The following is a 144,179-nucleotide window of genomic DNA, read 5'->3' as shown; positions in this document are numbered from 1 at the left end:
ATGTCTTTAAAAGCTGTTTGTGGTACTGGTTGAGCTTAGAGGCTATCTCATTCTCAGACACTAGCAGGGAGTTCAGCACCAGAGTCTCTCAAAGGCACAAAGCATCTTGTTCCTATTTTCTCAGCCGGAGGTCTTGGCAGAAATGCTTCATTTCCTGAGACAGAATGAACTTTTAATCTACCAAGAGAAAACTTATTTGGGAAGAGAAAGGGAGAGAGGGAAAAAGAGAAGTCAAAATTTGGATAAGTGAAACCACATTAAGCGAAACTTTATGTTGTTACCAAAAAAAAAAATCCTCATCATCTTCATCTTTGTTTTTGCTTGGAGCAGATCTGATTGGTATGGTGTCTTTTCAGAAGCAAGTGCTCTGGCTGGGTCTCACACTTCTACTGAAGGCTGCATTCTGACACGCTGCTGCTCTCTTAAGCTCTGCAAAGAAGCCCAACCAAAATAAATAAATAGGAGATATGTTACCTTTGTTGAAATAATTCAGATTGGGAGCTCTAGATAGACTTCTGTAGCTTTTTCCAGCAGTATGACTCTAGACCAAGGAGATAACTGTATAATGTCAGTCAAGCATTGAGCAGTTGCCTGGAAGAGCAAATGGCTGGATGTTGCTAGTCTTGGGGGGGGGGGTCTCAAGTTCTACCTTTGCTTCTCAACATTTGCTGTCTGGCTGAATTCAGATGAGTGTTTCTTAACCATCTAAGCCTTAAATATGATCTCAGTGGATATGGAACTGATTTAACTGAAATCAGAAATTTGGCTGCAGATGCTCAGTTCTATACTAACCAAACTTCTATTTTGAGGGCTTCCTGTCTCTGCTACAGTGAGGGAAAGTGAGCACAGTGGCACATTAAAGCTCCATCTATTTAACAATCCCTCTAGCCTGTGTCTCATTCATTTCCCTTTCTCTGGGACAGTTCAGTGACAAGGCAACCTAGAGCATCGTGTTAAACTTACATAAGACTGAGCAGCAGATGTGGCTTCCAATATTCTTCTGAGGAGCACACACTAAATGTTTGTGTGACTGTCCTTTTAAATCAGTCTGCACTTTCCTATCTTCGTTACAGTTGTCTTAATTAACCTGGCTAATTTTAGCTGACTCCTGATTGCTTCCACCTGGGATTTGATAGGAAAATCCATCCATCCCCCCAAATCCCTTTCAAAAAACGCTTGAAATTTGACTGTAGGACTGAGCATCCTTTGTGCTCTTCGTTCTCTAGTTTCCATCTTCATGGTGCCATTTTGTTTTGTTCTACTACACATACACATGCCTTCCATCCCATTGTTCCTCCAAAGTATTGGACCAACAAGAGCTGGTGTGTGCTTGTTGGATGAGTATTCTGCAAGTTGTAGTCCAGGAAAGTAATTCCATTGTGCATCCGACACCCTCAGTTTGCAGGCTGGATGAAACATATCAAGGGAACAAAATGTCAAAAGTGCAAAAGAAGGCTTTTTGGATCACAATAGCAGGAAGAATTAGAGTTTACAAAAGTTCCTTTTTTGGACTAGACCTCTCATGCTGGCTAAAGAGCCTGTACAGACAGGTCAAAATAACGCTGCTTCAGGTCACTTTGGAGGTATGCTGTTTAAATGATGCATGAGTCCTATGAAGCCAGAAGCCATGCCAAAGCCAAGCCAGTTCTAAGCAATGAAGCACAGCTTTGGTACAGCTTCTGGCCTCTTAAGATGTGTGTGTGTCATTTAAACAACATACCTTCAAAGTGACCCAAAGCAGCTTTATTTTGTCCTGTCTGTATGGGCCCAATAGATTCTTTGAGTTGCAGTTCAAAAATTAAAGTTTCCAAAGTTCTCCAAATCATGTGATGAGAAAGGAAAAGAGGTAACTGGTCCAAACCAACCAGCCTGATTATAAAGAATTCTCTGATGTCTTGGAAAGAGAATTCTGATATATCTCTGGTTCTGCTAAAAACAGTGTGCAAAACATTGTGGGTGGGTTGACAGAAGGCCACTGTAAACAAACTGGGGGAAATCAATTGTAAGATACACAGTGGTCCAGCCAAGAGTTTTCTACAAATGATAATCCTGAGTTTGTGAGAAACCAGTTGGAGAGAGAAAAGAAAGAAGAAAATATATATGTTGACTTTTTTTTTATTGGTGCTTTCTTTTGAGCATTCATACAGTGTGCTACCTTTCAGGGTATGATATTGTCCAGAACGGCACAGGGCAAGTTGACATGCTGTAAATCATACTGATAACATCTGAAGGAATAAAAAAAAGAAAGAGATGTGGAAAGAAACATCTTTTGCCAAACAGAGAGCAAAGATAAAAACATAAATCAAAACTCTTTTTGCACACTAAAAATACATTGGAAAAGGGAGTTCCCCAAGCAGAACTTGAAGTGAGATTTCTCTGGCAACTTTATTCCCAGGAGGACTTATTCGCTATCCCAGAACTCCTGGTGGGACATACAGACATGGTGAAAGACAGGTGTCAATCAAAGCTAAGAAGAAACTTTGATTAAGAAGAAACACTCTCTATGATAATGGGTCAAATTCATTATGGGATTTTCACCTTCATAAGTGGGACATAAAACGGAATAGTTTGACAACACCCAAATTCATCTGTGCCAGCTAGGACTAGAAATGTGAAATGTGAGGTGAGGTGGACTAGAAAAGGCCTATATATTGTTCAAATTTTATATGCAAGCTAATATACCTCAGTGAGATCTGCCAGCTAATCCCAGCTAAACTTTATCTAGAGAAATAAAGTCCTCTAGAAAAACTAGTTGTCTGATGAAAAGCCCAGCTGGTTTTATTAGGGCACTCATCTCCTAACACTCCACCAGATCAAAATGCTGGGAGCTGACGAAGGCGAAGGAAAGCATGGGGAGAGATTCAGACAGCAAACAAAATTCAGATTAATTATCCCCATTGAGCTGTGGGGACAATGGAAAGCCCTTAATCCAGAATGAAAAGCAAACAAGACCCAAGTCATTGTCTTCCTGCTTCCCTTAATCAAGGCAACAGGCTGTGCTTCTATTTATAATACAAATATTCAATTAAAAATTCCAAAAGGGTCCAGTAATTGGTTCTCAAGGGAGGGGATGTGGGGAAGGGGCTAGCAATGGTGGTGGAGGTTCTCTGGCCCTTCCCCATCCCCTGCCTGCCATATATGAATGAAAAGAGCTTTGTTGCTTTGCTCTTTGGCAAGCCCGCTTCTGCAGAGTAAACTCTTTTCAGTGCTGGGAACCTGCCCAGGCAGAAGGGATCATTGGGAGACACTCCAGCAGACCCCGGCTGGGCTGGCAGCAACCTGCTTGTGAACAGGCACACTGCATTAGCTTAACTTTGGTGAGCAAAAGGAAATAGCTCCAGCAGAGTGAGCAACATGCCACACTGCATCTTGGTTTCTTCTTCACGGGAATTACCCTTAATTGGGATGAACTGAGGCCAGAAAAAATGTGCATGGTGAGGGAAGAAAGCGCATAGTGGTGACCAAAGAGCCTGGAAGAGCTGTGACAAGGAGCAAGCATACTTCTGTTGTTGTTGTTAACATTTATTTATAGAATGCTGTAGAATCAAAATACAATAAAATAACAACAATAGATAATAATAAAGCTGTTACACGGCATACAGTCTAAAACATCAATGTACACAATTAAAACATCTCTAAAATAATACGACGAGTATACAATGAACACATAAGCATCCCGACACATTAACAACCAGTACTATGGAATGCCTCCCTAAACCCGGCCTTAAAATTGGCCAGGAAAGTGATAGTTCTTAATTGAGAGATTCCAGGCAAAGGGAGCAGCATGGCAGAAGGGGCTAATCTGAGCAGGGGAGGAGAACCTCAGCTGAGTCAGGAGACTGGTGTCATAAGATCTTAAAGCACGAGGAGGATGATAGAGGGACACACACATACACACACAATACTTTTGTGGTATTGATGCTGAAAAAACTAAAACTGATTATGAATTCCAGCATGAAGCACAGGCATCCGCAAACAGAACAAAAGAACAGAGCTCTATTAAAATCATCCAGTTAGTTTTACAAGACACTACAATGCTCAGAAATGTTGTCCTGATCCATGTATTGATTATAAAGGTGTGAATCGGGTCATTCTGTCTATTAATGTGCAAAGACTGACTTCCTCAAGCACCTTTAGTAAAAGCAAGCTTAATTAGCCTTAGATTCATTTGACCATACAAACTTGTTGGCATCAAAACAACTAATGGGTTTGGCTCCTTTCTTATATTTAATTTTTTTAATCTCATATATCACTTATGGGCACTTATGGGTTCTTCTCTGTTCTGACAAGCTGGAATAGCAGGAACTCAGTCGAGTGAATTAAGAACCAGCAGGGCCTTCAAGTGCGGAATCATAAGCTTTCTTGACTAATCAACCACCTGTCCTAGGTCCTCCTCTCGGTCCAGTGATAACATCTCCTGGCAGCTACTTGCTCATTAAACTCAGAAAAACAATTAGAAAGTAGATTGAAGTGAACCCCCAAAATGCAATTACTAATGCAGCCACTGACCTGATTCCAAAGATTGACCTCAACATGAGAGCCAAAGGCAGCCTTTAGAAATGAGGCTGAAGGTTGTTGCCAATAAAATGGAGTTCAGTTTGCAGTGCACAAAGCAAAACCTTGCAAGGAGCACACAACGGGAAAGGGGATGCTCTATTCCACTACTCATGATAAGATATACTGTTAGAACATATAGATTTATTAAATTTTGGAGGGTGTGTGGTCTTCTGACCTCAAACTGACATGCTAGGGGCACCGTCATTTCTCCAAAGTGAGGAGGTCAGGTAAACAGCTTGCAAAGGAGGAGGTAGGAGCCCTAGAAGATAATAAACTGGAAAATCCCCACAGGAAGTTTGGGAGTTGGTAAATGAAAAGCCATCACCTCCAAAAACCAACACAATGCTGATTGTTTGTTTTCGGCCTCACACTCGATGGGCTGGTGATCAAATCAACAACCCACCCATGTATCTGTTTATCTTCCCCGATTGTGTCAAGACCCAAGTGCATTGACTAGACTATTCTTCACCTCATCTTAACAAAGCTCAGGTCCTTACACCCTTTGTCTCGGCTTCGGCCAAACCATTAAGCTCATCGCCAGACGCTAGATTTCACCTAATAATAATAATAATAATAATAATAATAATAAAACTTTATTTATATACCGCTTTTCCAATGATCAAAACGGTGTACAACAAGAATATAGGTACATACAGGTTAAAAATATAAAATCCACAAATCTCAATATTCATAAAAACACACAGCCAAAAATCTTTTCAGTCAGTGATGTGCAAGTCTCTCAAGAATAATGACTACAGAGAGTCAGACGGATATGCCAGTCGGAATAAATATGTTTTCAGAGCCTTTTTAAAGGTATCCAAAGTGGAGCAAGCTCAGATTTCATCAGGAAGGTTATTCCAGAGAGTAGGTGCTGCTGATGAGTATGCCCTCTTGTGAGTTGTTGACAACCTCACTCTTGGACATTCTAATAAAAATTTCCCTGATGTTCTGAGAGTGCGGGGCGGATTATGTGGGAGAAGGCGGTCCTTCAAGTAGCTCGGGCCCAAGCCATGTAGGGCTTTATAGGTAATAACCGACACTTTGTATTGGGCCCGGAAGCTAATGGGCAGCCAGTGAAGAGATTTTAGTACCGGGGTTATATGGTCTGCCCTAGATGTTCCAGCGACCAGCCTGGCTGCCGCATTTTGCACTAACTGAAGCTTCCGGACCTGGTACAAAGGTAGCCCCATGTAGAGTGCATTACAGAAATCTAACCGAGAGGTTACCAGTGCGTGTACTACCGTTTCAAGGTCCTTTTGGTCCAAACAGGGACGCAGCTGGCGTATCAGCCGAAGCTGGTACTAAGCACTCTTGGCCATCGCATCCACCTGGGATGACAGCTGTAGGGATGAGTCCAAGAGTACTCCCAAACTGTGAACTTTGTCCTTTAGGGGGAGAGTAACCCCGTCTAGGACTGGATGACAAATTTCCCTGCCTGGACTTGGGGTACCTATCACGAGTACTTTTGTTTTCTCCGGATTCAGCTTGAGTCTGTTTTCCCTCATCCAGCCCATTACTGACTCCAGGCAGGCATCCAGAGGAGAGATGCCATCCTTAGTCACTGTATCAGTCGGAGACATGGAGAGATAGATCTGGGTGTCATCAGCGTACTGATAACACTGAGCCCCATGTCTCCAGATGATCTCTCCCAGCGGTTTCATGTAAATGTTAAACAGCATGGGGGATAAAATGGCACCCTGTGGGACGCCAGATGTTAGCTCCCTTTTACGGGAGCAGCAATACCTGTATATGTATCCACCCGGTGTGCTATTACCAGAATACAGCCCAGAATACAGAATGGACTCTGATTTTAGCTCCCTCGGCCATTTCCCCCATGTTCCAGTGGCTGTCCCCCATCTACATCGGATTCCTGGAGAGGCCTTCGGAAGTAAGTATCTCCCGTAGTTTTGCTTCTCTCAACTCTCTCCTGAATTTCCTTCATTTGCTTTCATTGAGCATTGATGGTGTGTGTGTGTGTCCTTTGCTGTGTGTTTGTTTCCCCTTTTAATAAATATTTAGACATTAATCAGAATATTCTGTCTCCGCGTCATCTCTTAATGGGATTGTTTGGTCCTCTGGTATACACTATCGGGACACGGTCTTGTGAGGGCGTTGTTAGGACCCTCCCTCTCTGCAATTTGAGCTAATTAAAAATTCCCCTAATTAGAAAATTCCTAACATTACTACCAAGACTCGCATTTCCCATTTTAGATTTGGGGCCAAACCCCATGGTTTTCTAAGCTGACATTTCTAGAAAACACACTTATATTGTTTAAAGATTCATTTTTTTAAACCCCATTGTCCTGGTAGATTCTGCAAACCTATTTTGTTGTGGTGGTTGTGGTTGTTTTTGCTCCAAGTCAACTTTATCTTATGGCAACCCAAGGAATCATTGAGTGAGTACCAAGATCCCTGATCATCAACTGCCCCACTCAGGTCTTCCAAAATCTGGCTTCCTTGATTGACTTACTCTATCTGTAGTGAAGCCTTCCTTTTTTCCTACTGCCTTTCCCCCTGCTTTTGTGCTTTCTTCCTTCACTTTCATCAGTATTTGTCTTTCTTATTTTCTGCATGTCTTCTGCAAGTCTTTTTCTGTATGTTTTAAATTGCTAATACTCCTTCCTTCAGTTTTCATGCCAAACAGATAAGGTGATAAAAGACCTGAGTCCAATCCCACTTTCTGTGTGGTATGTTCTGCATATAAATTAAACAGATAAGGTGATAAAACACAGCTTTCTCTGACCTCCTTGCCAATGAGAAACCATTCTGTTTCTCCATATTGTCTCCCAACAGAGGTCTTTTATCCTGAGTACAGGTTACACATCAAGGCACTCCTATTTCTTTTAGAGTGAACCATCATTTTTCATGATCTGTACAGTCAAAGGCTTTGCTGTAATCTAAAAAAAAAAAGACAGGTTGATTTTCTTCTGAAGTTTTCTGGTGTTTTCCATTATCCAATATATGTTTCAATATGAGCCCTAGTGTCTCTTCCCTAGCTTGGACACTTGGCATTTCTCACTCCATCCATATCAATAGTAGTGGTACTGTAGCTCACTCTTGGTACTACTGTGCTAAGGAAGGCACATGTTAGATCACTTCTGAATATCTTTTATCATGAAAACCCTTTGATGAGATAACAAGCCTATAGAACCAAATTAATCCAAGGATAATAAAAAATGTAAAAAATGTTTTGAGTTTGCTTTCTCTAAAGGCATATGAGGAGATCTTATAAAATTCCTATACAGAGTGACCTGATCCACAACTCTAAAATGAACGTTTGGAAACATCCCTCTCACTTTGCTGCCCATGGCAACCTTTTCTTCTTAATTGGATTAACACAATGCACAATCCAATCAACTGGGGATCAGAGAGAACTAGACGATAATGCAGTATTCAGTAGCCAATAAGATTTAGCTCCATGATAACATTACTGATGGCAACTAAAGCTGAGAATATTGTTTAAATAGTCTGCTATTTTCACTATAAGCACCAAACATATAGAAAATAGATGTGTTTCAATTGGAGTGGAAATTAAACCAGAAGTGATGAACATGCGGCTACAGTCCGTCCTCGCCTTACGCGGGGGATCCATTCCGGATCCCTCCGCGTAACGCGAATTCCGCCTATGCTCAAGCCCCATTGGAAGCAATGGGGCTCGTGCGCGGCGGCGCGCGCGTGGGGTGCAACGGGCGCACACACCCATTCAAATGAATGGGACGCGCTGCCCCTTCTGCCCCGCGCATGCTCCGCGGCTTGAGTGCGTATGCTCAAGGCCGCGTAAGGTGCGGCCGCGTATGGCGCGGGCGCGCTGTATTTTGATGTTCTCAGGATGTATTTCTCAGCATCCCTTACCACTGACCATACTGTCTTGGGCTGATCAGAACTGCAATTCATCTACATCTGGAGGGCCACATGTTTTACCATCTCTGGCCCAAGCTTTCTTATATGGTATAAATATTCAACTCATTTTAGCAATTCAGAACTGTTGGTGCTACTGTTTTTCTTGTGACAATGACTGCTACTGTTTCTTTCCTCTTTCCTGTGCCAGCTTCTTTGACCTTCTTACTGATTTAAAGACATGAGTGATCCAAAAAGGCATCCCATGGAGACCAGGATGATAGCACAATGCTACACAGTCAATTAGATTGGACTACATGGTGCAGTAACTGAGGGTGAATGAAAGTGAACGTGATTTAAATGAACAAAAATAGGATGCTTTTAATGATAACTTCCCAGACAAAATCTCTCTCATTAATACCTCTGAGTTGTCATAGACCAGAGTCTCTACCCAGAGTCACACAGTATATATATATATATATATATATATATATATATATATATACCCAACTCTCTCCCATGCCAGCATTCTCTGAAGATGCCAGCCACAGATGCTGGTGAAACGTCAGGAATAAACTCTTCTAGAACATGGCCACATAGCTCTCAAAACCCACAAAAAGCTATGGATGCCGGCCATGAAAGCCTTTGACTTCACGATGCACAGATTGTCATCTCATCTCTTCTCCCAATTGAAGGGCATGGTCCAGGAAGGGAGCGGAAAACAGCAGAAGTAAACATCTGGCTCTGCACATGGTGCCACCAGGAACGATTTAGATACTGAAGGCACAATTTCAAACAGTTCCAATGAGGAGGAATAATGGGAGGTGTTTCAAGAAACTGGGATGGATGACTAAGGAACTTCCAATGGAGCTAAGCACCGACAAGGGGCAAAAATGGGTGACATGGAGCCGCCCTTCTGTATCCCCCCCCCACAATGTTCCACTGATGATGAAAAGGATCTTGACTAAGTGTCTGTGTATGCTGATGACTAATCAAGTCCATGCAGCAGACATTTAGAAGGTATGTTTCATGCATGGCCCTGAACACTTAGCAGAGAGGTTTATAATAACTAATGATGCCAGAGGCGCAGATGCCACCAGACATGGCCCTGTTAATGAGCTTTGGTTTGAAACTGATTAGAAAAGGCTGCTGAGCCAGGAGATTTATACAAGACTCCAAGCTTTTCACTGGTGGAGCCAAATGGCTTTAATAAGGATAAACTCAGGTAAGTGATGATTAATCTAGGCTGGCTGGACACTGTGGCTGTGGAAGAAAAGGGCGAGGGCTGGACAGTGGGTTTGATTACCTTACTCAGTTGGAGAGAAGGAACTTGAGTTGAACCATTGTCCACCATTTCATAAATTCTCCCGATGTCTCCGGGGGATACCTAGAGTTTGACCTTAAACATTCAGACCAAAGTTCTTTTCTTTGTCTCCTAATAAACAGCACTGATGACAGCAGAGTTCCAGCTGTTTCTCAGCTCCCAGCTTCCTGAAAGAGACGACTTCTCCATGTGAAGTCTCATTAATGTGGACTTAGGGCCAGTTTGGGGCCCCAGCAGCTGCCTCTCTCCTCATTATAGGCCCTGACTAGTTAGAGCAATCATTTCAGCTCTTTACTTGCCTGAAAAAAAAATGGCTCTTGGTTATGAACCACCAAGTCCTCATAGAAGGCCATTGTATGAAAAGTTCAAGCAGTCTATTTTGACAGCATTGAAGAAAAGTGGGGGTGGAGGGAGGTCCCACTTAGTGTAACATTCAAAAACATTTTGACAGATTTGACCCCCCTCCCCCTTTTTTGGCTTTACTTTGCTTTGGTGTCTGTCTGAGTTGTATCAACTCTTCAAAGACAACTTGGACTAAGGAACTAATGACCTGTTCATTTAAAAAAAAATCAGAGGTATAATTTTGCAAATGTAGTAAAGGGGGAGAGTTGAGTGGAGCAACTGGTTATCCTTCTTAGAAAGAAAATAGATCAGAACCAGCTGTGGAGCAAACTAGACATTCACACACACACTTTCTTTCTTTCCCTTTCTTTCTCTCTTAAGTGTCCATGCCTCATCCCTCCATTCCTAGCCATAGCAATGGAAAATACTTTGTCTCTTAATGTACACTCCATTTTGAACATAGTCAACATTCCTGAGATCGGCTTTATTTTTTGCTTTGTTTTGTTTCTGTTCTTATGTTCTGTGATTTATGTCTAATCTTTCGTTATCAGTATATACGCAGATTTGGAAAAGTAATTTTTGTGGACCACGTGCCTAAACCCATGGATTCTGGGACTCTGTGGCACACTCTCTGACATTTTACAGATGAAATGTAGCCAACATCAGACTGTGATCAAGATGGGAAAGATTACTAATAAGGAAGAAAAAACAAAGATGACCCAGTAGACAGAATGTAGAGAAGAAACAGTCTCAGTGTGTCGGAAAATGGTTTTATTCTTGCAATTAACACAACACATTCCCACCTAGTAATATTTAATGGCTTTCTTGAGGTTGTTAAAAAATAAAAGAAAGAAAAGGGCCAAATATAACAGGAGACATACTACAACTTTCAATATAACTTGTGTGTACATATATATTGCATCAAGATGCATGTAAAATGCATCAGTTTTTTAAAATGCCTGTTACTAATGTGGAAGCACACTCAAGCCTGGAGAGGTTGCTTTTGCCTGAGTCTACAGGGAAGGGCAAGAATTCACTCTTCTCTCTTTTGTCCCCTCACTGAGTACTTTTGCACTTTAAATTCAGTTTGCAACCATTGAAATAAGCTGATGACAAAGGGGGAAATTGGGGGAAGGAAAAGGAAACTGAGACATTTTAAAAGCAACTGAAAAAGTGAGATGATGGAGTGAGTATTCAGCAGGGCTGTCCCTCACAAATTGGGAAAGTAGGAGGGTATGCTATGACCAATATTTTAGACAGCACTGATAGAGCAAAAAGCTCTTCCCAGCACAATTCGTTATTGTTAGCTGCCATCAAGTCAACGTCAACTCATGGTGACCCTAAGGTGCCCTGTCCTCAACAATTCTGCTCAGGTCCTGCACACTTAGAGCTGTGGCATCCTTGATTAAATCTATCCACCTGTATCTGCCTGTATCCACCTATATCTAGTGTTCCTCTTTTGCTACTGCATTCCGGGGGGGGGGGGGGATACAGATGGGCAGAAAGGGGCAATGAGATGCTGCCCCTTTCTGCTTCAGATGGAGGCCGCGGCAAACAAACGCTGCAGCCTCCGCGAGGCCTAAAAAGAACCCACTCCCAACAGGTTCTTTTTAGGTCGTACATGGGGTGACTTCTAGCCAGTGATGGATTATCATGAATTTATCTAATGACCTTTCTAATCCATCCAGATTGGCAGTTATCATCCCATGGTAGTGAATTCTACTGTTTAACTAGGTACTGGGGGAATATGTCCTTCCTTTGATCTTTTCTGAAGCCTTGAGCCATCTCTGAATACCTTTTCCCTTTAGGAATAAACTAAATATAGTTCGCAGGTGTGTTGGCCCTCCTCTTTAGCACAATTCTGACCATGCCTCCAGCATTCTGTGATGTCTCTCTCTGTGGATAATATGCAGTTTCGACATAGAAAGTTTAACATTTATATGGTGCTATTTACTGGTGCTTTCCCAGTTAGCATCACCCTGAAATTTTCTTATATTACAGACTGCTGTTCCAACAATAAACAAGTCATTACTGAGGTCAGAGGGCAAACGCTGGCTGTTTTATATTCATTGCTTTTTTCTCTGAATTGATGTGCTCCTCTAGTTAAAATACTTGTGTACACTCCACACTGTTTTGCAAGCAGCATAGATGCTTGTAACAAGGTCCAGGTCAGTTGGCCAAAGACCTAATGAGTGGAATTAAGCCATGATTTCATAGCTGAGTATATTCTTACTCAGCTTCCCATATGTACACTGTCCTCAAAGAGATTTCCAACCGGGTGTGAACAGCACAGTTAAGGAATGGGTTAGACTTCTGTAGAGTTTTCTTCCAAATTATTTTGCTAACCAACATCAGCACCAGTCGCAGTGTCTGGATCTGTCCCCATCATAAACAAATCCATTCACCTTGGGCAATTTAGTCGCATCTAGAGACCTGAAGATGCTAGGGAAGACTTTTGAAAGCTTCAGGAACAAGACTCCCAGAGTGATCTGAAACAACACAAAGTGTCCAAGTGTCTTTAGAATTTACTTTTTGCACTCTAATCCCCAAATCCCCCTAACTAATATCCTTATGGTGTGTGTGGGGGTATCTTCTGATTTGAGGTCCCCCAATAACTTTTTCATGCACTATTATTACTGTAGGAACAGGTTATAATTCAGAGATTTTCCTTTATATAGGGTACAAATTAAAACCATGCAATGTGTGGATATGATTTAAAATGGCACAGAGCTGTTTTAGAATAATTTTCTGCCAAATCTGTAACCAGAGCATCAGATGAACACTTCTCTGGGCATAGAAGTAACATTATAAAGCCCTGGGCTTTATAGTGAAGGGCTTTGATTTGAGAAATCAATCTCCAGTGAGCCTTGAAATTAACCAACTGATCTCGGACTAATCACCGTCTCTCAGTCCAACCTACCTTACAGGGCTGTTGTGAGGATAAAGAGGAAAGGGGGAGAGCCATGTATTCAGGCTTCCATTCATTAGAGGAAAAGCAGTCCAAAAGTGTAATAAATAAATGCAGCTCTTGTTAGGGAAAGCTTGGCAGGACACTTAATTAGGGATTTGAACATACGGACTTTGTTATGGTTGGTGGAGATTTTTATAACAATGTTGAGAAACAGCCAAAAGATCTTCAACTTTCTGAAAGTGCCAAAGCCAAGAGATTAAGACTTTATCAATGAATAAAGAGCTACTGTGGTACAGTGATGAAACTACTGTTCTAGGATTGAGGCAAGTCAAATTCAAACCTTGCTCAGTGGCCAAAAATCACAACACACTGTTCACTGTCTCTCAGTCTAACCTCCTACTTCATAAGGGTTTCTGAGGACACAGTGGAAACACAACAATCTATGTTCCTTTGAGCACCTTAGAGGAAAAGCAGCATAAAAATGCATGCCAGAATCCTATTCGACCTCTTAAGTTACATATATATTTGCATTTATATATAATTACGCAGCAGAGGATACTGGCAAGAGTGCTTGGTGCACTTTGGTGTCCAGTGCACATCAGTCCCATTGTGCATCAGTCTGTTGAGCATTGGACACTAATGCACATTAATCCATTTTGCATCAGTCCTTCGTATGTCAGGCACCAATGCATATTGGTAGTAATGTAACAGCAGCTCTCTATTGGATATGGAGATTACGCAACTGCACAATTCCCACAGATCTAAGTGTGTCTATGAATATACAATGCTCCAACAGGATTCTGGCTATAATGAATAGTAAAAAGAAATTGATAACAGTATAAAACTGTTTGTATTTTTGTAACACAAGAATAAACTTCTGTTAGATTTCCCCAAGACCTGCCTTGGCTTTGGAAATGGGCAGAAAAATTGAGGCAAAGCAAAATATAAGACACTGAATGAGATGCTGAAATATATAATAAATAAATATAAAATATAGAAGCGAATATACAATATAGAGGCCTGTTACTTTAGTGGTTAAATGGTCTCTACCTATTATGTGCTTTAGTTGGAAAGATAGATTTTTGTATGCAATATAAATATCTCCTTTTGAAATTTTGTTTGAATTTAAGAATCAAAATTTACTATTTTTGTTTCCAAAGTAGAACCAATTGTGCATTGTTTCATTTGAAAATAAACAAAAAAAAAATTCTGAGTATTTATTTCTATTTTTTGTCTATATGACAAAAGTTTAATAGGCGACTTACAACATTAAAATAGCTATTTAACAATAAAAAGATGCAAAAAGCAGCAAATACCAACACACTACTAGAATCAAAAGAGATTATTTTTAAAAGAGAACGAAGAAACAAAACCATGAGTCAACAATGTGATATGGCAGCTAAAATGGCCACGATGGACTTGAAGAGCTGGGTATGTTTCCAGGGGAGAGAAAGTTAAGAAGCGATATGATAGCCCTGTTTAAATATTTAAAGAGATGTCATGTTGAGGCTGGGGCAAGATTGGATGCAAACTACAGGAAAAGAGATTCCATTTTATTACTATATGTGTTCAACTGGTATGCAGAAAATATAATATACAGAGCAGGTTTAAACACCAAAGAAGGAAGAGTGAAGAGCTGTTTGATAGTGGAACACACTCCCTTGGAGTATGGCGGAGTCTCCTCCTTTGGAGGTTTTTAAACAGAGGCTGAATGTCCATCTGTCGAGGGTGCTTTGATTCTGTGTTCCTGCATGGCAGGGGATTGGGCTGGATTGCCCTTGAAGTCCCTTTCAACTTTATGATTCTAGGTAGGAAGCCATTTGGATTCAGCTGTTTTAACCTGTTCTAATATTCCCCAGGCAGATTAACCAGCCCTCATAAGATCTTCATGGGCAATACCATGGGAGAAAAGATTATCTCCAAAATCCTGATTTAAAGAATTCTCTCATCCATCCTTCCTTCCTTCTCCCCCCCCCCCCCCCGCCCAACTTGACCCACTCTCTTCCATGATGGATTTATAAGGAGCTCCCCACCATTGGCAGGCAGCTTCCTTAATTGAAACCAAACTTGTGTGTCCTTTTTGTGAACAAACATGGCACAGAAGAAAAAGAAAATGTTTTCTGTTGGCTGCCAAGGATTTAACTGCCTACAGGTGTCCAAGGAATGCTAATGGATGGGGGTGGGGGTGGCAGGGGGTATTGCTCTGCAGGCTGCATTTGGTTCCCATTAAAGCCCCTTTCCCTGCTCTCGCTCTCTCTCGGCAGCCCCAGCCCCTTCCTGAACCCTCCAGCAAAAGGCTGCTTTCATGAGCCAATTACTATCCTTCTCTCCCCAGATCCCCAAATGAAGCTGTTGCTTGATTAACAAAGAGCAGATGTGGAGGACCTTATCCCACTACCCCTCGGTCTAGGGCTGTAGTCTAGTGGGAAAACTCATCCAAAACACACTCTCCCTTCAGGCCCTACAGGGTTGGCCCTGGGGCTCCCCTGTCTGAAAAGCAGAAGTGCAAATGAGGTGCTTCACTCTTGTTGTCAGTTCTTGTCAAATTGACTTCGACTGATACTGACCCTATGAATAAGATTTCTAAGTCACAGAAAAGAAGGAGTTAGGCCTGGGACAGACCGCCCGATAAGGGCAGCCTGCCGGTGGCCTCTTTTCCTCCGGAGGGAAGCCACAGCCACCAAACCACACGGCTTCCCTCCAGAGGAAATAGAACCCAAAAAAAGCAGCGCTTTTTCCATGTGGCGCTTTCATAATAATGGCGGTGCCCATGTACACGGGGTGCCACCATTGTTACACCACCATTACGTTCTAGGGTTAGGGACCGTGTGGTCCCTAATCCTAGAATTGGCCCTGGTATGCCGCTTATTGGTGGCCATTGTTCCTGTTTCGAACTCTATGTAAATGGAGAATCAAATTTTGTTGTCTTGTTATGTTTTTGCTCCCAGTGAACATAATGGCAACTCATCATGTCAGCTATTGAACCTCATTTGAAAATTTGCAGACTCCTTATTCTTATTATATTCTAAGTACACATATAGACTACAGGGATTTAAAATGGACTTCAGTTTCCCATTGCACCACCTAATGAAAAGATCTGTATTTTATAAAAGTTTGCAAACATTTTGTGCTTTTTTTTTTGGTTGGTTGGCTTCATAAAAATATTGTTCACAATATGGATTTTGAAACTATGCATTCTTTTCCCTGGCTGTAAACAAGGAGGTATCCGACTCAGCTGTTGCAGACTTAACTGGAGGCCTGCCAAACTGCCCAGACCTAATGGGGGAAGGGGAAGGAGATCTGAAATAGGCCATTCCTGTATCCACATATATCCTGACAGTATGAGAAAGTCCAAAGGACAAGGGCGGATCTCAGCAATTTTACTCTGCTAGCTTTTTCCTTTTAAAAAAATAAGTTCCCTGAGTGATGGTAAACCTCATTCTCACCTGCTTCCCAGCTGTTCTCTGCAAAGTTGTATTTCTCCCACTCCTTGCCAACTGTAAATTCTCACAGACTTCTTAAAAATCATCCCCCCAAATGCCAGACATCTGTAAAATGGATTTGCAGATTAGTGTTAAATGGAACTATTTATATTGTTATCTTTGGGGTTGTTCTTTCTTTCTTTCTTTCTTTCTTTCTTTCTTTCTTTCTTTTCTTTCTTCAGTTTATTGTATTTTCACTAATGAAGCAACAGCTAATGATAGCCGGATCCTTGTTGTTGTGATGTGCCTTCAACTTTGTATGTGTAATTTTAGCCAGCTTACAATATGCTTCCTCCCTTCCCGCATGCATATCTGCATATCTACAAGCATACGGGACTTAGGTTTAAGACTACCAGCAAAATCCCAGATAAATGGAGGACAAACAGTAGGGATTCCAAAGCTAAGGCTTCACAAGGTCTTGAACAGGCCACAGAAGGGGGTGGGGGAATGCTTCTAGTACAAGAAAGCCTAGCTTTCTTGCAAATGAGAAAAATTATAGCTCTGTTCAGGCATCCAGAAGTCAGTGTGTGAAGGAGACAGAAGCACATGTGGAACCCAATCCCTCCGCCACAAGTTGAACTGGAAGGTCTGGAGAGAGTTTGTGACAGTGTTTGTGTAATTGTGGTGCCTGATTGTACAGCAGTGGCGGGTTATCTTGAGCTCTGGGAGAGAATACAGCATTATTGGGTTCCTACTCTGGTCATCCCTGGATGGTCATGCCTTCTTTCCTGTGACACCATTTAGTAATTACCCATAATCAAAAAGGGGACTTCATCCAATCAATTTTGTGGTTTAGATTTTGACTTCTGTACGAGGTCATGTCTTTCCACTTCGTTGATATCCATAATTAACATTTCAGTTTTTTAAAAAATTTATTTTAAACCCAGAGACACTACAAAATTGCTTCAAAATTGTTAGTACTACTTCAATATCTTCTAATGGATTTGACAACAATAGTACCACATCATCCACGTAGACTTTCAATTTGTATTTTTCCACCTTTAATTGTAACCCCTTGAATTGGCTTGTTAGCTCTTATAAGCATAACATTGCATTGTACATTATCAAAAGCCTTTTTGGCATCGATAAACATCAGGGTGAGTTTATTATCTATATTCTTTTTATTATATTTTATATTGCTCTGGTATTATCTTTTATCAAACTCCCCATTAGAAAACCTGATTGTTCCTCATGGATTCATGTCTTTAGATTTTTTTTATTCATTCCGCCATAATAAGAGCAAATAATTTGTAATCTGAATTCAACAATGATATGGGCCTATAACTCTTAAGTTCTGTCTTATCTCTGTTCTCCATTGGTTTAATAACTATATTTTCTTGTCCCCATGATTTTGTCCCCATGACTTTGACTGATAGCTACCCTATGAATGAGATACCTCCAAGCACCCAAGCGATTATTTGTCCTGCTCAGGTTTTGCAAATTCATGGTCATTGCTTCCTTGATTCAATAAATCCATCAGTACTACCGTGGCCTCCATCTTTTCCTACTGCCTTCCATTTTACCAAGTGTTATCATCACTTTCAATGAATCACTTTGTTTAGTGATACATCCAAACTGCAACAGCCTCCATTTAGTCATTTTTTATTATAGTGAGAGTTCAGGCTTAATTTATTTTTGTAGGTTTAGGCAAAAACAAATTGTTGCAGTCTCTCCTAGCTCATCTTTACATTCTTCCTCATTTATGACTTTTGCCATCTTGGCCACACTCTCATGTTACTTGGCCACCTGTCTTCCAGTTTTCATCTTTGAAATGTTGGAGGGTATGTAAATTTCTTCAGCCCCAGGCCTGAATCTGAGAAGGCTGGCATTTCTAATTTTCAGTACCCTACAGAGGATCCTAGAGCTTTACCTCCCCAGCCTAGGCCACCCTGATGTAGAAGAGTAACAAGTTCATTTCCAGTTATCATTAAGCTGGTATTGAAGCTGTGTGTGTATGTGCAGAAGAAGTGGTGGAGAGAAAGACCAGAGGGGACCCTGTCTGTGAGTCAACTTGACCTGTCGTCTCTTAAAAGGACTATTACTTTTTGTCACTGTGAAGCAGGAGAGCAAAAGGAAATGGCTGGCTGCAAGCTGAACTCCTGCTTTGGCAGACGTAGGGGGTTAGGATAGAGAAAGACAAGCACTCCATAGAGCACAGCCCCCTGAAAGCCGCTATTGTTAAGGGCTTTGGCATGAGGGAGCTCAGAGCAAAAGAAGTTTGTTAGAGAGGCCCTGGCTTGAATACAAGACGCTCTCAGAAAACCACTGAACCATGCTAAATTACTAAAACCAACACTATTGACATTGCACCCAGCTCTACTTGAAGGGGGCAGTTTCTCCTTCTGTTCATCAAAAATTCATAGTAAAACCCTCCGGCACTTCTTTCTCTTGTTGTTCTCCAAAGAGTGTTTCCCTCCCCATCTCTCCCTCCATCCCTCTCTCTCTCTCTCTCACTCACTCACTCACTCCCCCCTTTCTCTCTCTCACACACACACACTCACTCCCCCCTTTCTCTCTCTCACACACACACACACATGCACCATCCCCATTCCATTCTTTTCCAGTCCCTTAGCTCTAAAAGGAAGAAAGGGAAACCTAGTGTGGGTGATCAGGTGTATTTATTAAGCCAAAGTACAAATATCCAAATACTAAATACCCAAATACTATCTCTTGAGTATTCCTTGCCTAAGAAAATCTTTGAAATTTGTGAGATTGTCATAAGCTGACAGGTGACTTGAAATCACATACATATAAACACAAAGCCAAGCAAAACCTGGCAGAAGAACAATCTCCAGTCCCCACACACAATCACATCACACCGGCATGGCCTTGTCCCACCACTTTGGGTTGTTGCGAACACAAGCTTCTGTGCCATTCTCTTTGGCTTTCACCATTGCACAGGACTGCAGGGTAACAACTGTTTAGAAAGCTCTTAGGCTTTGGTTTTTGAAAATTGGAATTCTCTAGATCTGGCCTCACAACTTCTAGAGTTTGCACTAACTCCACAACCAGCTAGGCAAGTCTGGAAGGCAGCGAGAAGAAGGGTAGCCAGGTTTTTATAAGAGGGAAGGACGCTACAGTTCATCCAGAAGCCTCTTCTTCTACAAAGTTGGAAAATATTATCATCTTGGACCTCCGTGTTTCTCTCTGATGGAGGAGTATTAAGCATCTTTCCCCCCTTTACCATTAGACCACGTGTTGTTAAGTTTAAAAGAAGAATGAACAAAGTGTCTACCAGAACAGGTCTATCCCAGGATCTCAGATTTCAGGGGACTCGGGGACTTGTAATGTCACAGGGGTTGTGATGTTGCAAGGATTACATTGCTAGGAATGACACCTGGTGTTTTCAGTCAGCAAGATGCATTCACCATTCAACCACAGTTGCTCAAAAATGCCATTCAGAACAAAAATACATTGCATAATAAAGGAGGAAAATACATATACACTTTTCAAGACAGTTCTCTCACCTTGAGATTCCTCCCCTTTGCCTGTGGACTGGAGAGAAAGCCCAACCCCAACACCACTTTGGTAGCTTCTCCTCCTCTTCACCCCTATCCCCAAATTGCAAATAAAATAAAATAAAATATGCTGCTCTTAAGATATTTTTTTTTGTCTTTTCTCCCCATAATTTATTTTTGGCCACAAGGTCCAAACCAGAAGTGACTCCTGTTAGCTTCTGGTTTAAAAAAAAAGGTCCCATTTGAACCTAAAAATACCCCATCATGGATCACTTGGGCCTTGACTGCCAAACATCTGGCCTTAAAATCATAAGAACTGGCATCTTAACCACTAAGCCACTGTATCCCATATCAGGGTCTACATGTACATAAAAAATGAAGATGGATTTTGGAGGTGTCGGCACATAAGATCACACCCAGCTCATGGGTGTCTGTCTCTAGAGAAATTGCAGCCTACCTTGTTCCAAAATTGTTGTGTTTGTGTTAGTAGGTATTTGTAGCAAGACTCACCCCTTAAACATGCATTAGTGCCACTAGTACTTCAAATCCCCCTCATCCTTTACCATAGCTCAGGTTATGAGCTCTCTAAATGACTTTGCTGTATTGTATCTGTTGAAGTGTCATCCAAATTACTTCCCTGAACCTTACCTCTGAAAATAGGATGATCTAATTTGTCTGGTCCCTCATCATGGATTCCATCAAAGGAGGAAAAAATGCATGTCAAAAGGGACTGGGCATTTCCGGATATGAAGAGGGAAGAGTCTCCCCTGTGGTTCAGTGGCAGTCTCTGCTAAATCAGTGGGAAGGACAATATAAACAGACTGAAGCGCTACTGATTTGGTGCTATGTAAACTCAGCCCAACAAACATTTACTTGGCTGTCAAAAGGCCCTTTGCTTGGTGCAGAACAGAGCACTGACTTTTCATGTTATGAGATAAGCCACCACCATTGAGCACTGGCTGTCCCCAAGTCAGAGGTACTTCCCAGTTCTGTATTTGGTCCAGTCTTGGAATTTTAGCCCTGTTCTTCAGATTCTTCAAAGAAATCACTCAGATTTAGAAGCAAGGGAGGACATATTTCCCTCAGTCCTCTCCACCCTCCACATTTTGAGCATGCTCTTCCATGTGCCGTATTTTGATTCCTTTCTGTGAAAGGAGTCTCTGAGAGGTGAACACCAAAGTTTACATAATAAATCTATTTTTAAAATACGCAGGAATGAAAATGATAATTCTGCATTGGAATGCATTATGAAGAAAGCTCTTGGGATGTCTTAGAAACAGGATTATTGTTCTGCTTCTCTGCTCTCACTTTTGGCTCTCATATTCTCCTTGTATCTTGCCCCTGAGGAGAATGGCAAGCCTATCCGCATCTCAGTTGAGGTGAACAGTTTATTGGTGTGGGGTACTCAGTACCCCTCAGATTTAAAATCATCTGGATAATACAGTCCTAAAGGTATCTGCTACAACAAAGCTGCAGGGTTCTGGTTAGTATCAAAGTATGTTTGAGAAATTTGCTATGATCTGAGATCTCCGTGAGAACCGAAACTATGTAAACCCTTTCCTTCATCAACCAGTCAGCATTCCTGTCTAGCATCTGGCAAACAAGCAGAAATATCTTAACACTTATCCAAAAAGGAAAAATCTCTCTGGAAGTATCAAGACTTTCCAGCACTTTTTGTTTTGATTTTATCTGCACATTCCCAGGTTTGCATCCAAGCTTTTTGTTGAGGTACGTTCTGTCTTATTCCCACTGATCACATATCGCACCTAGACTGAGACTACACTTCAGAAACTTATTTTCAATCATTTCCATACAGTCATCATCATCATCATCATCATCATCATCATCACCATTCAGGAGTTTGGGATAAAGGGGTAGTTTAACAATATTAAACCACTTAAGCATTAGAATAATTTTGCTTTTGTGCTGACCTTCTTTCTCTCGCTTGAAGTCTCTTGAATTTGTGTCCAGAAAACAATAGCTTTGTTTTGCTGGCAGTGGCCATCTTAACCAGTTCAAACAGACTGCCAAGGTGCGATACATTTTATTTTGGAAAACACTGGGTTAATTTAAACTGATTTGGGAAGTTAGAATGAAAAGTCCTTGATAATGATGGGACTTCCTAAGAAATACTTTGGGATGATGAAAAATTTAAACAGAGGGAGTGCTTTGACTGTGTCTTCCTGCATGGAAGGACATTAGACTGGATGGACTTTTTGGTCCATTCCAATTCTATGATTCTAGGAACAAAACTTGGGGCTTTTGGAAAGTTTTTGTTCCTTGTTTTTGTTTTTGCTTTCTCATCTGTTTTTGTAAAAAGTGAAAAAGGAGACACAAGTCAAAACACATTCTGGCCAGTGTTGTCCATTTGTGATTTTCATATAGTCCCCTGAAGAAGACCTTAAGAGCATCCACAGGCCAAACCTTTAACTAATAAAACGCCATCCTTCAGGTATTTTGAGACATCTTTCCTTTATTTTCTTGTGGGTTCTAGTCTAAAAAACAAATGCACAAGTGAAAATACCCCTCAGAATATATATATTGGGGGGAAATACATATGAACACGTACATTGATTTCCTAATGTTTTTCAAACAGAGGCTGGATGGCCATCTGTCAAGGGTGCTTTGATACTGTATTCCTGCATGGCAAAGGGTAACATGGAATGGCCTTGTGGTATCTTCTAATTTTATGATTCCATGGTTCCAGTACAATTATTCTGTGTTTGGGGGTTTTGTTTTTGAAATTCTCTTGAAAACAGGAGAAAATGAACACAATATTGAGAAAATGAACAAAACCCTATACTAATAACTGCATCCCTCCCTAATAACTCATCACTATTCACCTCTCCTCCATAATACAGTGACACTTTTTCTTATTCTCGTAGTAAAATGATAGGTAAACTGTTGCCCTGCAAATATTGTTAGTACAATGCATTCTTCCCTTATGCGGGGATCCATTCCAGACCATCCCGCATAAGGGAAATACTGTGCATGCTGGATCCCCACTGAAAATAATGGCGCTTGTGCCTGTGGCGTGGCATGGTGCAGCATGCAGCATGGGCATATGTGCCATAGGCGCAAGCACTGTTCCTTCTTCCAGCATGCAGCTTTCAGCATAAGCTGAAAGCCATGTATGATGCCCCCATGTATGACGCAGGTGGACTGTATTTGATCATTTGGTTTGTTGGCTGAGACTTATGGGAATTAGCATCTAACAATCCCTAGAGGGCCATGGGTTCCTTAATCTAATATATTCATTGTAAAGTTTCTTTCACATGTTTATACACTACTTTAAACATTTCTTGTCTTAGGTAAACCAATGAGGTCCAAAAGCACCAGCAACGCACCTGTCAATGCTCAGGTGAAGATCATCCACTAAGGCAACCATAGCAGTCTCAACTCCATATCCTGCTCTGAACCTAGTTTGAAATGGGTCTAGATAATCTGTATCATCCTAGAATGCCTGGAGGTGGATGGTCCCTGGTCTTACATCTCCAACAAGTATCTCTATTGTTCTTCCCTTCCTTCAAACACATCACATCTATTTTCTTCTTGATGTTTCTCCATGTCTTTTATATGTGCTCCATGTCTTGTCAAGTGTAATTTCAGCTTAAGCTCCAAGTATGGGTGTTTTTTTCTCTCTGTGTGTTTTTTCAATAGTATGCATTTTTCAAAGACATACATGGGTTTGTGCATATCTTATTTCTCTGATATGCATCATAGGTCTTGCAAATGTGCACATTTCTAGGGTAATATGAACTTGGTCACACAACAAGCCTAGGAAAGTGTTAAATGGATACCGTTTTTTCCAAAAACATCAAACCTAACAAAATAATTTGCCACTGCTGCCTAATATTTATGTTTTATAAAAGATCAGTGGCAACACTGATGTGTCTACTAACACATCTGGTTTCATTTTGCTCCGTTTCCCGCATAGGTGTATCTGACTTCCTGTCCTAAGCATTCTGGGTTATATAATGTGACAGGTATTTCCTGTACTTGGAAATGTGAAACCTGTAAAGAGTTGCCACTAGGGGGTGTTCCAAAGTTCTCTGTGCCTGTCTGTCTATCTGTCTGCCTACATTTAATAGCGACATTAATTAATTAATGGCGTGACACTTCATGATGTCTCATTGGCTCTGGCACAAACTCTCTGTCATTCTTGGTCTAAATGGGTTCGGCCTGTTAGGCTTCTGTCTAATTACAGAATGCTCAGGCCTCGGAACAATGCTCCAAATGTGTCATAATAAGCTGCCATGAATGTGCAAAGAGGCAGTTGGACAGCATTAATGCATAAATAACTTTTTAAAGCTTCGGCTCTCTGCCTTTGTGGTGTTTTCATTGCATTATTGTATTCCTTTTTGGAGGAGGAGGAGGAAGAGGAGGAAGATCAGGAAGACGAGGAAGATGAGGAGGAAGAGGACATCACTCCAAGTGCATAGATTTGATGGGACAAAGATCTTTCCTTTTATAATGCACATTCTTCCCATTTTCCCTCTAGGGTCTTATTTAGGGGTGCAGCTGCTATATAGTCTCCTGAAGCAAATAAGGTGGAGGCCTTTTGGAAGGGAAGTGTATAATTTCTATGGCTCCCAGCTGAGAAGAGTGAGTCACTTCCTTTCAGGGGAGGAAAAGCACAAAACAGAGCTCCACAAAGAGAAAGAGAGAGCAGAATCCACGCAAACTGCAAAATGAATTATCATTTGGCAAACAGTGTACAGAATCCAGAAGGCAATATGTCTGATTCAGAGAAATACAAGATTGCTCCCAAACTCTACCCACACCTAGACTAGCATCTGTCTTTTTGTGTCGTTTGCTATTTCTTTTCCAAGGAAAATCCAAAGAAGCTAACAGAAGTGGAAGAGGGAAGGAAACAATTACTTTAAAAAGAGAGAGAGAGATGAGAATAAGTCTCAGTTTTTAAAACTCAGAACAATATCTCATAACTGAATGTCAGGAACAAAATTATTTAAAAAGTTATGAATAATATAACCCATTACATTCTCGGGGCAAAAACATGTTGCTAGTCCCAACTATACTAGATCCTCTGAAGCAATGGAATGTATATAAATGGTGACACCATACAGTCATTGATTCAATAGGCTTCTACTGATTTGGGCTAGGAACTGGATTTAGGCCATTAAGAATCAATGATGTAGACTTAGAATCATAGAATCATGGAATCATAGAACCATAGACTTTGAAGAAGCCACAAGGGCCATCCAGTCCAAACTCCTGCCATACAATCAAAGCATCCCTGACAGATGGATTTGAAACAAAAAATAAAAAATATTATTCTTATTTAATCTGCACTGCATTAGATTTGCAGAAACATAACGTTCATCTGCATTGCCTGCTCATTCAGGGGAAGTATATTTGAAATGTCTGCATTCAAATATTAAGATTACTTGCTTAGGAATATATTTTCCACAGCACTGTGCTATAAAAGGCACCTCGCCTGCCTTTGCCATCGCTTTAAAATACACATATAACCATTTTAAAGTGGAAAAATCATTCATTTTCACTTTATAAGGCATCAGAATGAATATATATATATATATATATATATATATATATATATATATATATTAGTATTCAACCAGGAATAAAAAAGGAGAGACCATCTATGGTCTTATGTACACAGCTTTAAAATAGATTTCAGGAATTTTTGCCAGACTTTCCAAATAGTTTCTTTGTTCAGAAAAGAAAAGGCAATGGAAGGTGTGATTGGTTGGGTTTTGTACAGAACTATGGGAAAGAGCTTGATAGAGATTATAACTGCCAATACCTTCCAGAAGCCTGCAACTATGGCAATTATCACACGGAGGCTAAATCATTCCCAACGTGCACGGGTGTGATAGTATTTGCCTCCCGTGATTTAATCGTCACTAAAGCGTCCTGCTCCTTTCCCATCATCAAAGCATTCACAAAGCAGCCAGTTCTCCAATAACGGAAGTTCCCGTTATTGAAAAATGGCTACTCCGTGAACGCATTGATGATGGGAGAGGAGAGGATGCTTTAATGACGATTAAACCACTTCATGAAGTAGGCACCAGGGGACTTGACCAGGGACAAAGAGCCAAAACCCTCCTCCTCCCAGGAGTCACCTTCTTGTTGCCTTGGGAGCTCAGGTAGTAGCAGCTGCAGGGGTCCCAGCTCCATTGCCACCCTCCTCCTCCTCCTCCTTGCAATTGCTCCTGCAACCCAAGAAAGCAGCTTCTGCCTGATCAGGCAGCTGTCCATAGGGCTGTGATGGGCAGCACTGTCTCCAGCAAAAGCTGGTCTTCTTGAGCAGTGGGAGAGATTGCAAGGAGGATGAGGAGGACAGCTAGGAGGGGGGAGGAGGAGGGGGGAGGCAGTGGCAGCAGGAGCTGCTGCAAAAGCAACAGGTAGGACTTGGCTTTCTAGGGGGGAACTCCCCCCCTCTCAGTCGGTGGCACCCCCCCTCAGCCTCCCAAGGGGGTGGTGATGGAGCTGGGACCCCTGCGGGCATGATTAATAGTTAATGGTAGTGCAGCCCCATGCTTGCACAGCTTTGGTGATAACCGGGCTTGCCATCCACAGATACTGAAATCCATGGATTGCAAGCCCACAGATAATGAGGCCTCACTGTATTCCACTTTAACTGCTATGGTTCCACCTTGTGGAATACTTGGATTTATGGTTAGAGAGGGATGTTTAAGATCCTCAGTCAGAGCACTAGTGCCCCATCAAACTACAAGTGTCAGGACTCTATTGAATAGAGTCATTACAAGTAAAAGCATTATAATTCTCTAGTTTATAAATAATGAATAATCCTCCACTAATATTCATCCTATGTTTTATCAGTATGTCTTCTGAGAGCCCTACATGCAGAAGTTCCTACATCTCGAGTTCAGAGAAGGTGTTCTTTGAGATGATCACTTCCAGAATCCCTCAGCCAGACTAGTCACTGGCCAAGCTAACTGATGGCTTCTGGAATTTGTAGTTCCACAAAGTAACCTTTCCAAACTCTACCTAGAGCTTATTCAAAGCCTTGTCTCTATTCCTTAACATTTCTTTGCTTTCTTCACTCCGTGAACTCTTGTCCCAGGCCTGGCCCTGCAAGCTGAGATGGTGTTTCTCTTAGCTTGCTCCCCAGAAAGGAAGTACTTTCTTTTTGTGATTGTCACAAACTAACTGCAAGAATGCAAGGAAAGTCTCCAAAAGTAGATTGGTGCCATGGAAAAATGTGTTAGTCCCTCATTCCCCTTTTCCTGTGATCATGAGTCATGCAACTCTGACCTTTAAGGAAATTTCTAAAACAAAATCCCAGCACTTCTCATTCTTTCTCCCATCTGGAATGCAGGAGCTGGCTCTGCAACAAGGAGGCTCATGTGGAGGCCAGATGTGAAGGACCTTGCAAGAGTTATAAGAGCTCAGCTGCCTTCGGAACTGTTCCTTGACCTCTTAACACATGGAAATTTCAAAGAATCTTCCATTTTCACACACCTGAAGTACAGGGAGAATCCATCACTATCATTTCTAGTGCATTGTCCTTGCCTGTTGTTTTGGAAATGAGGCAAGAAGGAAGAGGGGGTGTCATTATGAGACTGTTGGCTGTCCTGAGAGTTTGTCTTGCTGCTTGAACACCTATTTGGGAAAGGTTTCCTGGAATAAAGATGGAAGTGGTTCCAGCATGCCAGAAAGCTTGTTTGCCAGGGACCCAGGGAGGAAATCAGAGAATAATACAGATGTTGGACATGGTTGAGTTTGAGCATAATTTTGCACTAAAGAATGGAGAAGCCAACTCTGCTAATGCTTGCCATATTTCTTTTGTAGTATCTGAGTTTAATACAATGGGACATGTTTATTTGCCATGCTGTCTTTCTTCTAAGCAGTTCAAATGAGTAGTAAACACGGGGTCTCCTCATTTTGTCTGCATAACTATGAAGTAGGTCCAAACAAAATGCTGAAGGCCATCCAGTGAGCTTCATAGCTGGACACAGCTTTGAAAGCAGGGAGGACATGGGGCATTAATCCTTTCTCGGGGTTCAGATGATTCCATCCACTTTGCAGGGAAACCCCCATTGGCCACAGGAGATTTGAGTAGGAGTCTAATATGTGGTTCAGAAAGAACAATTATTGTTGGAAGATTAAAGTGTTCAACTCTCCTTCTTATGCTCCGTGATCCCAATCCGAATCATCTCCCTCCATATCTACTGTATTTAATAAGAGCCCCATACCCCAATAACCCAGTTTCAAATTAGGGCTTGTACACTTGTACACTGCCTACAGCAGAGGGGAAGGAACATGCAACTTTCCAAATGTTATTAGTATAAAATTAATATTCTAATATTCTAGTATTCAAACCCAACCAATAGTATCTCCAAGGATGAGAGTGGGTGGAAGTCACACACAGTGAATTTGGCATTGTACTCAGTGGAACGCTCAATATGTGATGTGTTGGGATGTAATTCTCCAACAAATTCATTGCTGAAAGAAGAAATGAGTAATTTTAGCAATTCCCCCCCCCCCCCAAATGAGAGGAAATCTTGGAAAACTGTGCAGTTTTTGAAGACTATTTGCAGCTCAGAAAATTCTACACGAAATTTACATGAGGTATTTTTGTGCAAAAAGCAGCGTATCTAGACAAATATATTATTTCCTATGCAGAAAATGCTGTTGTCTTTGCATGTGCATGTGTGTGTCTGTGTGTGTATGTAAATTTTGTGCAGTCCTGAACAGCAGAGATTCTCATCTGCACAAGATTCTCCATATTTCCTAGCATTTGAAAAATATTTCTTTTACTTTAAAAATATTTTTAAATGTTATTTCCATCTCAAATAATGTGCCACTGCTTCAGCACATATACACCGTTTTCCCCAACCACAACATGCTGTTGTGAGCACTCCTACACACACAATGCTTATGCAGGATCAGAAAGCAGTCCAGCAGAGCTGCACCAAAGGACTATTATGCAGCACCAGATACATGTAAAATGTTGGCCATTATATGTTTTTACATAGATATTTACACCCCAATATGTCTATTTGGAAACTCAATGTGGTACCTAAAGGGATGGATCAAGACAAATGGGACCTCATTTCAAACCTCTACTCAGATATTAAAATTATTAGTTAGTCCACTCACTACTTCAGCCCAACCATAGAATTATAGAATCAAACAGTTGGAAGAGACCCCAAGGGCCATCCAGTCCAACCCCATTCTGCCATGCAGGAACTCACAATCAAAGCACCCCCAAGAGATAGCCATCCAGCCTTTGTTTAAAGACCTCCAGAGAAGGAAACTCTTAACACACTCCAAGGAAGGAGTGTGTTCCACTGTCGAACAGCTCTCACCAGAGCTTGGAAAAGTTACTTTTTTGGGTGCAGTTCTCAGAATTCCTGCTCACCATGCTGGCTGAAGGCTGCTGGATGTTGTAGTCCAAAAAGTATTTTCCATGCACTGAATCTATTTATCTGACAGGGTTGTAGAGATTGTAATTTACGGGGGAGAATCAAATGTGTCACCATGATCTCAATGGAAGAAGGGGGGAACAAAACTGAAACTCACAAATAATCATGTATAATATTGCTTTGGCACAATATTATTATAGAGCCATCTCTAATCTTTCTTTCTGTCACCACATTTCTAGCCACGGGGATCAATGCTTAACTGAAGTACAAGAATGTGGTATTTCGTGTAGCATTTCTGAATGCAGGGTTACTGGAAATTAGGGCAAAAATAGCAAATATGCTTTTCCTTTGGTGAATAACATTTTAAAAACCGAGACCTTTAATAATGTTGCCAGGATTTGGATGGGGGGGGTTGGGTGGAGACAGAAACTATCAAACCCAAATCAATGCAATAAGTGAAAACATACCCGACATCATAAAATACCCTGGGAAAGATGCCACATTCATAAAGAGAAAAATGTGAAGGAGTATATGAAGAGAAAGCAGCTCAGAAAAGCGCAGGCACTTGTAAAAACCCACTCCAACAAAACTTGTAGGCAAGATTTATTTTCTAATTTTAAGGGGGTGAGGCTTTTTCTTTCATCTCAAGGAATTTTTGATTTAGAGTATGAAAGGGAGACATTTATTTGTTATTGAGACAATGGGTATATAAAGAGGAATCAAGGGAATCTTGGTTTAAAAAAACAACAGCAGCCACTTGACCTGAAACAGGCTCATGGCACCAACATCTCTCTTGAAACATTGGGCTTCAATGCACTGAATTAGCTACAGGCCTGTCAGCTATGCCCTTCATGGTTGGGCTATAGATAGAAAAGAGTTGTCATTAGTCCATTTATTTTACAGATTGATTCAATTTGTGATCTCTGAGAGTATTAGCTAAAGTTTTGTGCTTATGGCCCTGTACAGACAGGCCAAAATAAAGCTGCTTTGGGTCACTTTGGAGGTATGCTATTTAAATGATGCATGCGTCCTAAGAGTCTGGAAGCTGTGCTAAAGCCACACTCCAGTTCTAAGGACTGGAGCATGGCTTTGGTGTGGCTTCTGGACTCATAGGACGTGTGCATCATTTAAATAGCATACCTCCAAAGTGTACGGGCCCTATCTTTTATCTTCCCACCATTGCACAGATATAAACACCTCAAAATATATGTCTGAAAAATACACAAAAACAGACTTTTGTTGTTTGTTGTGTGCCTTCAAGTTGTTTATAACTTATGGTGACCATAAGGCAAACCTATCATGGGGTTTCCTTGGCAGGATTTTTTGGGGTAGTTTTGCCATTGCCTTCCCTTTACGCTTGACAACTTGCTCAAGTCATCCAGTGGGTTTCATGGCCTAGCTGGGAATTGAACCCTGGTCTCCAGAGTCAGATTCCAACACTCAAACAACTATGCCATGTTAGGAAAGTGCATACAAAATGTGGATGTGGACAATACTTGTTAAGATTTCTATTCTCAATTTAAAAAATAGTGGCAGCACCCAAGACATTGTGCTCAGGAAAAGGAGACCTAATACTGCAAGATGCTTCATCCTTTAGAACATTGTTGGGGAACATTTGTATGCATGAAAATACATGTAGTTTCCCTACATAGAAAACATATTTGGAGACTCCATATTTGTGTAAAATACATGTTTCTGTCCAAAAATATTGTTCCCACAAAGGAAATGTGGGAACAATTTAGCTACAAGAGGCAAAATAAGTTCATTGCCCCAAGAAATGAATTCTGACTCCTTCATGCAAACAGAAATGGATGAACAGATAGATTTAAGAAAGAATGGTCTAGACTGACAGAATACTTAAAATATAACTGGGAATATATAGCAACACTAGGAATAGAGGATTAAGAGAAAATGGTTAAGGCTCAGAAATGAATTACTGGATAGTAGGATGTAATAGGAAGAAGAAGAAGAAGTTGTTGTTGTTGCATTAGTTTCATTGTATAAATAAAAGTGAAGAATATAAAAAACAGTGTTTAGGAAGTATATCCAACAAGCAGAGATTAGGAAGTTATTTTATACCATATTATAAGTTTTAATGTAAAGAGTATTGTAGATATGTAGGAATGACCGTGGAAAGTAGTTGATTTTTATGTGGTTTGCACTGACGTGGCTTAATGTTTATTTCTTGGTATTGTGTGTTAATAAGTGTGGATGTAATAAACAAATTTAAAAAAAACAACAACAGTTCTCTAACAAAAGATAGAGAAAATGGAAGTTTCCAGCACTCCACAGAGCCCAGAAATATCTCTGAATGCCACAGATGTTGTGGATGTTTCGAAACCAGCCAGCAGGATCATAAGTGGTTTGAAGTAAAGTCAAATGCAAAAAGCATGTAACCTCACAAATATTCTTCACAGTTTATTAAAAGAGACCTGTCTTTCATATGCTTGCCATCTGCCTGCACAAAACTCATGTATACATACACATAACTTGGTTTCACATACAACCAGACCTTGTATCCCATATGATATTGGCAGCCAAACACAGCCTCTGCAAGTTGTATACTCATGCTTGCTCATTGCAGGCCTGTGATGCTATTACCTGTGAACATGAATATAACTGGAATATACCAGTAAACTAAATATAATATACATATACATATACAATCCAGCAACACAATATGAATCCTGCATTGGATTCTCTTATTCATCTGGCATCTAGATCCTTGAAAATGTTAACAATAACATGAGCATGGAGATAATCAGATGAAGGACGAAACATCCTTGTTCCGTCCTTTCCCCATTTTTATAGAGCAGTTGCAAGAAAATTTTCATACGTCACACTTATCCCATCATTATCCCATCCAGAAAGCATGATTGACCGAGATCATGTGAAAGACTTTCAAACGATGTCATGCAGATCCCGTCATTGTCCTGTCATTGAAGAGGCATTGACTGGCATTTTGCGTTGATGGGATTTTGCGTTAACACAATGCAGCTTCAATGACAGGACAAAAGTGCTGCGACCTGAAAGCCTTTCGCGGGATCACAGTCAAAGATGGGATAAGGACAGGGGAGCAATCCTGTCCTTATCACATCTGTGTGTCATAATCTCCATTGCATTAAATCATTTTATTCATGTGGACAAATAATAACAGCAATCTGTGGCCAGTACTCTTGGTTGTGGCTCCTAAGTCACTGATGTACCATACAAATAAAACTTGCATTAAACCATGTGCCTGGGGCCCATGTGCTTTGAGTATGAAAAGAATGGAAGGAACAGATGATCACTTACACTTGGTTTCTCATGTCAATATGGCACCAAAATAGAAGCAAGTTAACTCATCAGAAGGGGCCACAAAATGGTCAGCCCAAGGCAACAGACTAACCAGATGGACTTCTGTTTTGTGTGGTAGATTAACGTTGGTCACCTTTCTTCTCCTCTCTTAATTCTTTCTTTTTGATCATGTTGGTTCTGAACACTGAAGTGTAACTTAAAATAAAACCAACAACAACAATACAGCTGGGCTGAGATCTGAGCATGTGGATTTCCTGAAATCCCACTTTCTTTTTATCCGACACTTGAGGAGATTCTTTCATTTGCCTTTCCCCAGCTGGGCACAGCTGTTGCCTGGATAGGTTTTCCCCCCTCTTGATGCCTGTGTTTTTAATGCAGAGAGGCCAGTGGAGTCCTTACATTTTAGCCTCCATTGGATTTTTGCTTGATCCTTCTTTTGTGAAACACAAACCCTAAGCTAGCCTCATATTTCAGCCCTCCTGCTAAAGTCTTTAGGCTTCTTGAACCTGGCTAGAATTCCATTGTAACTGTATCCTTTGGCTTCATCTCTAGGCAGTCTGAATAATACTGGGAACACAGCACCGATGAAAATACTGTCATCAACAAGTTGCCAGGCAGAGGTCCAGTTTAACAATGGATGTGTTTGTCTGGGAATATTGGATATAGTGGACTGGACCAAGTATCCTTTGCCCAGAATTCAAAGCACAGTGAAAGCAAACTTTCATAGAAGGGTATCAGGGCTATTTTCCCCTCTCTTCTTGTTTAGTTTCTGGATGTGCGGCAGATGAAGGTCACACTCAGACACCAACAAGCCATGCTCATCTTCCATTCACACAACGTCAGAGTTGGTCAACCCTGTCATGTTTTTAATGGGTGTCATGTGTTGTTTTGTTTAGATGAATAGAATGACTACTAGCATTAATGTTGTGTTGTTTGGTTATATAAGTCTGTGGTTATTCATGCTAACTGGCAACAAAATTGCAGGCCTATGATGAGTGAGCTTAATTGCTAAAAGTATAGAGGGTATGCTTTTGCTGTTAATGTTATATGGTATATGATGCATGGTATACTGAATAAGATACCTTGTATTATTATTATTATTATTATTATTATTATTACATTTTATTTATAAAGTGCTGTAAATTTACATCAAATTATACCAAAATATCATTTGAACAATATCCCAGTAGAATTTATTGACAATGTAAGAAACATATTTGCTTCAACAGAGAAGTGGAAGAATTACGGGGGAAATCCAAGGGCATAATAAAGTAAGAATGCAGAAAGACACTAACAGTGAACAAAAAGAAAGAGAAGAAACAACAAATGACAGATGAAACACTCTGTGCAATAAAGGAAAGAAGAGAGACAAAAAGTTTAAGGGAGATAGGAATAAAATGAGAGTCATAAATAAAACCATATTGAATTTCATTTTGTTAACTTTGGCTCAGCTTTCTAGTCTATTCAGATCATTTTGAATTTTGATCATCTCGGGTATTAGCTGCTCCTCCTAATTTGGTGTCATCTGCAAATTTGATGACTATTCCCCCAATTCTGTCATTCAAGTCATTGATGAAGATATTGAATAGCACTGGGCCCAGGACTGAACCCTGTTGGACCCCACTGGTCACTTCTCTCCAGGATGAAAAGGAGCCATTGTTGAACACCCTTTGGCTTCGGCCAGTCAACCAATTCCAAATCCATGTAACAGTTGCCTTGTCTAGCCCACATTTTACAAGCTTGTTTGCAACAATTAGTATGCAAGGATAAAGAGAACTATTATAATGAGCAATGTACAGAAATAGAAGACAACAACAACAAAAAAGAAAAACGAGACCTCTTCCACAATATCCAAGAACTCAAAGGGAAATTCAATTCACTTGTGCACTTGTTCTATGGTGGGCAATAGCAGCAGTGGTTGCATGTGAGTGTGTGGAAGGTGAAAGCTGTGAATAAAAGTTCCAGTGTAGGAATATCCAGCAGGAAAAAATGTCTGCATCCTGCCAGACCCAAGGCAGATGCTTCAAACCACCTCCATACACCACCTGGTCTTTCCTGCATTCCCACACTCACATCATGCTGTTTATATGCTGTTGTAATAATGCACACTTTTTGCGGTAGAGCAGAGCAAAATGACATTATGCTTCATAAACAGCTGAGGCTCAAAATGGGGTGAAACTGCTTCCCTCCCTTTTTTCCCTCTCTTTTTGGCCCATGCAGACAACCCATAAGATCTCTAAGTCAGCAAGAGCGTTCTGCAAGCTTTCAACCAAGTTCTCTGTAATGGGGATGGCTGAAAATCTCCTTAAAAGTCTAAAGTTTTAAGTTTAGGATGATACATTTCAGGGAGGGCTCTGCATTACTTCAAAAACAAGTTAAGCTTTCCAAACTCCTTACACAGAGGTAGATCCTTCGCTGGAATTTGGCAAGAGCTTCACATTTTTAACATCTGTTTCAGAGGTTTTATCTCTTTTCTGTTCCCTGCTGATTTAAGCTTCTCAGTATTTTATCTAAGCTGTTACATCCCTCCTCCCTGTGATTTATTCCATCTTCTGTGGTTCAGCAAATAAATGCATTTCATGTTCAGCCCTGCTGAGCAAAGCAGTCTTGCCAGTGGCAAGCAAAAGGTGTGGGGAGAGATGTCTGCTTCTTTTGAATACCAGCAGACAATTTTCTTATATTCTAGCCTTGGGACTTACAGAGGCCACTTATATCCCACCCCCTAAAAAAAGAAAAGAAATGTTTCAGCACAAGAAAGATAAAAAGTGAAAAGACTGGTGCGTTGTTGTTGTTGTTTTTTGGGGGGGACTCAATATATATGTGTATTTTCAAATTTTGGACATGTTTAACGTACTTTAAATAGAACTGCAGCAACTCCAATACATCTTATACTTTAATGTATCCAAACTGTACTTTGGCTGGATAGCCCTCCAAATAGGGCAGAAATGAACAAAACGCAGTCTGCAGAAACATGCATCTCCATTCATCCACTTTTGCATCCAACCATTCTCACCCTAAGCCTCTGCTTAGATTACTTTCACTACCACAGTGTATGTATGTGCATTCAAGTCACCTGTCAACTTATGGTGACCCCATGAATTGCACAAGGTTTGCTTGTGCAAGGAATATTCACAGATGGTTTGCCACTGACTATCGCTGGAAGCACCTGGTATTCATGTCATCAATGTACTAAGTAGGCCTGACCCTCTTTAGCTTCCAAATTCAGGCAGAATCTGGTGCATATAGGACATTTAGGTGGCAATGATAGCCAAAGAAGTTGCATTTGTTTATAAAGCAAGGTGTGCAGATAGCATGCACCTTGTCTTTAAAGCAGAATTGTACTCCTTGAAGTACAATTCTTTAAAAAAAATACACTTGCTCTATACAGTACTACTGAATTTTCTACTTTCCACCTATGAGTAAAGACTAGAGGATGTTCAGTGCACCTCATCCTACATAATATGGCTCTTGACTGAAAAGTCTTCCAGCAAATATGTGATGTCTTACCTATGTAAAACCAATGTAGAACTACTAGTCTCTTCAGCATGGCGTTTCTAATTAGGACTCTCTATCCCTTGAGGAACTTATACTTGAGAAGAATGACACAATGCTTGCGGTCCAACAGTTTGGGGCTTCTATATTTTAACAGTTTTATTTTTCTGTCTGAGACACAAAGACATTCTTTGAGACATCTGGTTGTAATATCTTAGTACACATTTATTTGTGTTGTGTTATTAAGCTTATTTAGTGGCATAATAGAGCACACACACCCAGTTCAAGAATACAGACTGTAAAAGGATAATGAGGATTCATATGAACTCATTCATAATATTTGCATTTCTCACCCAGTGAAACATCATTTCCTGAGCATCATCATCACACACCTCTCCTCATGGCTTGAGGCAGGGTACAACATAGATTAAAACGCATAAAACAATTTAAACACATTAAGTCAAAACACATAAATAAAATACACATAAAGATAAGGTACATTAAAATCACCCAACATAACTGCAATAAATACATACAACTGGAGCATATTCAACTACAAAATTAACAGAGAAGAATTTTAAGAAGATTTGAAGGCAGATTCCTTTCATTTTTAGCTTTCTGACTTCTCAGAAACCTAAGCACAAACACTAAGCTTTATCCATCTCTGTTTGTGTTAAGTTTAGCTGCTCCTTTGCATTGGGCCTCACACATTTTAAGACTGCTGCGATTTCTTCCTCCTCCCCAATCTCTGTTCATTCCTTGGAAAGAACCACTATTGACGTCAATTGGGTGTATCAACAACTTTCAACATCATTTTTATTGAGTAATTAAAATAGTCTCCTCCCTGTTATGTCTTCTGTTATCAGTGATCTATACATGTCTGTGTGCCTTTTCAGGGCAGATTTTCATTTGATCTGCAAGGTTAAGAACAATCTAATCTAATTCACATTTTTCAGACAAATATGTAGATTGCAACACGCTTACTCTTTGTACCACTCATTTCTCCCAATGTTAGGTTACAGGTCTTAGTTTAAAAGTTCCGCACAGATATATGTATATTAGTAATGCTGTTATTAGGAAAATGCCTGATGAAAATATATGCAAATTTTCATATATTTTTTTGAAACCGCATTAAGAGAGAGGCAAACAGGTCGATTCGAGTGTCCCCCAGAGATGGAAGAGGTTGGTCACCATGTCGGGATGGAGAGTCCACCTCCCTTGATCGGTTCAGGAAGGAGTTAAAAACCTTCCTGTTCCAACAAGCCTTCCCCTAACTGTTCCCTGTTGGTCTCCCTCTTCCCCCTCACTGTTACTCTTGTTGTACATCCTAAGCTAGCTGGATATTGTTATGTCATTGATTGCATTGATTGTATTGGTGATTGTTATTTTAATGTATATTTACTGTGTTTTTACTATGCTTTTATCTTGTAATGGCACTTCTTGTAACCTGCCTTGATCTCAGGAAAGGCAGGCTATAAATAAATAATTTATTATTATTTATTATGGTATGAATTCAAGGATCTACTGAGCTCCCCCTGAAGGTGAACTGCCTGAAGGAGGATCTGCCTTCGGATGCACCAATGCCAAATGCAAAGGGTGAGGTTGAGCAACATTGAAGATCCCCTTGCTTGTTTAGATAGTAAACCTGCCTCGTCACACAACATATTAGCCAAGGGATGTCTCTCCTCATGGAGATCATCAATGAGGGTAGAAAATGTTCCATCAGGTGTTGTTGGTATATCTCCATACAGTCTGTGTACTTGGCTACCTTCAGGTCCAAAATTGGAGAAGTACACCTTCTTGGCTAGGCCATCTATCTTCTTAGTCTCACGAGCCATTGAGGACCGGAATGTTTTAGGTCTGAAGGTGGATTGAGATCCTTCCACGCTGGCCAGGTTAGGTTTAGGATGGTGGAAAAGCCAAGCCAACTCGGAGGGAGAGAACCTGTAAAGGTTCTCCACCTTTTTGGAAGTCGATGCCACTGAAGCTAGGATATCCCAAGAGCATTTTGCAATCTGTTCCAAGGAAGGTAAGAAACGGGATGGAGGTCAGGTTCGGTACCTTGCCATCTACGTGTTGCTCGATTGGCTAATGCGGTGGGAAAAAAGAAACTGAGAAAGAGCAGGGACGCTAGGGGATTTAGATAGGGTGGGCAGAGCTACCACCAAAAAGATGCTAAAAGTTGCAAGATCAAGGATGGCTTCTTTGAACTTATATATTTTAAAAAATATTTTCAATCTGTGGATTGTTGAATCTGTGAATAAAAAATCCCTGGATATGGAGGGTCGGTTGTGCTAGGAATCTGTATGATGTGTTGTGTTATTTCAAGGGGTGGTTGACACCATGACACCAACCCTAGTTGTGCCAGTGCATGGAATCCTGAGATTTGTAGTTTGGTGAGCCATTGGAGAGCTCTAGCTGACAATTCTAAATGCCTCTTCTTAAACTGTTAAGATTCCATAGGATGGAACCATGTCAGGACAAATGGAGTAATGTCATTATAATCTTGTAGTATGAATGGGCCCCAAGTAGAAAGGGGCCCATTAAAATTATGACGGGTATCCCTCTTCCCTGTCATCTTCACGCTTCATCCTTCTGTTCAGCTCAGAATGTAGATGTATATATCTCTATACTTTATATTCTCAGATCGTACCTTTCTTTTCTCAGTGAACCTTTTGGAAATTCAGTACACGTTCTGCAACCAACTGTACCCTGGAGGGAAAAACCTGCTTGCTTTGCAGTTCATTCTTTCCTTCTCTGTGCTTTTAACCTATCTGACATTTCAAGTTGCTGTAGATGACTAATTCCCACATGTCTAGTTCTGACTACTGTAAATGTAGGGCTGCAGGCAGACTTCCTCAGAGTCTGGGATGGTTATCAGGCAAACAGATGCATTTTAAGCTCATGTACCAGGAGGTACCTTAGTCATTTATGAACTGACAGTCCCAAAGGAGGATAAGTTTCAATTAGGAAAGAATTCAGCATTCTTGGAATATTCATTTAACAAAGACCATCTGAATCACTCATTTAAGCAGCGATCACCTGAGCATAGCTATTAATATTAACTTTGGGCTAAACTGCCACTTTTGCACAGCTATGCTCAGATGAGAAATATTATCTGAGATCTGGAGGAAGCATAGTGAAGCTGTTGTGGCTTATATCTGTGTGTTCTCTCCACATTTCCACTTTCTTTGTTCGTCAATATGTGTGCTTTGTAGAGGTTTCTCATGTTTTATTTTATTATTTCATTTTATTTTATTCCACTTCAAAGACTGGCCAGAATCCAATGTTGTACTTATTCTGGATCTCTCTGCTTCCACACAAACTGGCATTTCCCCTGATCCTTCTGTAGCACCCTATGTACCTTGCTCTGGAAAGCTGGAAAAACCACAGAAATCCTTTATGGCATCATAGAGGTCAGCAGCAGGAGAGAGAAATCCCAATTCTGCTAATATACCAGAGTATACTACTTCATCTTGGCCAGCATCTGAGAATAACCAAAACTAGTTTCCAACATAACCAGCAGTGTTTCGGCGATCAAGGGGTGCATAACTGTCAGAAGTACCTATTAAGCAATAACTGTGGCATTATGGTCACCACAAGCACACTCCCTATATTTTGAAGCTCTGTTTGAATTACAGTGAAATACTCTATTTGGACATCTTGCCAAACAGAGTATTTCTTTCTTTTGCACTTTGAAGTCTGAGAGTTCTGTCAATTCCAAATCTTCCTTCCCTGATAAGTTCTCCCTGTTTTTTTTTTTCTTTATTTGTTTTGAGAGCTGCTAAGCTTCCAAATTCATCCAATATTTTCCCCAGCCTTTTTATACTTGATTTAGGATCCTCTAGGAAAATGAGCAAGACATCAGTGAAGGCTATAATTGTGGTCATTCTATCCACTTCTTTAATACTGGGGTCTCTTCTTATCTTCCTGTTAAGAATCTCTAGAACTGTTATAAATATTGAGCGTGCACAAGAAAATTTTCTTTCCACTAAGAAGTGAAATCAACTAGAAGTTGTAGACCATTCAATCTAATCCAGTGGTCCTTAACCTTTTCTTCAACAGGAACCCTGTTTGTTGCCGCAGATCCTCAACACTTAGCTCAAGATTATACCTGATTATATCCTCATTCAATCTGTTACTGACAGCAGGGCATGCTCTCTCTGGCCTCTCTGGTCTCCTTGCTGCCTGACTGGGCAGTGATGAATAAAGTTAAAGAAAAACAGCAGTCTAGTCAGAATGCCAAAATATGGCCTGAAGAAGATAATGTGAAAAATAGATTTGTACTACTAAGCATAATCGACAGGGAACCATATGAACTAGGGACAGAAGCAAGGAACATATGTGCCCCTGTTGCACACAGGACATTTTGCACGGTGACCTGCTGTGCATCACTGCCATTCACTAGCATGGTTGCACATCATGTCAGCTGTGTAGCCCCCATCATCATAAAGTTATGCAGCATAGCCCCTGAGGCAGGATTTTGGCCACTAATCTTATTGAGAGCTACAGATTTTATTTTAAAACCACAAATGAAACCAAATGCAATCTTCTCTATGGACAAAGTCAAGCAAAGGGAGGAAGTGACTGTCATTTCAGAAGTGTCTCTCTCACCTATCTTTAGCCATATTAACATGCCTCCGGGGGACAAGAGAGCGCAGGACAGGAGAGACTAATGAATGGAGGAGTGCTTTGGATCAGCTTTCCCATTCATTTGACATTAATCCCTTAAGGAAACATACTTCCTCTCTTCCAATGTCAACTTTGTCTTGAACTCTTGAAAGACAGTATTTCATGTCCTTATATGTTTTTAACCTTATGATCAAAAATTAATAATTTACTTAAAATTAAAGACAATTGTAATATATTTAAACAGGCACCTGATGGCTAATTGATTACAGAAGGGTCCTTTTTATGTGGTGTCTGTACTGTATTTTTTATCTTTATTGTTACATTTTTAGGTGATTTTATATTTTTAAAAATTAACGGTGTTGTAATATGAATGAATGAATTACTTTATTATGGTCAAAGACCAGCATCAGCAATAAAACAGTACATAGGGAAAAAACAGAACAATACACACAACAAACTGTTTTGGTTTAAATAACAGAAGGATAAAAAAAATCTACCAACTAGGAAATGAAAATAATTCATTTCCATTAATGAAAATAGATTCAAGTAAATTAGGAAAAACAACTGCATTTCAGTAATATAGAGGTATTGTATATGACCCACTAAGGCTTGTTTTCATGTTTCCCCCTCCCAACTACGTCTCTGGGAGCCTCTATGAACCAAATAATCTCACAGCATTTTAGGGCTTTACAATCCAAGAATTATGTCTGGTGTGTGGATAGCGGTGTAGCCCCAAGAAGGTAACAAGTTTTATGCAAAGCTTGGAAAAGTAGCACTGTGGTCTACAACTCCCATAGTCTCTGAGCCAGTACAGCCACCAGATATGCTAGCTGGGAGATTCTGTGAATTATCATCCCAAAAAGTAACTTTTTTCATCTTCTGTTTTGTCTTGTATCAGTGAGTCCATGTAAACCACTTTTCAGAGGGTTGGGGCTTGGAGCGGTGGTCTTTTTTAAAAGTCACATTGCAAAGCAGCAAGAGACAGAATTCAAAGTTATTCCATCATTCTGTCTTTGAGAGTTAATGTTCTTCCTAGAAAGAGAAAACACACTTTGCGATTAGGTGTGTCTTGGCCCAGCTGCCAAGCTAAACGGAGCTATGCTCTGGATAGTTATTTCTTTATTTCTCTGGAGAAACCTCTGACGGTTCAATAAGGGAGCTGGCTTTCTGCTCCAAAGGGCCTTCAGAATCCTTTCCTTGCAACACACACAGAGAAAATGGCACTTGGGGCTGCCTTGCCCCTATTATTTTAACACTAATACTTTCAGCCTGTGTTTATTTTCAGAGAACAGCTAGTGTCTACATTGAGGACTAATCTGTGGGCGCGCGGGCATGCGCACAAATGCACACACCACTGGCACAAGGGAGGAGGGACTCTCTAGTGTGTGCACACAGCAGCAGTGAGTGTGCGTGTTTGTTTTAGAAGTGTTGCTGGACTGGGAGCTGGACGGTGGAGACTGCCAACAGAGCAGCTTGTGAACAGGCCAAGTGCTGTGTTTGTTGACTTAGCTGAGTGGAGGGGGGCAGCAGAGATGGAGAGAGACAAGTGCAGGCTTGACAAGTCCTCCCTCTCTTTCTCTCTCTCTCTCTCTCTCTCAATCAGAACTAAAATAAACGGCAGCAGCAAAGGGAAATCATTGCTTCTGGATGTGAAGCGTCTTCAACCAGCAGATAAGGAGTTGCGCCAAGTTCGTCTCACACTGGGCATTCTTTTGGCAGAGCCTTCTCCATGTTTCGTGGATGAAATTACAGAGGAGGGACATTCCTGCATGTAACCCTTAGGGCGATCCCAGACAAGGCTTTGACTGTGCAATCCGTTTTTGGAACAGATCCTTTATTATTTTGCTTTTTGCGGACTACACTCTCAGAATCTATCAGCTGGTGGGACCACTGGGGAATTCTGGAATTTTGTCTTCCCTTTGTAACACTGCTATGATTACTCTGTTCGTTTTGATAATTCTGTGAAGATTTATCCTAAATAATGACCTGTGTTATTTTAGTTATGAGCACATTGGCATTTTTAGTCTTCCTTTTCAATTTGTATTTCTTTTATTTATTTTAAGATTATCCATTTCAATATAAAATAAAAAAAGATAGGGTAGAGTAGAGCAGGGTTAATCTGTAATCTGCATAGTCCAGCACCTTTTCACTGCATCATTGTGTGTGTGTGAAGAACAGCTGTTTCATTTGCACCTGCATGTGGAAAACTGTGTTTATGGAAGACGATTTTCATCCCAGTGATGCAGAATCCCAGAGTCCAAGCTGTTTCCTGACCACACTGCTGCCAAAGCACAGGCATGACTGAACAAACCTGGAAGCAGGAACACTTTACCCCCTGCGATGTGTGTCAGCATGCTGGAGAATGAACAGTAGGAAGGAATGCAAATATGTGGTTTCTTCTCTCCACACAGTCACTTTGCTAAAGCGGGTAGGAATGAATGAAACAGAATTTCTAAAGCAGCCCAAGGAGAACCAGTTTCCCTAACATGGACTTGGCAATGGAAAGTGTCATGTCTAGGGACAGAAAGATCTGTCACTTTCACTTTTTTCTACTTTCAACTGTTCTTATTTTGTAATTCTTGGATGACAATGTGCATGGTACTGTACAAATGGAAAGTCCTTGTTCCAAAGGGCCTAAAGAGTATACTTCAGTGCAGAAAGGTAACAGGGAAAGGAGATGACAAGTAGATGATGATGTAGGAGGAGAGTCTCCTCTAAACTTCAGTGCTGGCTTCCATGTCAGAAAAGCAGTAGATCTGCTCCAGTTTTTAGTTTAAACTATAAAATAATTATCCAAGGTGCTGAATCTATTTTGGAGATATGGTTCACCATCTTGCATAGCTCCTCTAAGGGGCTAAATAGACTTGTGTTTAATGCCAGCCTTGGGGCAGAGTGGGGGCATGGCGTCCATACACTGCATGCCCAGATGTCACCACGACACTGGCATCACGCCACATGGCTGACTGTACAGTGGGGGCATCACTGCGTTCCTTTGGTGCAGCGTTTAGACATGCTGCACCAAAGGAGCACTGAAAAGCTGCCACAGTAGCGGCAAAGTCACCTTATTGCCAGTGCTAAAAAGAGCAGCATTTTGCCATTCCTTTTAGTGCCAGCAAAGCACCAGATTGAGGCCACAGCATGCAGTTGCTGTGGCCCTGATCCAGCACCGAACAGGGTGGCAGGGCCTCTCCAAAGCGGCAGTCTGTTGAGTCCCTAAATTTCACACTAAACTCGAGAGGAAATTCATTATTCCACTCACATGGAAATCTCTGCTGCCTCCTTGGGGCAAAACAGACAGGCAGCAAGAAGCGGCCAGAAGCTGCTCCCGGCCCTATTGCCCCAGGCATACGGAGACCACATGTTGCAGCCCTGAGGGCACCCTCTGATGCAGTCTCAAATAGAAAGAAGTGGAAAACATCTGCTCCTTTTTGGGCTGCTGAAAGGGGCCCTGATGCTGCCATGGCGCAGCCCTAGTACGGCTTCAGTGTGGCTTGGGCGCATGCGTCATTTAATCACCACACCCCCAGACCTCATGGAAGGAACCTTTTTTTGCCTGTCTGTTTTGGGCCTTTGTCTCCAGATATTCCCAGACAGCTGCCATCTTCTCACAGGCCAGGATGCATGGTGGACAGTCTAGTCCCGTGATGGCGAACCTATGGTGAGATGGTGAGATTTTCTCTCCTTACCTGAACTAACACAGATTAGAATTTAGGTTTGTTTTTTTAATGTAACTATAAATTAAAGCCATTGTTTTTTTAAACTACAAGCTATGTATTTGTTGTTTTTGAGTCAGTCTTACTTCTTTAGGGAAGCATAATTAGGCAAAGTCACCTTTCTGCAATTCTGCTAATTCAGAGCCAGACTCTAATAGGCTTGGCTTTCATATTTCATATTTTGATACTCGGGGAACTTAAATTGCCTCACAGTCACAAATACTAACACAACAGGAGTGAAGTTAACCCTAATTAGGTAATAGCAGTAATATAATTTAGTTATGTCTTACTTAGTGGTGAAAGGAATTAAATACAAGCAAGTCATTATGTGTAACCCAAGTTATATTTCCAAATTTAGCAAGTTTTCACAAGAGGCACTGAAAATTCTCACAGTAGTTCTGTTTAACAGCTGCATGTAAGAGTGTATATGTACAAGATATTTGAGTGAGTTATAGTACTGCTGTATCTTTAAGCAATAAGATGGGGAACGCAATCATCTTAAGGAACTAGCAGCTATGACCACATAGCTCTGCTCAACAGAGCAGATATATTGTTATATATAATCTGATTCACATATTTATTTTCATTTATTCGGTTTGAATTTCCATTACCATTTGGTGTGCAATAAAAGACAAAAGGCACAATCTGCAAAGTCGTGCTTCTTTCTGTATCTTAACTTAAGGGGATATTCCCCTCTGGTTTCTCTTTCCTTTATTAATACCTGAGCCGAAAAACAGCTGCAGCTTGGCACTTAACATCCCCCACAGCCGGAAAAGGCTCTGTGTTCTCAAAAACACCCATCCCATCTACCCAGAAAGATGGCAACATCTGGAAAGTATTAGAAAAGATCAAGAAGTAGTGTGAGATAACTTTCACCACTCACATATTCCAAAATTTGATGGGGTGACACGAGTTGAATGGGTCAGTTAATCATTTCGAAAGATAAGTTGCAGGGGGATGACAACAAGGGAGCCAACTTGGTGTAGTGGTTTTCATGCTGAAATGGGGCTCAGAGAGAGCAACGCTTGAATCCCTGCTCAGCCATGAAAACCCACTGTGTGATCTTGGGCAAGTCACATTCTCTCGGCCTTAGAGGAAGGCAATGGCAAACAAACCTCTGAATAAATCAACAGAAGTATAGTGTCTAGATTGAGGGAAGTAATACAGTGCGCCCACATCATATGCAAATGTATTATATGTGGCTCCCGCTAGGGAGCCTGCGGGAGCCTGCGGGAGCCTGCAGGGCATCCTGCCACACCGCCACACCATGCATGAGCCCCATTATTTTCAATGGGGCTTGAGCATAGGTGTTTTTTTTACGCAGGGGGGTCTGGAACGGATGCCCTGCATAAAAAAGGGGTGCACTGTAGTATCACTCTGTTCTGCTTTGCTCAGGCCTCACCTAGAATACTGTGTGCAATTCTGGGCACCACATTTCAAAAAGAGTGAAGACAAGAGAAATGGAAGAGATGATCACATCAGGGGAAATTACCTGAATAGCAGTGCTATTGGGAGTCATTCATAGTTTTTCCCTGACAATGACAAGGCGTGCTTCAGAAACAACTGAAGCACACACCAGTATTAGGACATCATGTGGTAAGTACTGGCCAATAAATTACTATCTTGCTTTAGTCCCACAGTAAAAGCCTTGTGAGATAACGAATCCCATTTTGGGAGAAAGGTGGGATATAATTCTAATAATTAAATAAATAAAGTACTTAGTTAAAAGTGTGGCTAGATAGTTGAGTACAGCGAGCTCTGAAAGCTCAAATGACCCAAGCAACATTGTTTAAGGGGAGGGAGAATTTAACTATATATATATATATATATATATATATATATATCCCTGAATAACTTTCTACAGAGCTGTCTAGAGCCAACGAGGCTTTTCCAGAGGTAAAATTACAGGCAGGACTTTTAATTGGCACCATAAATAAAGAAAGAGAAAATGTGTCAGTTTAAGACACTTGGAAAAAATGTTTTCATATAAACATCATGGAAAGTTACATCTACAGGAGTGTGTGTGTTAAATCAACATAGCAAGGCAGATACTTAAGAGTTCAACAACACTGGACTGGTCTCCCAATGGAAAAGCAAAGTGGCTATCAATGATAGAGGACTGGGAGAAAAAAACCCTAATCTTGCCTACCTACCAGGACTGCCTATTGGAAACAAGTTCCAGAAGATAATAGATCTGCTTCCAGTCTGGTTTCCTCAGAGCTTGGAAATATTCCTTTTGGGACTACAGCTCCCAGTAGGATTGCCAAATTGAAAAGCGGAGAAGTCTCGTGTACCTTTTATGGTTGTTCAGAAGAGGGGATTTTAGCAGGTCTTAAGTCAGAAATGACTCGTTTCTCTGGTCGCCTGACAAGCACTCAAGATCCCCCAGCCAACATGTTCCTAACAAGTAACTTTTCTCAAGTTGTGGATGTTACATGCTTAAGATCACATCCAGCCAAATGGTAACATGAAATGTAGACAAAATGCTGTTTCACCAGCATTGCAAGGTCCTGAGAAAATGTTTTGAAGCTTCATCTACATTCAAGCTCTTACATTATTCTACTATATTTAAACAAGCTGTCAGGTTCTTGAGTGTGCTAGTATGGTGTAGTAGTTTGAGTGCTGGACTGAGACTCTGTGATAGCAGGGTTTGAATCCTTGCTCAGCCATGCAAACCCACTGAGTGACCTTCAACAAGACACACATTCTCAGACTCGGAGGAAGGCAATTGGCAAATCCAACTCAACAAATCTTGCCAAGAAAATCCCATGACAGATTTGCCTTAAGGTTCCCGTAAGTCAGAAATTACTTGAAAGCACACAGCAACAGCATGTTCTTGGCTCTGAAATCAGTGGAGGACAAGTTATCACAGGGTCTGTGAATGTGCTCTGCTATGTACGGAACAGAGTCTATGAAACTCGGAAAGCTTCTTCTAAGAAGAAAGTGCACAGTGACATGCTGAAGCCAACTGTAATTGAGCAACGGTAGGAAAGATGCTCAGAGTTCCTGAGCATCACCCTGCCATTGATCATGTATTGATGGTTTCTGCCTGTCATGATATTCATTCATCTTAAAAGTCATTTTGCAAACTCTGCTTCAGCAGATATTGGAATGGGAATGTGACAAATATCTTGTTTTCATCCATGAAATGTAGAAGATTATGGATAATTGGGTTAGTTGGTTGTCTTCCGCTTCAGAGAAGGTAGGTATGGTTGCCTGATTTGATCTGTAACTTTAATCCTGAACAGATTGTGGAGTGGGTTGGGGTACTGCAAAGCTCCATCAAGTATGGCAAATGTCCTTATCCTCCCTCACCTACCAAAGCTTACCTTTCAGATGGACTACCCCTCCCAACATGAATATTATCTGACCGATGGAAGGGAGCACAACGGAGTGCCCAGCAACAAGATGGATTACAAGAAAAGAGCTGAAAAGACAGGTACCAAGAACAGCACTGAAGAAGGATAGAAATCTCTATCCTGATCTGTAGAGCTTTATGAATTTTATCCTGTTCTAAGATCTGTTAAGGATTAAAGTTACAGGAGTCTCCTTCCAGATCTAATTTAATAATCATATGTAGGTGATATGGCTATATTATACTATTAAAGAATAGGGTAAAAAATGGAATGTTACACTTGCTTTGAGGAACCGTCCACAGACACACCACCATCCCCCAGCCACACACAAAGACATAAAGATAGCAATTTAGATTTCCCAGGCCCAGAGGAGATGATGGTTCGTAACTGATGGGAATGAAGACAAGCGTGGGCCACTGACTGTCAGTCACTCTGCCTGATAAGTACAGTGTTGAGATTAAAACCTCCATTCTAAGTGGAAATGGAATAGAACCAGTCAACATCCACCCTGAAGTAAAGCTGGCTAAAATGTGTCTGTTGTCTGGATGTGATTAGGATTCTTTTCGCAGACTTTGCCCGCAACATTCCCAATGCAGGTGTGTTTTTAAAAGCTCGTCTTTGCTTTCAAATCTAAAAATCATATTTTAATGGAGAGAAATGGCAATGACTCCTGCCAAAGAGCTGGGCTGGTTAGTGCCAGTGATCAAAGACTTCAGGACTGGGCTCAAGATCAATCAATACAGTTGCTTTATTACTATCAGATGGTCATTAGTTGCAGGTGGAGGCTTCTCCTTCGCACCTGTTGCTTTAGCCAGTGATTAAGCTGGCATCAGCAAAGCCAGCCAAGGTGCTAATGATTCCAGGCTGCCATTCATTTATGACCAGAAAATGCTGGGCTACCCTGATGGATTGCCTTGACATCCCTTTTTCTATCTTCTTCCACATAGGAGCACCATATGAGCACCCTCAGCTGCATGTTGGCTTGGATTTTATCTTCTGGTTCATGAGAATACATTAAAGCCACCTGGATATGTATGATGGGCAACCCCTGTAATTTTCAGATTTTAAAATACATGTGAAGATCATAAACCAGAATAGGAAAGGATGAAGTTCAATTGGACATGGTATCTCTTTTGAATTAATCACAATCTGGAGAGCATTGGCAGAAACCCTTTCACATTTGCAGTGGACAGAACAGGATGAAAAGAGACGGAAAGTACCTTTGCTCTCACCAAACATTTTGTAATAATTATGGTAGTACTTCTGTTTATAGTCAGCTGGGCTGAGTCACTGCCAGCAAAGTGTATTTTTAATACAGTAGAATTAGAATAAGATTATTTCTCACAAAAGAACCATAAGCAAAATTGTTTTCCTACTTCCTGTTCAGTATAATTGGGTTTCACTTGTGTGAACTGTTTCCTTGGCCTAACACAGAATTGCCTTAACATAATGGACAGAGGTGGTCTTCAGTTATCCCTCACAGCAGTAGAACCGGATATAAAAAAAGTCTGTTTCTGGTCACCAAACACAAGGATCACAATGATTGAGAAATACTTAAATTTATGAAATCAACTAATCCTAAAATGTCGAACATATTACCTAACTGTTGGAAAAGATTCTGTGATTTAGTTGTAGAGGTTACTGGTAAAGTTAGAAAACATCTTTACCGTAGAGAGTGGAGAATATTCCAAAGATAGAAGAAAGGTTTATTTGTGCTTAACTGCCCTGGAGCTGGCAATGACTCATGGTGACTCTGTGGATGGAACATCTCCAAGACCACCGGCCCTCCACTGCTGTCCTTAGGTCCTGCAAATTCAGACCTGTGACCTCCCTAATTGAGTCTACCCATCTAGCACCTGGTCTTCCTGTCTTTCTCCTGCCCTCTATGTTTCTCAGTATTATTGTCTTTTGTAATGAGTCATGCCTTCTCAAGAGGTACAACAACTTCAGTTTGATTGCCTTGGCTTCCAGGGAGATTTAAAGCTTCATTTGCTCATGGACCCGTTTGTTTGTCATTTTGGCAATCCACAATATCCTCAGCACTCTTCTCCAGCACCACATCTGAAATGAATTTATTTTCTTCTTATCCACTTTCTTCTCTGTCCAGATCTCACATCCATACATGGCAATGAGGAATACAATAGCTTGGACAATTCTAGCTTTGGTGCTCAGTAGTCTGTACGGGCGCACTGTACTATATCCTCCCTCAATCTAGACACTATATTTCTATTGATGCAGCCTAGAATCACATTGGCTTTTTTTACCTGAAGCATCATATGGTTGGCTCAAGTTCAACTTGTGGCCTCCTAGGACTCCTAGATCTTTCACATGTACTCTTTTCAAGCCAGGTGTCCTCAATCCTATACCTGTGTATTTCATTTTTTTTCCTACCTAAGTGTAGTACCTTACATTTCTCTCTGTTGGAATTCATTTTGTTAGATTGGCCCAGCTTTCTAATCTATTTAGATGCCCATCCTGAGAATTAACATTCCAGTGAAACTATGCCTTCTGAGATATTTTTTCAGGAAGCACATTCTTTCATCAATGGCCATTTGCCAGCTCAGTCTACCTGTTATATTCTTGCAAGACCCTTACAGCTAGGCGATGCCCACAGCTGTTATAGTCAATGATTATCAGTGATGGGGATAGATTGTTGCGGCTTTAATTTAGTAAACACAAAGAAGTTGGTTTTCTGTTGTGTCACTACTGTTATTTTCTATCTCTTCTTCAAGGGCAAAGATTGAGATGTCTACAACTCAACTAAGGTTACGCTGGGCCTGTTACAGACTGCCAAAATAAAGCTGCTTTGGGTCTCTTTGGAGGTATGCTATTTAAATGATGCATGGGTCCTAAGAGTCCGGAGGTCGTGCCAAAGCCACACTCCATTCCTAAGCACTGAAGTGCAGCTTTGGTGCAGCTTCCGGATTCTTAGGACCCATGCATCATTTAAACAGCATACCTCCAAAGAGACCCGAAGCAGCTTTATTTTGGCAGTTGGACTCTTAAATAGAGCTTCAGATTGCCCAGAAAGATCTGAAGTCAAAAGTACCACTTTTCTGTCCTAGAAGTCAAATCAATAGTTTGTGAAACTTCTCAGCATCTTTGCTTAGTTTCTTCTAAAGGCTGCAGGAAGAAATGCCTTCTTTTTTCTTTCCCTGGAAAACTGGAGGGGCACATGGGTCTCATCTTCTTAGTTGCAGCAAGAGGTGATCTCTGACCTCTGCCAGACACAAGAAAGGTGTCTGCCCTGAAAGACAAGATTGTGTTGAGCAGCCAAATGAATAAAGCTATGGAACAAGGAATGGGAGGGGGGTGTTTTATCCAAAACATATGTTTTTGCCACTATTCTAGTTATCTTGAATATTTCCCGCATGTTTGTAGTCATGGCAACTGACCCAGCATGAAAGACCTATTTTCTGGGCCCTAGGATAAGAAACAGCCATGTGTTGTCAATTTGAGAACTCACTCTCCCTCCAGCCGCACCATCTCTCCTCTCTCATACACACTCCATAGAGTTCCCCTGCTGCATTCCCAAATGGTGCGCAGCCTAAACCCCCAAGACGAGAACCATCCCTCCTGCTCACGTCGTTCCAAAGTAATTTTGTTTTCTCCTGGAGTGAGGTTTTCTTGGCTCCTCGTGGAAAGTGACTGGGCAATGAGCCATGGTGGGATGGGGGTGGGTTTTCATTTGATGGAAACGCTAAGGAAAGTGTCTGGTGCCTTAGAGGCATGGTTTGAGTAAGGGAGGCTCCAAGAGTGGACAGGGGTTTACGGATGGAGCTGGAGGTAAGTAAGCGCTTCAGCTTTTTTGAGGCACTGAATCAACTGAGATAACCCACATCCCTTTCTTTAGTTCACCTTTTTATTATTCATTATTATTGTTATTATGCTTTATTTATATAGCGCTGTAGATTTGCACAGCGCTGTACGTACAAAGAATAAAATAGGTAAGAGTAAACCTGCCCTGGATTCCTCAACTACACACACACACAGATCAGTCAACCTGAGCTAAAGCTTCACTTTTTCCCACTGATGATTTTTTAATACTTTTTGGCCTCTCTGCAGCAAGCAAATCTCCAGGGGAAAAATAGCTCTCTTAATGGGCAATAAGAGAGCTGAACTGAGTCGGCTCTTATGTTTTAGTTTGGAAGATCAAAGGGGAAAACGTTAACAAGCAGAGTAACTACATCTTATTGTAGGGACTCTTTCTGAAAGCAACTGAAGGATATGGGAATAAATTTCTGGGAGTGTGGTGGGATCTTCTCAGAGAGATCTGGAACACAATTTTAATTGCCACCAGTCTAATGTTGCTTGTGATTCTTGTGAGAGAGACTTACACATCTCCTAGGGATTTCTCAGTTCATCAAGAGGTTATGTTCATATATTGTGGTTTTCAGCCTTCCAATCCACACAAGTGGATTTCCCTGTCCCTACTAGGGCCTCAAACAGACGGCCCAAAAGGGCCACCATCAGGCTGCGAATGAGGCCAAAAGCCATCCCAGGCACAGCTCTTTTCCAAAGAGCCAGCCCAAAACTGGCCCGGAAAGTAGCTGTAAATGCGCTCCTTTTTGGTTAACCAGTTGGGGCTGCGGCAGCAGCCTGGATTAGGACTGGATGCATGCAGCTGCCATGGCCTCAAATGTAAATGGGCCCCATGGGAACCCTTTTGGGCCGTCTGTTTTGCCCTTTAAATGGTCAAGTTGACATTGCATTCATATGCCATAGTGAACACTGGGAGATTTCACTAGATCCAGAGGACAATGTTGCTACCTCACCACTGCCCAGTCTAACATTTCATGCCTTTAACAGCTACATGAGGCAGACTGAAATCTATCAGATGAGATTCCTCTGTCACTATGCCTGTATTCTGGCAAAGATCCTACCTGTTGAGTTTCTCCCTTTCATGTACAATAGAGAGGAGAAAAGTGTAGCTCTTCAGATATTGTTGAACTATAGCTCCCGTCAGCCCAAGATAGCATGGCCAATAGTGATGGATGATGGAAGGTGCAGTCCAGTAACATATGGCGGGCCTCATGTTTCCCACCTCTGATGCCAAGGTTAAAATCACAACAGCCCTGCCAAGAAGAAAGATGAAAGTGGCTACCTTATTTTTACAGGGAGGTACATCTGTCTCCAGCTTTGACATTCCACAGATTTGCCTAGAAACCTTGAAATGCTGCCGTTCTATCAGAAACAACTGGAATTAAAGTTGTAATTGTGTGTAAACCACAGCTGTGTCACTCAGGAGGTCATAGTAAGTCATCATTAGGTTCTAGACTAGCTGGGGGCGTTGGGGAACTACAGTCCAAAAACTAAAATGTTCAGGCTGTGAAAACTGAGTCCCATCCTCCTTATTGTACGTAATTTGGGTAGATCTTCCACTATTGTGGGTAATTTGACTCTCCATCTTCCCACAGGAAGTATGCAAATAACTTGGATGTACTTTTACTTCACGTGCCCTCAAACGTAAGTTCTCCTTTCCCCCCTTAAATCCACAAAACTGAAAAGAGTCTGTCAATTCAAATGTGTGGAAATGCCCATCTCAAATGCCTCTTGCAAGACGCTTTGTGTAAAGAAAATGCTGCAGTTTGTTTAAGAGCAGGTATGGCATGTGCCAATGGCTGGTATGCCCTGACGACCAGGCCCTTGTTTATAATAACACTCTGATATGTGTAGTAAGAGCAGTCTATAAAAGGCAATGCGCACTGATGGCTGTGGAGGAGAAATGTAAACAGTTCAGGGTCTGAAGTGTGCATGCCAAGCTGTGAAGAAATTGGCTTGTGAGAAAGAGGTGGGATTAAGGCTAGGTGAAGCTCAGTATAGAGGCAGTCTAAAGAGATCTGTGCCTTTCAAGCACACATTTGAAATTTAACAATATTGGGACCCAGGTAACAGACTTTACTTCGTTCAGTTTATAACATTGTTCTGAACATTTATAGAAGTGCCATACGTAATGTTTCCTTCAAATTTACTGCAGAATTTGCTTTTAAAATGCAGTTTCAATTATTTCAGTGCCAAAGCAATGAGCATTATTTTTATTGCCATTTCTACCATGTTTTAAAATGTAAATACTTATTTCTTGCATTTTCTTACCCAAATAGGACCCCCAGAATGGTTTGCAACCATGTCATACAATTCTTAGAAACACATATATGTGCCATGTCCATATCTGTCTAATTGCAGAGCTTAAAGAAGTTAAATTATCTGGACTACAACTCCCAGAGTCCCCCAGCCACCATGCACTGTACTCATTGACACCCAGTGGCTTTCATATCAGTGGGACAGTAAATCTACTCCAGGTTTTAATCTGAACTTTAAAGGAGCTATCCAAGCTGCTTAAACCTGTTTGGGGGATAGGGATCAGGACCTTGGATACCTCCTTTAAAGTTCAGCCTTCAACTTGGAGCAGATCTACATGGAAGCTACCAGCCAAATGATCAAATGGTACCTGGTCCCATGTATATTGCTGGGCATGTATTAACCTAGCTTTCTGTGATGATGTTGATTTTGGTGTGGAGGAGCTTTCTACATTTCCACTGTCATGGAGAAATCATTGTCTTGTCAGGTTAAAACACTCTGGGATGCTGAACTTACACAGGGATGCAGGATGATTTCAAATGGTCTTTGGGATTTGGTGCCTCCAGGCTTCTCTAGTGATGTGAGATTGGCTCCCTCAAGGCTGTCTTTCCATCTGCAGGTGAAAACCTGTTTATTCCAACAGGCTTTTTTTAAAAACAAGAAATTGCTTTCTCAGTGTACTATATTATTTTTGCTTTTCAATGGATATATTTCAAATTATTTTTACCTTTATAAATTATTTAAATGCATTTTCAAATATTTTTAATGTTTTGATAGACTTCTGTTTTTACTTTCTTCCTCCTCCTCCTCCTCTCTCTCTCTCTCTCTCTCTCTCGTATCCCAGCTTTGGGGGAAAAGTGATATACACATAAAGCAATGCAATACAATACCAGATACTGCTAGTTGCATTTCAAAAAAGTAATGTTTCCAAGCTCTGATTCTCCACCAAATCACCTGGACATTTGACCAAAAAAATGCCAAAGGGGTTCAACTCAGCAAGGGAGGAGGAGGGCATCTTGCTCTCCAACATCACCATTTCATTGCACAGGTGTCAAGGCAGAATGCCTGAAGGATGATTTCTCAGGATTGACACCAGCATTGCCTGGAGTACCATCTGCCTTTATTCATGAGCAGAGAGCACAATGTGCAGCCCTGAGGCTGCCTACAAGGTCAGAACCCTGACCTCCAAAGTCTGCAGCCCTCTGGGCTGGAATGTGTTTCTACAGCAACCTGTTGGGATTTGGATCCCCTCTCCCCACTTATCAAGGGGACAGTTTCTGTTTTGGCAGCTAATGGAACAGCCTAAGAGTGTAACAGGATCCACAGCTGGAATTAAAGTAAAGGCCTGGCTTGTTTAAGAAGTTTGATGGATGGAAAACCCCTTGGGGTGTGAGGAGGAGGGGGCTGGGGGCTCAAGGCCGAGTCTTGGGAGCTGGTGCTGAAAGGAGAAGGCCACCTGTGCTCATTGCTTCTAAGTTATCCTTCCAATCTGACTCTCTCTTGGGCTATTTGTGGTCTGGTGGGTGGTTAGACAATAACTAGGGAGGTGTGCTGAGTCGCAAAGCCAAACTGTTTGCGTAAGCTCAGAGTTCTTGCTTGCTATTTGGGTTCTTCCCAACTTTCAAATGGCAACTGAGGGTGTGTTGTGGGAAATGTGGGAAATATGGGTCCAGATAAAAGAAGAACTGCCATCAAACCTCACAGTGGAAAAATAAATGGAAAGCAGAGGATCTCATTTCTTGGCCTTTCTAAACAATGAAATGTTTTACTTGTATGAATGAAACAGCTGTATGAAGGAGTTTACTCTTGAGAAAGCAACATCTGGATATAGAAGTGTGTTTATGTGCATGCATGTCTATTACCAATAAGATGCATCTACTCATTTGGGTGGCTGTGTGTCCTACTTGACAGAGGACTGTTTAAAAGACTGTGCAATCCAGAATGATTTTAAAGATAGTTAAGAAGCAAGATTCTGAATTGGAGCCATCTGCAATTACCAGCACTTAGAGAACAATCTTAGCAGATACAAGATCATCTAGTCCGCATTTTCTTCACTTTTGGGAGATCTGTACTGAAATTTTACTTAATAGAACTGCAATAATCATAGGCCAGGTCCAGGGTTAACTCAGGGGAGATGGCTCATGTTAGCCAATAGGAAGTGTGCAAGTGGAGAGACCCTCTTGGCTCTGACAAATATAATGCCAACTTCAGTAACTTAACTATAACAAAATGGTTTAAAAGACTTTCAGAAATGCAACTAACTTATCTCCTGCATCATACCAACAGCCCCAGATAAATTCTCCTAGATAAACAGATATAGAAACAGGCTTTTGTAGTAGGAAAACAAGTATTGCACCTGAGAATTAGGCCCCTTTGCCTTGTGGCAAGTATCTGTTCACTGTCTCACTTCCAGCCTTTAGGATGCTATGGGGAAAGTTTCACTCTTCAGTGGGAATCTCAGCACAAAGCTTGTTTTCCCCAGACCAGTGTGCCTGGACCTGTTCTCTCCATGAACCAAGAAAGCAGGGGAGGAGTCTTTTAAATGGCACTCCCCAGGTCTGCATGGAAGTGCATTGCAGCAGGAGACTGATGTGTTAAAGTGCAATTGTTTAAGAAAAGAAGAAAGAAAATAAAATCTTGACGCTGTTCTTTATCATATATATGGTTAGCTGTTATCAGTGATTATACCCAAACTTCTCTTGTCTGCCTCTTTCACTTCTCTGGTTCTCAAAAATGCTCCAGACACTCTAGAGAGAGGCAGATGTGGGAGTACTGGGGAGGTGAGGATTGTCTTATTTTGCAGGGCCTAAAGCCCCAGATTATCTTAATCCAGCTCTGTGTATTGGGTGAGTAGACGGTAAGGAAATTGTCTCTTTTTCTATTCCTGGAGGACTCGAAGAGATTTTGTTTGAAGACAGTTCTTAATTTCCTGCTTTCCATGCTTCAAAGTGGGGGGATGCCTTAGGGAGTTATGCGAGACTGCTCAGTTGCAAGGGCTCAGGAAGCTGAACTCCTAGGGAAAGTGACAGCTGCAACTTGAACATGATGGCTGCTTTTCAAATGAGCTAAATTACCGACAAGGGGGGTGTTGCCCTGTCAATATATTAGGTTAAAAACCAGAAGGACAGCTCCATTTGAAGGGGAGAAAGCACACTGCTAAAGGCAAATGTGCATACAGGAGTATTTCGGAGGTTTCATTCTGATGAAGGAATGTTCAGAAGGTTTTCTCTCACTTTAGATGGGATGGTCTTGTGTCCTGTTTCACAAGGGACAACCTTCTATCGCAGGGTGTTCGCCTGGGAATAGGATTTGTGAATTCGCTAGTTCACCAAATTTACGTAATTTGGGATTGCTGTGGAATTGCATTCGGAGTGCGTTCGGAATGCCAACAAATGCATGTGATAACCTTTAGTGCAATAACATGAATACCCATGATTGCGTTCGGGATGACACTGGAGAATACTTCCAATTTCCGTCATGTGATAATGACCTCTGTCAAACTTAACTGTTCCTAGCTCATGTCTTCACTCTTGATTCCTGGCTTATCCATCACTATTGTTAAAGACTCAGCCCTAAAACTCACTTTGGCTAGTTTCCTTCCTCTCATCACTGAAAAAAAAAGGCATGGGTGATATCTGACCAACAGGCACTATCTAATGATTCCAGATGAACTGGATGGATGGCCCTCTTCCAACTCTACAATTCTATGATTGAACTGGTAAAACCCTCCCTGAAACAATCATATTCCCTCAAATTGCCCCTTGCCCTCATAGTCAACTGATCAGCCATGCAAAGCAAAAGGCGGACATTGATGGATAAAGTCCAGCTGGATTCACCATGCTTGGTTAATCATTTGAGAAACATTCCCCCTCTCCATTTCCCTATTTGTGTCCATGCCCCTATTCCTGCTGTTCCTCCCTTCTTCTCAGGCCTGGTGTCAATGGCCAGAAGAGATCTCACTTCAGTAATCAGAATAAGAAATCCTATTGCTAGTTACTGTGATGGGAAAATAGTGAAAGTTATATTATCCCTGGCCTGGAAAGTTCCTACATGAAAACATAAATGAACGTCAATTGCAGCTGGGTAAGCTACCCTCTTCTTTCTTGAAAGAGGACACCAGCTTACAGTATGTCTGCTTTTTAAGAACCAACTCAAATGGCCAACTGTGGATTTTGTTTTTACCATGTATCTACCTTTGTTTCTTGCAAGTTTTCAAAAAAAGACATTATTAGGGGGACCAGCTTGGTTCTGACTTTTTAGCTGTTCTTTGCAGACAAATCAAAGTATAAAAAGTAAAGGTAATACCTTGACATGAACGTCTAGTCATAACTGACTGTAGGGGGCAGTGCTCATCTCTGTTACTAAGCCAAAGAGCCAGCTTTGTCCAGAGATGACTCCAATCATAGAATTGTAAAGTTGGAAGAGACCACAAGGGCCATCCAGTCCAAAGCCATACTTTAACAAATCCAGGCACAGAGGTCTGATCAGGGGCTGAGTGGATGAGTCTGGCTCAGCACACAGCTGCGTCCTGAGTGGGCCTGTGTGTGCTGAGGAGTCAAGGGGAAAATGCACAGGGTGGCTGTATTTACTCAACTAAAACTAAACTGGGATTGCCCCAAACAGGGATATTTATAGGAGGAAATGTGTCCTGAGGCAGTTGAGTGGATTATTGCAGGAGGAAGAATGGCTAGAGGTGTGTGGAAACAGCAGGGCAATCAATTCAGATGTGACACACAAAAAGGTTTCATCTCCAGAGGGAAATGCCCTTTGATTCCCTACCTTTTGGCAAACACCCAGTGCATTGCCTACCATCAAACTCCTGTGTGAAAGATTTGTGCAGACTCCAGCCCAAAGGACCCATCCCATCTGCATGCACTAGCACTTCCAAGCCAAGTCTGCCAGATCTCTTTATTTGGGCCGGCTATTGTCCTCACATTGGGACACCTTCTGCGGCTATGTGACCAAACATCCCTTTTAATTTCAAGTTGATATCAAAGGTTGACCAAGGGTGAAAGAGAGCTATTCCGTAGGTTAACAGATTTATCTGCAAACATTTGGAGAAAGCGCCCACTCGAAATTCCTTCAAATAAGTTACTTTCAAAAGTAAAGATTGCCAAATTTGCTTTTCTCTGAATGTCAAGATGAAAACGAATTTTTATGCACAGCTGTAGGTGTATCAAAAGTGAGTCCTGCAGCACAGAAAGTGTACATGTGTGTAAATGTTTCCTTACATATGTACAATGTTTTAGTATATTTGTGAAGGATTCGTGTTGGGAAATAGAGTCATAGAATCATAGAATTGTGGAGTTGGAAAAAACCACAAGGGCCATCCAGTCCAACCCCCTGCCATGCAGCAACTCTCAATAACATCTCCTTTTCTTTGGATGCCTTAACAATATCTCTGAATGCTGAGCTGCAGTGCTAAAAACCTGGGACAAAGTATTTCTGCACTTTGAATTCAGTTTGCAGCAGTGAAGGTAAGCTGAACAAAGGGGGAAGTGGGAGGAGGAGAGAGAGAAGCTGGGACATTTTAAAAGCACCTGGAAAATGGGACAACAGAGGATTTCTCGGGACAGTCCCTGTCAAATCACGACAGTTGGAGGATATGTGAGGCTCCCAAACTATGTCCAGTTTTAAGTGCATTTATTGTAACAAAAATTTCTGCTTTCTCTTTCTTTCTTTCTTCTTTCTTTCTTTCTTGTATTTAGAGGCTTTTCATAACCTGAGGCCTTAATTAGCGAGCATGTAAATCTAGCACTGATAAGGATGGTGGGTGGCTGAATGAGGAAGATGGGGTGATTTGGGAGTGAGGACCTTCTTGCATTGTTGTGTTTCCCCCCACTGCCTGCCTCCTTTCCCCTCCTTGCTGCCTCTTTGGCAATTTGAAAGTGATTATTGGGGCAGGCGTATGTGGTGCAGAGCCCCAGCCCTTCTGGAGGCTGATAAAGAGGTAGCCTTGTCTAGGTGTCTTGCCTTTCAAACTGCAAAGGACCAGCAAGAACTAGTGAAATCCATCACCACCACCACCACACACACAACCCCCTCCCAATTAATTCAAAAGTGAGTGTCTCTTTAAGGAGCTCTCATGGTACAGGACATGGGTTGGATCAAGTTGGTTATGGACGCCTGTTCTCATCAATCTAGCTCTCCATGGGGAAGGTAGTCAAAGCAGCCCAGCTTCAGTCTTCGACTGCCTTCATGTTTTTGGCTGAGCTGGGGTGGAAGCTGTTTCTCAGGCTCTTCATTTCTCTGGGGTGAGGGGGGATGAGGGGAGTGAGGGAGGAAAGGAGGGGGAGAGATGTTAACTTGGCCCCATTTGCAGCCAAGTGTAATGAAGAGTCAAGTTAGTTCTCCCCAGCAAGATTGCTTATATTATAACATGGAAACCACTTGAGCCAGGCAGACACTGTTGTTATTCAGACCCAGGCTGAGTCCGGTTGGGTTAGATTATCCCTGAGCAGGGTGTGAGATATCAAAGTTGGAAGAGCAAGGCAATGTCAGCTCTGCTTTGTGAGATTCACTCCCATGAATGCATGAAAGGCTCCCTGTACAAACTGCATTAGACTCGCTCCAAATGTTCATTCCCGATTGGTCACGCTCTGACCCACAGCTGCATTCCCTGACTGGAGGAGGGAAAGATGCACTGTGTCTTTGTTCTGCCAAAATCAGTGCTTGGAACCATGACAGGATGATCATATTACCAAAATGGAGGGTCATCTGGAGAAAAACTATCCTCTCGCTGATTGGAGGGGCATGTTCCTCCTCTGAAGGACAAAACTCACAGAAAGGCCCAAATCTGTTCCTCTTCAGTATGTTCTGTTTTGGTGTGTACATCACGGGTGCAAAACAAGGATCACAACATCAGTTCAGCACTGAAAAACAGTGTTCTGCTCCTTATGTGACATTCTGCCATACGAATCTCTTTCTTAGATAGTTTGCCTTCAATATCTATTGTATGAATTTCAGCAGGGATATAAGTCGATAGGTGCATCTACACTATGGAAATAATGCAGTTTGATACCACTTTAACTGCCATGGCTCCATCCTACAGAATCCTAGGATTTGAAGTTTTGCGTGGCACCAGCACTCGTTGGCAGAGAAGGATAAAGATCTTCTTTTACAAACTACAGATCCCAGGATTCCATAGGATGGAGCTACAGCAGTTAAAGAAGTATCAAATTGCATTATTTCTACAGTGTATATGCACTCCAAGAGTAAAAAGAACAAGTCATATCCTCTCGCACATTTTTGGCCCCTTGAATTTTGCCTGATTTAGTTGGCATCCTCCAGATGTACTGGACTACAACTCCCATCATTAGCCAGCACAGTTGATTAACCATGCTACCTGGGTCATGCAATATGTAATCCAACACTGATCAAGATCCAGTAGATATGTGGCTTACTTTATAGAGTCTAGCCCTCTGTTTAAATGATTGACCAGTCCTTTAAACAGAAGTGTAAATGGAAAGAACCATGAAGATTACCGCACTAGGGTAAAAGCGTTCCCCAATGCGTTCTCACGGGCGCGAGCCTGGAACGTGATGAGGGCCAGAACGCTAGTTTACCGCACAGCGGAACGCCGCCGTCGCCGCTGGGCATTCCAAATGTGTTCCAAATGTGTTCCCAATGTGTTCCAGGGAGGCCATTTCTGGGAACGGTTTCAAAACTGTTCCCAGAAATGGCCTCCCTGGAACACATTTGGAACACATTTGGAATGCCCGGCGGCGACGGCAGCGTTCCACTGTGCGGTAAACTAGCGTTCTGGCCCTTATCACGTTCCAGGCTCGCGCCCGTGAGAACGCATTGGGGAACGCTTTTACCCTAGTGCGGTAATCTCCCATGTCTAGGGAGAAGGGAGGGAGCTTGGAATTAGAGGAGGCACCCAGGTCAAAAGCTTCAGTATTAGAGTGGGATGTATTATATTACAACATTTTGGTGCTGATTTTCTTTTGCAATTCCCTGGTATGCTCCATTAACTTTCATATGTTTGCAGTGTGGTCCCTAGTGCTTCTTCCTTGCTGGATCCTGCTTGGACCGCTGGGATATATTTAAAAAGCAAACACCAGGCCTATCACCCACCATCACTTCTGTCAATGAAAGGATTATGCAGATTCCAAACCTAATCTATCCTGGCCACGTGCTCTTGAGCTTCCCTCATGCTGAGCCAGTTGGATCTGCTTATATGGCCACAGATGCCCTTCTATGCATGCCTTGTTTCCTGCATTGGGGGTGCCTTCTTGATATCACATTTCTTTTGATATCACCTTGATATTGAAAAACTGGAGAGGTGCTGAGTACCATTCCTTGTGGTAAACATGGATAAAATTTACTACTACAGTGGACCCTCGCCTTACGTGGGGGATCCATTCCGGACCCCCCCCCCTGCAAATTCCACCTATGCATGAGCCCCATTCACTTGAATGGGGCTCATGCACGCAGCGGCGCCACAGGTTCACACCCCATTAGTCTGAATGGGACGCGCCGCCCCGTGCGCTCCTATGCGGCTTGAGCGCATAAGCTCAAAGCCGCGTATAACGCAGGTGCACTGTATTCCTAATTTGGTATCACCTGCACATTCCTTTATCAAAGTCATTGATAAAAATGTTGAATAGCACTGGGCCCAGGGCAGAACCCTGTGGCACCCCCATTGGCCATCTCTCTCCATCAGTGAGTACCCTTCAATAGAAGTAACACAAGCAAAGTGTAGGGGGAAAGGTGCATTTCTGCAGCAGAAATAGGTCTACCTGGAAAGGTCCAAAATGAGACAATGGAATGGTTCTCAGAATTCAGCTTTAATATCATTTTAAAACTTGGAAGCATTAATCTTAAATCAAAACGCACGCTATCTGTCTAACATTCATCAGCACCTTTGGGCTGTCTCAGAGATGGATATGTCTGTCTTAATATTTTATCAAAACAAGTTTGTGAAATTCAGTCAACAGGAACTTTGCATGTTTACAACAAAGTGTCTGTCACTTAAACAAGGAATTTCTTTATTAACACTTGTAAAACATGGATTAACACTTGTAAATCAAAGAGGTAAGTACTCTTTTTATTTATATGTTAAACCAAAAGACAAAGGTGTGAGGATCATCAATTTCCTACATGATTCTCCCACTTCCAAATAATAACAGTTTCAAGGCTCATGAGTCCAGCTCAGGAATAGCGAATTTATAAACTAAGAGTGAGGGTTTCCATTTTTATTATTTTCATCACCGCGGCATTTCCCATGATGCAGTGCAAGTTCCATCTACTTCACACTTCCAGTGTGAACTCAGCTGTATGATGGGAAATAATACCTGAATGGTTTCCATATGTTCGATTCTGGTGGGTTGGACATATACATTCTGGAAGAAACTGATTTCCTCTTGGTTCCAGAGGGATGGAATTCCACAGTCAATTTCGCCACGGAATTCAAAGCACTGTTGATAAACATCAGTATGAAAAAGCACCAAGGCTTCCCTTTTTAAAGGCATTTATTGTGTGCTGAAAATACAGCTGGAGAAGAAAGCAAGCAAAGCAGTTGTGTAAAGAGCCCATGGTGCCATGCCAGTTTCCTACAGACCCAGAGTTGCTGTTTCGCTCATAGAACAGCTGAGCATGTTTTTCATTTGCATGTTGTCTGGCTTCTGTTATCAGCATTGTGCCTGATGTCACCTAGCTGATAAAACATGGCCTCATCCCCATTCATATTAGCAAAGGAGTGACTCAAACAAAGAGCAGCAAAGAAAAGGGGTTCATTTTAAAGAGGCTTTCAAATTTTGGCAAGCAGCCTCTGGTCATTCTTAATTCCCTTTATAAGCCTCTCAAAGCTTAGTCTCTCCCTCCTATTAACTTCCCCCCAGGTGGGAATCTCCACCTTCTGAAGTGTGTAATAATAGGTGAACTGGGCATTCAGGAGGGGGCAAATGTGAAAGGAAGAAAGAATTACCAAAGGCTGTTGGCCAAAATTTGTTGAAGCCTCAAGATGTATTTTATTGCCTTATTTGTCTAGCTCTGAGACATAGCAGCAGTAACCAAAGGTTTGTCACATTGCATTCACATTCTCCGTTCTCTATTGCTGGTTGTTTCTCTCTTACAACTAATGCAATTGGATGAATGGGCCAGTTCTAATTTTAGTAGATTCTTTATTAGCTAAAATGTTATTTTACATTTTGTAAGCTGCATTGGGTCCCTTGGTAGTAGAGAAGTAGATATAAATTGCATTTTTAAAAGTTGGGGATCATAAGATAGCTGGGATCCCCATTTGGGAAACACTTATCTAAAGGGTCATCTGAGCCCAGGATCTTGTTGTTTTCTTTTGCAAACCAGGATTCGTAAGCCTAAAACAAGGGCTGTTTCATACTCCCTGGTTGAATCTAGCCATCTGATTGAGTCTAGCCACTTCCAATTTTTTTGCTATCTTCTACCTTCCCTAGCATTATTGTATTTTCTAATGAATCATGCCTTTTGATGATGTGGCCAAAGTGCGACAGCCTCAGTTTCATCATCTTGTCTTCTAGGCAGAGTTTAAGTTTGATTTATTCAAAGATCAATTGTTAGGAAGAGAACACTGGATTTCTCAGAAAGCCTCCATGTTTGCATCAGGAAAAGTTTTAGATGTTGTTAAGGTAAAACATGCCCAATGCAGTCCCAATTTAAAAGAAAAAAAGCTTTACTTTTGTTCAAGGTAGAAACCTTAAACAGTAAAGGCCCAGTCCATTAGCTCTCTCTTTAGGATTCCCCTGTGGTGGCTAAAATGCAACATCTTCACATCCAGAAAGCATATCCAGAGGTAGCCATGTTCGCCATATAGCAAAGTACCATATCATTTTGACCAAATGCAGGGCTATGACTAACATTGTCAACACACACATTCCTGTATCATTTTGAACACCTTTCCCTAATGAAGAAGCCTGTGGAGCTTTGAAATCTTGCAACAAGGATAATGTGCATTTTGGTTGGACCAATAAAGATATCACTGTTTTGTGGATTTTGAATGATACAACAGCTTTTTAAATAGAAATCTTGCATTTTGCTTCTCTGGGAATAAACCATCTCCAGTGCAGACCATGCTTGATAGACATGGAAAACAAGCTGTCCTTCAACCCTTCTGGACCATAAAGTGGCTTGTCCCTGATGTTAATTTAGTTAGATCCCGGCCAAAGGGCGTAGCTTGTATCAATGCCAAGGCTTAATGAGCAGCTCATTTGAATCCATGCAAAGTACCAGGGAGCATGGAGACATGCTAATTAAAGTGACTGCTGTTCTTCAATTAAGCAGTAATTCCCCTGCAAAGAGGTTATTATCATGCAAATTAGACCCACTTAAGTGATGTAAATGCTTTAGGCAATATCTGAGCCTCTTTCTTTACTGAAAAGTAGGAGGACATTAATCCAGTATGCATGTACTGGTATTAACCAAGCAGATAAAAGTTATTCATTTATTGAGCAATTGGGTTCTCACGGCTTTGTCACTGAACAATACAGCCAGGCAATAGGGCTTTGCTTACAATAATATATTTATGAATAATCCTACTTCCATACGAAAAGCCTATTCAGAAAGTTCTCCAAGTTCAAGGGCATTCAAGAGCGCAGATGTATAGTTGAGGTCTGCCAGCAACATCTTACAAGTGTGTGTATATCTCTGTGTGTGTGCTGAGCATGTGAGAGAGAATATATCTGCGTAGGATTTTCAAGAGCAGGAGGGCAATATGTGCCTATGGTTAGATGGATCATGTTGACATGTTGATCCTGGAAGTCTGATGGAGACAAAGGGTTCAGTCCATTGGGGATCTCTTCTGTGCAAGTTTTCTTGAAATGAATGGGACTTGCAGTGCCGTTTTGCCCAGCTCCTTGTTCCTTTCATTGCAGCTTGCCATACAAAAGGCTTTCTCAATTGATTATGCCCAGTGTAAGTAGTACACTGATATCAGCCTGCTGAAATTCATACAATAGATACTGCTGGTGGTAACATTGTTCCTGAATAGCAAAGGCCATATATTTAGGAGCAATTCATACAACTTTTTCCTGGGCTAGGTTTAGGTTAACACCACATATCCTACTTCAGAGAGAACGGTCTTCTTTCTGAGATAAATTAGCCCTCTCTTTGAAAGTATTGTTTGTTTGAAGTGATGATCAGACCAAGAACAGGATAAAAATAAAGACATAAGAAGGCAGAACAAGAGAGGCTTGGAAGCTACCCATCAATGGGCAAAGCAGCCAGCTGAACAGCAGACACATTGGTCACATTCTTCCCCATTGTGTTAAGAAAATGGTCAAATGATAGAGGAATCAATGATCCAGTTGCTTCTTTTTATATATAAAAAGATATAAATGATGTAGGCCTGCAAAGCAATGGTCTGCCAAATGGGAAGAGTTCATTTACTGCTAATCTATCCTCACTCCCATGAAGGAGAAGCCATAAATTTAGAAGGACATTTAAGAGTGTGTCTGCATTACTCTATGCAAACATCCTGTGCTTCTATTGGAGTTGTTCACTAATGTTGGCTAATGTCATGTTCTGTGCAGATTTGAAGAGAGAAGGAAAAATACATCCAAACTAGGTGCATGAATCAACTGTCATTTATATACCCAAGACAGAGACATGTCTTAAGTGGTTCAACAATGTTGTTCTGATTACAAGAGCCGAATGCCCAGTGGAAACAAGCTTTAAAATGCTAGATGGTCCATCGAGAAACTTAGTCCTGAAAATAAATGCCACATCTGAGTTGCCAACAGATCAGTAATACACTATCAGAAAGCTTGTCATGGAGCCTTACCATAGAGCTCAGCACACTGCAGTGGTATGCAGAAGTGATGTGTTTAAAAGCACAGTATTCAAAGGTTGTTCAGGAGCAAGCAAATCTTTGCAGAGCTTGTGATTTGTACATATTAAAATGGGCTCTTAAAATGCTGATGGATTTTGGTATGCCTGGAGACTAGAGAGAGAGAGAATGGAAGCCTCAATACATCATGCCAGGCCTGGTGAGACTCCTGCATGTCTGAGTGGCAGCCTTTGAAATTCATTGATTTTTGTCTCTGGCAGCTTTGATCAGATTGTCGACATGGGGCCTGACAAGGGCTTGTGATGATGGGCAAGTGATAAAAGTATCTCCTCTCCAGAGGAAAGATAGATCCAAGCTGGTCTCTGTTTTTCTCTCCTATTATGTAGGCCAGCAAATAAATGACTTGCCAAGGCAGCAGAGTTCAGCCATTGATAATCTGTACTTCAGTCCAAGCAACAGAATGTGGAGAGGATGCTACAGCAGAATTAAAATGTTTGGTTCCCCGCTAGATTCTGGGACAAGGCACTGAGGGAAGTTGCTCTGCATTTAGCTTGTATTATTTGTGCAGACTTTAAAAAAGGTCTTTTGATCTCAGCACTGCCTGTAGCATGACATTAAAAAAAGAAAAAGAAAGCATATGGAGAAGCTAGATGCCAACAAGCACATTAAAGCTCTGGGAATGTTTAAGCATCATCAGTGAGTGAGCTGAAACGAACACTTAGGAAACTGAAGTTATGTATGCCAGGCCTGGGCTTACTAGGAAACAATAATGTACTATATAGGCTCAGGAAAATCTTGCTTTTGGTTAATTAAAGTTAGAATGGCTGTATGTCTTGCCGATTAAAGCCAGAAACCTTCAGCCAAGGGATAGACTCATTACTAAAATAAATATAGGCCCTCCTTGTGGCCTAAGTACCCTCAAGGCACTAGATCCCATCTGATCTTGGGAGGGTCAGTTAGATCTAAGATAGGAGATCACCAGGTGCTGCTCTACCAAACACTGAGAACCACATAGAACATATATCACCTAAAATGACTTTTCTATCTCATGCTGCTGTAAGGACTCACAGGCAATGCTGGGCCACAGTTATTGCGGACAAGCACACAACCTTTAAAGAGCTACTGAATGGACGATCATCTGTAAGAGATGAAAAGATGTAGAATCACACAGTATAGCTGCCACTGTATTTATGAAAGTTTGTCTCCTTCCAAAGCGAGATTTTCTCTAAACGGGTTCTTGATCCCATTTCTTTAACTTTTAATCCACAAAGAATAATTACCATGATAGAGTATTTAGCATTTATTAGAGAATATTTTTTTAAAAAAAATCCTTAAGCATATGACAGTGATGAAATGTGTCTGTTTTTATGGGGCTTTAAAATGATTCTTAATTGCATAAGCAAAGAAGAGTGTGATGGACAGTGGAAATCTGGAGTAATCCCAAATAGTGAGAGAATCAATGTGCTGTCTGAACATGAAAACAAAAACAGAGGCTTGAAGACCATGGCTTTGTTTATTTTATTCTTGGCCTGTGAAATCCTTTCACAGGGAAAAAAACCCCAAAAGTTAAAACAGCAGTAGCTATTTATATATCCAAGCCTAGAGTAAACACTCTCTGATGTAGTCGTCTCCATTCACAACACGGCAGCCATTTTGTTGGGATTTGGACCACTTCCTATTTCCATGGAAACATAGCTTTCCCTATTTTGCCTGATCACTTCCTTACAAGTTGTTTCTCGGGGTCATTTCACACAATGCAGTTATAGCACTATCACTTTAACTGCCATGAGGACATCCTATGAAATACAGAGATTTGTAATTTGGTGAGGCACCAATTCTCTCTAAATACTCTCCTTAAACAGCAAATTCCAGAATCCTATAGAACGTAGCCAGGGCAGCTCAAGTGGCATCATAGTGTTATAACTGTGTAGTATGTAAGATATCATGAATAGATATCATTCCAATCTGACACTTTTAAAAATGAGACTGGCTTGTAAGGAGGCATGGAGAGGAGCATTAGAGTGATACCTAATGCAAACGGACATTAAAAAGTGCATGGAATATATTCAGAGCCGTCAACATGCTAAAATACATTGTGTAATGTGAAAGCTCTCTCTCTCTCTCTATGTCCACAATAGTGACATTCTACTAATCTCATCTTTCTCTCAAATGGTTCTTTCCAGATGTTTTTGGCCCATATGTCCCAGAATTCCTGACCATTTATAATTCTTATGTTAATGAAAGTTGAAGTCTAAAACAGCTCGGAGGGCATCAGATTAGGGAAGAGTATATTAGTGTTTCAACTGCTATGTAACTCTAGCAAAGTTATTATTACTTGTAGTGGAAAAAATAGCAATCTGTGAATATGTACACAATCAACAAGTTTATTTTCTCTTTAAAAAAAGAGAGAGAGCGAGTATGATTCTTAAGGCTGAATGAGATCTTATATGTCTGAGTGCTCTCTAACATACTTGTAAATAATAAAAAACCCACCGTATTTACTATCTGTCTTTGCAGTTAGTACAGGTATACACAGGCGCAAAGGGCCCTGAAGTTACCCTCTTCTTGCAACCTGTCTTTGAGCTATAATTTCCCCACATTTTAAAAGTAACGCTGGCATTGCTGTTGAAGACTCCCAACACACCCATGCCACCTTTTTAGCAGCACCAAAACATCTGGAGGATCACAGATGTCTGCTTTTGAGGTGCCAGAATTCATCTACCCCATGAAATCGACTGAGCCCAAAGGCATTATTTTGGGAGATGTCTATGTATTCTCATGTGGGTTTCCCCCAATAAGAGAATACTAACCAAACTTAATGCTCTTGACTCACAAACTAGGTGCAATTGCAAAGAGAATGCCTGCTCATTGTCCCGTGAATCAACATTTTTGCATTATGCTGAGTAGAAAAATAATTCCTCCAAAAGTAGAGGACTCTACATATTTTGAGCCGATTTGGTTAGCTGCAGATCTCACCTTTAAAAGTTCAGGATTTGTTACTGGCAAAAAGCATGTGGCTTCCATATTTTTGTGGACATACATAGTTATACTGCAGCTGTGTTGTTTTATTCAGGGGAGCCAAAATAACACATATGGCATCTATCTGTACAAAGATATTTCACACATATGTTCTCTATATATGCATCATTGGAACACCATGCACTTTAACTGCCACACTGATGACAGAAAAAAGCAAAATGTACTCATAGTTTTTTGTCGGTTTTTTCAGGCTATGTGGCCATTTCTAGAACATGGCCATGTAGCCCCCCCAAAAAACTCACTAAAAACTATGGATGCCGACCATGAAAGCCTTCGACTTCACATCAAAATTTACTCCTTTGCAAATACCTTTATCCTCAGAATAGTCAGCAGTGCCACTGCTTTGTTTCTAGATGAACCCACATAGGTTGAGATCCTACATCACTGAGTATGGTGTAAAAGTTCTGCAGGTGGAACTACACTATGGCTTCCCCCTAATCACCCTAGTATTCACCATTTTGCTATCATAGCCCCCACTCCATGGCCATTTAGTAACTGATGGTGAGAGGAGAGGATCAGAGAAGCATCTGTCTAGCTCTGCATAGCCAGACACAGACCAATGATATCATTCATTGAGATCCACCAGCATCCTCCAGAGGTCTTGGTAGATGATGTACAGTGGGGCCTTGTTATAATGACTGGGACCATATTGTGTCCCAAGCACAAATTTTATAGGCTAATTTTGGCTGTTCTAACTCATCCATCTATTCTGCACATAAGAAATCACAAGATGAACAGATCTGCAACAGTGCTGTTTACTTCATGCAATCAATATACAACACAATATGTGTATGTATACTGTTCATATAGTCTCTGTGAGACAAAAACCTAGAGATAGTTAGTCGGTAGGATCTATAACGTAGTATCTTTTTATTTTAAAAAAGATAAAGCTCAATCTAATTCTTTTAGCAGCAATTTTGAAATCCGCCAACAAACTTGTAAATCCCATTAATTATAAGTGACATCTAGGTTTACTAGTGGTTTTCACACTGAGTCCTTATTACCTTGAGCCTTTCCGATTTACTGAAAGAGTACCTGGGGTCTCAAAGGCAACTCATCTCCACCTAAATAACTCACCCACCACAAAGAGCTATGTCTTTTTGTTCAAATATGATCATAGATTGCTTCACATCTTGTTTTCTAGTGACTGGTCAGGCAGAATTAAGAGATTTAACTTCTTGGGAAAGAGCTGAGGCTTCTTTAGGGTTGTGTGTATGGGTGTGTGTTTAGTTTTGTGTTTGTTTCTTATGATTACAGAAAATGTGGGTGTTTCCACCCTTCCTGATAATTCTTTAAGAATGCAGAAGGACGCATTGAAGGGTACTCTCCCAAGGCACCTAACTTTAATCATTGGGTAAACCTTTTGTGAAGGTACCTAGGAGAAAAGGCAGCCATGCCAGGGTGCTAATTAGCTGTGGAGTTAAGTTCCTGACAAATCCTGTTGAAATAAATGTGGGATGGGAAATACACATCCCAGAATGCAGGTAGAAGAATGTGAATGAAAGTGGATGAATGGCTGTCTGTTCATTATACATCCTCCCTCCAGCAGACAGGTAGTGGGAGAAAGAATGTTTAATCTGTGACCATAGAAAATTGCATTGTGACCTGCCTTTAGGATCTCCGCCTGCTGTTGCTGCTGTCAGCAGGACCACCCTTTCCTTAAGGAACAGGAGGAGAGTGTGTGAGAGAGGGAGAGCGCGCACCATGCTGGGGTATAGAGTCCATCCTGGCAGGGGACTGGATTAGAATTGGTCCCTAAGCATCACTACACACTTTCTCTTTACAGGGCAAATAAAATGGGGAAAAATATCTGAGCAAAGAAGGTGAAAAGACACAATTAATAGACTACATACAGGAGAAAATTGTTAGCTTTGTCTCATTTCTTTCAAATCAACTGCTTTGCAATTTCTTGCCATTTTGCCTCCCATTGCAGTGGAATATTTGATTTTCAGCTCTGTTGCAACCATCTCAATAAAACATTAACTCATGGAACGTTTTGCTGCCTGATGAGCAAAGAAACATTTCACCACTCTCAAGGGGAGTTTCCACCCAGTTTATTACTTTTTAAAAACGGTTCCCTCTTTCTTAGTCATGCCACAGGTTCATTTGAAAGCTGATGTAATGCTGCAACGAACACATAAATTGGCGGCGGGAGGGGGGAATCAGTGGTAAGGGAGCACTGAGATGTTTAGAAACATAATCTCAAAAACAGCCCAGTTATTTAAGTATGGCGAATTGGATAGAATATGCAGCATTTTGCACTGAGCTGTGCAGCTCAATGATCTTTGGCCCTCTGCTCTCATTTAACCTACTTCACAGGGTCCTTGTGCATACAAAATGTATTTGGGCAGGTGAGGAGATGCTACCCTGAACTACTTGGAATTGATATGTAGCAGAAACATGTAGCAGAAACCACATTGGGAGACTTTATTTTGAATTTGTTTTACAGGAAGGCAGGTATATGGTACCTGGTGCCTTCTACAGGTTTCCATTGTCCCTGATATTTGGCTGTGTTGGAGAAAGCTGATCAAAGTTGCGATCCAACAGCACCTGAGGGTCAACCTCCTCCTTAAAGAAGAGAAATGTATTTAAACCACTGGCTATGCACAAGACCTTTTCATTGTTTCACTGTAGTTTTCATAGGGTGCGTTCAAATTGAAAAATTACAACAGTTTGATACCATTTTAATTGAAAGTGGCTTCTTACAATGAAATCCAGGGATTTGTAGTTTGGGGAAGTACTTATAATTCTCTGCTAGAGAACTAACATCAACAACGTTAATTTATAACACTCTTTTCGCCAAAGGGTAGAACATCAGACATGTATAATCAAAAATGAAACGTATAAAACACAACATTTCAACCCTTTAAAAAGTGGGTAAAATCCTTCTCCTGCCAGAGGTGCAAAGGAAGGCTGTTCCACATATGTGGAGCCAGATCCTGAAAGGCTTGCGGTCTTGATAGAGCCGTATGCATTGGTTTGTTGTTGTTAACTGTCTTTGAGTCAATCTCAACTGATGGCGAACCTGGGGATAAGACGTCTCCAAGACTCCTTGTCCTCCACTGCTCTGCTAAATTCCTGTACATTCATACCCATTATCTCCTTAATAGAGTCCATCCATCTAGCATGTGGTCTTCCTCTCTTTCTAATTCCATTCACCTTTCCCAGTATTGTGTTTTTAATGAGTCCTCTCTTCTCATGATGTGTCCAAAATACGACAGCCTAAGTTTTGTCATTTTGGCTTCCAGGGAGATTACTGGCTTGATCTGCTCTAGGACCCATTCGTTTGTGGTTTTTTTTGGCTGTCCATGAAATCCTCAGTACTTCTCTCCAGCACCACATCTCAAATGAATTGATGTTCTTCCTATCTTCTTTCTTAATTGTCCAGCTCTTGCGACTCAGTTGCTTTTGCTCCAGCAGACTAACATGGAATTATGTCAATTAAAGTGGAATAATAGCAGTATAATTGGATAGTGTGAATGAGCCCCTGGTATTCATGCATCTGAAGATGGAAGGAAAAGCTATCTGAAGCTGGACACTTGCAAAGTAATTAAGAACACATGGGGCTCCATGTTTATTAGTTGACTTGCTGAAACTGTGAAAAGTCACAACTCTAAATGCAATTGTTATGGGTTTAATGTGCCCTTTAGCAAGACTTTAGCTGAACATTTTATAATTAATTCTTGTGAAGGTGACATAGTTCCGTGCTTTGAATTCCTGAAAGTAATGGTTTCACTAATGATGTTAGGCTTTACAAGTACTTACCTGGATGAATGCCAGACATTTCTTGAGGTTCCTTCTTCCCTAACCACTATCGTATTTATTTTAAAACTTGGGTGAGATTTAGGTGGGGGTTAGAAAATGTTTTGCTTAATTTAAAACTTTTGTTTTCAATTTGCAATTAATGTCCACATCTAAGGCCTGTAGTGAAGAATCTTGTTTTGTCTAGTGATGCTAATCTTTGCAAAATGCTTATTTTTAAAATGTCAAAGAGTCTGCCAAACATTCAATGGCCCACAATCTGTCTTCTTTTAGATGGATAAAACATAAACTTTCCTCATTTCATGTTATGTTGTTAGTCTAAAAGCCCATCACATTCAAGTGGATTCTAAACACAGACATATGAATCATACCAGCACTGACTGACAACATAGCACTTTGATTCTGAATTGTCCATAATGTGTCGTGTTCAGAGATTTAGTAACATTTCATTGAACTGTTCTACAGGGAGACGGGATAGAGACTAGTAAAGGCTGTGATTGCTAGAGAGTAAGCCCAATGGGATACAGTAGGGTAACTTTCAAGTAAACATGCAAGCGAGACCATTGCACATACACAAAAATGAGAAGTGTGGGGAAAATTCAGGGCTCCATGTTTCTATGAACAAGAGCAAACTTGATTAGAAAGTGCATCAAGAGCTATTCAAATGTTGAGATAGGGATGGGAAAAAATTGAAAATAATCAGAAAATGGCCAAAAACCATGTTTTTGATGAGAATAATCCTGTACTGCTAAGATGCTTCATAGTTTGGAACTAATTCTATGCAAAACTTGTACATGTGTGTTATTTTTCAGCAGAAAATAGCATTTTCTGCACCAGGCTTACAGCAAAAGGAAGGCCAGCTGTTCAATCACTGCTCCTTTTGCATCCAGTCACCTTGAGAGCAACAACCAAGTAGCTGGCCAGCTGCCTTCCTTTTGCTGTAAGCCTAGTGCAGGCAAGATGGAGGATCAGGTCTGGGCCATTACTGCCGCTGTATTCACACTTGAGAGGTGGAAGAGGAGGCAGTGCCAAGCTCAGCATGGTTGAGATAGATGCCATTGGCCAGGTGCACTGTTCCTGGTATGTGCCAGGATTGTTGCCCAAGACGGGGCCGTTTGGAGACCACTGCTGTCGCTTAAAGTTGCTCTATTGGTACGCCATCTGTTCCTTTATTTCCAGCGTTGCCAATTTCCGGGGAATTCTCCGGAATCCGAGGAATCTAATCAATTCCTTTCCAAGGATTTTGACTGAATATTCCGGTAAATATTGGTGAATTCCGGGGATTTTGGTAAAACATTCCGGGGGGTATCTTCGAGGCTTGTTGGCAACACTGTTTATTTCTCCTAAAGGGGAGGCACTACTAACCCCTATATTTATCTGTAAGTTCAATGAATGCCAGAGCGTGCAAAAGTTACTCTTTGGACTACAAAATACATATTTATATGTATTATGTATTATGCTACTATTTCTTAGATTGTACGCCATGGGCATGTTTTCTAGTATCCATTTTATTGTTTGTATGTACAGCGCTGTGCAAATCTACAGTGCTATATAAATAAAGCACAATAATAATAATAATAATAATAATAATAATAATAATACATCTTCTGGAAGCCCCAAGACAGCATGGTGGCTATTGCCGCTGGAGGCTTCTGGAAATAGTACTGGAAATAATAGCCAGAGTTTGAAAAAAATTAAGTTCTTGGAATACAATTTCCAGAATCCCCAGTTCTGTTGCATGTCCAGTTCTCAAGTAATGACTATATCCTATTGCTAGGCAGAAGAAAGCCATTGGCCATTGATTTAAAAGGGCCTTGTTCAGTATTCATATTGGGGAGAAGAGAAGCTTTAATGTAATTTACACATGCAGCTGACATTTTTATCCAATGCATATTGCACCATTCTTTTCTAAATTTGGCAGCTAATGCTGTCATAAAAGGTAAGAGCAGTGATTTAAGGGTACCTAATTCAGTAGAAGGACCACCTGTTTGTTGGATACTAGACTGATTCTACCTCAGTCAGTCCACTTCACTATACCTCTTATGCCCCTTTACTGAGACCAGTCAGGCTTTCAAATTAATAGAAACCAACCTTGTGGCATTTCTTTAAAGCCTTCTAGATCCCCCAAGGATTAAAATACTGTCTGGCAAACGAACAGTTTTCTTTATTTATGACACAGGGCCATTTTTAATTTCAGAAGTTGCCATGCATATCATCACTGTGGTCTCTAGGGGACATCAGGCATAAAACTGAACCACTGGTACTGCATACCATACTGCTCTCATTTCACATGACTAATGCACTCATTTCACAGGATTTACCATTTATTTACTAGCTATAGGCTAACCTATAATTTACGTACCTATAGGCTATCCGGCAGAGACAGCAGTGACTTGTCCTTAACTATTTTTATTCTTATTTTTATTCTTATTCTCGGTCATTAATCAAAATGGAGTATAAGTTATCAAACCAATACTTACTTGTTACTGCTCTAGCAAGTAACAAGTACCTATTCTTGGTCATTAAGCAGAATGGAATATAGGTTAGCAAACCTATATTTACTTGTGAAGTCAAAGGTTTTCCTGGCTGGCATCCATAGTTTTTTGTGGGTTTTTCAGGCTATGTGGCCATGTTCAAGAAGAGTTTACTCCTGACGTTTCGCCAGCATCTGTGGCTGGCATCTTCAGAGATGCTGACCCACTCTCTTCCATGCCAGCATTCTCTAAAGATGCCAGCCACTGATGCTGGCGAAACGTCAGGAATAAACTCTTCTAGAACATGGCCACAGAAAAACCCACAAAAAACTATATTTACTTGTTAATGTTTCAGTCAGTCACCCAAAGGGTTTTCAAAGCAGAGTGAGAATTTCAATGCTGGTCTCCCAGAGCCCTACTCTGACACTCAAACTAATACTCCATGGTGCTCTGCAATAGTACAGTGCAACATAATTGTGCTAGCGAGGATTTTCATTTCAACAACCTTTAGCTGGGCCCAGGCCCAGATAAATATATACTGCAGTCAGACACTGTATGTCCAATATAAAATGCAATGTGAACCACAGAACTGTCAAAACCAGAAAATGCCCGGAGGTAGGCGCATGAGAGTAGGTGGCCCTGATTCCTCCTCATCCTGCCTCACATATACACACAAGAGGACAAATGTTTCTGTGGACGGTGTGTGTACTAGAAAGAATGAAAGAACATGACTGTGTACATGTCTGTGGGTGTGTGGCTGTGGCTGTGCAAGAGACAGAATGTATGAAAGTGAAGTCAAAGGCTTTCATGGCTTTCAGCATCCATAGTTTTTTGTGGGTTTTCCAAGCTATGTGGACACGTTCTAGAAGAGTTTGTTCCTGACGTTTCGCCAGCATCTATGAATGGATGCCAGTGAAAGTTACACAGTGTTCAGTGGTTGTGCGCTTTCAAGTCACATTTCCAACATGGCGACTCTATGGCGAACCTATCATCGGGCAAGATCTGTTCAGAGGAGGATTGCCATTGCCTTCCTTTGAGGCTGAGAGAGTGTGACTTGTGCGCAAGGTCTCCCAGTGCGTTTCATGGACGAATTTCTTCAGAGGATGGCCATTGCCTTCCTCTGAGGCTGAGAGAGTGTGACTTGTGCGCAAGGTCTCCCAGTGCGTTTCATGGACAAATTTCTTCAGAGGATGGCCATTGCCTTCCTCTGAGGCTGAGAGAGTGTGACTTGTGCGCAAGGTTTGGGGTTTTTTTAGTGAAGTATTTTTTATTTCGCATATAAATCCACAAGTTTTGCCCATAAGATGTTGTGAAATTATACAATTATAGGTTTAAAATGTAAGTAGGTTATATATATATATATATATATATATATATGGAGATGAATTATAAGATTATAAAACAAAGGAAATATCAGAGCTCAGGAAGATTTATGTTAGTCTAAGATATGTGAATATAGGTATGTTTTCTATATGTATATTTGTATATGTTTTCTATATGTGTTTTTTTAATATAATAAAGATTAAAAATAATCTGCGCAATATTGTTTCCTGATAAAACTGTTAAAATTCGAATATACACCACATAATAATAAAAACAAAACAACAACAGCCTCAAAATGTTTTTATTTGTGTACTAAGTGGAGAGGGGCCACATAAGGAGCGCCACAGGATTGAAAACGAATGGATTAAACCAAACTCTCCCCCGGCCCCCTCCGGCTTTGGGAAGTTGGTACATTCCATTCGTAAATTGGGGCGGGGCCGGGGAGGGAAATAACCGTTTGGCCAGAAGGGGGCGTGGCCAGCTCAGTTTGGAGCGGAGAAAGAAGAAGGAGGAGGGCGGGATCCGGATGCTGCGCATGCGCAAAAGAGAGACAGAGAGGAGTGGGCGTGGCTTATCCCCTCCTGCAGCCGCCGAGGTCCCTCTCAGTCTCATTCTGGCAGTCGCTCGCGAGGGAGCAGGGCGGCAGGAGCGCTGCTGGCGACGGGGGCCGCGGCGTCTGTTGGATGGAGGGTCCCGTCCGCCTCGCCGGTTCTCTGGGGAATGCGTCGGGGAGCGGAGGCTGCCGCCGAGTGGCACCCAGGGCTCTATGGGCGCAGGAAGCGGCGCCTCTGCTGCTGCTGCTGCTGCTGCTATTGAGCGGTAAGGAGGGAGGGTCAGGACTCGGGAAGGCCGTTTCTCCCAGAGTCCCAGAGAGAGCACTGGCTCGAGGCTGCTATGGAATTCTGGGAGTTGGAGTTCGTCGTGGGCGCAGAGTGGTTGCAAGCAGGGGATCCAGGCGCAATTCCTTTGCTTGCTTGGGTTTCTTAAGTCCCAGGATAGTCAATGGAACTACTTAATAGTTACTCTGGGTAGTTGTGGCATTGTAACTCTGAGTGAGAAAGGAGTAGCAGGCCATCCAGCTCCTTAGTTTGCTTCATAGTCTAGTCTTTATATATATATATATATATATATACATATACACAAAGATATATACAGTATATATATATATATATACACACACACACAAAGACACACATAACGTTATGTGTGTGTATTGTGGTTTCAGAATGAGGGTAATGGTCTGGAGTAATTACGAAGTAGTTGCAAAGTGGTGCATAAATGATGTAGATAGAAGACCTCTGGGGCATAGGGGCTGTTTTGCCAATTCCTAACCTCTTTCTGGCCTTCATATCTCTGGCTCAGGATGAAATGTGTTGACAGATGTGGCATTTCTCTCTCCCCTGGCCTTGCCACGCTTTGCGCCCGAAGAGTGTTCTGGATTGCCTTTAATTCAGTCAAAATGTGCTTCCTTTGCTTTGTTTGTACATGTCACTGTATGGAGCTTTATGCCGTATCTAGGGAGAAAGACAGGAGTAGGAGAAGTCCCCAGGGGATGTGTGAACATGAGGGAGAGTGCTTGCCTTTGTTGCTGAAGGTGTTGATACTGCATTTCCATAACAGAATCCCAGAGGAACTAGACCATTGGATCCAAGGCTGTGGCTGCAGCCTTCCCTAATGTTGGCTTGATCAGAGACCAAAATCAGCCCTTGTCTTTGTGAAGGGAGATGCCTTGGAGAGGCCCTCTTGCCAGCTTCAGACTTTTAACTTCTGGCACAGCTCCTTTTGAACATCAAATGTTCAAAAGAACCTCTTTGGGAGGTTCTTCTCATTTGGGCTAAGATGAAACATCACATTTCTGTCTTGAAACTTTCAGTTAACAGTCCCTCAAAAGGATCCTTACCAGGGACAGCCTGTATCACCACTATCTGTCACACACATGTTAAAACTACAGTGTGGATAAAAACAAATGCTGTGCTGTTTCAGATTGGATACTTTGCTTAATTAAATAGCAACACGGTTCGCTTTGACGTTCATGGGTTTGTGTAAGAACCTTGTTTAGCGTCAGGTGTTTCCATTAGCTCAGTTTGCCCCAAAATGTAGAAAACTGATGCTTTGCTTGCATTCGCCGTTCCTATTTTTATAAAGTTTAAAGCAAAATGTTTGGCCCCATACAGACAGGCCAAAATAAAGCTGCTTCGGGTCACTTTGGAGGTGTGTTGTTTAAATGATGCATGCGTCCTAGGAGTCTGGAAGCCGCGCCAAAGCTATGCACCAGCCCTTAGGACTGGATCGTGGCTTTGGTGCGGCTTTCAGACTCTTAGGACGCATGCATCATTGAAACAGCATGCCTCCAAAGTGACCTGAAGCAGCTTTATTTTGGCCTGTCTGTATGGGGCCGTTTGTTTGCCTCCTTATGCTCCATGTATTAGAAATGCTTGTGACACAAGGGCATTAGTTGTGAGTTTAAAATTGCTGTCAAAAGAGTGGACTGACACTTGGAACTAGTGTTCAGTTACATTTTTACCTGGGTAAGAGATGTATAGGACCAACGAGATAATAATACAGTCGTGCCCCAAAGGTGCGCAATAGAGAGAGGGTTCTTGTTGCCTGTTCTTGCAGTGGTTTGACTTTCTGGTGAATGGCTTTGAGGTTTTTTAGACAACCTTTCCAACAGTAAGGCAGAGTTTTGTATACATCAAAATAAAAAGGGTTTATTGCTTTTACTGCAATGTGGGAGAACGTTGTGTTGAAGTCTTTTTGGGTAGCTTGTAGTCTTAACATATTTTGTATTGCAAGGAAAGTGCATGCAGAATTACTCTTACATACATTAAAAGATGAAGGATTGCTTCCTTTAGTTTGCTCTTCATATATTAGGGACTGGATGGAATTTATTATATGAGATCAGAGAACATTACTTCACACTTGACCAAAAAAAACCCACAATAGCGCCAAAATAGTATACAGTAGTTCAGTTTGTCTGTATTTTATATAAGGTCTGGAACAATCAAAGCTTCATACTTTTATGCCTTGCCTTGTGATCCGAACAGTTATCATTCAGGGGCATTTGCATTTCTATACATGATGTAGAGAATCTACAGTTCTCTAGAATCAATATGCAGAGTCTGATGACTAATTACATCAATTAATATCATTTAGAAAAAGGTAGCTAACAAACTGGGGAAACTGAAGAAAAATACATCACTGCTGGCTTATACTCTGACTAACTGCGTTCCTTTAAAAAGAAACCATTCAGTATGGTATGCTAAGAAATACACCTTATAGAGGAATAGTATTTTACATGATTCCTGTTTAAATTTCCTTGGTTCAACATGAACTATGCAGCGTCCCTGTCATCCGCAACCTGGTCCTATAGTTCTGAGGTGACATTAATGTGGGTCTTTTAAAATCAAACCAATTATATTTGCTTGAAAGAGCCACATTAGTGTGATTCTAGCTCCCTGGTGCTTTTTTGGAGCCCTGGAGACAGCCGAGTGAATAGAGCTGAAAATTCATTCTGTATTTGATTAAATGGAACAGACTCGTTGCTTCTTACCTCAGCGGGGGCTGTGAGATCTCTTGATCCCCGAAGCGGCGCATAGACCCTGGGAATTCCATTAGCAAGCACCTGAGGAATGTCTGCCCTGCAGTGCCTTTTTTTGGAGCGAGGGGGGAGTTGGGGGAACAGGGCAAGAAGTACATCACTCTTGATGATAAGTGGGGGAGGCTGCATTCGAAGAGCCCATATGTTGGCAGGTTTAAAATCAAGGCATGACTTAACAGCTTATCTGGTAGGAGAAAAGCCCGGCCCCAAAGAATACAAACAGACACTGATGTTTAATGGAGAACTGTGCTGTACTTGGGGCACTACAATAAGCTCATCCACCCTTACTATTGCAACCATCCAGTTCTTTGTTTCTCAGTCTGAAGAGGCAAAAACTGGCTGTCATTATCAATACAAGCATTTGCTCTTGTGCAGTGGGTGAGTTGGGTGTTTGTTTGTTTTAATATAGGCAGTGGTGATTTTTATTTGCCTATGAGTATCAATGATGTTTAATGATCAGCAGAAATGTCTTTAAAACCTCATGCCCCCTAGTCGTTCATTTGGGGTTGAGGAAACCTTTTGGAGTGCTATCTTCATTGCACTCATCCTGATAAAAGAAGGCTGCATTCTTGTTGTTAATTTTCTGTTTGTATACCTATCTACTTTATAGCAAAATACAGGCAATATACACAAATCAAATTTGTGTGATCCTTTAAGGATTTTTCTCCAGGGCTTTTCCTCTTTGAGAAATCAACCAAGCTAGGGATTGAGTGGAAAACTTTATGACAATTCTGTAAACGTACACACTCAAAGTCACCTTGAATTCATTGTGCTTACTCCCAGTTAAATAGATATAGGACTGCAGCCTAAATCACCTTTCATCTATAGCAATTCAGAGTTTTAGGGGGGGAAATTGTAGCAGCACTAATGCAACTAACAGGTTAATCATTTTTTAGAATTCAAGAGTATGTTAATTTCAGTAGATTTGTTGAAAAGCTGGTAATATGTTTCTGTACTGGACAGTTATGTCTGCTTATGTACAGCTTAAATATTTGGGGTTTCTAAATCTTTGATGCATTTGTGCCTCATTTTTAATAAGGTACATGCTTAGTCAATAATGTAAAAGTGAGTGGCTGAACTCTGCACTTTACTTAGCCATAATCATGAAAGATTTCACAAACAATTGGTCTTGTAGTCTAACATTTTATGGCTTGTTGTTAAGAGAACAATCCCTGTCCTATATATACTCAGATTCTCCCTCTCTCTCTCTCATATATGCACATGCACAAATTCATGTCCACAACTTTACCCAAGGTTTTGATACTGCTTTTGAATAGATTTATGGAGGGTTTTTTTTTCCTGTAGTAGTCCTCTTGTAAGGCTGATGTAAAAGAAGATAGTCTGCAATAGACAGACAAGTAGTCATTCTTTAGAAATCTGTTCCTCTAGTGGATTTTCACTACTGTATTTTGTTGATAATTCACAGAATTCTCTTTTATCTATGTGTATTGTTTCATTTACTAGGGTAGTATTGGATAAAGTTAGTTTTGCTAAATCCTGAGTTTGAAGTACTTTGAATCTGTTTTGTACCCACAGCCATTTCCAGTAGTTTTTAAACTTCATAATTTTGGGAATATTATTTTGAAATCAGACATATATACAGGCAGGAAAAATGAATATGATTTTAATTGGTCCCTGTACTATAAAGTGCACTTCTGAATATTATCCAGGATTCTTGCTTTAAATTCAGTCAAGCCTGGCGTAGAGCCAGATCATGCTGTAAAACTGCACAGGTGCCACAGAGTAAGAGTGTTGGAGAATGTTTAAATGGGATTGTATTAAATATCACTAGGACTAATTTATCACTTAGGGTTGCAGCTGAATCTCTACAGTAGTTCCATCTATAAGAGAGATACCTGGTATAGTAAGCATCAGTCAGAATTGCCTGCTCTCCTTCTACTTGGCATAGTGTTTAAAAATCCTCTGTGTTTCACTAGCATAGAAGTGCACAAATAATTATGAATTACATCTCAGTTCTGATCACTTTAATTATCTCTAGACCATTGGCAGCTATGCACTCCCTCTGCTGGTCAGCTCTTAAGACGAACTATTTGTGTTACCTGTTCTGGCTCCTTAAACTGATGCCCGCTTTGTGATAACATTTTTCTTCATTGTAATTACACTAAATAGTTATCAGAAGAATAGCACATGTAGTGTGAAGGTGCAAAGCATATAGCAAGTACTAGCAATTGGTTTGTGTTCTGATCTCAAGTTACTACACCTTTTCTCTAAGGTAATGTTTTTTTTCAGGTACCCAGAAACATACTGCTGACCTTTTAAAATACAGCATAGTATTAAACAGGCATGCCTGTTTTTAAATTTAGAACTGAGTGCTATCCTAAGTTGGTACGTTGTATAATGCCAATGTTTATCTTCAAAAGTTGAGGCATTATATATGTTACGGTTGTGTGTGTATATGCACATATGTGTCTTCAAGTCATCTGTCGACTTATGGCTACTCCATGGATTACATAGGGTTTTCTTGACAAGATTTGTTCAGAGGAAGTTTGCCTTCACCTCCTTCTGAGGCTGACAGAATGTGAATTGCCCAAGTGGTTTCCAAGGCTGAGGTGGGATTTGAACCCTGGGCTTCACAATCGTAACCTAATGCTTTAACCACAACCACATCAGACTGGCTCAAAAACCTTGTACCTTATGTTGTTTTCTTATGCTGCAGAATGAATAAAATAGCTGAGGTTGAACAAGAAAGTGCCTTTTATGTATGGTTATAGGAAGGATTCAAGTTTTGGATTATGTAAATCACTAAACTGTATTGTTACTACATTTAGACTTGGTCAAATTTAAAGACTGGCATTAAACAGAGCAGCACCCTGTTACTGCAGTATTAGCTTGTGCCCTCCATCCACGTGGTAAAATGTCTTGCCCTTTCATTAATTAGATAAGACGGCATATAAAGAATTGTGAACAACGGCACATGCATTTTGTTTTAAGGCAGTAGGTCCTGCAAAACATTTAAAAGATGAATTGCTGTTCCTGAAGGCTTCCAGTAGAGGCAGCTAATCAGACTTTCTTGGCCAAAAAAACCCCAATGATCTGGGGGATATGAATAGGTTGAGAGTCAAAAACAAGTTACAACAAAAGCGGCTAATAGGTTTGCTCAGATAGATTGCTTTTGGCCTGTAATTTATAGAGCTGCCTTGTTCGCTTAACAGTGTGAGTATGGATGCAAATTAAGTCACTTGTTCTTCAGTTACTTGCTCTTAAGTGTAAGATGCAGCTGCACAAACGCTTAATAACTATTTCGTTGTTGTGTGCCTTCAAGTCATTTCTGACTTAGGGTGACCCTAAGGTGAAGCTATCATGTGATTTTCTTGGCAGTATATGTTCAGAGGAGGTGTGCTGTTGTCTTTTCCTGAGCCTGAGAGAGTGTGACTTGCCCAAGGTCACCCAATGAGTTTCCATGGCCCAGCCGGGATTCAAACCCTGGTCTTCCAGAGTCCTAGTCCAACACTCAACCCAATACATCATACTGGTCCTCTTTAATGACTACTGTAGCTTCAAATAACTGAAAACCGCATGTCATGAGATGGTTTGTTGTCTTTCCCTCTGCCATTTAGTGTATTGAGTGGCTAAGAGGTCATCACTGACACATTGGAGCAGAATCATTGCAACTAGGCAACCTGGTTCGCTAATTTGTTCTCTAGTTTTTTTCCAAATCATGCTTGAATGATCACTTATGGTTTTAATAGTGTGCACTGTCAAATGGGCTTTGAGGCTTCTGTGTTTTCTCTCCTTATGGCTGAACTTGAGGTTGCCTGAGGGAACATATTTGTATCTGATCATGGTTTTTATTGTAAACATTACATGCCTTGCTGCTTTGTGGATGCCAGTTAGCCAACTGGAAAATGTTAACCTAGTTAGGTAGGAGCACAGTATTGTGATACCATATGTTTCTACTAACTGAACACTGGAACACTGTTTTTGGTTTATCAAGACAACTGGCATAACAGTCTGTATCATGGTATGTGTTTCTTGGAGCAAATGCTAATTATATTACTACCATTTAGTCAGTATCATCACTTACTGTTTTATCTCATATCTCCCCCACCCAAGAATATCATAACATTCCCTGCTTTGAGCTAATTCCTTTTCTAAATATTCCTTTTCTAAATATCCCAAACTCTTCTCACATATGAGGTCTTAGAAGTGTTTTATCACAGAGACTTTAGATTGTCCTCTAATACATCTTTGGTGTTCACAGATATGTGTCCTGTTGGCTCTAGCAGCCATCCCTTCATATTATGCCCTATATACCAGAAAGAGCAAAGCAGGTATTTTGGGGGGGTGTTTCTGGGGGCTGGATCTTTCTTGCCAAAAATCTGCAGGGCTATAGCTGCAGCAAATGCAAACTGGAACTGAAACTCTTTTGGAAGAGAACATATATCAGCCTGAGGCCTATATAGTTGCAATTCAGCTTATCAGGGAGGTTGAAGCATTTTTGGAAAAGAATGACACATACTCTCCTGGAAGGCTAAGACACAAGAAATGTCTCAAGTGGCTGATGCAAATACAAGGGGCTGATACATGTGTCATGTTAGCAGAACTGTAAGCATTGGGACTTGAGAGCTACATTGTAGATTCCAAGTATTCCCCTTAATGCTTGATTATGGGGCACAGGAACAGGTGCAAAACCCTCCTTCCTCAGAAGGCAAGGAGGTGACCCTTGGAGGGTAGGGGTCATCTCAAGTTGCCAGTGCACAAAGAAGTTTTATGTTGGTGATATGTGATTCTCTTTAGAGAGGAAGAAAATCAGTGGTGTGTGGGTGTGATAAAATGTATTTAGAGGTATGCTGTCTCCCAGAAGCAAAGATCCATAATATAAAAGTTGAAAAGATTGTCCACTTACCATTACCCCAGCCTTTTGACCCATTTTGGGACCAATAATACTGCAAAATATAGCCTTCAGTGTATTCCAAAGGACTTATGAGGCTCTGAGGTTCTCAGGGCATAGTGTTATTTCATTGTTCTTTCCTGCTAAAGGACATGGCTAGGAAGAGGAAGCTACAAGTGAACAGCTGCTACAAGTGAACAGCTCTACAGATCATAGAATCATACAATCATACAGTTGGAAGAGACCTCAAGGGACATCCAGTCCAAACCCCTGCCATGCAGGAATGCACAATCAAAGCACCGCTGACAAATAGCCACCCAGCCTCTGTTGAAACACCTCCAAAGAAGGAGACTCCACCACTCTCAGAGGGAGTGTGTTTCACTGACAAACAGCTCTTAAAGTCAAGAAATGTTCTTCCTAGTGTTGAAGTGGAATCTCTTTTCCTCTAGTTTGAATCCATTGCTCTGTGCAGAAAACAAGCTTGCTCCAGTCTCAATCTGACATCCCTTCAAATATTTAAACAGAGCTATCATATCACCTCTTCATCTTCTCTTGTCCAATGTAAACATACTCAGTTCCCTAAGTCTCTCCTCATAGGGCATGTTTTCCAGATCTTTCACCATTTTGATCGCCCTCCTCTAGACATGCTCCAGCTTCTCAACATCCTTTTTGAATTGTGGTGCCCAGAACTGGACACAGTATTCCAGGTGAGGCCTGACCCAAGGAGAATAGATTATTTGTGCACTGTGTTGGGTCAATGATGCAAGCATGTATATTTTCTAATGGGATATGAAGAGCTGTTCAGCAAGAGTAAACATAAAATACATGTGTAATGAGGTTGCAAGAGTTGCATCAAACTTTCCATTGCACTGTGAACAGCCATGTCGAAGAAGCAAATCAGTTAGACATGGTTTAGCATGTAATACAAAATACTTAACATGCTGATGCAATGCAACCTGGAAGCAGGAGAGTGCACCAGATCCACCCTCTCTGTCACCACATGTCACACACAAAGTGGGTTTGAATGTGAGAGGCACCTGTATACGTGGACCTTCTCCACAGGTACAGGAGCTTTTTATCTTCAGACTTGTTGCTTTCCTCACAAGGAAGACTACAGTAGAGCAGAGTGGGGTTAACACACCCCTTCTCATATTTCGAATCATCACAATAAGGAATATGTGTGTAGTTGAGGCTGTATGTATGCCAAGTTTTAATGCCAAACTGCTTTTGTGAGCTTTGTATAAGAGTAATTAAAACATTGAAAATTCTTCCCTGCATAGAAAATTCCTGCACAGAAAATTCATTCCTGTATAGCTTGCAGATGTGTAATTTCATTGAACCATGAGTCTAGTTGAAGAATAAAAATATAGAGGCCTTAAGGAAATTTGCAGATATTCGAGCCTCATTATAAAATGTTAAATAGTGTAGGCAACTTAAAGTTTAAATGGAGGTTTGCTGTTCTTGAAGGCTAAGAAAAAGCAAGTCCGGGAAGTCTTGAGGGGTTAAGAACTGCAAAAACAACCTTGAAGATTAGATGAAGAGCTCTTTGCCTACTCATGAACTAAATAATGCACTGTAACCTCTAACTTAGCAATCAGATGAAAATGTATAGTTGTTCACTTCTGCAGAATCAGTATATTCACAAATTTAACTTTAGTATACTTAGTCACTTTAGGATGGTTATGTAGAAATAATGGTACCTAAAACTTTATACTTAATTCACGCCAACATGCAGGTGCCAAGTGTAGCCTTAGTTGAAGCTGATACAGATGGCAGTTTTTAAAAACAGAAGATGAGCAAGTGGACTGTCTTTTTGCTTACATTTCATCTAGTTGTTTTAGAAAAGTAAAAGATTAAGTGCCTTTCTGTTTATAGCGTTAAGCTAAAGTTAGTGATACAAAATAAATAACTTAAAAATACTTAGCAAGTTCTTAATCTGCATATTACAGCATCCAAAATATTTGAAATAATACAACGACTTTTAAGTAGAATTAAAATTAATTTGCTATTCTTGTGTGCCTTCAACTCATTTCCTATGTATGTCAACCCTAAGGTGAATCTACCACAGGAAAAATTTGTTCAAAGGGGCTTTGCTTTTGCCTTCCTCTGTGGCTGAGATTGTTACTTCCCCAAGTGATTTTCTTTATGGGCTTTTGTGGCCAAGCAGGGAGCTGAACCCCAATCTCCAGAGTTATAGTCAGATGCTGGCTCTTACAGTTTGCTGTACTCTCCCTTTATTTTCAAAAAAGCAGGAGAACTTTAAAAAGTCCAGATGATGATGATTTTATGATAATAAATTTTATTTCTTAACTCTACCCAAGGCTTGAAACGGGGTGCAACATGGCTTAAAAACACATGAAATCATTTAAAAGTTGTTAAAATGCTGTTAAAACACATAAATCTAGGACACATTAAAATAATCCAGCATAAATTAAAATATCCTAATTTAAAATGTATAGATTAAAATTGGTTGGGTAGGCCTGTTGGAAGAGATAAGTCTTTAATACTTTTAAAAATTCAAACAGCATCTGTGAAATCTCTCCCTGGAGGTTATTCCAGTCTCGGGACAGCCAGCGAAAAAGTCCTCTGGGTGACAATTGTTCAACTAGTCCTGGCTGGTGGAATCAAATGTCTCTCAGAGGACCTGAATATATGGGACACATTATATCATTTTAGGTTTGGCTGGAAAAGGGGCTTTATTTTTGTTTGAAAACGTCAAATTACAGTACATTTTTCTGTTCTGTCACACAAATGCATTGAAAGCCTAGTACAATACATATTTTTTGAGGCAGTACACCTTTGAAACTAGCAGTCTCCCTTCTTCTCCCCCCCAATACCTCTGCATCTGCCTTATCAAGTCACTTTCCAAGTTACTCACCCATTCATGTTGGATGCCTGACTACTTGTATTCCAGTAACATACAAAAATACAGCTTGTGGTTCTCTTGAATGGTTTTTAAAAACTTTTTTATTAGGTTGTTGCTAAACCAGATCTTTCTTTGAGCTCAACTTCTTTGAATGTAATTAGGAACACACTGATGCTTATTGCAACTGGCAGCCTCTTGCTTTTGCCTTTTTCTGCATGTGACCCCACAATCTCAGTGACCTTTCCTGGGGTTAGTCTTGGGCACTTTTCATTGTGATGGCCTAGAAGTGGTTCATGTGGAGTTGATTATTTCCTTGCCTGTCTGGTCTTTTTGGTGCCATAACTTCAAGTAATTTCATTTTTTTTGCTCTCTTTTTGGCTGACCATAGTGAAAGGAAATGTTATTGCTGGCAACAGGATCAGTTTGCATCCTCGGCTGACTTGATTGAGCCTCTGAAAAGGTGGGGGTGCAGGATAACAAACCCCAAAGGTGCTGTAATTCCTTTGTATTGTTTGCACATAATGATTATTGAACATCTAACCCTCCCCAAATTCATATTTGCCTTATTTTTCAGTTTCCCTTTCAGTTACATTCATTAATTCTTGGCAGCATTGTTTAAGTGAAAAGAAGCCTGTGGGAGAGTGTGTCCATGCTGACTGTATACAATTGCTTCAAGGGGCTTAATGGTTCCTGAATTGAAGAAATCAACTCTGGGCTAGCAGTTAAAATTGATGAGAATGTGTTATTAGTCTGTATCTAACTTGGGTTTACAAGCAAGCAACATCAATAATTGCATAGACAAACTGTTATACTCATTTTGTTAAGTCTCAGGAGTACAACAGGAACACTGTGATCAAAGATTGGTGACCATGAAGTAGTCAATGGCTAAAGCAAATTAATAACCCTCTGCTAAAATACCGTAGGCCAGTGCTACTCAAAGTGATGATTAATGGACCAATGCCACCGCATGAACTATTGGCTGTTTTTGTTTCTAACGTATTTTAGATTTTAAATACTGAAACAGACAGTCCAAAAGGACCAGCTTCCAGCCACTGCAGGAGCGTAGTGTGCAGATGACACATGCTCCTGAAGTTGCTCTGAGGCTGCCAAAGGCAGCCTGAAGCTGTCACAAAAAGGAGCAGCAAAAAAGCTCCTGGCAGCAGCCCATTTGGGACCACAGCAGCAGCAGGCCACTTTGAGCAGATTGCAGTTGGAGCAGCCAGAGGGCACTTCTAGACACCCATCTGTTTCATGCCATGCCTCCCTGGGGTATTCATTTTTTTAATTGTTGTGATTCATGCACAACATGAATCATAAAGTAGTATACTTTATTTTTCAGGGTATCTGTGTGGTAAATGTCAAATAGGATCAGAAAAATTGTCTCTTTCACAAAAGATGGTTTTTATTCTACGGATGGCAAGGGAATAGTGTTTTTATTCTGTTTTTTCTTTAAAAGTCTGGTTTATGATAGCTGGCTTCAGTTGCCTTCACACACTGGTGCAGTTATTCAGAGGTGTAAGCATATCAGTCTAGAATATCTGTATGCAAAGTGATCTTGTAGCATCTTTGAGACTGTGCAAAAGATGTTGTAGCATTTCATAGACTAGGTCTGCTTCCTCAGATACAGTTGTTCTTGATATAATGGAGTTTGATATTTTATAATATATGAACTTTTTCTTTTGTGTGTGGTTTTCTTTCTCATCTTTCTTGAAAGATTTGGGATCAAACTACATTTTACACATACTGTGTATACTCGACTATAAGTTGCCTTCATGTATAAGTTGAGGGCAAGTTTGCAGGACAAAATTATAGATTTTGATATAACCTGTGGATAAGTCGAGGGTAAAACTTAGGAGCATGTAACAAAGCATATAAAGAATGACAGGAAGGGAAATGATGGCAAAGAACTTACTGGCAGGCATATCTGTTTGTGCTTTCCCTAAGGGTTGGTTCTTCTTTTAGGTTCTCCCAGAAACAGACTAAGGTCTCACCTTTTGCCACTCTACCCAGAGAGGAGGATGATTCATTTTTTAAAATATGAGTTAAAGTACAATACTTACATACATGTACTTTAAAAAGATAAAGGTATTCCCCTTTGACAAGGTTGTCAAGTCATGTCCTACTGGAGGAGGTGGTGCTCATCTCCGATACTAAGCCGAAGAGCCAGTGTTTTCAAAGACGAATCTATGGTCATGTGGCCAGCATGACTCCTCAGGACGCTGTTTGCCTTGCCACCCAAGTGGTACCTAGTCATCTGCTTGCATTTGCTAGGTTGGCAGAATCTGGGACTCGTGATGGGAGCTTACCCCCATTATGCAGCACTTGGGCCTTGACTTGCCAACCTGCTAATCTTTCAATCAACAGAGTCAGCATCTTGACCTCTTGAGCCACCACATCCCCTGAATACATGTACTTACATGCTTATTATGGAGCCAAGTTTTTTGAGTCAATATTTTGACTAAAATTTCTAGACTTACACAGTGCAGCCTCACATTCTGTCATAAAAGTATATTGCAAAGGGTGCATCATGGCAGAAAAGAAGTGGCTTAGGGGCTCTTGAGATCAGTCTCGGAGCAGAGTCGGGGCGTTGTGTCAACATGATGCACACCCCAAATCTGCCCATCACATGACGCAGCGCCATATAACTCGATGCTGCAGCTATCACACCCTTTCCAGGGTGCAAAAGGAAGCCACTTTTTGCGGCTCCTTTTTGAGCCCTGGAAAGGCTGGATTGGGGCCACAGCGTGCAGTTGCCAAAGCCCCAATCCAGCTAGAAAAGGGGCGTCATCACACCATCCCCTAGGGGCTGTGTGTAGAACCCTTTATTCTTTGTTTCTACAAGTACTTAGTGCTTTAGATTTAGGCAGGTTTCTATTTTATATTTCCGTATCAGTATAGTACATCAGTGAAGATATGGAGAAAGATAACTCAATTTTGTTGCCTACATCTCTTCTTTTGTAGGCTCCTCAGTGACTCATATTAGTCTGAAGTTTTTTGCCCCAGCCTTTCTAACCTGGCACTATGCATTCTGATCCTGGATCTTTACAAGAACTTCTTTTTCTCACCGTTTTCTTCTCAACTACAGGTTCAGGTAAGCTCATCTTACTGAATGTCCTAATATTATTATAATCTTAAGGTATGGTCAGCATTTGTCAATCATCTACTTTCTGTAGTCTTTATTTAAAGCAGGCTGTTTTTTAAAAAGCACAGTGTAAGCTTTTAGAGTTAAGCGGAAGAAGAACACCTATAATAGTGACAGATTTGTTTGCATTAAACAGTCTGATTTAATTTTTTCAAAGTGATAGCTGCACTGTCAATTTAGCACAATAAAAATGGATATTAAAATGTGTAAATTATTATCTTGAGTTCAGACATTTACCTGCAGATTTGATTTCTGGATCAGTCATATTGGGTGAAATATACTCAAATAGGTTGAGTATGAATTTTATAATAGAGTGAACTCTGTATTTATATTAGATAAACATATAAATATGACCACAATATTTCATAATATTGAAACTGATCTGTAAATTAATATCATCTTACAAACATGTGGTGTTGTTTTTTCCCCCCTAGACTTGATTCCGTACTTTGTTTCTGAGCCCCTTTCTACTGTTCAGAAGGCTGGTGCATCTGTAAAACTCCACTGTTCTGCTGAGCCCTCCACAGCTCATGTGTCGTGGCTATTCAATGGAGAGAAATTGCACAAGAATGTGGAGCAAGTAGACACACAACCAGGATTCCTGACAGTTTCCTCTCTTAGTCAATCAAATTCTGGTATCTATCAGTGCATTGCAAATAACAGCATTGGTGCAATTATCAGCAGACCTGCAAGAGTGTCGATAGCATGTAAGTTTTATTCTGATTGATGACAAAGTTTAAAGTGTTACCCTTTTATGACATTTCAGTTCCTTCCATTGTCCTCTTTTGTGTTTATACTCTGCATGCACTTAACCTTCTTTGTCTTTAAAGGGGCCATATCTGGAAAGAGCAGATAACCTCTTTAAGTAATCCCCTGGTTTATAGAAAAGTAAAATTCTTGTTCTAACTTGCCTTCTCTTGAAAAATACGTGCATAATCTGGAAAGAAGTGAACACCAGAAGAAATGTAAAGGTCTCATCTAAACCTCTCCCCAGTTTTGAAGCAAGTAAATTTCTACAATTTAATCAAGGGGAGCAACAAGAAATCTGAATATTTCCTTTTTGTTGTGTGCCTTCACAACAAAACAACTTAATGGTGATTCTAAGGTGACCCTGTCATGGGGTTGTTCTTATGCCTTTGCCTTCCTCTGAGGCTGAGAGAGTGTGACTTGTTCAAGATCACCCAGTGGATTTCATGGATGAGCAGAGATTGGAACCTTGGTCCGAGTCATAGTCCAGTGCTCAACCCACTACTGGCTTACAGTAATGATATTTTGTTGTTGTGTGCCTCCAAGTCATTTACGGTAACCCTAAGGCCAATCTATCAGTTTATTAATTGCATGATAGTTACCATGCTTTGTGTTAGTTCCATGGCTGATCTTAGCCCATCGGAATTTTATATATCCATATCCAAATTGACTTAAATGTTCAACGGTGCTATTTCACTTAAATTTTTTTCCTTTGAAAACCTTGTCCTGAAGGTGTCTGAATGGAGAATGATTTAGCCATTTGATCCTACTAAATTCTACTTCTGTTAGCATTGGTTTGATGAATCTGCTTTTATACAGATATTTTGCTAATAAACCATGTTCACAGTACCCAGTGGAAACAAGTTCAAATAACTGAGGAGAGTACATGTTTCTAAAGTGTACTGGCCTATAACAAATACTTCTGTAGAGCTTATAAAGGTCAGCCAACACTGACATACTGTACAGGCTGCAGAAAACTGAAAGTATTTAAGTGTCTTCTGTGCTGTACTACCTCCAGATAAAATAGTTGTGCTAGAACAGTCATTGAGTTGAACTGATATCTAAGTAAACCAGAAATTTCTGTAATTTTAGAATCATAGAATTGAAAGGTTTGCCATTGTTATGTTCCCCACCATGACTGTTATTATTGTAATTACCTGCCACTTCCAGAATAAGAAAAGACATTCTGTTTGTATTACTTGCACATTTTATTTCACCTAGATGGATAAGTAGTATCTCACTGTGCCTTAGCTACCTCCTTCTGTTCTCACCTTCTACAAAGATGCTAGGGAAATTTGCATTGAACATTTTCCTTTCACTTTTTGTGGTAAATGGAAGTAATGTTTATTCAAATGATCTTTGAAGTGATTGAAGATAGAGCCTGGTCAGGTGTTGTTTTTCATTATGGTGTAATAAGGTTCGGGGGGGGGGGGATGAAACTTAGGCACATGCATGTTGTCTCTCCATCTTCTATGTACAGAAGAGTTCAGCTTGGACTATATGCAGGGATCTTTCCTTTAACTGAGGAGAGGTCCCATTTGAACCTGAGCCTTACTCCAGTGACAGAGAAGGCCATGTGACAGGTCCTGAGTGCTCCAACTTTTTACTTTTAAAAAGTCTGTATAGAGTAAGCTTTGTTTCTAAATCATTGAAATTTTCTTCTAGATCTTGATGATTTTGAGACTTCATGGAGAAATACAATTGCAGTAGGAGAAGGAAATACCGCTTTAATCAGTTGCAAAGTGCCAAAAAGTAACCCAGAGGCACAGGTTCGTTTCCGTGTACGTGGGAAATGGCTAGAACAATCAGCAGGTGAGATTATGTGTTACAAAAGTATAATTGTGTTTCTAGCGTACTGCTGGAAATTCCATAAGAGTTACATTGAGCTTTGTTCATTGCATTGGCTTCTTTTGAAATATCACACACATCTAAATGAAGGCAGATTTACACAGTAAAAATAACTGTATACTTCTTTGCAACGTAATTAAAGATAATGCCACTAACACTACCCTTTTCTTTTGTTCTTTCTTTTTGCTAGAAAATTACATAATTCTCCCATCTGGACATTTGCAAATTTTGAGAGTATCTTTAGATGATAAAGGATTATATAAATGTGCTGCATATAACCCAATAATTGATGACCTCAAAGTTGAACCTTCTGGACATAAGCTTGTAATCAGCAGTGAGTATTAAATGTGACATAAGTAAAATTGTTTGGTGAAATTAGGCTATAAACCATCAGGTGTTGTCATTGCTGTGCAGATTCCCTTCATCTGAATCCACCCATTTTGAGAGGAGATTTGTCAGAGGCAGTCCCTGCTGAACTGTCTTCAAGCTCTATACAGATAACCAACATTTACTTGTACCATTGTTAAACTTAGTGTCTGAATGCTTACAACTATGATTAGAGGTGTGAGGCCAGGATCTAGAATTTGTTTGTAAACTCTTCTTAGTATTAATTATTAATTATATCCCAGCATATAATCCAAGCTCAACCAACAGTAGGGAAGGGCCATAGCTCAGTGGCAGAGCATATGCTTTTCATGTAGAAGTCCAGCCTCTGATATCTTCAGGTAATGAAACCTTGAAAAACTACTGCCCATCATTCTAGACCAATGGTTCCCAACCTGTGGGTCGGGACCCCTTTGGGGGTTGAACGACCTTTTCACAGGGGTTGCCTAAGACCATCGGAAAACACATATTTGCATGTAGCAATGAAAATAATTGTATGGTTAGGGGTCACCACAACATGAGTAACTGCATTAAAGGGTCACGGCATTAGGAAGGTTGAGAACCACTGTTCTAGACAATGCTGAAGTAGGTAGATTAATGGTGTGACTCACTATAATGCAGTTTACTAGGTTAAGGCAAAATGTAAGTCATTAGGGGATAAAGGGAAGGTGGTAAGCAGTCTTTACCAATAGTCTGCATTCTGGATGTCAGGGCTTAGCTTGGTAATTGTGTTGTAGATGGGCTCTCTGTTCAGAGCCTAACAGGTATAATGGAATAAACTACAGTTAAATGTAACATCTGCCCTGGTTCGACATCCAACCAACAGGGATGGCTATGTGAAAACATAAAATAGCAAAGAAACAGAATGTTTTCAAAAGAATGTGGGAAGCCAGGGAATCTTAGATACCAGATGTAAAACAACTGTTTCCTTTTCTTTAAATTTCCAGGCTCTTCCTTAGCAGACTTTGACATCATTCACCCCTCCACTTCTCAGGCTTTGACAGTACTTCGGAATAATCCTCTGATGCTGGAGTGTGTTGTTAGTGGGTTATCTGTTCCTTATGTCCACTGGTATAAAGATGGCAAAGATGCACTTGGTAGAGGCAGATGGAAAATATTTCACACTCATCTTACAATTGACTCAGTTGATACATCCGATGCTGGAAATTACTCCTGTGTGGTAGATAACAAGTCTGGAGTTGTAAAACATATAAACTACAGTGTAAATGTGTTTGGTAAGATATAATCATGACAAAATGCTTAATGTATGGGTTAAGTTACCTGTAACCAATGAAACATGCTAATATGAAAACATTAAAATGAAACATAATTTAGAACAGCATATGTGAAATCTTTCATTTTTGTTTCTAGAATCTCCTTCAATTTCAAAAGGATTGCAGGATCAGTTAGTGTCTCTGGGAAAAAATGTGCATCTTTCCTGTGAAATATATGGAAACCCAGTACCTAACCTCACCTGGTACCATAATGCAGTTCCTGTCCATCTATCATCAAGGCACTTACTTTCAGGAAACAAACTAAGAATTGTTGGTGTCACCAGAGAAGATACAGGGTTGTATCAATGTTTAGTGAACAATGGCATTGGATTTGCACACTCCACTAGAAGGCTGCATTCTCAAGAAGGTAAAAAAAAATGTTTTTTCACAGATTATTTTTCCCACAGTATTGCCTTTTCTGACCTCTATCAGTCCACTTAAAAAAAACCTACAATGCAAACCTGCCTCATCTGCTTTGTTATGACGGTAGATTATAGTTCACTGTTTCTGATGGATTAAATAATAAAACTTAAATGCATTAGTTGAGGCACAAAACTGGGTGACAGCAATAATAAATGCAGTAAACTCAAAACAAAATTCTTTCATTGGTGTTTGGTGAGCACTTGCCCTTCACCTTAGAGGCTTGGGAGCATTTACATAGAAGCTACAAGAAGGTCAACCAGGAAGCAGCAGGAGCACATTTTGGTTTGAAAAGAGACTCATGTAGGAAGGAAGGCCTCTGGAGACCGAAAAAACCATGAAGGAAGCCAAAAACACATCAAAATGTGGAGAAATGGCATCTCTCTCCAGGCATAGAAGAGTGATCAGCCATTTGAGGCACTTCCCCACCCAGGTTTTTATAAAGTGTCATTACTATCAAGAATAAAGCAAGAGCATAACAATGACCCGTTACAAACGGGCCTTTGTGGCACCCCCGTCATGTGCTAGGGGTTGGCCGAGGACCTGGTGTCCATACCAGCCTCACCCCTAGCACGTGACGGGGGTGTAATAATGGCGGTGCCCTATACACACGGGTGCCGCCATTTTGACGTATCGGACTCATAGCGTCCGCACATCGCGCCCCGGATGCGACGCCGCAAGTGCACGAGTAGCGCCTCATGGCATCCCATCCGGGGTGCAAGAAGAAGCTCCATTTTGGCGCTTCTTCGCTGCGTCCGGGAACTGCGCAGTTTGGCTGTTCTGTAACCTGCCAATGTTAACCACTCCTGAACTTGAATTTTCAGTTTTATCCACTCAGGACTTGCTGTTGTAATTTAATTTGTAATTTATTTATTTATGGTCTGTGACCAAAACATCTCAAAATTATAAAAACACTATCAATAAAAGCACTCTTACAAAGATCTAATAAAAGCAAATTAAAACCCAGATGCACATCTATACAGGAAGCAGACTTGCTGTTATATGTACAGATATCATTCTTATCAGATGTCATTCCTCAAATGAATTTATAGCCATTGGCTAATTATGTATTATGTTCAGTGAGAAGCACGTTAGGAGAAGATCACCTTTATGTTTGTTATGCATTAAATCTTATTTGGCTTTTATTTTTAATAATGTTAAATTAATATGTTGAATTCGTGGATCAGATTACGAAGATGCAAAATTGCTCAATTTGACTGTGGCTCAACCACAACCTCAGGCATTCTCATGTTCCATCAGGCTCCATCAGCTGTACTGCATTCCAGTTTGCTTTGAATGTACTGCATTGTAGTTTGCTTTGAATGGTGCCCTCCCCCCCTTTGAATTCTTTACTGTCCTTATATGCTTGAATTCTATTCCTTGGAACTGTTTCCATACAATTTTCTTGGTATGGGTGACAAGCTGATGTTCAGTTTTCATGTTTGATGTTCTGCTTTTGACTAAATGTTGAGCAAAGTTTTGACTTGTATGCAGTGACATTTCTATCTCCTTCTTGTGTGTAGCTTGCTAATCTATTTGTGTGAGGCACAGAGACCACAAAGAAGGACAGATTGCATATCTGTAGCTGTAGTTCTTTAAATAGTCAATTCTGTACTCACACAATGCCACCCAATCTCCCCTTGTTGTGTCCTGTTGGTCCCTAAGAATGGCTGTGTAAGCCTCCATGGAACTGGCAGTTTTGGTGGGAAGCCTCTTATATAGGGTTGCTGGAGATGGGTAGTGCTACTGCCAAAATGCTTCTACTGGCTTATAGACGCTCTGAATGGTGCTCTGGACATGCACATCACAACCCATTTGTGTGAGTGCACAGATGAGCACTTGAAGAACTACAACCAGCATGCAACCCGTTTGTTTTTGTTCTCTTTCTAGTGATACAGGTTTCTATATGTGGAAGCATACTGTCTTACTATAATGTGAATGTATTCTGTATTTTTATTTTTAAATAGATAGAGGTTCTAAGCCAGTTATAACCTCACTGCCAACAAACATCAGAGTGACAGATGGTGACACAGTCATGTTGTCATGCAATGCTACTGGACTGCCTGTTCCCATAATCCATTGGTATAATAGCCATGGGCTTATTGCCAGCCATCCTTCACAGATTCTTCATTCAGAATCACAGAGGTTAACCTTCCAAGCAAGAACTGGTAGCTCCATTTCAGACAGAGCCTACTTCATCATGTCTCGTGGTGGATCAAGTTCCCTCTATGTCCAGCCAGTTACATCAGAGCATGCTGGGAAATATACATGTGAAGCAACAAATGAATATGGATTTGCTCATTCAGAGACTTCCCTTACAGTTGGTAAGTGGCATCAGAATTGTCCTGGTATGTAGCAGAGAGCAAGTATGTGCAGTAGAAGTGCTGTGTATCACATGCCCTTTTCAACTTTCCATTATGCATATTCATTCAGAATTCAGTTTCACCAGCATAGCATCACAACTGATGAAGTGGACTAGAGTCTGCAAAAGCTTATGCTAGAAATTTCTCATTCTTAAACATAACACAGGGTTAATTTATATCTTTTTCTGCTGAAAGAGATTAACAAAATGATGTTTTTAAGTAACGTTATCCTGTACATCTTGTCCTTTTGGGAGGATGATACCAAAGTGAAGTATAGGGAGGGGTAGGATGCTGTGTTTGGGACCTAAAATTCTGTGGGGCACTGTACATAATTGCCAAGTGCATCTGGGAAAATACCATTCAGCTCATGCGTATATCTAACCTTCAGTTTCCTTCTGTAGTTTCCTATGAAACTAGTACAAAAACAGAAACTATTGCTCCTGTGGAGGTTGCCCAGAGTGATGAAGGAGACGGCGATCACTATTCAGCAATGGACCCTGAAAGCCCATCTCCAGTCAAGATTCCTATAGATGAAGTTGCTACAGAAAAAGCATCCAATGGAATTTCCCCACCCGAAGCTCCAATCATTCTCAGTCCCCCACAGACACTGAAACCTGACCAGTACAACCTTGTATGGCGACCTGGAAGGGATGGTGGCCAACCAGTTAATTTTTATTTTGTGAAATATCGCAAGGTAATTCTTCATTGAGTTGCCTCTATAAAATAAATTTTCCTCTGGCTTTTTTGGAGGGGGTAACCTTGAATGGACAATTTTTTGTGGGGTGTGCGTGTAACAAGCTTGTTTGTGATTTTCACAATGTTTCTTGGAATGCAATGACACCCTGATATTTAACTCTGACTCTGACCCTGATGTTAGGTCAGAGCAAAAGTAGACTACAGCTCTAGTGTAGTTGGAGCTTCTGTGGAAGTAATAGTTCAGGTAGATTTGCTGAGGCCTTAGTTAGTATTGGAATTTAAACTGAAATTATGCAGTCAGAAGGAAAGGTTTTTAACAGAAATTGCAAGCATTTTATTTTGGTGCATTCATTTTTGAAGGGAAAAAATTAGCTTGTCACTAGCTATAAAAAGTGACTTCTATAGTAGTTGGTGCTGGTTTTGCAAAATTGCTATGTTGATTTTTCCTTTTCCTAGTAGCCTCCCCTAGAAAAAAGACGTGAGCTGAGTGGGATCTTCCAGAGTATTGCTTCAAAATTTCTTCCAGTCCTAGAGTTCAGCTCTTGGTGGAGTGTGATAGTTGTAATAGTAGCTGTGAACATATGCAGACTGCCCCCTTCTCATCATGTAATAATTGCAGCCAGCAGTCTCTTGCAGATATCTTACCCACAGACATCCATTTGAATTTAGCTGAAAGATTGTGAAGGATAACAGGAACAAGTGTGTTTGTTTTTAAATCTTCACACTGATAGGTTCAGATCTTTCTCTCTCCAGCTGTCAAAGTTGGCTCCTAAATCATTTTTTAAAAGTCATTAAGAAAAGATAATCTATTTTCATTAAGTAAGTTATATTGCATTTAAATCATGCAATATAATAATGTAATACAAAACCTAGCATCTTACATGGATGGCCATCTTTCTGGGATGCTTTGATTGTCAGTTCCTGCACAGCAAGGTATTGGACTGGATGGCCCTTCTGGTCTCTTCCAATTCTATGATTCCACATTATATTTTGCCCTTCTCCTTGTTTAATGACAGCAGACATAAAGAGATTTTTTTTTGTTTGCATTTAACCTCTTATGATTCTCCTTTTGCAGTTGGACGATAATTTCAATATTACCAATTGGTATACAATTCGTGTACCTGGAAGTGAAAATGAACTTTGTCTCTCAGAACTGGAACCTTCTAGTCTCTATGAAGTCTTGATGGTAGCCAGAAATGTAGCTGGTGAAGGCCAGCCTTCCATGCTTACTTTCCGCACTAGCAAAGGTAAGGAAGTATTGATTGTTCCTGTTGTACACCGCCCTGATTTCAAGAAGGGCGGTATAGAAATAAACTTTTATTATTATTATTATTTGATTTGCTGTACCTCTTTTCTTAGAGTATATTTCAGTTAATGTGTTCTGTTTGTTGAATCTATTGGCATATTACTCCCTCCAAAAAAGATGGTAGCTATAATTTTATTGAATTTTATATCCAACACTTGGTCTGGGCTACAACTGTGCACATAGTGGTTGAATCTAGATTGAATCCATTCACAAAAAGGAGACTTGTTTCATCGTTTAATAGACAGGAAGGGGAATGATGTTCACTGATAGCTCCTTGTTCTGCAGCTCCCTATGAAAATATTTGTGGTAGGTTGAGGGACCTTCAGAACACCAGGGAGCAGGAATGAAGAGGAATTAACAGAAACAATTATCCTGCCATTGCTAAGGTCTCAGACAGATTAAAGGCCCTTCTGTACACATGCTTGCAGTTGATCAACATACTTGCTATTGCTCAACTTTTTTTCCTTAGGGATTTTTCCAGACCATCTCAGCTGACAATATTCCAGAGATAGCTTTCTGTGAAATGCACTCACGTTCTTATGTCTCTTGGTCCCCCAGTATGATGTGCGTACAGTATGATAGTGCTTTCCATATAGCCAGTTATTTAGTGAGCCTGTCTGTAGGCAAGTATCACCATTTTTTTCCTAAGGCTAGGTGCAATGTATTTCATAAAACTACTTTCTGGTAGATTTGCTGGTGTTCCTTGTGCCAAAAGTAGATGCTCATGTAATAACTTGGAAGTAGAGTCTATGGAACAGACCTTTTTTAATCTAAAATTCTTGCTGGAAGATAAATGTCGGAATGTCACTCTTGTAGTCACCAAATTTCTCTCCGAGGCAGTTACGATTAGAACTCACTATGTATAAAGTGACAGTTGGAGTTAGAGTTAAAGTTAGATTTAGCAACATTCTCAATGCTTGTTTTATAGTGGGAATTTTATTTCATTTATTTTATTTTTTGCACCTTGGAAAGGCCGGATTGGGACCGTTGGCGTGCAGTTGCCGCAGCCCCAATCCAGCGCGCCTGAAGGCGGTCTGCCCAACCCCTATTTTAGCCTTTTAAAGCTGTTTTTACCTGCTTGCGCTGTTCAATATGTTTTATCTTGTTTTAATTATATATTCTTTTAAATTTGGAATTGTTTAAATTGTTTATCATGTTTTAGCCATTTTGCTACCTTGAGATTGCATGATAAGAGTGTGGAATAAAAATATTTCAATAACTAAATAATAAATAATGCATTAAGTTTCTTGTAAAAATTGGCATGGGTTTAATACCATTGCCTTCTTCCTGAAAAAAGCAAAATGCCATTCTGAAACAGTAAATTTTGTGTAGAATGTGTGATTTTTTTTTTTTATCCAGTGCCCAACTGTTGTTATATATGTTTTTTAAAATTTTGATGGTATTTTTGGAATTGTATGGATTGTTCGATATATTGTACTATGACTTGGATCATAGAGTTTTAATTATGTAAGCCACTTTGATCGGAAGGAAAGGCGGTATATGAATAAAAGTTTTATTATTATTGTTATTTATTGCAGATGAGTATCTTTAATTGATTTGTTACGAACATTTTCTCTTTATTAGAAAGATCATCATCCTCAAAAAACACACAAGCTCCTGTTCAGCCAGTTAGCATTCCTAAGCATTCAGTTATTCAAGAAGGTGCAATCAACAACTTTGGTGTGATTCTTCCAGATTCGTCTCGACATAGTGGAGGTAGGTGCCACCGTTCCCCATATGTTATTTGCTACATGAGGCAAGATGATTTTGAAATTACAGCCGACTTCTTTCTGAAGCTTACCTTACTACTGTTCTGTGCTTTCAGCTCACTTATGCATAAGTGTTTCTTTCATTACTGTCTTGATTGATTTAGAAATACAGCAACCTTTTTTTAAGAGCACGGTTCAAACATCAAACTCCTCAGTAGACTGGAAGGACTGTTTAGCAATGGGAGGCTCCATGTGCTTTATATGTAGTGATCTGGGTTCATTCAAGTGACAAAAGATCGCTTAATAGCGTTACAAACTTGGAAGAATAGGGAAATGCTGAGGATGTAGCATGCTTGATATCAATAAGGCTTTTGACAACGTCGCTCATGATATTTTTGCAGACAAGCTGGCAAAATGTGGCTACACAGAGCTTAGTATTAGGTGAATTTATGGCTGATTTATCCTTGATTCCTTATCGTCCTAGAGAAAAGTGAGAAGTGAAGTGCTGCAGGGTTCAGTTGTGGTCTCAGTTTTGTTCAGCCTCTTCATAAATGACTTTGTTGATGACATGGTCATCAGATTTGACACCAAACTGGAAGGAATGGCTAAAACCTCAGCATATAGAATTAGAATTCAAAATGAATTTAAGAGCTTGGAGAATGGAGGCAGAACTAACAAAGTGAATTTCACAAGTGTGAATTTCATTGTGATGCAATAGCAGAAAAAAACAATGTAATTGTACATCAACAGAAGTTGAGCCCAGATCACTCTATTCTGTTTGATTATACCTCACTTGGAATGTTGTGTCTGGTTTGGAGTACTGTAATTTAAGCAGGACATTGACAAGCTGGGATGTGTCCAGTGTGGGGTGGCCAAGATGGTAAGAGCTCTAGAAAAGCAAGCTCATTGAGTAATGGTTGAGTATGCTGGGTATGTTTAGCATGGCAAAGAGAAGATGGAGAAGTAATATGATACCTAAAGGGCTATCAGGTAAAGAATGAAGCAGGCTTGTTTTCTGCTGCTCCAGAAAGTAGTACCTGACTCTTACAAGATAGATCCATACAACCGTGTGATCTTTGGGATGAAAGCTTATGTTCCTCTTTTAAATGAACACATTATTCTGCAGGATATTACATTATCCTGCAGTAGGATATTAGTTGGATTGTCAGTTTTGTGGCAATAGATTATTAATTAGTAATGACCAAGGATGCAATCTTTCTCTGTTAAACCCATATGTGTTTATTTCATTTGTATTCTGCCTTTCTTTCAGAGCAGGGCTCAAGGCAACTCCCAGAGAAAGTCAGTTTAAAAACCTTAACAATATTTTTTAAAAGCAATTTAAAAACATACACATTAAGTGGTTTAAAATCAGTTTAAAACATGCATAAGTTTGAAAACAAAACAAATAAAGCATACACCCCAGTCAGAAGCTCCCCTCCTTACCCATTAAAAGAAGCCTGCTTAAACAGAAAGGCCCTTATATTTTTATGTGATTTATTATATAGTGAGGACGGGTGCATGTTTTCTTTGTCTAAAATCTTACGTTTACATTGAAATGTGTTCATATAGAAATCTGTCATTTCACTTATCCGGCTAAATTTTACAGATACTTAGTTCTCTATAAGTTAAGTTACTACAGTAAATCAGACTGTGAAGTGCTTGAGTATGTCCTGTGCAAACTATTCAAAAACGTTGTCAGACAGCCTGACTGAGTCTGGATAACATACATTAGAAACTAGTCTTAAAACTAATGTGCCATTTTTAAAAGGTAAATGTTGTACCTTTCTTTTCCACTTCTCTCTCTCTCTCTCCCTCTCCCTCTCTCTCTCTTTCTCTCTCTCTGTGAGAGTGATACATTCTACATAGTTTAACTATGGGAGCCTGTATGGTAAAGACGGGTTATGTCTGTCAGAATGATTATAATCCACCATATTAATACCACCTCTCTCCATTCTTTCTGTTCCCACTGCTGTCTAATTTCAAGTGAGTTCAGTAAGTATTCATGTAATCTGCATGGTTTTGATTGTTAGCTAATTTATTTTTAAGCGAGGGCTTTAAAGCATCTTAATACTCAGTAACTATAGAAATAAAGCTTTCTTAAGTCCAGGAATTTTCAGTTTTAGATGTCCTGTTCTGCAAATGGTTTGGTTTCTATGGAATAAACTGAGTTCATTTCAGCACTAAACTGGCAGACTGTTTATGTGGTCATGAATTTAATTATGTAGTTCTCTGTTTCTGATGTGTGCAAATACTAGAAGACTGGTGCTGACATAGTTCAAGGTCCTACATAGCATAGTCAATAGACCAAATCTGCCAAAATAGATGTTATTTTTGTTTTGGGTAAGAAACTTTAATTTTCACTATCTTTTACAACAGAAATGATCTTCAGTATTTCCTGAATTATGTACCTACCAGTATTTCATTTATTAAATTCTTTTATTATTTATTCAGTTTAATTCACTTATTAAATTCATTTATTTAGTTATTAAACTAAAAATTCAAAGCGTTCTTAACTTTCTTTTATAGTACCCGAAGCACCAGATCGACCTACTATCTCCACAGCATCGGAGACTTCTGTTTATGTGACTTGGATCCCACGTGCAAATGGTGGATCACCCATCACTGCCTTTAAAGTAGAATATAAACGCATGAATAGAAACAATGAGTGGTTAATTGCAGCTGATAACATCCCCCCTTCTAAACTTTCGGTGGAGGTTCGCAATTTGGATCCAGGTATTAATATGCATTCATTATCCTAACAAACAGAGGTCATAATCAGTATTAATATTACATTGGCATAGTTTTAATATCGCCCAGTTGTCCTAATTGAGCCATGAGCATTGTGCACAAAAACCAGAATAAAATTGAGGGAAATTATCACCTGTGCCTTGTATCACAATGTTTTGTTTCAGCAGCAATTGAATCAGCATTTTCATTTAAGCATAAGGTACATCCCTGTCCATATATTAATGTCCTAATTCTAAATGGAGACTGTGAGTCTGTCGCTTCTGTGGTTGACATCATGCCTTCAAATCTTTTTTTGTTGTTGTTAGTGGGAAATGATATCCGATTTGTATTTTGCCAGGGTAGATGTTATTTACTCAGAGACAGAGAAGACGTTAGACAGAAGTGTATAAAATTATTATTATTATTATATTTCCTTATATCCCACCTTTCTCCCAGTATATGAACTCAAGGTGGCGAACAGCAGATTTAAACCAATACAATTTAAAAATAATACATTAAAATGTATAAATATAAAATTTAAAAAAGAAACCATTTCAAAAGTTAAAACAGTTTATAATTTTAAATAGAATATGTTAAAAATACAAACTTTAAAATTTCATTAGGACAACATTCCCAGCCCTTATTAGTTTGCAAAAGCCTACTGGCACAAGAATGCCTTTATTTGCCGCTGGAAGGACAGCAGGGATGGAGTATACAAGTATGAGACACATCTTTTCTCAAAATGTATCAGGTAGTTCACAGAATAAATTAGATTTCTGTTCTTCTCTTGTGTGCTTCTAGTATTTGCTTTTATTTGAACAATTGATACTTCCTTTTTCCACTCTTTTCTTCTTCCTCACTCCTTATGAAAAGGATCCTTATACAAGTTTCGTGTGATTGCTATTAATAATTATGGAGAGAGTCCACGAAGTTCTGCATCTCGGCCTTATCAGGTAGCTGGCTTCACCAACCGATTTTCCAACCGTCCCATCACCGGACCTCATATTGCTTATACTGAGGCAGTCAGTGACACTCAGATTATGTTAAAGTGGACTGTAAGTATAAATTTCTTTTCATTTTTTGACTGAATGCTTATAGTCTAGGAAGGGCATGTCCAGTATGAAACATCTGGCTTTAATTGCAGATCATATTAGAGTTCAAATTTCACTGTTGTTTGTGGACAACAAAAGCTGGATGAGCCTTTTGGGCGCTGACATGAAAAACCTCAAGTTTCAAAGTTTGCAGTCCTGTATGGGAGCAGAATAAAATTAAACTATTTAAAATTTTGGACCTTTCCTTCTGTCCAGATATTACCTTGTTTTTGAGAGTTTCAAAGCTCGCGTTAAGTTGCAACCTTTTCACATTCCATTGTCTATCAGCCTGTCACCCTGCCACTACTACACTCACATCTCCTTTGTTGACTGTACTTCTGGAATCTGAAATGTTTAAATCTTCCTTTTTAGTATATTACCTCAAGTAACAACAATACACCCATCCAAGGATTTTATATCTATTATCGTCCAACCGATAGTGACAATGATAGCGATTACAAGCGGGATGTTGTGGAAGGTAAGATGTTGTGCTGAATGGTTTTATAAACTATTGTAACAGTTTCACTCCCTCGTCTCTGTGTAAATATCATAGAGTTATAAGAGACCCCAAGGACCCTCAAGTCCAACCCCCTGTTATGCAGGAATACCCAAGCAAAGCAAACAGTGTCTCAAACCAGAGGACCCCTCAAGGGGTGCCAAATGGAAGGCCTCAGTCCCGACTCAGAGTGATTGACTTCAGAAGGACAAGGCCTCGGTATTCTCAAAGTCTCCCCTTGAAACCAACCGGAATAGGAAACCAGTAACCACTAACATCCAAGATGGCTTGCTCAGTATCCAAGATCCTCACTCCCCCTCCACATGCTTCTGATGGAAGTCCCACTCACATCAAACCATTAGTTGGACTCATACTCTCAATACAAGGAGAAGAAAATGAACGTGAAACACTCCCATTGACATTCTTCAACAGACAATTTGTCTAGGGATTACGTGGTCCCGACCACAATGACAGTGGAACCATTGGTCTTCATGGTGGTGATCACCTCAGTGTGACAGGCAGAAGAACTCTGCCTTATGCATCAATCTGCCTTACCTCCAGTTCCATCAAGACAAGGTGGTGTTACAACTGGTTCCTTCCTTCCAAAAGTGGTTTCTGCCTTTCATCTAAGCCAAGACATTGTGCTCCCTGCCTTCACCAGAATCCTACCACTCACTTCAAGAGAGCTCTCCATTCCCTCAGTGTCCCTAGAGCCCTCACCTACTACGCTGACAGAACTTCTGATTCAAAGAAAATGACTGTACTTTTCATCTGCTACTCAAATTTCTTAAGGGACTTACCAGCTCCAATCCAGTAAACTGGGTCTACCAGTCTGTTCTCATCATCTTTTGAAATGGGTGGTCTCCACCATCCGCTTGGCAAATGAACTTGTCAAGAAATAGCCTCCTTCATCTGTAAGGGCCCATTCCTACCAAGGTGGTAGCTGCCTCTTCAGCCTTCCTTGCTGGTGTGCCACTGGACAAAATTTGCATTGCAGCTGTGTGGTCCCAGCCTCTGACATTTGGCTCCCAGTACAGACTGGGTATCCACTCCAGGGCTGATGCATCCTTAGGGAGAGCAGCAGTCCTCTCATCCACCCTCAAGTGATGATTTCTTTGCCACTCCTTTTTTTATTGGCAATAATTTTCTGCCCTCTTTTCTTGTTGGCTGTTTGATAAAGTTCTGCATTACTGGCATACATTACTTGTGTTGTGGCGTAATACTCCCACCTCCAGGTATAAGTAGCTTGCTAGTCACCCATATGTGTGATTCATAGAGACCACGAAGAAGGACAGGTTCCTTACCTATAGCTGTGTTTCTTTTAGTGGTCATCTTTGCATTCACACAAACCCACCCATCCTTCCCTAATGATGCCTTTTGGTCCTCAGGATGCTGCTGTGTGGTACTGAGGCTAAAAGGTGGGAATAGGGGAGATATATAGGGTGGAGAGGGCTACCACCAAAAATTCAGGGCTACATATTGCAGTAGGTTCCAAATATGATCTGCGCAGGTGCAGTAAAACCCATATGTATGAATTCACAGATGACCACTCAAAAGAAACACAGTGACAGGTAAGCAGCCTGTCCTTACTCCACCGGTTAATTTGTGAAGTGTATTCATTTCTCTCCTCAAACTACCTTTTTGTTGTTGTTCTATTAAGGTTTTCCCATTCTTCTGGTGTTGTATTCAGTTCATTTGTTTAAAGCCATAAAATGTAGTTGGAAAATTATTAGCTGCTCAAATTAGATAGATATTTAATTCAGTTTTGGGATTTTGACCAAAGTATAAAATTTAACCCAGCAGCCAGCAATTATTTGACTCACCGGTTCTCGGTTTTCATGCTGTCTCCTTTTGTTGTAGTGCTGCAACTTGAACATTATTGAGTTTTAAAATCTGCTCTCAGAATTGCACAGGGTGGCTTTTACTGATATAAGCTGTCCACCTTTCTTGAATTCATTTGTGCATAGTTGCCTGCTAAATGCTTTGTGATGTGGTTAGTGAAATTAACTGAAGTCAGGGCTTTGAAGAAGTTGGCTGTTCCATTTGTAGCCTTTCTGGTACACAGAATCTGTGTTTATAAATGTTTAAGTGACTTCCACTGTTCTGTGAAATTTGCTTGTTCCTGATTTTCAGGTTTATGCATGCTGACATTTTAGTAGAAGCCTGAAATGATTAGCAGCTGGTGTGCTGTGCCAAAATGTGAACTGAAAAATTGTATGTGTGTGTATATCAAGCTTTTCCTTTCTACACAAAATGACCACAACTACTTTTTAAATTTAATAGCCATTCATCGCAATTCATCGCAACTATGTAAGGAAAATCTTAAGAGAGAATGTGTCATGTGTACAGTTTTACATTGTATTCTTTTTATCTTTTTTCAGTTACAAACATTCAGCTCACAGAAGAGCTTTTGTAATTGTTAGCTTTGTTAGAAGAGCTTTTGTAATTAATTGATAGCCTGCATAACCTCTTGATATTTAATACAGTATATTTAATGACAGCTTTGGGGTGTCCTGCAGAGCTTGGTGACACATCTAGTCCATAGGCTAAACTATGCCTAGTCCTGCTTTGGAGGCAGAGATGGCAAACCCAGGAAAGTCTACCAGGATTTGGCAATTGACATTAATAATATGTTTTCCATTTTTATATATATGTTGTGAGGGGAAGAGACGTTCTATACTTTTAATATATTTTTCTGTTTGGTTTAAATTGTTTCATAAAGAGGATACATGTATATACTTTTTTCCAGGCACAAAGCAATGGCACTTGATAAGCCATCTGCAACCTGAAACATCATACGACATTAAAATGCAGTGCTATAATGAAGGAGGTGAAAGTGATTATAGCAATGTGATGATATGTGAGACCAAAGGTGAGAAGGGAATGTTGGGGTTTGGGGAGTTTTATTCTGATAGCAAATCACTAGTCACATATTAGCTGCTCACTGATCTTGAAGGATCATAAGAGTTACTGTCTAACAGGGCCATAAACCCTATGCCTCTTACAGAATAAACTTTCAAAATAACTATATGTGTTTCTGCAGAGTTAAGCAGCTTTTGTGGAGAAACTATTCTGTTTTTCCGTGTGCTATCCTGCATAGAGGTATTTTATCAAGGCTAAACCAGAGTGCATAAAGAGGCTTCTCATCCAGTGCACAAAATTATGCTTTCAAACCAGATTTTACCCCAAGCCACATAGCTTGTCACTGTGGTAAACAAATGATTCACTTTTCTCCACACCTTTGCATATGGAAAAATGAGCATCTAAAAAAGTGGAAAGGACATATAAATGAGGAAAATTGACTCATATGTTACTGTTTAGGAATGGTTTGAATCAAACCTGTGTAGCTAAGTTGCATGCAATATAGAGGTGGTATGGGTTAAAATCTCCAATGGAGGTATCTCCTTCCTATCCCACACTGGCGTTCCGTAGCTTTACATTTTAAATTCACATTTATAGTTCTTGGTGGATATCTTCACGTGGCCAGAATAACAGTTGTCATTTTTGTTTGTCAAATTAACAGTTGTCATTTTGGTTGACAAATGCTTGTTTTCCCCCCATTAGTGAAGCGTACTCCTGGTGCATCAGAATATCCAGTGAAGGATCTCAGCACACCACCTAATTCTCCTGACCGTGGCGTTGGAAGCAATGCTGGTCAACCAAATGGCCCTGTCCGGAGCAGCGATATGCTGTACTTGATTGTGGGATGTGTCCTTGGAGTGATGGTTCTTATACTAATCGTCTTCATTGCCATATGTTTATGGAAAAACTGCCAACAGAATGTCATGCAAAGTATGTTACCTTTAGTATTCTTAATTTCTTTGCTCCTGACTCTTATGTTGTTATTATTGCAAGCAACCTTAAGCCTCAGTAGCTTCTATATGTTTCTGTCATTGTTAGATCACCAGTAAATAAATATGACTGTACAGTGCAACATAGGAAACAAAATTATGGAGGAATTTTACTCCTCATATGAAATACAGTGGTTAGAGGCAGCACTATAGAATCATAGAGGTGGAGAACATAAGGGCCATCCAGTCCAACCACCTCCTATGCAGGAATACACAATCAACACTCCCAACAGAAGTCAGGAAGTTCTTCCTAATGTTGAGGTGGAATCTCTTTTCCTGTAGCTTGAATACATTGCCCTGTGTCTGAGTCTCTGGAGCACCAGAAAACAAGCTTGTTCCATCCTCAATATGAACCCTTTCACATGTACTGTTGTCAAATCAGATGTCACCTATTATATATCTGTATTTTTTCTTCTGCCTAAGTGTAGTACCTTTCTCTCTGTTGAAATTCATTTTGTTAATTCTGGCTCAGCTCTCTAATATTTGAAGGTCATTTTGAATACTGATCCTCTCTTCTGGGGTATTGGTTACCCCTCCAAACTTAGTATCATTGCAGATTTGATCTTACCCCCCTGTTCCATCACCCATCATCAGTGAAGATGTTGACTAGCACTGGGCTCAGGACAGAGCTTGGATTAATTTGGACAAAGGGGACTGTAGAATGAGCCAAGGCCATACTGACTCTACTGCAGTTGCCGGACCAGGATGGCACCAATTTTAATTTAACTGAGTTTTACATCATTGCAAATATAATAAGGCTCTTGGTGGACATGGACTCTTTCCATCGAGAAGACGCTCCATGTGTAACTTCTGTGTAAGATTATAAATAGTTTATACATGGATATAAGACACAAAGAATAAGAATGATATAGGGACTACCCAAAACTAATTCAAAGACTTATAATTCTACAACTTAAAAGTTTTATGTAATTATATTTTGAAAATAATGAATGATTTATAAAGGGGATAAATGGGTATGGGAGTAGATTTAAATGTGGTGTGTTGAGGTATAACATTAAATATTAAAAAATTGGTGTCATAACGTGATGGGTTTAGTTAATAGGCTATAAGAGTGGTTTGTCTTGACTTAGGAATAAATAATATAAATAGTATAACGTTTGATGGAATTTCCCCCCTAAGATAAATGGGATTGTATAGAGGGGGAAATGGGGGGGGGGGCACACTAAAGAATAGAGACTGTTGATATATGATTGATTCATAAATAACAATAGACTTGTACTTTCTGCAAGAACACATGTACGATAACTATTGCAGGTGATTGTAACTATCTATATTCACTGACTTTAAGTATGCACTGAAACAGGACTTCTCTGCAAACAGTGTTGCCAACAAGCCTCAAAGATATTCCCCAGAATATTTTACCAAAATCCCTGGAATTCCCCAATATTTACCGGAATATTCAGTCAAAATCCCTGGAAAGAAATTAAATAAATTCCCCGGATTCCGGGGATATCCCAAGAAATTGGCAACACTGTCTGCAAAACTCCTCTGTAAAACACCCCTGTTGGCTTTGCCTGTTAGCCAAGCTCTGTTCGCCAATCTCCAGGGAGTTACGCTGCCACATGCACGAGTCCCATTCATTTAAATGGGGCTCGAGCATATGCGGAATTTGCTTTACGCGGGGGAGTCTGGAATGGATCCCCCACATAAAACAAGGGCGCACCATATTGTATTTTTAAATAAAATTTAAATTAAAGAAGTGTCTTTATTCCACAGGGCTTATCAGAATCATCAAATTACAGAAATGCTTTACTTACTAAAACAGTAGTTTTAGTGTATGTGTTTTTCCCCTTTAAACCATGTTGTATTATAACATATCTTGTAGTGTATATGAAAAGTTGCACTGATAAGCCAATGCTTCCTCCAGCTGCAACTTTTCAAGTTATTTTTTAAAATTTTAAAATTTTATTATAATTGCTTCTTCCTCTTGCAGAATACGACCCTCCTGGCTATCTCTATCAAAATGCTGACATCAATGGGCAAATGGTTGAATACACTACATTACCAGGCACAAGTCGTATAAATGGTAGCATACATGGTGACTTTATTAGTAATGGAAACCACAGTAATGGTTGCCATCACCTTCATCACAAGATTCCTAACGGAATGAATGGAATCATGAATGGTGTCGTGAATGGAGGAAATAGTGTTTTTCCTGGACACACCAACTCCTTGTCCAGATCACACATGGAATACGAACACACACACAACTTAGGAAATGTAAGTGAACTCTACACTTCGTAGATCTGAATTTTTAAGCATCTGAATTCATGGAAGTGTTAGGGAAATTTTGTTAAATGTTTCACTTCACAAAAGCTGTAAATGTCTTTGTATTCTAGCAGTTTCTTGATACTGTGCTTTTGGGAATCACCTTGTTGAAGTACTTTACTTCTATTAACTAATTATTTGGGGCCCTTATGAGAGCATTTGGCATACAATTTAAAATACAATTTAAAATTTATCTTAATTTAGACATTACATTAGTTGATTTGGTATTTTAGTTTTATAACATATGGATTAATTGGTAAGCTGTGCCCCCTCCCTTAATCTTTATAATACTGATGTGCTATTACTAGATTTTTAGGGATTGCAACTTTCACATTTTAGAAACTATTATTTAACTCACAGCGCAAGTGCTTTGTAATCCTTGTGGTTTTCAAGAGGCTTGAAAATGTGGGCTAAAGAGCCAAAGTAAATCCAGACACATACTTTCTGTTTCAGCTGTCACACTTTTAAGGACCTTTCCAAGGTTTTCAAGGCTAATAAATTCACAGTAAATCTCCATTGGGAAGCACTGTGTTTGTGTTATGTTTCTGGTTTATTTATATGATATATGTAAGTTATCCATTTATAGATAATTATCACTCTGGTGGGTGAAGATTCATGTTTAAATCTATCCCTTATGTTTTGTAGAAACAAAATAAATTAGCTGAAGACCTTGAGGTCATGGTGAATATTTTCTAATGAAGTTTTTGCTTCTGGAAACTTTGCCTCTTCTGATCTAGACTGTTAATTTATTGTTTGCAAAGTTAAACTGGTTTTAATTGTTGTCGGTATTGATAATATGTTGTTTACGTAAATTCTGATTTAGAGATCTTCTTAAACTGGGGCCTGAAAACACTGCTAGGAAAAAATCATGCATGACTTGGTTTATGTGTGGTAACTTGGTTTTCCCACTCTACTTCAAACTAGATATTTCTAAGGGGTGCATAGTTGTTGCAATGTACCTTCAGGTCATTTCCAACTTACAGCAACCCCAAGGCAAACCTATCATGGGGTTTCTTGACATGATTTGTTCAGAGGAGGTTTTCCTTTTTCTTCCTCTGAGAGACTAGGGCTTGTTACAGACTGCCAAAATAAAGCTGCTTCGGGTCTCTTTGGAGGTATGCTATTTAAATGATGCATGGGTTCTAAGAGTCCGGAGGTCGCACCAAAGCCACACTCCATTCCTAAGCACTGGAGTGCAGCTTTGGTGCAACTTCTGGATTCTTAGGATGCATGCATCATTTAAACAGCATACCTCCAAAGAGACCCGAAGCAGCTTTATTTTGGCAGTCTGTAACAGGCCTAGGATTTTCTCTAATGATACCAAATGGATCTCCATAGTTGAGTAGGGATTTGAACCCTGGTCTTCAGAATCATAGTCCAATACTCAAAGCACAAAACCATGTTTGCTGGGGTGGAATAAATAATTTAGTTCATTTTTTTATTTTGCTTTGGTGAGCTTCAGAGCAGTCAGTCTGGTAATCCTGGTAAAAGAAATTGGGTAGAATTATCCCCCAGGCTGCCCAGTTTGGTTTCCAACATTATGATGATAGTAATGTCACTTAAGCTTTAGTTACCCTTCCCACTTGCTTAAATTACTTTGAGATTTTGTGAGAGATTAGGGGATTCATGACCTATAGGCACACTCATATTCTTTCACTTGCGCAGATTTAACTATACCAGAACCTTTAGCTTAATGGCTGAACTGTTTCCTCAACCCTATTTCAGAACTCATTTGTAAGCAATGATCTTCATTGCATTGCATTGCATTGTGCCAAAAACTTGGGTTAATAACATATCTATCCCTCCCTCTGGTCTTGCTCTGCCACATCTTAAATTCTGCTTTCTGGACTTGGCTTCATGTCTTTCAGAAAGAGAGCCTGTGATCAAGACTATGTGTTAATAAAGAAATACTCGGTTTCATTATTCAAGAGGAATTACTTGTTTGTTTAAAATTTATGTCCATCTATCCCACCTAGTTATTATATACTTCTGCAGAGGAAGGGGGAAATACGGCTATTGTGTGCTTTGGTAATTGAACATAAGGATCTTATTTCATATAGAAATACGTTGGCATTCTTGCAAGAACTGCTACTTCAAAGAACTTTATATTTTTTGTGTTAATCTTTTTTATTGTTGTGGCACTCTTAAATACTGAAGTACTCATGCTCTTCAAAGGACAACCAAAATACAGACTCTAGATGTATCAAAACATAAGCATGTGGTGATTGATGATTCCAAACCCTGTGAAATAAATAAGGGCAAATGTATAATTAAGTGTGCAAAGGAATATCGCAAGGATATAATATATATCTGCTTTATTCTCACTTTTATTTTTGAACTTTGAGGAAAAAAACACTTGAACCTATTAAATTAAATCTGAAGTTCACATGTAGTTCAGTATGCATCCCTTTAAACTGCTCCAAAGCATAGTGCTTCTGTTTTCCTAGCCATTTTAAATGAAGTGTACTGAACTTAAGAGACACATATTCTTAAAACGTAATGAAGCCATGTGTTTTGCTTGGCTTTCTAGCACACCAGAATGCAAAATATGAAGTGAGAATCTTCCCTTAAGCTTCTCATTTGTGTATTTTACCTTATCGCAGTACATGAAGAATAAGTAGTAATGTGAAATTAAATCTTTGTGTGTATGCATAGTATTTTCTCCTAGAACTCTCTGGCTCCATCATAGAACTACAGTTCCCAGAATTCATTGGTGTGGGAAAGCCAAAAAGACTAATAAGAGCAGCCTTAAGTTTCAAATTTAGCATTGGATATAAAACTTGTCTTTCATACTCTTGGTCTGGGTGATTAAAGCATAGACTTTTATAACCATCTGTACTGCCCATTTTCAACTGTTCCTCAAATCTGCATCTACCTAGCATTCAACAGTGAGTGAGGTATGTGTTAACTGGGTAGTTTTATTTTCAAAGGATTCTTCGGCCAAGACCAACAGCTCAAAATCCCTCCCCGACCCCATCGTTCTTGGCTGATGAATTATTGCATCTGTCCAAAACTGAGCTTAGTGAGCCAGGCTGATCGAATCAGAGTAACTGTAGGAAAAAGGAACAAGTTTATTCTGTCCCATCAGTAACACACACAGCATCCTGTCTCCACAAACAGGCATAAGTCTCAATGAAGAGGAGCATACTTGCATGTCAATCATGTGTGTGTAGAGCATTTTCATCTTTCTTAAATCAGATCTGGGCATTTCAACCTAAAAACAGGACCAAATAAATTGCTGTGTGCAGAGCTAAGCTACAGCTGTTTCCTTTACTCTAGCACTGAAATATTTCCGTTGTAAACTATAAACTTGGTACACTTCTGAAAGCAGCGTATTCCCTACTTTCAGATGAATAACGCTTTGGTACAGTATGGAATGAAGTCTGTTGTCTTCTTATCTCATAAGGAATCCTTAATGTAAGTGTGCTGATTTTAATAAAAAAAAATCTTCACACAGGGTGGTGAAATATACACACCAGTGCCTCAGACAGACCCTTTGGATTGTGCCAACTGCCGGAACTGTCGGAACAATAACAGGTAACTATTGGAATAATATCAGAGAAAAGATAATGAAGTGAGCATCTTCCTTTTTTTAGTGGCTTTTAGGAAGACTTTGCTTGTTCTTTTTGCTCTATGTGATAATACCATTCCAATTTTATTCATAAAACATACTGCATACTTTTTCCAAAAAAGCATATGCTATAAGATCCTGCCAGTTTTATTATAACCTGTTCACGTTTTTAAATACTTTCAGTCCAGAGCCAACTACAATAGCATCTGATGTTCTGTCTTAAAAATTAAAAACCTCATCTCATTTTGCTTCTAAATATGGATAAGGCTAGTGTATCTGCATAATAAATGTCCAGGATTTTCTTTTTCTTGCATTGTGCTTTCAAGACATAAGTCAAACTATGCAAAGACGGGATTAGCATCAATGTAAAGTGCCCAGTATGTGCCTGCCAACCCATGCCCCTTTCTACCTCATTTGCCTGCTCCCTGGCTGCCCGGCCAGACTTGGAAAGGACTACCTACCCTGCCCTCCCACCCCTACCCTCCTGATGCCTCACTCGCTCATTTGCTCACTCATCCAGAACTGGGAAGGGCTGTCAGGAGGCAACAGGGGGGGATGGAAGGGGCACATGCTGCCCCTCCTTCTCCATTGCCTTGTCTCCCTTAATTCAGAGAGCCAGGTCAGTAATGAAGCCATGAAGAGCACACAGTCACCCTTCCTTCACTGACTTGGCTTCTTCAGCAGAGAGAGCCAGGGCACCAAATAAGCCAGGAGGGGTGCATGCTTGCCCCAGCTTCTCTGATGCCTTGGCTGCCTCAGTGGAGAGAGCAGAGCAGTGGCGGACCTTGGAGAGGTGCACACTCACCCCTTCTTCTCTGCTGCCTTGAATCCCTCAGCAGAGAGAGCCAGAGCAGCAGACAAGCTAGGAGGAGTGTGCACTGCTCCTCCGTCTCTGTTGCCTTGGCTCCCTCAGCCAAGAGAACCACACCAGCAGAGAAGAGGGAGTGGGCACTGCCAGCAGTGCCAGATACACACACCCTGCAGAGGGAGGAGGGTCCAGCTGGGTGTCTCCCTTCTTCGGAGGTATCACCTGATGCCGTCCACACAGCCCACACCCCAATGACGCCACTGTTTCTAATTATAATTCTTCTTCTGTGGCCAAAGAAAGTTTTTCATAACAAGCTAGCTGCAGTTTTGTAGGACTGAATCTTGTGTAGCTTAAGGATATATTTTGACAGCCATTAACAATAACTGGTGTGGTTGCCAAGGAAAAATTTAAGACATTGTTGTATGTTAATTATATCCTTTGTATATGGTAATTATGGAGAGCAATCAAACCGTGAAGCCCATGAAAAGTGAATGAAGACAAAGTACACACCAGTAGTTTCTCTTTTTGGTGGAAGGGTTTTTTGTTTTTTTGTGGCTTCAAATCATTTCCAACTTATGGTGATCCCAACCTATAGCCACCTTTTCTTGGCATGGTTTGTTCAGAGGGAGGTTTGCCTTTGTTATCCTCTGTTTAAAGCTGTTACTGTAATCTATCTCTAAGCTTCGGGCACCTTCACATCCCTGTGGACAATAAATTGCCTATCATGTTATATACATGTTAAAGTAGAGGCTGGACTGAGGGATCAAAATGATGGAATAATTCTACTACTTTAGTATTAATTTTTTTATCATTGCTTGATGGACAAATATTTTATCTTATGTGTACTTGGTGTCATATTTATTGTCATTAAGTTTTCTATCATAGTTTAAAGGGCATATGCTTAATAATTTGTGTGCTTTTGGCCACAGACTTTTAGTTTATATGCCTTGCCTAAATAGATGTGAAATGATGTGGTTTTTCACTAAATTTGTGTTTGATTATAAATAATATAGTAAGTGCTTGTTAGCATTTACCATGAATGTTTTGAAAAAAACATGTTCATAATTGCCTCAGTGTCCTTGGAAGCTAATGCACCAGCTGCAAACATTTAGAGCACTGGCAGTTTCCCAACACATTGGATTAGTGCTGGGCATGTCTACAAAGGATTTTAGCTGTAAGCTGCCTTTTTTGTTTTTTAAACACTAAGTAACTTCGGCTATATGGAACTGACTTCCTTCCCTGCTTCACTAGCCTTTCACAATCCAAAATGTGAATTGTTAAAGATTCTTTTCTGCAAAGAGGCAGAAACTATGTTCTCACTTTCTAGTTTTCAGTATTGTGTGTAATCTCTCCATCGACTGAGGCTCATTTACTATATTATCCCCATGGAAAATGTACAATGTGCAGCACTTGACAAATGATAATTTTAAAAAATAGTATAATGCACAGCTAGTTACCAAAACTTCAGTTGTGTATGACATTTGGTTTTCTGTGTTTTTTGTTTGATTTTTTTTTTAATGTAGGTGTTTCAGTAAAACCAGTGGCGGTTTTGGTAACAACACTGTACCTATGATGCCTATCATAGCACCTTATCAGCAGGACAATTTAGAAATGAAACCATTGAATCATGTTATGGTTGCCATGTGCTTAGCATCCACAGTCCCTGGGTGCAATATTGAGACAGAAGAAGAAGGCAAGGAGAAAGTGGAGCCCCCATCACCTCAGGATTCTTGTTGCCAGGAAAATGTGAATCCACTTAATACAGACTGTAGAGAAGGTATGCTGGGGTTTGGGGAAGCTGGAAAAACATAGTTGGCTTCCACATGATTGCTGTTTGCTTGCAACCACAACAGCTTAACTTGACCCCATGTAAACCAAAATTAGACTGGGATCAAATACATCAGTGTCTTGTGGTCCTCTTTATATACCATGGAAATCAATACTCCTGTGCCTTTTGGGTGCTTTGCTAAATTTTGAACTCCTTTTTTTTTAGTGGGTTTCATCCAACACTCTCCTCAAGATTATGTTATGATGACTGATTTATTCTATTGACTGTGCTAATTTATTTAAATCTCTGCCAGGACCACCTTTGGCTGTGATCTTATATTTCAGCAACTAAGATTAGTCAGTCTTGGTGCTTAGGCAAAAGAGCTCCAGGAAAGAGCAGGGAGAGTAGAAGAGATGTTGATTCAGTAAATGTCAGTCATGCCTCTCAACCAGTCAGGGCTTGCATAAAGCCTTTCAGAATCTTAGATTATCGTGGGAGTTGTAAAAAATAGTACATAAGTGGATGCTAATAGTTGTGTTTTGATTTTCAGATAACAATGCACATTTGGAAACATCCGCTCACATGTTGAGCTGGAGGCCTCTTATTCTTCAGCCTCTTTCTAAAGACTGCAATGAAAAGACAGAAGGGACTTCAAATGGTGTTTCACTGGACAATTTAGGGTGCCTTCAGCATCTCCAAATACAAGAGACCTGAGGATGTGACTGATGTTGCCCACTTAAAAGCCAGTAACTGCACAGCAGAGTCACTGAAAGGGACTGACAACAGGATGTTAATTATAAGAATAGCTATTTATTTTTTTATAATAGTGTCCCATGAATGTATATTTTTAAAAGTCTTAATGCTTTTCATAGTATTTATGCCTTGAGAAATTCCTACTCACTTCCCCCAGGGTAAAACCATTATGTTTATCTGAAGTTATATAGTAACTACATGAAAGATATTTAATAAGAGTATTTCCATTGCTGCCATATGATTGAAAAATTAAGTAAATGTACTTATTTGAGTAATTTATATCCAGATTGCTATTATGCTTACATTTTGGGGACATATAAACAGGATGGTGCAGAGCAAACGGAAGCAAAACGGTTCTAAATAATAACAGTTCAAATATTAACAATAATTACTGTTAATTAATATTTGTGAAATCGTTAGCATCTAAATTCTAAACAATCTAAAATGAAGGCATTGAGCATGCAATGGAAGTATCTCAATCTTGCTTATTATGGTAATTTGAGTACTTCTCAATAGTTAGAGAGTGAAACCTTTGCCATTCTAGTTCCAAGTACAAAGAGAAACAAGGATCATTGGGAGAACCATAGGTAACCCTTACACTTGGAAAGTGGAGGCATTGCCCACGACTGTTCTGTACCAGTGTTCCTTGTTTCCATTTGTTTAAGGTGCTGTGCAAAAAGCAGAAGGGAAGTAAAGGAAAATTTGCCTGTGAGATAAGAAAGCTGCCCAAATGGTGTTGGATTGGAAAGGACTTCTTCTCTATAGTTCTCAGTGTCTTACTAAGAACTTTTTAATAGATAAATATGTACAGTAAATTTTTTTGGAAGGTTAGAGTTGAACAAAAGGGGTCAAAATAGAAACGATTCAGAATATTTGCAGAGAGTAATCACAAGAATTTTAATATCCTTTTTATCTTGTTGCTTTCAGTGGAGTAATAATCAGAGCTGAGTTTGGAGATGATGCGCATATTGTTCCAACTGTTGGTAATTGCGTCCAGGAATGCATTCTTAGAAAGCAAAGGATGCAGACACATCCTGTGTATAAAATGCTTGCATATTGTTCACCAGAGGTTGGTTGAGAAGTGATGTTGTACCCTGCCTGTTTTGTAAATACACTGGAGCATGACACAATCAACTCTAGATGTTAAGGCATCTGATGAAATAGATTAGTATTTCTTTATGTTAGGTACAACTTTGAAAACTGAATCCTTTTTTCTTGGTCCTTCCAAAGTCTACCATGATTATACTGTATTTTAATACATCATGGAACTTGGAAAGTAGGGACAAAAGCAAGGGTACTGGGATAGAGATGTTGCAAATGGGTAACAACCCTGCTTCATTGCTTTTCCCATCTCTATCATGTGCGATTAATGTATGGTGTTAAACTTGCTACTAAGTTATGCAGTAGCTGCATCTGTAGCTTTAAGAAATCTGCCTGTTGACCTCAGAAATAGCTGAGGTTGTGATGTCTGTGTCACAAGGCTAGCTGCATATTTCCCTCCTCTCCCAGTTATAAATAAAACTTGTAAAAAATTTCCAGGAATCATAGGCACATAATTTTAAATTTACAGTTGCCCCATGGCAATACGGATGTAATTTCCTAGCTAGCTTGAGCCAGGAATCCGAAACACCCGATTTGGGGAAGGGGTGGAAGAGTAGAGAAAAGGGCAAAGATGTCGAAATAGAAATTGAAAGCTTATTCCAAAAGAGAGGAGGAGATGCCCCACAGGTGCAGTGCGTCTGAGTAATGTGTGTGTGAGAGCGTGCTTGTGAGAGCGAGAGAGAAAAATGGGCTTTGTATTTTTATAACTGTTGCAGCAAATGTCAAATACTGTGTATGTATATAGTGTGTGATTATTTTATATAATATATGATGTGATGGATATTATATAGTTTTATAAATAAGGCTTCCCAATGAGACTTTGCTGTGATCTGTATTACTATGCAAGGACACTTTTTCTGATAGCAAGTTAGTATAAAATTTGACGCCGCTACAGAAGATCTTTCCCTGATTTACAGCTTTAGACTTCAAAGAAGTTATATTTCAGTAATCCTAGAGAAGGGGTTGTATTCCTGCAAATTAGTTTGACCAGCTGGTTTGGACATAAAATAGATACCTTTCCTGAAAGCAAGAATATCAGGATACTTTTGATGTAGGAATTCAAGGAATTCTGGCATCACACATCAGTCACATAGAACGACTTTGTTTGAAGAGAGCCTAGGCAAGTAACCAGGATTTTTAGACTTTGTCTGAGATGTCCCTGTTTGGAGGCTGTGAAAGAGTCCAGTCTGTCATATTAGTAGAATCTCATCAAGGGCTGCTTTATTTATATTGTATGACACTGTTTTAAGTGTTCTCTCTTTTATTGTATTTTATTTATAAAAGTTATATATTGCTTTCATGTTACAGGAAGATTGTGTGTTTTCCCTCCGGTCATAGATGCCTATGAATCTTAGAAAGCCTACAGATAATGTTGTTTGTCTGATACAGGCGTTCGTTCACTTTCCACCCTCTAGGAAACAGAAAAATGGTCCTGAGTATTGTACAATATTATTTCAAGTTCTGTTGTTATTGCCTCTTCAAAAATTTACTACATACAATAATGTTGTGGGCCTTTTAAAGGATGACATGTTATTTTCATTAAATTTAAGGCATTTTGTGCCTAAAGTCCTTAGAATCTCATCTTCCTAATGTTAACCAGCAGCTTTGGAAACAGGTCAGCAAGAAGTTAATTGTTCCACTCTCATTTAATCTTAACCATGATTAAATTCCACTTGAATTTTCATGTTTCTCGTGTGCAAAGTTCAGTCAGAATAAAATATTACAACAAAGTAAGCCCTGCATATTTGTCAACATTTTCACACCTGCCAACATTTCACATTTAGTATTGTTGTTTGGCTTGACATCATTTCTAACTTATGGCGACCATAAGACAGCCCTGTCATGGGGGTTCCTTGGCAGAATTTGTTCAGGGAGGGAGTTACCTTTGCCTTCCTCTAAAGCTAAGAGACTGTGACCTGCCCAAGGATCCTCCACTGGGTTTCCATATCTGAGCAGGGATTAGAGTCCAGTGTTCAAATCACTACACCACAGTATTACATTTTCATAAAAAGAAATCACAAATGATGTTAGTAGCATACAGTTAAGGGTGGAAAACACTTTTAATTTCAGCAGTTCTATTCTCCTTTTTGTTCATAGCTTGGCTTTTGACATCAGAAGTACTTTTAACGGTTAAAATGAGATGAATCATACAGCTTTTGGCCTTATGCAATAGCTAACCATGTCCTTGGTCGAAAACACACTTCAAAAATAATCTAGTTTGAGACTGCTTTAACTGACCGGGCTCAATGCTATGGAATTCTGGGAACTGTAGTTTCATGAGGCATTTAGCCTACTGTTACAGAGATACCTCTGGTGCCACAAGAAACTAGGATTCCCTATCACTGAGCCAGCCAGGGCCATTAAAGCAATCTCAAACTGGATTATTTTTGTAGTGTGTTTTGGACCAAAGACATGGTTAGCTATTGTATAAAACCAAAAAGTGGATTATTTCTGCAGTGTGTTTTGGACCTTTGTTATAGATGCAGATTGCTGTTTGGTTTAAAGAGCCTCCAACAAAATTACTCTTAATTCTTATACTAAACATCTAAATTTACAAGTATGCCCTATTGAAATATGTGTGGGGTTTGGTGCCAATGCCTGTATCTTCTTGAGATTCTAATTGTCTTGAACAACTTTTTAAATTGGACAGCTCTGGAGCCATTGGTCTTAGGTTTCAAGATCTTGTCCTCCAGTCTTTGAAAAGTATCTTTGGCTAAATAAAGTATTGCTGTTTCAGCAACAAGTGTTCTTATATTTGTACTTTGTTTTCAAATAAATAATTTAAAGGTGCATGTCTTTTGTATCATATAGAAAAATACGCTATATTTTCCTTTCAGAGTTGTTATATTCTGTTTTAAATTTGTACATATGTTTAAATGATGTAGTTTTGGGCAGGATTTTTCTTGTGTTTTTAATATTAAAGAAAATGTGCTGCTTTTGTCTAATGTCAGTTGTAATAATTACTACCAGTGGTGCAGTCTGAGTTGTCCGGCATTAATATATCCTGGTACAATATCTAGCCTGTTACAGTTTCTCACAGCTTTAAGAGAGATGAGGGGAGAAAGGGGACCCATATACATTTCCTTGTTCGTTATAACAGACATGTGTGTCATAAAATAGAATGACTGGTAGGTATAGCAGTGTTGCCCTGGAGTGTAAGCAGTGTTTGCTGGACTTCTTTCACTGATGCTCTAGCTTTAGTGCTCACTCTTATATTTTGCCAGGGTCCATCAAATACCTTTTTATTTTCTCAGGTCTTTAAACTTTTTATCTGTTTTGCTTGACTTGTGTTCATGCTGTGGTTTTACTGTTTTAAACGTATCTCAATATATCATTTTATGGTCGGGATTTTTGATTAGTTGTAAACCACCTTAAGAATGGCTTAAATTCAGAGTGTCTGCAGAGCCACTGAGGCAGTTTACATTGTTTTTATAGATTAATGCTCCTGTAAAAGGCCAAAAACATGTTGCAACATACATTTCCTAAGTTATAATCCTCCCTGCCCCATGATACCACACAATTTTATGGAAGTTACAGGTTCTACACCCAGAACTTGAGAAAAAATAATAATATAAATATATTAATGTCACATCTATATTCATTAGGAGTGAAGGTGTTGTTGTTTTCCCCACATCTTCAATTTAGCAAGTACTGAAGCATGGTGCCAGGGCATTTGCTTTAAGTCAGATGAGTCCTTCCTTCAAAGATAGGCTTCAAAATAGATAGAGGTAGTACCAGAATGGTAAATGGGCTGTTAATAAAATACAAATTCCGGTGTCTGCTACTAAGAAACTGGATGGGCCTGAGTGCCTTAACAATACTATATACTAGAGTATAAAGACTCTATAGTATTGTTAAGGCACTCAGGCCCATCCAGTTACTTATTATCCCAATTACTTTCCACTAATTTCACACCACCTAAGAAAAATATATTTCTGTGGCCTCAGTGCATCAAGCTATTTAACTGCATTATCAGTGACACCAACCATTAGAAATGACCTCCTGCACATCCACTTAATAGACAAAATTCTCAGCTCTAGTGTAGTATCAAGGCTGTGTGTACTAATTGAAATTTCTCAACATTTTCTGAAGCCCTGTGAAGATCAAAGTGTCTTCTCAAAGACTTCCAGATATAGTCCAAGAACTGTCCTGTTGCTTTTTACCAAAAGGAAGAAAGGAACCACTTGTCTGTCTACAGGAAGGCAGATGGTAGGTTGTTCACAGGCTATTTGTTCATTGTTCCAAGTGTGGTGGGTAACACCAGAGATATATGCTTTGAGATAGCCCTCCACCCAAAGAGGTAGAAACAACAGGGCCAGTGATTTGACAGTTCTTGCCCAATTCAAGACTCAGTGTACATCGTTCTGAGCACTGTATCACCATATTACTATCCTTCCTTGGAACGCCAGAAAAACTCTCCACAAGTTCTTCTGAACCTGATTCCCATGGAATCAGGTTCCAAGCATTCATGGTGTTGCTGTTACTGTGATTGTAACATTAACTGGAGCATCATCTGCAGTGGGTTCTGGAGCTTGGCCTGGAGCTGAGGCATCTTCCTGGGCTGCTGCAGGATGTTCTGGACCGCTGATAGCTTCCTCTGGGCTAACCTCTGCATAAAGACAGGAATGAACACCCAAAGGGTAAAAAGGTCCATATGAGCTGGCAGGGCAATGGCAGCAAATAATGTGTTTGTGGGAGGTATAACTATGCTTGCACAAGCAACTGTGATACATATGCAACGTGTATTGCAGCACCTTAAAGACTAGGACCAGAATCCTGTTGGGGAATGGTGTGCTTGTAATGGAGTTACATCTGTGGGATTAGAATTATGAAGATGCGCAAGTTAGGGTCAAAACAGACAGCTCTAAAGGAGCAGCTTGACACCACCTCTTTGCTGGTTTCAGAAGTGGTTACTCAACAACTGATCTAGGTCTCATTCTTCAGCATTTGGTTGGTAAATATGTAGCCTCATCTGGGGGTGCTCTTTATACAGCTTTCATTGATTTTAAGTCTGCGTTGGATCTAATCCCTAGGGATAAGTTATGGAAGAAATTTGAGAGTACCACCATTGATAAAAGGCTGTTAATGCTTATGTGTGGCCTATATGAAAATACTTACCTTAGGGTGAAATGTAATTATTCTTTGTTGGGTTTTTGTACTATTTGCCTTGTTCTCTGTTAAGCAGACAGGCGATTATTTCCAACTACCTGCTGAACACCTGATCTCAAAAATACAGTCTCCAGCAAAAACATTTCTGCCCAGAAATCTCCGCTAGCATCCTTGGGGTGCAAGGAGTATGGGTGGGGGGAATTCATTCTTTTATCCACAAGCGACCAATGCTAGCCAAAGGCTCCTGGACACAGCTTCCATCCCTTCCAGCCACTCACTGGACAATAGCACATGCCCAGGCGCAATCTGGCTGCCATTGTGTTCCCAAGAAAGACGGAGCCATCACTTTGTCAGTTCTACTGGACAAGGGTGGAAGCTGTTGATTTTTCTTTGCTGGATGCAGTGAATCAGTGGCCAAAAGGAGGAACTGTGTTCAGTAGCCTCCATGTATCTTTCTGTACTCAACGGCAGAAGGGGTGCATAAGGAGGTATGGGATATCCACTTCTGCAGTGCTTTAAAAATACTAGCGCTAAAGTAACCGGGAGTTATACCAGCATAAGCCATGTACTAGATTCCTACTTTGACAGCTCAATAATAATGCTTGCCCTGTGTCATATGCTACACTATGAGGACTAGCCTAGCCCTTTTGCAAGCAGCCATTTTTGTTAGTTTGCTAATGAATATTCTTCAGGTACCTTTCTAGAGAAAACCTATTTCTTAATGTGATCCCAAATCCACTGATTGAAAAAGGACTGGAATCGTTAAACTTATTCTGCAGTAGTCTGCAATGGCTTCTCTGTTCACACATGCATGCTACAATTCATGCTACAATTAACTTGTGATGCAAGCTTGCCTTAGGAAAGCCATGTTTGATTGTTACCCCATAAGTCTAATTTATTTTGGGGGTTTATAGGTCTCTCCTATACTGTGATTCTCTCTTCTACACAGTCACTAAGATATAGAAGCCCTGTCCCTTATTTCACCTGGGAACATTACACAAAAGAATAAAACACTCTGGTGATACTGCTCCTAATAAAACAATTCAACGAGTAGACAATCTTTCCTAGCAAGATGTGATTAATCCAAAGGCATACCTGCTGATGTTTCTCCAGCTGCTGCAGTGGAAGGTTCTTCAACCTGACTACCAGCTTCACCTTCCAACCCCATTGCTGTCTCAGCATCTTCTGGAGTGCTGATGTGTTCACGAGCTTCTGCACCAGCCCTAAATGGAGAGGAGGGGGTAGGAATACATGGGAAGGATGACAAACAAAGGATGCCCAGTCAGAAATATTGCCTCTGTATTCAAGTCTATTTACCACCTCTCATGCACTGCCACATTCAGTGGCCAGATGATGATGATGGATGGCTCTGCTACTCTGGTATTGGTTTGAATGCTTTTATAAGGACTGTCTTCTCTCCTAACAAGACGAATTGTGCTTCACTATCTTAAGCCCTGCCCACTGATGGGATATGGACATAAACAGAAAAATGATTCCTCTTCCCTTTAATATCTGATAGAAAAAATATATATCTGGATCTGCTCCAGGTAGAACCAGAATGTCATGCTGTTTTTCCCAGGTAATGAGCTGTCATGGCTGCAGTTCCCAGAATTCCCTGGTCTGTGAGAGTAACTCCCTACATTTCAAAATGAGGTGCTGGGCTCCTCCCATCAAAAGCTGCCTTCAGTCCAGAAATTTGCCTAGACAACAACCAACTTTATTGCATCTAGTTGCTGCCTCCCATCTCTTGTTCACCAGCAGCCCAAAATACCAGTTCTGAAAACAACATCAAGGCCAGCAAAGAACAGGGAGCAGAATATTTGTTTCAATGCACACTGTTCTCCAGGAACCATTTGACTGACTAATGTGTTGCCTTCCAAGTGCCATTAGACTGCAATCCCATTAGCCCTATTAAGCATTACCAATGAGGATGCACAATGGGAATCACAGTCTCACAATATTAGTTGGGCTACAGGTTGTCCACCCTGGTGCTTATTATCAACAAGAACAAAGGAGAAATACAAAGAGGCAAAGAAAAGAGGCTCTAGATGCTACTTACATTCTGAAGAGCAAGTCGTGTAACCCTGTAGAATAATAAAGCATCGATTTAAATTTACAAACAATTTGGAATGAATATGTTTACATATATAGACATATACAGCATGGAAAATAACTGAGTGCTTAGTAGGATAAGTTTGGAAGTAGGATAAAATGGAAGGCAAACATAAATGGGTATGAACTAGGGATAGTATAGATAACACTATGTTTGAAGATAGTAATAAAAAAAATGTCTTGGCATGGCCCTGTAGTAATTTGTCAAGTATTTTGGGCTCCCAATTGTTTAAAAACTAAATGACCCTCCTACCCACCTGAAATCGTACTGTAAAAAAGAGGTAACAAGAAATGAATTATTACATGCAAGGATCACTAATTTTAATTTAAGCACCAGGCCCTGATCTTGGTGGGTCTGAAGGTTTAAGTAACAACCCAGTTCCCCCCCAAAAGACCAAAATAAACCTCACAGTCTTGAAGTCTGCTGACCCTCTGGGTTATTGAACTATGGAGCTGCTTTCCCCTTCACTTTAACTTGTTGTACATTTCTGGTTTTACATCCTGCTGGGAACGAAGCCCTACTAGTCTATTAATTCAGGGGTGGAAATTAGCTTTCTTTGTTTCTCTGGGAATGCTCTCCCACTGCCCAACTCCATTCTATTCCATTTTCAATACATTCCACAAGCAAGCCATACCACCTTGTTATCTCAGCAAGGCAACATGGAATTTTCCCTGGACATGCTGATCTGCCCTTCCTGGATAATCCATGCAGTCCTGGAAAGGATTTCTTGGGATCCTGTAAACTAGTAGAAGGGGAAAGGGAAAATTACCCAACAAAGATCTAGCCACTCACTTGGATTGTTCTCTCGGTTCCGGATGATGTACTGGAAAACCAGAAGGGATGTGACTGTTGCAACAATCATTCCTGCTGCAGCGGCACCAATTACGGCAGGGTAAGCATTAAAAGGAGGGTCAGCTGAGAGAGAAAGAAGGGCGGGAGATGCTGTTAGAGGTCTTCCAGCTTGAATTCAGGATCCAGGATGCCTCCAGATGTTATCATACCTAAATTGCCACCGATCTAGCTGGGATGCCACCGCCTGGATGCATCCCGTGTCGAAGCCTCACTCAGCCAGCACTTTTTCAAAGTCGGTGAGCTTCTAAATTAAAAACTTGGCTGGCTGAGTGAGGCTTTGACCTGGGATGTATTTGGGTGGAATCTCTTTTCCTGTAGCTTGCAAATTCAAAATGACCTGCATAGACTAGAAAGCTGGGCCAAAGCAAACAAAATGAAATTCAACATGGAGAAATGTACGGTACTGCACTTAGGGTGGAAAAATGAAATACACAGATGTAGGATGGGGAACACCTGGCTGGATGAGACAACACATGCAAGGGATCTAGGAGTCCTAGTAGGCTACAAGTTGAACATGAGTCAGCAGTGCAATGCGGCAGCTAAAAAGGCCAATGTGATTTTAGGCTGCATCAATAGAAGTATAGTGTCTAGATCAAGGGAAGCAATAGTGCCACTCTATTCTGCTCTGGTCAGGCCTCACCTGGAATACTGTGTCCAGTTCTGGGCACCACAATTTAAAAAGGATGTGGAGAAACTGGAGCCATGTGTCTAATGGAGGGCAATAAAAATGGTGAAGGGCCTGGAAACCATGCCCTATAAGGAAAGATCGATGTAGCTGGGGATGTTTAGCCTGGAGAAGAGAAGGTTAAGAGGTGATATGAGAGCCCTGTTTAAATATTTGAAGGGATGTCATGTTGAGGAGGGAGCAAGCTTGTTTTCTGCTGCAGAGGAAGTACACAAGATAGCCTACTCATTTCTGTAGCTGGAATAGCAGCAACCATTTTGAGCATACTTGATGTTTTGTCTCACTAGTGTAGGTGGACAAAAAAATTTATAGGTAAAGAAGTGTTTCTTGTTCTGACAGGCTAACTGCAGTTTTGGGAAAGAAGGCAATAATGTCATACTTTCCAATTGTTCCCTTGTGGTAGGGACAGTCCTGGTGAATCCTCTGTCCTCCCACTTTTTCATCTGTTTTTAAAACAGCCCAGTTTGTTTTTCCTTCTCTCATTTTCCCCCTTTGCCTTTGATTTACTTCAATTGCTGCAAACTGAGTTCAAAGTGCAAAAGTAGTTTTCACTTAATTAAACCAGGAGGAAGGATTGGAGAGAAGGGGATAGAGTCTTTCCTTTCCTAGTAGGATCAAGCAAAAGCAATCTCCTGCAGCATCTCCTGGCTTGTTTATTCTTCCCGATCAATAGCTTTTGCCATTTTGGCCACATGTGCCTCAAGCTTTCATCTGTGAAATGTTTGCAGATATGTAGCATAGAAGTCAAAGGTGAATCTCTTCACCTCCCATCCAATTCCTTTGCCCTGCACCATTTTGCTTCTCTATCTCCCTCCAGCTCAGGCTAAGGTTATTGTAGGTGTTTTTAAAGGAAAACTGAAAAGGGGGATTTCGCAGCTTTCTCTCGAAAACATGTCAGTTGGCCCTTGAAAAGACAGCCTCTTTGGGGGATACTTTCTCTGCGGAAGGAAACTTTCAATAAGGCTTTACACAAACTCTTTCGTCTCACTCCTCCTGGGGTTCCCATCAATTCTACGGCACATCTGTTTCCAATATCCTTAGTTTTTCTAAGCAAATAATTTGCTTGTTTTTCTTGAGTGTTTTGGTTTGGTTTTGCACCTTCCCAAAGCTGTCCCCGACCTGCGCACAAACTTGTTGCAACAGCTGTTGTCCTTATGGAGACAAAAAGGCAGCCATGTTCGCCAAGTTCTCCTGACGGAGTTAAGCCAATGTTGTGCAGAGGACTGTTCAGAAGGCAAAACTATGGGGCTCTACAAGCAGCTGTCTTCCTGGGTCAAAACCAAAATAGATATCCTTTTCAAAACAGTGTTCTGGAAAAAAAATATTGTGTAACAATATAACAATTCATAAATATATCTAGAGTCATCTAAGTTGGGGTAGGAAATTTTTCTCTCTCCAGATGTGTTGAAGTGCAACTCCCAGACGTTTAACCCAGCTGGCACAAAATCAAGGACTTATGGTGGATGTAGTCTAAAATATCTGCAGGGACAAAGATTTCCCTACACCTGCTCAAGATCAGCACTCAAGAAATCCCGTTTGTTTGTTTGTTTGTTTGCTTGCTTGTTTTGGAAGGCTTAAAGAAAAACCTCTGATTCCTCAAAGCCACTGAAGTGGCAGGCCAAAGTCTAAAGCAAATAAATGCTTTTGCAATGGGCCTAGTGGCATCTATTTTACAAGAGTGGAGTACATGTCCCATAAAGAGAGAGAGAGAGAGAAAAAAAATAGTAACCCACAGCAGGAAGAATCAACCAAACCATGCAATTAGCAATAAAATGGTGCACAGAAATGACAACCGGTTAGATATAATTTGCCCTTGCCAACCTGATCCCCACCCCAAGAGTGCCATGCAGTTGCCTATGCCACCTGGTTTCAAAATACTAAACCCAGCAGTCTCATACAGTATGGTAAGATGTGGGAAAAGGACAACAAGCTGAACCACACTCAAATGCAGAGCTAGAACAGTATCAGTGGCACAATGGAATGTGGAGAAAACAAAAGCAGAGACGATAGCGAAAGAAGCAATAGCAGAAACAGGTTCTTTCTGGTCATTCCAATAATGTTTCAGACTCACAAGGATCTTTGTCCCTCTTGCTCTGTTCTCATCAAACCTGGCTTTAATAAAATAAACTGTCTAAGAGCAGGAGAGCAGACTATTTCCCATCTCACCCAATACTGTCTACACCGACCATCTAAATTGGACAATAGCCCTGGGATTCGGTGGACTATTCCATGGCTGGGTAGCATGCCTTGGGTTGGGATGGGTGTTGCAGCTCTGCATCCAGGCCTTGTCCTCTTTTTGTTTTCACTCAATGTGTGGTGTAGGTGGGGTCTCTCCTTAGACATGCACTGATGGAAAGAAGACTGGAGAACCGCCATGCCAAAGAGCATGCCTTATTCAAGACATCATTGCAATAGCCACACAGAAATACAGGGGGATGGGAAACAATGAAGTCAGACATGAAATTTTTCCCTCTTACTTTGTTTTTATCTCAGTCAGTATCTCCCAGGATTTTTTTTAAACCCTCCTGTCCTGGTTCAGAAAGCCATGGCTGGTCCCATGAATTTACTCCTCAATAGAATTGCTGGATTTATTTTTTTAATACCAATTCATACACTAACATCTCCTGCCAAATCCAAGGGCTTTTAGCTAATCTGGACAATTCTGTGGGAAAGAAACCCAGGCCAGGTCAGACAGTCTACCCTGTTTTCTGGACTCTTGGAAATGAAACCTACCTACTCTTCTGTACATCCCACTGCCTATCTTGGTTTTCCAGCTACTGGCTGATTCCTCAGCTTCTTAATCTCCAAACCGCTTAGTAGCCCAGCTACTTCTTTGGAGGATTTGAAGCAGAGGCTAGATAACCATCTGTCAGGTGCTTTGATTGTGTATTCCTGCATGGCAGGGGGTTGGACTAGGTAGCCCTTGAGGTCTCTTCAAACTCTATGCTTTTATGATTCTACCATTCACCAGAGCTGCATTGGAAGGTCATAGCAGCCACCAAATTGGCTTCTGTCAGTCGGTGGCAGAATGCTACCAGCTACCCACTTCACCTGGTGTCTTCACTTCCGAGGGGTGCCCAGTGGTACGGTGGTTGACAGCCAAGATACGGAACGCATACACCACAGCAGGATCTAATCCTCCCAGCTTCTGGTCACGGATGTCAGGATCAATATCACTAGCTACTGTTTCCCAGAAGCTAGTCAGGTGCTTTTGGGTGGCTTTTTTTGCCTCCCTCCTCTGAACCACAAAGCCAGTCAGGTTCCCTGAGCCTTGGATTTGCCACTCCAATTCCACCTCTGTGCGGTGACGGGTGTACATCAGCTTGCTAATGGTCACATTAGGTGGAGTGGGATACTCTGCAAAGCAGGCAAAGAATTCCTATGTTATTTCTATTATGAACAGTATCAGTATATTATTAACGAATTATCGTCATTACCAATTGTCATGACTGGCTAAATACAATTTCAGAAATATCTTTTTAGGCCAACCAAAAGGTGCAAAATACATTATGGTAGCCTCTAAAGCTCACTTGCTTCTTCATCAGGCAAGGTTGCTAAAAATCAAACAGACTGCAAAAGCTAATGCAATGTATTTTGCAATTCCAGTTGTATTATGAAGATTTTCACTGTAATGTGAATTTTGAATGTTGTGTTTCGCTGCATGGCCAACCTGGCTACCCCTGAATACAACTAGTTTAATCAACTAGAGTTTAGAGTTGAGTACCTGACAAAATGTCCAACTCATACCCTCCATCTGTCATGATTTGGCAGGGACGATTCCTCATAACTCACAAAACTACAATTCCCAGGATTCCATAGCATTGATCCATTATTTCATCAAGGCATCTGAGGAATCATTTATACCCATGAAAGCTCTTGCTAAAACAGAGCAGTTAGCCTGAACGCACCACACACATTTATATGGGACTATGGGCCTAACTCCATTACCCCAATTTTCATACCATGAATTGATTCTGCCTAGAACACACTAATAGAGTTTGGATCGATTATGTTTATTTGCATGTGTCTTTACTTACTCTTAACCTGTAGGCTGACCAAGGCAGAGGCATTGCCAACAGCATTCATGGCAGCACAGCGATAAATGCCACTATCCTTCATCCACTCTGTATCCTGCAGGGTCAAGTTGAACCAAGCATTCTCCTTCTGCAGTCTGTATTTCTTAGCATCAGGTCTAATGACCTGGTTCTTGTTGTTGTACCAGAAGACTTCTGAGCCCAAGTAAGCACCTTGGAGGTGACAGGCCAACTGGACCTCATTACCTTCAAAGAGTGACACCTTGGATTTCTCCACCACAAGCTTTGGAGGTTCTGCACAGAAAAACAAGAGCACTTAGGGTTTGTACTGACAAAAAAAATTCTGCCTGAGAAAGTAGGGTACCATATATATTCAACATGTATAAGTCGAGGCAGGTTTTGAGGCCAAGACAATGGATTTTGATATCATTCATGGATAAGTCGAGAGTAAAACTTAGGGGTATGTAACATAGGATCTAAAGGATGAAGGAAAGGAAAATAATGCCAAAGAACTTAGAAAATTCTAGCAGGTATAACTGCTCATTTGAAAGACTGGATGGATGAAAGAATGGAGGGGAGATCAGTGCTTCCATGATAGGTTACAATTAAAACTGTGTGAGGAAACCACGTCTCTGGGGGAGGAGTATTTGGAGTCAATTGTTGGAAAGAGTCCTTTGCTCTGGAGCAGCTCCAATAGTTAAAATCTCTCCCTTTCCCTGTCCTTGCCAGTCTCCAATCTCCAGGCATGTGGCCTCTGTAAACCACACACCTGCTACACCCCTCGTTGCCCAACAAACAAGGATTGAGAGTCCTTCCTTGCCAGGATGAAGCTTCTCCCTGTTGGAAGATTTTTTGCATTCTCTCTTCCCCTTTAGCGTCCCACTAAATCTGTTTTTGCAGCCCATGACCTCTACAGTCTCTCCTGGCTGCACTTTTGTGGCCACAAGAAAGGGTGAGCTGCCTCACTTGGAAGGCTCCAGGAGAAACACTACCTTTTAAATAGCTCACAATAGCTGCACTATTTAATATTCCTCCTAAAAACCCTGAGTGGATTTGTTTGGGATTTCCCAGGTATGGCTAGGAAAGATTCCTGCCTGAAACCCTGGGAAGTCATTGCTGCCATCAGAGTTTACAACAGTGGACTAGAGGGACCAAAGCAGCTTCCTATGTCTCTTTGAACTTATATATAAAAACTATGTCTGGCCACATAGTCCTTCCACATATGTGCTTATCTGCTTACCCAACCGGATGTGACATTCAGCAGTTTTTGCCTGAAGAGGATGAGCAGCCATGCAGGTGAATTCCTTGCCCCCCAGAGTGGTATTAGACTTCATCACAAAGATGTTGTGGGATTGTTTCAACCCACCCAAGACGTGGTCCCTCCAATCTCTCCACCAGAGGGTCACCTGGGGTTCTCCTCCTGCCCAGTCACATGTCAGCATGAGGAATTCATTCTGCTTCGTTGCCATTGCGCTGCACATTGGGCTCCCACCTGGAACCCCTGTGGCACAAACAGAATGTTAGAGGCAGACAGATTGTCTTAAGATCACAGCTAGGTCTCGTTCTATACTATCATCGAATTTGAAGCACCCCATCCTTTCTTCTCTACTACAAGTCTTACCAGTGGAGGCTCCCATGTCATCGGGATGGTGAATGTACTCTGGGCTTCAAAGAAGCTATCCAACAAGTTGATCACTCTCCCCAAAATAGATTCAGCAACTTTGATAGCTCCTAAGTTTGAACAAAAACCAGAAATTGATGCAATGCCCTATTAACATGGGAGCCCCCATTTACCACTGGTTGCCACTTCTTTTTAAATGAACAGTGACCTTGTGAATTTGACATTAATAGCAGAAGATTTTCTGCAAGAACAGGTGAGAGAGTTTTTACAGGCGGGATTGTGTTACCTTTGCAATGATCAAAAAAGTGAATTGCAATGACACAGGGAAGTAACTCACTAACAGTATGCCAGCCTATGTCCACCACCCCCCTCAAAAATTTAGCTAGAGAAAATGGCAATAGTGCTGATTTACATGGATGATGAAATGCAACAATAGGTGACTTATCTGTAACTGTAGTTCTTGGAGTGGTTATCTGTGACCTCACACAAGATGGGATTTCTATGTCAGTGCAATGCAGTTTTTCAGAGCTTTCCAAATGGTGTTTTTGGCAGTAACCCTGCCCCCTCCTGTGTAAAAGCTGCCCTGCCTTTCTGGCTCCAGTTCCTAGTCCACTAAAAAGCAGCAGAATGAAGGAAAAAGGAAACCAGCGGGACACAGAGGGGAGGACAGGTGGGACTGTGTGAGGACACAAATGACCACTCAAAGAACAACAATGACAGGGATTAGAGATGAATCTCTGATAGAAGGGATGTTAAAAGTTGATCTTCCAAGCCATGAGGTTGAGCATTGGACAGTCCAGATGTCTCATCCTGCCCTGGTCTACCATGAGGAGTTCTGGTAAATGCAGGAGGTGGATGAAGGATCCATTGGTGAGATGGAGTGTGTGTGTGGGGGGGCAAACCATGACTGCCAAGGCCACTTTGCATTGTCTTCCGTGAGCATCACAATGACCTTCATGAGCATGGGGAAAGTTGGGAATGCATAAAGAAGAGGCTCGTGCCAGTCGTATAGGTTCCCCGCATCTGGATGGTGGGGGGAGGGAAATTACCCAGCTGTGATTTTTATACACTTTTTAAAAAATGCACACATTTGGGGGTGCATTTTTTATTGTTGCACACATACACCCAATGACTAATTCATATTTCTATGCATTATTATATGCATGTGTGTTTCTATGTGCCCTTTTAAAAGGTGTGCATATTATCAGATGGAGTTTTTAAAGTCCAAGAAATATGTAAGTTGCCAGCTGCAGAACACAGCCAGGCTGCACCCATTTGCAGGTGATGTGGACTAAGGAAATAAGCAGCAACAAGAAATCCAGCAAAGCAAAGAATCCCCTCATTCCTAGTACTCACACACAGTGGTCCTGCAGATGGTGTCCTCTTTCAGTGCTGGGTGGGAAGCAAAGCAAGTATATGAGCTCCCATTGTGAATATCCATGCCTCGGTGGATTTTGGTCACATTGGAGTAGGTTGCCGTATAGTTTCCTTCTTGTCTGGATTTGATCCACCACAGCTGCACTGGGGGGAATCCCCCCTGCCACAAACAATGTAGAGCAAGGTCTCGGAAATTAGCAGCTGGCAGCGGCATGCAGGTGGGCTTCCCCTTGGGTAGATCTGTGGGGTGGGGGGCAAACATCATATCAACAGCGATGAGGAGTTACTGGCACCCAAAACATTGTGGTGGATGGCTGCCTGGTAAACCATGACTCTGGTCAAATGCACAATGATGGAAGAAGGGAACAACTATCTACTGCCCTTGTTTAATTCCCCAGGTGCATGGTTTGACTGCTATGTTAAATACATTTTTGTATTTGACATACCACTCAAACCATGCATGTATACATGGTGTGTATATGTGTGCCTTCAAGTCGCCTATCAACTTATGGCAACCCATGAATTTCATAGGGTTTTTTAGGGAAGGAATGCCCAGCAATGGCTTCACCAGTTCCTTACTCTGAAATATAACCTACAGCACCTGGCATTTGTTGACTGTCTTCCATCAAGAGCTGACCTCGTTTAGCGTCAAACATCAGACAGGATCTGATTGCTTTAGTGCATTTAGACTGATACCGCTATGCCCACTGTGTTGTTAGTAAGACAATAAGAGGGGTGAGAAAACTGCCTGCTCCACATTCTCCTCCATTGATCTCAACCATTTTCCATCCTGAATATAAGGAATATATGTGGATGTTGGCACATTCTTCCAAAGCAAACTGAAATGACATTCTCCCCAACCTCTCTAGCAAATTCAGTGGGTATACCTGTTCCCAGAATGGTGATGCATTCTTGCCATTAAGTATGTGTCTTGAAGTCAAATGTTCTTATGAAAAGTGAACTGGAATTCTCACTGATCCTGAGACAGTAAGGAGGAATAATCTGTTCCTGTTTTTGGAGTGGCACAAACCTGAGCCTGATATAACTGTAACACAGGATGGCAGGGAGGAAGCCTCTGGCCAGCAAGACAAGAATACAGTAACCCATTTAGCTAAAACAGTATAATTCACTGCTGATCAATCTGCAGCTTACTTTACCATAGAATCATAGAGCTGGAAGAGTCCACAAGGGCCATCCAGTCCATCCCCCTGCCATGCAGGAATACACAATCAAAGCACTCCTAACAGATGGTCATCCAACCTCTGTTTAAACACATTAAAAGAAGGAGACCCCACCACACTCTGAGAGAGTGTTCCACTGTCAAACATCTCTTTCTGTCAGCAAGTTCTTCCCAATGTTGAGGTGGAATCTCTTTTCCTGTAGTTTGAATCCATTGCTCCGACTGGAATGTAGTAATAGAGGGGTATAACCTTTTTAAGAGAAATAGGTCAAGCAGGAAAGGTGGAGGAATAGCATTATATGTCAGGGATGTTTATACCTATGAAGAGATCCAGGATTTAAATCCTGGAAGCCAGGTGGAAAGCATCTGAATAAAACTTAAAGGGGAGGAAAACAACAGGGATGTTATTGTGGGAGTCTACCACAGACCCCAAGTCAGATTGAGGAATTGGATGATGCCTTTCTAGAACAGATGACCACACACTCAGAAAGGAGAGATATAGTAGTTATGGGTGACTTCAACTATCCTGATATTTGCTGGAACTCAAACTCAGCCAAAACCTCAGGGTCTAGCAAATTCCTCACTTGCCTGGAAGACAACTTCATTATCCAACAGGTGAAAGAGGCACAAGGAGATCTAATCTTAACCAACAGAAATGATCTGGGGTGCAAATGGTGGGATCCTTAGGTGAGAGTGGCCATATTCTCCTTGAGTTTGTTATACAATGGAAAGGAGAAGCCAAGCATAGTCAGACACACATTCTAGACTAGACCAAACCCAGAGTTTCCTATTAATAAATCTCCTTCATCACTTTATCCAGACTCCAAAAAAGTTCAGGTAGATCACCCAAAATAGTGATCATGGAGAATCTACATAAATTCAATCTAGACAATTAGAAAATTGAAACAATTAAAGAGTTCCCGTACCTTGGATCAAGCATCTACCAGAATGGAAACTGCAGTCAAGAAATAAGACTAGGAATGGGAAGAGCAGTAATGAAAGAACTAGACAGGAGGAAAGACATAAAACTCAGCACTAAAGTTAGAATCATCCAAGCCATTGTATTCTCCATCTCTATGTATGGATGTGAGAGGTGGACAGTGAAGAAGGTGGATAAGAAGAAGATAAACTCAATTGAGATGTGGTGCTGGAGAAGAGTGCTGAGGATGAAATACAGAAGACAGAAAGAAAGCAAGTTATGGCAATACATGCTGAAGCCTCAGGGCCAAACAAAAGGCAGAAGAGATTACTTACAGTAGACGGTCAGGATGATGGCAGTCTGAGTTCGTGTGTTCAAATGCAAGTTCTGGGCCAAGCAAGTGTAGATGCCTGTTTGGGTTCGTGAGATCCTGGCGATCACGTACTTCTGGCCTGAGTAGACTTGCGAACTGTTGTAGAACCAAATGTAATGACTGGGTGGATTAGAAGGAGCCAGGCAGGTCATGATCACTTCTTCCTGTTCATTGGCTAAGAAGCCATGTTGGTTTACAGCAAATGGCTCCACGGTGATCACTGGTTCATCTGGCCCATCTACCAGACAGATCAGGAACTGCTTAGTAGTGTGACCAAAGCAGGAAGGATGAACCCCCAGAAGGCTAGGCTTTTAACAGCCTACAACACATCACTAATACTAGCTTATGTCTGTTTTAAACTAATGGCATCTTTTAGAGAATTATAGTAGTTGTAGTTTGTTGGGAAAACTAAGCTATCAAGCCCAGTATCTCCCAGAGAGGAGTCACTATTAAATTACTTTAAGTTGGTGGTGAAGATAAATGCTGATTGTTTCCATGGCACTATTCCTATGCATTGACAAAATGGGTCACATTGCCATCCATTTACTTTAGTAGTATCATGTTTTTGAAATTCATTGCCTCCTTACGCCTCTTTACACACACACACACACACACACACTTGTGAAAATATTGTTCATGGCAATTCTCTATCACCCCTTCTTCTTTTTCCTCATTTGTTTTCTTTCTATTATGAGATTTAGATTTATCCCTTCCTCTACTGGTTTCCCCAGTCTTGATCAAAACTGTTGTGTGTCTCGCATGTTTTTCATTGTAGAACAAAAAACAACTTTGGAAGCATAGCTTAGGTCAGGAAAATAGGTGGAAGGAAAAGGATTAATCAGAGCTTGGAAGGAGCAAATCACAAATATTTGCTAGCACCTTGTTGGTGAGCTATAATGGCATAATTCGCCAACATACACAATCATAAGTCATAAGAGATGGGATACAAATATATGTGTGTGTGTGTCTGTGTGTGTGTCTCCCAATGTCTCCTGACATATATATGTTTCCTGATGCAGAATTTCAGACAATGATATCCTCAAAGGATTGACTGGTGATATTGTGATATTACTTCTAAAACATTGGCTTTGGAAGGTCATGTGGGGGATTTGGGGCCTTATTCCTTCCTTCCTTTTTCTTTCTGCTTGCTTTTTGTAAAAAATAACAATTAACACATTAACTTAAAGTAATTAATATCTAACATGCTACTTTCATTTGTCCAAAAATGTTCCACAATCTGGGTTAAAGATTTCTCTCCCAATGATGCTGCTCTGATCCAGTTCAGGAAGGTCCAGGACTGCTTTTAAGATAACATAAAAACTCTAGAACATTTCATTCAGTCTCCTGTCTGAGCAATCTGATTCAACAAGGCATTAAAATGTCTTAATTATTTGCACTTTGCCAGATTAAGATCTGGCAGCAGGGCACACAGGAAGCTTCCCCAAAACAGAAAAGACAGAATATTTGGCCCTGGTACCCTGTTACTTACAGATCACATCAAGGTACATCCGGTCGCTGGTTTGGCTATTAACTTCATTGTGGGCTGTGCAGGTGTACCATCCCATGTGAGTCCTGTTAGTAGATGTGAGGTTCAACAGACCGCCTGCCGCTTCTATGATGGCTATCATGCCATCCCGATTGGTGTAGTGCTGCCAGGAATACTCAACTGGAAGTGTGCCCTCTTTCACTTTGCATGTCATCACTACAGGCATGCCTTCCACGGGAGCTGAATCATTCATCTGTAGGAAGGGCTTTGAAACAGGGACTGAGAAAAACCAAATATAGATCTAAGGTCATACTGTTGCCTTATCCAGGCATCTGCAGAATCTAAGTCAGAGACGAGCAAACTTTTAATTTGTGAGTTTTGCTAGAACACCAAAATCCACCCAGTTGGAGCTCAGTGCAAAATGGAAGCTCAGCATGATGGAGGAATAATTAAGACTTAAGGTACTTACTAGGCTCACATTGGCCCTTTACAGACTGGCGTAAACCGCCGGCTTGTGAGTGAGGTGAGGGCTGAGCATCACTTCGCCCACATTGAACTAGGATACTGGCTGACCTGGGTTCAAAATTCCAGCCATGGAAACCCACTGGGTGACATTGGGCAAATAACACTCTCGCATCCTCAGAAGATGGCAATGGAAAACCCTCTCTGAAGAAAGTTAAATCAACTTAAGTTTGATATGGAAGTATTACATATCCTGTATATATTCATGGAGGGGCACACATTTCATATATACAATTCAGATCAAGATAAAGCTGGGTAGCAGTCAGAGTGGACCTCAAAGTATATCTGCATTTATTAAAGGTTATATTGTTCATTATAACTGGTAAGTATCAGAAAAGATCATTTTAGGCAACATGTTCATTTTTATTACTGAGATTCTACTCATCAGTGACAACTTCAGTTTACTCCATCTTTGCAAATTCTTCCTTTATTTCATTCCAGGTCAAAAGTTTTTCCTCTTAGAGTCACTGTGCTTCTTGGAGTCACCACAAAAGCCCCATATGGAAAATTCAAGAAGGCTCTCAGACAAAATCTCTGCTCTATGTATTAGAAGGGGATGGAGGAGAGAATGATCCATGTGATTCTGCTCTCTAATATTTTGGCAGACTGCTGCAGCACTTTAATGTTGCTTGGCCACATGTATCCCAGATTTCATGTGTGAAATACAGATTGGAGCTTCAGAATATGAGGTCCCCAAAATACACTTTGCTTTAACTAAGGGTCAAGTTTTACATAATTATTACAAAAATATGTTCGTAACAAAGGCCTCTGAAACTTGACACAGCTTAAGACCTTAGTGTGGTTTCATTTAATCTGATCTTCATGTGTCAGGCCCTCCATCTGACTTACCCAAAACAATGAGCTCAATATAGAAATAAGCCACCTTGATTTCCCCTTCTTCTTCATACATTGCTTGGCACATGAATTGCCCTTCTGCTGCCTTTTGTAGGTTCTCTATTTCCAGTGTGCTGTTCCTCAAAGTCACATCCCCTAGAACAGCCGAGGACTTCTCCACCTTGGAATCTATGCCATTGCTGATGGCAACAGCCCTGGGAATGAATGAGCCCAGCCTGGTGAAGCTCCAGAAGACAATTATGGGTGAGACCACATCCCCACAGGTCAGCAGGACTGAGTGGTCGCGTACCCCTGTGACCACTTGCTCATCATATTTTGCATCTTCCAAAGGGAGCAGCTGACCTGGAAGAAAAGCAGACCGCTTCAATTACCATGGCTCATTTGACAAGGAGAAAATGTTCATAGAATCATAGAGTTGGAAGAGACCCCAAAAAGGGCCATCCAGTCCAACCCCATTCTGCCATGCAGGAAATCACAATCAAAGCATCCCCATTGACAGATGGCCATCCAGCCTCTGTTTAAAGACCTTCAAGGAAGGAGACTCCACTACACTCCAAGGAAGAGTGTTCCACTGTCGAACAGCCATGAGCCTTTTTACTTTACTATAGGGCTATGATTCCACTTTTACTATCATGGTTCTGCCCTATGGAATATGGCAGCTTAGGGAGGGTTATTCAGAATTCTCAGCCAGTGAGCAATAGTAACAAACTACAAACAGGATGTGCTATAGCAGTTAAAGTGGAATCAGATGCTATAACAATGTAATATGAATGGGCCCATGTCTTTTCATTATATGGTTTGGGTCACAGGATTGCCTGCTTATAATCCACCCCATACACTCAGGTCCTCTGGCAGATATTTATTGCCGTCAGCCGGGATTAGGTTGGCAACTGTCAGCCAGAGGACTTTCTCTTCAGATGCCCCTAGACTTTGGAATGATCTGCCAGAAGAGATTCGACAGCTGAATACACTGTTCACATTTTAAAAAGCAGTAAAGACCAATCTCTTCTGGCAGGCTTATTCAGATGATTTTTAAATTGTGGTTTTAAATGATGAATTGTAAATGTAGATTGCTTTAATATGTGTACATCTTATTTGTCCTTTTAACTGATGTTTGTTTTAACTAATATCTTATTAACTGATGTTTGTCAGTTAATTGTTGTTCTTCCCTGCCTCAATCCGGGGGGAAAGGTGGATAAGAAATAATTGTTGTTGTTGTTATATACACATCTATAGATATTAGATATAGACATTAGAGATATGAAAGATGGGAATGTGAAATTCCGCTTAATTTCACCAAATCCCACCAGCATTTATATTGGATTGCAAGACTGGAGAGGGGTCCTCTATTGAAATGTGCTGGTATTTAAAATCTTAATTCGCTCATTTATTTATGCATTTTATCCAATTTCCCTCCATTGATTTAAGTATGTTTGTGGTACGTATTTGTTTCAATGGGACAGATTTTTAGTTGATTTAATTTTAAAATCTGCATACTGTTTTGTGTACATTTGATTTCTTCAAAATGCCCTGTAAGCTTCATGGAGGCATGCATGTTCAAGGAGAAGCATGCTTCTCTTCACGATGCATTTTAGGAAGTATGAAAAAGCTAAATTCATGGAGACTATCAAATCTAACAAAGATCTTTTTCATCCCTGATGTTCTCATGCAAAAACACTCACACACTTTTTGTCTTACATCTAGTCTGGCGAGACTGCTTGCATGTTACTCACCATAAGCCACCGTAGGGAGGATGTAGATGATTTTTAGCAGACTCTTAAAGTGTATGTTCCTTGCCAATCCATAATCCATTGCTCCATGTCACTGCATGAGAAAGAAACCAGAATCCAGGTGCTGTGCTGTTAGCTCCTTCCAGACTGACACATCTCTCCACACAAGAGCTTATGCCTGTGTGCAATTTTTCCACTTCCTGCTTCTTCTGCAGACCTTCTTAACGTCTGTGAAATGGAAGACAGATCTCCCTTTATCTCTTCTTTCACTCTCTCATCCATCAAAACACAGCCCTCATCAGTTTCATGTTACTCCGAATCACCTCCAATTAATCTTCAATTATTCATTTCTTAACCTCATTTCCTCAATCTATTATGCAGGAGCTTCTTCTAAAGGAAGGGCAGAAACATGAGTCCACTTTCTTTGGTTTTAGCATCTT

The 144,179-nt window shown here is 40.6% G+C and overlaps 2 protein-coding genes across 4 annotated transcripts; one reads left to right on the top strand and one right to left on the bottom strand.

Moving 5' to 3' along the window:
• Positions 1–53,195: 53,195 nt before the first annotated feature.
• CDON (cell adhesion associated, oncogene regulated) lies at positions 53,196–123,821 on the top strand. 3 transcript variants are annotated; one of them, XM_089537396.1, is made up of 20 exons: positions 53,196–53,244; positions 91,501–91,630; positions 92,116–92,388; positions 94,094–94,240; positions 94,467–94,610; positions 95,608–95,895; positions 96,032–96,301; positions 98,322–98,678; positions 99,119–99,411; positions 100,489–100,660; positions 102,304–102,435; positions 104,955–105,161; positions 106,029–106,210; positions 106,619–106,724; positions 109,492–109,614; positions 110,307–110,534; positions 112,548–112,834; positions 116,340–116,419; positions 118,785–119,038; positions 119,580–123,821. In XM_089537396.1, exons 2-20 carry the CDS (start codon positions 91,561–91,563, stop codon positions 119,741–119,743), a joined length of 3,777 nt encoding a protein of 1,258 aa, XP_089393522.1. In that variant the 5' UTR covers positions 53,196–53,244; positions 91,501–91,560; the 3' UTR covers positions 119,744–123,821. The 3 variants fall into 3 exon arrangements, with proteins under 3 accessions (XP_089393522.1, XP_089393523.1, XP_089393521.1); XM_089537397.1 differs by lacking the exon at positions 53,196–53,244 and adding an exon at positions 54,455–54,475; XM_089537395.1 differs by lacking the exon at positions 53,196–53,244 and adding an exon at positions 77,866–78,039.
• Positions 123,822–125,349: 1,528 nt separating this feature from the next.
• Positions 125,350–143,821, bottom strand: VSIG10L2 (V-set and immunoglobulin domain containing 10 like 2). The gene is made up of 12 exons (XM_089537379.1): positions 143,743–143,821; positions 142,004–142,351; positions 140,636–140,911; positions 139,109–139,384; positions 136,654–136,914; positions 134,917–135,177; positions 133,680–133,970; positions 132,694–132,999; positions 128,898–129,020; positions 128,052–128,076; positions 127,088–127,215; positions 125,350–125,492 (listed from the first exon to the last, which is right to left on the bottom strand). Exons 1-12 carry the CDS (start codon positions 143,819–143,821, stop codon positions 125,350–125,352), a joined length of 2,517 nt encoding a protein of 838 aa, XP_089393505.1.
• Positions 143,822–144,179: the final 358 nt, after the last annotated feature.

The sequence above is a fragment of the Sceloporus occidentalis genome, unplaced genomic scaffold (genome assembly GCF_023333645.1).
Source record: "Sceloporus occidentalis isolate IW3139 unplaced genomic scaffold, rSceOcc1.0.p SCAF_9, whole genome shotgun sequence".
Taxonomy (NCBI): domain Eukaryota; kingdom Metazoa; phylum Chordata; class Lepidosauria; order Squamata; family Phrynosomatidae; genus Sceloporus; species Sceloporus occidentalis.
This window is presented reverse-complemented; position numbering and strand designations above follow the sequence as displayed.

Bases quoted from the DNA above. Each gene is read 5' to 3' on its own strand.
- CDON (XM_089537396.1), top strand. From the start codon at position 91,561: ATGCATTCTGATCCTGGATCTTTACAAGAACTTCTTTTTCTCACCGTT. The intron at 91,631-92,115 runs GTAAGCTCATCT...TTTCCCCCCTAG, and splicing joins CTTCTCAACTACAGGTTCAG to ACTTGATTCCGTACTTTGTT. The intron at 102,436-104,954 runs GTAGGTGCCACC...TTTCTTTTATAG, and splicing joins TTCGTCTCGACATAGTGGAG to TACCCGAAGCACCAGATCGA.
- VSIG10L2 (XM_089537379.1), bottom strand. From the start codon at position 143,821: ATGGATTATGGATTGGCAAGGAACATACACTTTAAGAGTCTGCTAAAA. The intron at 135,178-136,653 runs GTGAGTACTAGG...TTTGTGCCACAG, and splicing joins CATCTGCAGGACCACTGTGT to GGGTTCCAGGTGGGAGCCCA. The intron at 127,216-128,051 runs GTAAGTAGCATC...CTCTCCATTTAG, and splicing joins CACGACTTGCTCTTCAGAAT to GGCTGGTGCAGAAGCTCGTG.